The sequence below is a fragment of the Lycorma delicatula genome, chromosome 1, assembly GCF_047948215.1.
Source record: "Lycorma delicatula isolate Av1 chromosome 1, ASM4794821v1, whole genome shotgun sequence".
NCBI lineage: Eukaryota > Metazoa > Arthropoda > Insecta > Hemiptera > Fulgoridae > Lycorma > Lycorma delicatula.
Window position 1 is genome coordinate 232,966,742 of NC_134455.1, and position 144,179 is coordinate 233,110,920.

General features: G+C 32.6%; 1 protein-coding gene across 2 annotated transcripts; it reads right to left on the reverse strand.

The window, feature by feature from the left end:
- Positions 1-33,130: 33,130 nt before the first annotated feature.
- On the reverse strand, positions 33,131-82,283 carry LOC142329561 (hsp70-Hsp90 organising protein-like). 2 transcript variants are annotated; one of them, XM_075374239.1, is made up of 7 exons: positions 82,017-82,279; positions 77,776-77,985; positions 67,546-67,699; positions 57,006-57,106; positions 53,138-53,267; positions 44,866-45,093; positions 33,131-33,295 (listed from the first exon to the last, which is right to left on the reverse strand). In XM_075374239.1, exons 1-6 carry the CDS (start codon positions 82,029-82,031, stop codon positions 44,936-44,938), a joined length of 768 nt encoding a protein of 255 aa, XP_075230354.1. In that variant the 5' UTR covers positions 82,032-82,279; the 3' UTR covers positions 33,131-33,295; positions 44,866-44,935. The 2 variants fall into 2 exon arrangements, with proteins under 2 accessions (XP_075230354.1, XP_075230363.1); XM_075374248.1 differs by lacking the exon at positions 53,138-53,267 and having other exon boundaries at positions 82,017-82,283.
- Between the last annotated feature and the right edge of the window lie 61,896 nt (positions 82,284-144,179).

Sequence of the window (144,179 nt, forward strand, 5' to 3'; positions counted from 1 at the left end):
AAGAAAAAAGTATAACCATGAAGTTACGAAAGCTTAACTACACTAGCGCCTTCGCACGCGCGCTCACACACGCACGCACACACACACACACACACACACACACACACACACACACACACACACACACACACACAAAGTGATGAGGAGTCATAAAGAAAGAAATTTTCAAAATTTCTGCTATTAAATTTTTATTTATTGATAAAAATACATTAACAACAATATTGAAATTTTAATAATATAGAACAAAAAATAATAAGATATTCAGTTAAAAGGATATGATGATAAAAACTGTATCTACAAGGAACAGATTTTACCTTGTAAAACGTCTTATTTTCCTTGTAAAACATTTATTAAGGTAAAATAACCAGATAATAAACATACTGAGTGACTTTTATCTACAATTAACGCGAACATGTAAAAATTAAGTAATTATTTCATAAAATGTGTTTAAAATTAATTTCTTACAGAACATAGAAAAAAAAAATTAAACAATAATTTTTAATATTGACCTTTTTTCCACTACAGTTGGTAGAGAGAGATTTGTAATTTAATTTTTGTAGTAGTTACTCTTCGAAATGGTGGAAGTGAAACGCTAAATTATGAATCGTGATTAGCGAAAGCATCACATCGATTACATTCAATCTAGTTACAAAATTCTCAAATATATATATATATATATTTTTACATTTATATAACATTTTTCAATCATTAAAAACATTTCTTTTTCAGTACCTGCAATTTTGTTCTAATAATTAATTGCTACTGTGATAATATATCTAGGAATGAAGATGATTTTCAATAATTATTTTTTGTCCAGTGGGGTGAGTCACGAACAGATCCTATTTATTTTTATTGTAGTAATAACTCCTTCACAACTATTTGGTCTCGTATATCTTAATACTGAAACTACTTGTAGTTTATTCTATTACTAGTAAATCAAAATGCTACCGGTACCGTTCCATAAGTTGTTTAGTTAAGACTTACCGTATTTCTTTTATTACCCTCTCATATCGATTAGACAACATTCAGAGTTTGCAGATTTTGTGACTGAAACACACTTCAAAGTATGTGATGAAAACTAATGAAAAAAGTCGCTGAACGGCATAAGAAAACGCGATTAAACTTTAAAATGTCGAATTAATCTCATCAAAAATTTGCTCACACAAAAATATATACGTATGTCTATACTTAATATTGATTTCTACAGACTTGGTTCCATCGTAAACGCTTTGTAGAATCATACTTACTGGATAGATTTAAAAAAAATGAAATCGATGGTCTCCAGCTTTTAATTCTCTTATTCTTCGATGGATAAAAATTCAGTACGGTACTCCTCAGTTCTGTTTTGGGCGCTTTACTTTTTAAAACTTTACTTAAATGACTTCAAGTTTGGCTCGAGTTTCAAAGTGATGCAGTTTGCAAACGACGCAAAACATTTTATAAAAATAAAAACTGAATAACTTAAACATTGCTAGATCCATATTTTCTTTTTCTGTTTAGCCTCCGGAACCACTGTAAGGTGGATCCTGAGGCTAAACAGAAAGAGGCTATCCGTAAGAGGATAAATGAGGATGATATCTATGAATCTAAATAGCAAGTAGAGACTGGCTATGGAGGAGCACTGCTAGGCAGACATGGCGGTGCACGAGGCTTACTACTCCACAGCTGAATAACTTTTCTTTTTTCTTATTTAGCCTCCGGTAATTACCTTTCAGATAATATTTACAGGATGAATGAGGATATGTATGAGTGTAAATGTACAGTCTCAAAATGTCAGTCAGAATGTCTTGTACAATCTCAGATCGATCATTCTTGAGATGTGTGGTTAATTGAAACCCAACCACCAGATAACACCGGTAACCACGATTTAATATTCAAATCCATATAAAACTAATACATCCATAAACACAAACGTAAATCCATACAGACACCTTTACTAGGATTTGAACTTATAACTCTCGACTTTGAAATCAGCCGGTTTGCGATGACGAGTTCACCAATGGACCAACCCGGTGGGATATTGCTGGATCCAGTACGATAATGGAAATTTGAAAATGATGTAACATTTGTGCCCTATTCCCACACATTGCAGCGAGTAGTATCTTAAATTTCCATACGCCATGGGATAAACACGTAAAAGGTAGCCGGTTGCCCTTCCATTCGGAGAGACCTGTTCCACTTCCGATAATATTTGGTTTCTTAGGGGATTTGTAGAGGACAGATCGTGATGAAGCACGCATTTTGGATATCTTGGTATAAAGCTTTTCAGGATACTTTCTTAATTAAAATCTTATTTAAAAATATTAAATAGAGTAGTGGCTTTGAATTTTATCTTGAAAATATAATTTCTTTTTTTAGATGATTAATGCACTACATCTACAGACCATTAATCTGCACTACAGGCGTGTGTGTATTAGTATAATATTAAAATCTCGCAGCGTTGTTTGTTATTTTATCTTGCTTCTTATCTGCGATAATACTTAGCATGATGTTTTGGAAAAACAATTTAGCAAATCTGTATAATAAATATTCTTAAAAAAATAAGTGATTAGATCTACCGATAAATTTCATTTTAAACTTTAAGTTAGTCTTTTTTATGTTGACTATCAGCCTTATATTTCAATAAGTTATTTCAAGTTATTTGTGGAAAACAATTAACCTTATTTTTACGAATTTCATCCAATCGTGGATATAGTACACTAAATAAACATTTACTGCCATGTCCCATTCATAGGTTAAACCTACATAAAGAAAAATCATTTTATTATGGTACTTCCAATTTACAATTCACTGTAACAGTTCACATTACGCTATTTGTCTTTTGCGATTCAGTTATTAAGCAGAAGAGTCTATGTTTAATATGCACAAAGATCGCTAATAATAATTTAAAGGTTGCTAATATTAATTCATTAAGTGCAGAGTTCTTGGTGATACTTAGGTACTTTGCGGTTTTCGTTTACATCTGTGCGCATGAATTTGTTTGTTTAAATGTGCGTGTGAGGAGATTGAATTAACTTTTAACTACTGAAAAATTTTTAACAGAATTTGGTAAACTTTTCTATTCTCTAGAAATGAGTGAATTCGTTGGAGAAAAACCCGGTTAAGAGCTGGGCAACCACACTATAACAGGCGGCAGCCACGAAAATCCTGTTTGGCTTGTGCAGTGGAAAAACTTTGCAGTAGAAAATTCTTTTTGGCTTGCCAGAGCTTCTTTTCTACTTTCGTAGTTTGTGCAGGAAAATAATTAGCCCAAACAATTAGGAATCTATTTACTACAAGTATTTATATTATTTTAATAAATTAATTAAGAAGGAACTTAAACTAACTGAAATTCCATTAAAACCTCTACTCTTTTACTACATGATAGCCGGTTTACAATTTAATATAAACGAGGACCAATATTCTTATTTTTTCATTAAACAATAATTATCTTGTGAATCTTTTAATAAATACTGACTCTAGTAAGGGAAGACACCCGTCTTGTGACGATCCCGGTCGTCATCACACCAGCCCCTCCGTTCATAGTTTTATCTGAGGTCGTCTTTTAGACCCTCTAAATTTGATAACACACACAGTCATCAATTTGGCCTCTGTCAGGATTTCACGGATACAAACGCCTTGGCAGACATTTCCATCAGTGAATTTACACAACTTACTATCGCCTTCGCATGACCTCTTCCAACCACGACCACCTACTATAACTTAACAACCCTCAACTATCAAATTAACCGATTCACGGAAGCGCGATCCCCGCGCCTTCCTTTAACACCGAAGGTTTCACACAAAAACTCTTCCTATATCTAACTTCAACTAGATTAAGCACTCAGATCACTAATTGAATGAGTCTTTAAACGCCAAATATACTATCCTCACACCGACAAAACAAATGTTGATTGCAACAACGACAATCTTTTAATACATAATCTTTTTGGAAAATATTTAATAAATATTATAGTCTGTGTTCACTACATTTGACACAGTAAGTCCTTCGAGTTTATTCTGTGCAAGCGATTTAAAAAAAAAAGTTTCATAAATTCAGTGCTCCTTGCAATCATTCTTCCAGTTCAGCGTGTTTTTCCCGTTTAGTCCTTTGAAGTTCAGCTACTTTAATTTATTACCTTCTGGCTTTATTTTTCCGGTTCCGACTTCAAGAATTTAGTATTGTTGGATGTGATCTTCCAAGCTATATTTCACGAAGATATCCTGCTGCAGAATTATTCGTCCAGAATCGTCGGCCCTACAACTCTACTGATGGGAAATAATTTTCCATCCACTAAATCAAAAGAAGTTTGACAGATTTTTTACTTTCTACTAAATTCTTTTTGTGGCTAAAAAGCTATTCTTCCGCAACAGTTTCAGGTTTAAGAGAAACCGGAGTAAATATGAACTTGTTTCTAATTTCCTCTTTTTTATATAAAGATGCCTGCTGAACGTTTCTCAAAAGGCTGTTACTAATGCCTCGCATTTACTAATAAATATAAGTAGCCAGTAAATAGTAGTTTCAGTTTAATAAACAATTAGGTAATATCTATATTTAATTTCAGAATCACTGGGAATTCTCGAGTCGCTCTTTTATAGGGTTTTCAATTCGGATAGAATATTTAGAGCGCAATAAAGGCGAAGGAGATCACAATTTAAAGGAATTTTTTCCTCTTCGCAATTTGGATTAGTCGATTAGTCGGATGGCATTGTATCATTCACTCAGTATGAGTGTGTTAATGATTGTTTGTCAGCTTTGTGTCGCGTGACGTCGCGCGTGTGCTTCTTGAGTTAGTAGAACAATCCATTATAGTATGAGAGTGGTAAAACAACTGTTCCTTTTATTCTCTCATAAAACTCTTTCATTTTATAAATGCCTTATTGTAACGTACTAGTTTTTTAAACAACCATACTTATCGTTGTACTCACCCAACTATATATTTATTATATATATTTTTTAAATGTCAATTGATTGATATTTTATGCGCTTAAAGTATTCTCTTAATACGCACAAGCTAGTTAGAAAAATAAAAATATCTATTAGTGCATCTGAGTTCACTGATTTAACTAAAAAGCAATTGCTAAATTTTAATACTCGGTGAAATGTTTTGTGAAAAAGTACCAGGTTACTTAAGAGTTCTAGTGTAAGTAGATAAGTAAAAGCAAAGACAAAACAAACATGAATAGAACGCATAGAAAAAGACAGATAAAACAAACGCTTTTATTTATTTAATTTTTTTAATGTGCTAGGACCCGGGCAGAGAGGTAGGCTGGAAGACGAACTTCAATGTAAAACAAATTACGCTATTTTATTATTTGCAGGAAAGAAAATTACTGTACATACTAAAGTTTTTCACCTATTGATACTTACTCAAAATCACTGAAAGTTAATCATAGATTATCAAAACTCCACAAAAGAACGACTTTTAGTAGATTGTAATTGCGGTTGTAATTCAATAACTTATTTATCAGAAAATGGCGGTATTTTAAGATCGGTATTATTAAGCACAATACATGGTAGAATGGCTGCCTGCTCATTGAATTTAGTTTTACTGTATTTTGATTTTCAATTCCTTTCTGAGAACGCTCCACTTTTCATCGAGTGATGACTGCCTAAAATAATTGTCGAAAAGTTTTTTCTTTATTATGACCTTATCACAAATTACTTTTTTAACTTTAAACTATTATTTAAGCGAATTTAAAACTTTTAAACACTATTTGCGGTTTTAATTCTGTTTCATAAAATTTATATTACACGTTTTACCAATTAAAATTTAATTTTTCCTTTCACAAGGTCTTTGTCCTTAATCTTACATGTACTTGCTTATTTAAAATGCATATAACACTCTTTCATTGTCCTAAGAAGCGAATGCAATGTCGAACACATGACCGATACGATACTACAATTCACAAGTAAGTACGCTGTCTTTGAAATAATAGACATTTCAACCAATCACATCAGTCAAAAAAGAGGTTACTGATGGTATCCTAAAATAGGACGACGGTTTAGCTACTAAAGCATGAACTAGTGATATTGATGAGATATGACGTATGCACAACATACTACAACACATCATCTTTCTTTTACGTGTCTTCAAGAATTACGAGAAGATATATTCAATAAATTATCGCACTGCAAATGACAACAATAAACCAGATTTTAATAGTAATCGACTCACGTATTATCGAATGATAGAATCAAAGTTGTGGCCTTCTTTTCACGCAATGTTCATTTATGCAGAAACAATATTATGAGCAACTTATATTAAGGAAGGTTATATGGAGGTTAAGTTGATTTCACACATTATAAGTTGATTTCATACATTATTGGCCGATCTTACCGTATTACGACGAAAAATGACTAAAAAACAAGAATATAATTAGTAAAAAACTAATCTCATTCTGTAAATGCAAAGTGTGTTAAGCCACACTCAAAGGAATAAATACTCAAAAGCTGTCCCAAAAAACAAGATTCTAATATAGATGTTCATTTTGTATATATTTTTTTCTGAATCGCCAATGACTAACATGGATTTAGCAAAAGTAAATACAAATACAATTTTTTTTTTTTTTAATAAAGATATATAACATTTAAAAAAATAAATAAATGTAAAAATTACAAAACAACTAATCTAGTTTCTTGATGTTTTTGTTTTATTTGTAACCCTTTTTTTACTTCTTGTGGCTAACGTAAGTAGCAGCAGTTATTTACTACAACTAGTACAATATATTTAGTATATATATTTATACTTAGTATATTTAGTATATATATATATTTAGTACAATACCGCTATAGATAGTTTGCACTAAAAGAGCTGAAGAAATACTTACATTCCTTATTCTGTCTGGTCACAACCCTTTGTTGAAGCTTGAAAAGTTATTTTACATAGGCGACCTTATACCAAGTGGATATCATAACTACGCTATTTGATATACATAAAGTGAAGCAAACAATTATAATCTGGGCGAAACACGTTAAAATAAGAGAAGCTAAAGAAATCATTTATGTAAGTTTATTTATTACAATAAAAAGATGTAAAAAGGATTACAACTAAAATGATAGGAATATGATTGTTTCATTAAAAAAATAATTGAATTATCTCTTAACCATAATCTTGAGTAACAACCTGCAAAAAGACTCATTACTTCATTTTCAATATAAATACATATTTTTTAAAGGACTTTTGAAGAAAAAAAATTGTTAAATTGTGTAGTATTCCAGAAGACTGGGAAATCTTGCTCAGCTTTTACTGAATCGATCTTCAGTTACTGCTGCATCTCTTGTCCGTGTAATGACTATAACTGAAACTTATTACGACTGTGGAAAGATCACCAAGCCTGAAGGCTAAAACGGGTTATGCTTCAGTGTGTCTGCATATTAATATCAACATTAAAATAAATGTATAATATTATGTTGTGGAAGTTTGTATAAAACATATTTTCAAAATACGTAAAAGTAGCAAGTTTTTAGGTTATAAAAGTCAATTCACATTCAAATCAAGATGGACTCTTAGCAGACATATACTCGAAAAGTTTTCATACTCTGCAAACAAAAGACCCATAAAATGGCAATTTTAAAAGGGTGATATGCGTAACCAAAAAAATTTCGCATAGTCTTCTTTGTGCTCTTGATCATAACAGGATTCAGAGCGCGTTTATCCTCAGGACTAGCTGAAACTAATAACTGAGAATACATCCAGGCTAAACACTTGGAGCGTTAAATATCGTTCACATCATAACATTCTTTTTTAATATTTTAATTTCATAAATAACGCTACAAAGCAAACTTTTCTTCATTATTTAAGTTAGAATTAAACAAATACTTGGCTTTTCTGGCTCAACCGTATATAGTTTCAATGTTTGAGTGATCGGTGATCGAACCGTATTGTACTTTAACAAAACCAGTTTTCAATAAACTGAAAATACAATTATTATGTGCCAGAAGGAAGTGGAACACATGAATTACTCATTAAACTGTAGCCATGCTGGACGAAAATAGCTTCATTATCAAAATGAAAACAAAATTTTTATGAATATTTCATTCATGTTATCAAGATGTTGTACGATTACGTAAGAAAACGTAGTTGTTCTTATATTGTATTACAATTTAATAAAGCCAACCGAAACGTGAGTACCTAAGAATAGATCCGATAGTAAACGTCTTGATTTTAGGTGTAACGTATTAGACTTCGACAGGGCTATTCTGAAGATTGCCTCAGTTGAGGTGGGATTGTATACCTATGCTGTACCCAAGAAAGTGGAGTTATCGCGTTGTCAGTCGGTTACTAGGTGCGATATTGTACAAGTAGAGATACTGAATAGTAATAAGGTACGCTTCACCTTTACAGGCATTAATTTTCCCCCATTCTGATATTAAAAATTTTCATGATTTTTTGATTCACTAGAGAAAGATACAGATAATGTGTTCGTCTAAGAGTGATTGGCGATTTTAATTTGAGGTTTCTGCTACAAGCTATAACTTGTTCTTGCGTCCTAATTACGCGAGTAACCTGGGGTTATTTTTTATAACTAGATGTTATCATTTTTTGAAGAATTTTGCTTGGTAAAATTTTAAACCTTTTTTTAACCTGAATTTTTTATCGTTGATCGTGAATTGAAGCATTTTTTACTGTCTAAAAATAAGAGCCACCCGTTCAGTTTAATTGCAAGCATAAAACTGCCGAGATTTAGTTAATAATTAGTATTTCATCATACGTACTTAAATTTTAAGAAAGCTTTTATTTAAAATTTTGTAATGTTCTGTAAAAATCATGTTAACAAATTTTATGTAGCTTTCATGATGTAGATGATTACTACATACAGAGATGATACCAAACAATACAAGCAAATATTCTCACTGTTAAGAGTAAGTAATATATCCTACTTGAGAGGAGGTAATGTTTTTTAAAAAGGAATTAAAAAAGTAAACTGTCAAGTAAGAGAAGATCGTGAATTACTATAACTGTCGAAGAGTGCTTAACGTAACGTGATATAAATAATTCGTGTTTACTATAGGATCGCGATTTAGTTAAATGAAAATATAAGATGTAACATAAATTTAGTCACAGAAACAAATTTCAAATTTTGTTAACAGCGGTAGAATGAAAAAATGTGAAAAAATCATCTGTGCGTTTAAGGGGGTAAAGTATTCTAGGAGATCTCTCAGGCATTTGCCAACTGTTTCTTTTTCTATTTAGAATATACGAAGTCCGTTGACAACAAAAATTCAACTGCTAATTTAGAGGCTGTCGTGTGTGATTCCTGATTGATCTGATGCTTTAAAAAGGACTTACAAAAAGGAACTATGAAGTGATAATACATCTCCGCACTCGTAAAAATATTCTCTAAATAAACAATATTTATTTCACCATTTTGTTTTAATTTTTTACTTATCATTTGGTACAAACAAATTTCCCTCTAGATTGAAGGGAGCTATGTATCAATTGACGATTCAAGATATACAAATAACATTTGCAATTATAGAGAGGTTTTTATAATTAATTTCGCCGTGAAAGTTTTTGAATTGTAAAAGAATATCAAATTTTGTAATCGGATTATGGATTTTTACTCAATGTTTTACAGAGACTAATCTCTCATTTGTATTTTATGATTTCATTCTTTACGTCAAAAATTTATATATTTTTATATACAAAAATAATATATATATATATATATATATATATAAATATATATTTGTATATCAGCGTTCTTATCTTTGTATTTTACAGTAATTACAAATGTGATAACATTTTAGACTAACTTCAATCTAAATAATTTGTAATTCATGTCGCTATAAGTAAATAAAAGTTTATTTAGATCAGAAAATAGTTATGTACTTATTACTTATATCGTACGTCAGGGATGATAAGTTGCTGTTCCACATAAAACAAACAGGGATGGCGCCAGTATTTTCCTTGAAATATCAAGGGAAACTGGGAAAAACTTTGATCAGAGTATTATTTCTGAAAACAAATCAAAGATAAAGATGTGATTGGAGTCACAACAAGTAAAAATAATGAAAAAATAGTGATTAGTGAAGAGTAGATTACAACTTTGAAAGCATTAATTTATAAACATTTATGTGCTACTTGTTAAACAGCATGCACAAAATTCAGATTTATTTAATTAACATTACTTTTAAAATATCAACACAACAATATTGTTTCTCTAAAAGAAATATTTTGAACTAGTTATAGATGAATATCTATAGGAAGAAAGAACTATAGGACTATAGGGGGACTACAGGAGGAACTATAGAACTATAGGAGGAACTTCTAGATAGTTACATAATCTATAAAATTAAAACTGTTGCAAAAAGGTCATATCTCGGAGGTCTAAATTTGTGTCGTGTTAACACTAAATTAGTTCTTGTCTAGTTTGACAAAGGTAAGTATATTTTTTTTTTTTTAGAAATGAGTAACTATATTAGGGTCGTTTGGAAAGTTCTCTATCTGATACAGAGATGGCCCAAGCATTACAAAATGACTGTTATTTGTCAAATATGATCCTTTAGATGGAGTACTGCGATGTTTCAAACGCAACTTTTAGTTGCTTGTTTGTTACCAAGAAATAAATCAAACAAATTTTTACATTTTCTGAGAAACTGATAAAATTGAAGTTTGAGCTGTTTGTTATACAGTACTTTATTTTAAAAGATTTAACCCATACGGATATAGGAGAAGAGTTAGATCCCGATTTTAAAGGATTCTTCCCCTTCGTTTTCGATGGTAAAAATATACACTACGGAATTAAAACGTAGTCGTAAATCCATTCCTGATATGAAGGTTCGGGACGCCAAAAAACTCCTACGACCGACAAAATTGTCACAAAAATTCACAATGTCGTATTAAACGATCGCCGTTTTGAAGGTACGGTGATCAACAAAAAAAAAAACTCAACACAAATTTCAACTTAACATTATTAATGGAAATTTCCAGCGAGTTTTTTCGACGTTTTATATCAGTAGATGAAACACGGTACCATTACACGCTGGAGACTAAACAATAGTCCAAACAGTATCTGAGAATAGGTGAAAGTAAGCCAAAGAAAGCGAAAACGATTACATTTGCAGGAAAAGTCATGGCTACGGTGTTTTTTTATTCTTGTGGTGTAGTGCTCATAGACCACCTGGCAAAAAGTAGGACCATCATCGGAGAGCATTACACTACACTACTTGACTAATTAAAGGGTTCTATTCAAGTTGAACGTCTAGTTTTGGCCAAAAAGTAACCGCTCTTTCATCATGATAACTAGAAATTGATAATTACGGCACGTTTCAGGTTTTTGCCGTAAAACTTCATTATCTTCGGTCATGGACTTCGAAGGACTTCCACAAGTGCCGTATTCACTGGCTTCGGCTCCCAGCGATTTTTTCCAATTCCCAAATCTGAAGAAATGGCACGCTTGAGGAAGAATCACTTTAAATAATAGGGTGAAACCTGATACAACCGCTTAATTTGCAGAATTGGATAAATTGCGTTATATTGAGGGATATTAAAAAGTTGAAAAGTCGTTTGTTTAACTGTATCGAATTACAAGCTGACTACAATAAAAAATATTTTGTTTAAATTTTTGAAAAATCTTGTTTTTTATCAAGCCGAAAAATTTCGGAACGGTCCTCTTACTTACAATTACATACTTTTTAATTTATTTATTTTTGTGTAATTATATTTTAAATGGAAGATTGAATAAGACCAATAAATATCCGGCCATGGCAGGTTTTACTGAGGTCGTCAAGAAGTCCAGGCGGAACAGGAAGCCGGAGCCTGTACCTTCGACTTCGTCGGAGGACTAGGTTTCCAGCATGGACACAGGAACATCCACCTGGGTTAAACCCAATCCCGTAGTTGAGGCTTTTAGGAAAGCAATGGGCAGACCCGGCAGTTCTGCCCCGCTTGTCAAGGCGGCCCAGGGTGAGCTGGACTTTTCTGGAGCCCCCAGACAGGATGGGCTCAGGTGCGAGGAAGACGATTCTTCCTCGTTTAGCGAAAATTAAAAAGGTCCTCTCTGCTGTATCAGAGGGGTACGAGACCTTGGCCTCCAACCCCAAGCAGGTCAATTCTGTCATTTATTTGCTTTCTTTTAGTAATTAATATTTAAAAAATTAAAAATAGATATCAAAATAAAAATAAAAAACTTTTTTGTTAATAAAAATAAACATGACTATTATTACCTTCTGTAAGAAAATCTCCCTCTCTCTCTCTCTCTCTCTTGTTTTATATATATATATATATATATATATCAAGTGAATGAAACTTTCATGTTGACTTGCCATTTTACAACTAACTGCATTTTTGTTTCTTCATATAACATGCTGTATGTAATTTGTATTAAGTAACAAGTGTATTTAAAAATATATGAAAAAATTCAACATATGTTTTCAATAATTTTTGTTGCAATTTTAATTCTCAGAGTTTCCAACAACATAATAACCATATTATTAGTGACCAATGTAGTCAAATTAAAGAACAGTCCAGTTTGGTTAGCAAACTCTGCCTTTACACCTGAAAAAGCATAGGATTTTAGGCAAATATTATGTATGAGTTTAGTCTACCTTTGCTTTACTTTACTATGTTTTACATTATGTACATGTAACCTAAAAAAATACATTTAAGCAGGATACATAAACTAGATGTCTTGACTTTTATCTTATAAAGGTCACGCAGGTGCGCACGCACATACACACAATTGAAAAGTACTAGCTCATGATCATCATCACTAATTTAACAACTTTCTGAGGAAAAAAGAAATCTGAAATCTGGCATAGGTAGACCTAAGGAGGTCTTTAGGAAAGTAAGCAACATTTTGTTTGACCATCCCTAAGATGAAAATGGTACAGTGACCTGAAGAACTGCGAACATATTCTACTAGAGATATTCCAGTTACGTAATAAGCTTTTGCTTTGAAGGAATTTTTCCCTTATTCATAAGTGGTATTCTAACACAACATTTTAATTGCAATAGGTCTTCTTTTAATTTAAATTAAGGTGTACAGATGCACACTTATCTTAACAGGCCTTTTCCAACATCTAACATTATATCCTGTAAAAGTCAAAGTAGTACCAGTAGAATTTTTTTTAATATTCACTGGGTTATTGATATCAATATGAGTTCCTTGGAACAGACTAGGAATTTATGTCATTAGGTACACAAGTATGACCAATCTTTCCCATTATTCAAACCAAAACTTACTCATCACCAATTCTTCCATGAGCAAAATAGCTTGGAAACTTTAATTAATTTATGTTCTTTACAAAAAAAAAATATTCTTTAGATGGTCGTAAAGAGTAAAATTGAGGAGCTGAAAAGAAAAAACAGGACTGGAAATGTTTAAAGAATTTTGACTGACTAGGGGTTGAAAACTAATTTTTTTCAAATCTGTGCTGCTTGCTTAAGCACAAATTACTATAATGAAATTTGGTGAGCATTCACTACAGCAGTACTTGAGGTAATATTTACTTCAAATCTATGAATTTCCTTTAAAACTATCCACAATTGAATTAAACAGAATTAAAGTTGTGTTCCTAAATTTCAGTGTCTCTTTAGTCTATTGTGTTAAAAATGTTAAGTTCAATGTATATGACAGCTCTATATTTTACAAAAAAAAAACACATCTTTTTTCCCTTTTAATTAATCCTAAACGTTTGAAATTGAATTATATTTTGTGATCGATTTAAAATCTGGCAGGGATGTTCCCCTTTAGAAACCGTCTACTACATGAAGGGGTTTTTCTCTTGATCATGCCTAATATCTTCGCTCAATAACCCTATCTAACAAGTATTTTTTTCCATATAAATTTTTTTTTCCACTTTATATGAATTTATCTTCAAAAATAACTTAAAAAATTTGAATACAAGTCTGGTGATTTTCTTTCAGTCATCCCTAAAAGATGGAATAAAAAATATCCCCTAATTCATATGTATATTTCTAATATGTTAAATACATAAATTTATACAGATGCTGAATTATGAAATTTTATGAAAATGTGTTTTGAAATTTCCTTTTTAATCATTCATATGGGGGTTAAATTGCGTAAACAAGTTCAAGATTTTAAAAATACTGCAATTATTTTATTAATATTGTTTTAACCCATAGTTTATCTATAATACAACCTTAATCTTTTTGTACTTACATTACAGACACGTATTTCTTTCCTTGCTTTTTTGTAAACTGATAAACAATATATTTGGTTTTGTGGTACTAAAATAACCCTAAATGAATTTGAAGTTTAAACTCTTGCTTACCTTTTCATGTTAGCATATACAGTATTGGTGCCCATTTTGATTCATAAACCTTCAACTTAGTTGCTTGCTTTCTGTGTATCTAGATATGAAAATATTTCATTTTTGATGAATTTATTTTTTATTCAATATATATATATATATAGAGTGTGGGCGTATATTTTTTGTATTTTTCATTTTTTTTTAATTTTATTTATTGTTTGTATTTTTCTGTTGAGCAGATTGACTCTATTTCCCACCATAAGCTGAGTCCTGTGCATGTCACTTTGGTTAGTATGGGAAGGACGTGGTAGTCTTGAGTTAAACCATGGCATATACAAGTGATTTCTCTGTTGAGGTGCATTTGGTGGCTTCTGTGTGGTTTCACAAATGTCAAAACACAAAGAAGACAATGACAGACATTTTGAGGAACTTTGCTGTGCGGTTTGGAAAACTTCTGCCATCACTATCAACATTATTTGCATGGGAGAAAAAAATCTTTGCAACAGGAAGTGTTCTTGATGCACCACGTAGTGGAAGGTCTATGATTTGCAATGAACTTGTGTTGCTGTGGCGGAATCAATTGAATGACCGCCGATGAAGTCAACCCGTAAACGGTCTGCAGAATTAAGCATCCCACGATCGACTATGCAAGACCATATAGGGAAAGACCTGAATGTTTCATGTTTTCGGCCATCCTCAGTGAATTAGGTGAGTGATCATGACTTAGAACAACCTGTACATCCATGTGAAATGCTGCTCACATGCTTCCCACATGAAAATGATAAAAAACCATTATGTTCTCTGACGAATGTGTGATTTATCGTAGCTCAGGACATCATAACATCTTTTTTTGGTCAAAAGACAATCTGCACTTTTATGACGAAATCGAGTGCAATCCGCTGTATATTATGATTTGGACAGGGAAAAACGCAGACCATCTGCTTGGACCACATTTCTTTGATGGTTCTGTGAACCAGCCCAGCTATCTTCACATGATTAATATGTGGTTGCTTCCAACATTAATGGCAACAAGAATAGCTGACACGTTACACTTCAGCAAGATGGCGCTCTACCACAGTTTGTTGAGTGTCCACACATGGCTAAATGCACTGTTTCCAAACGGCTGGATTGGATATGGATCATGAGACCTTCCAGCACTGTTGTCATGGCCTCCACAGAGCCTAGACTTCATCATACCGGACAATGCACTATTTTTTTTAACTATACAAAAGAAGACATTTGTAAACGACGATCAACTGAAAACAGAGTTTGCATGGCATTTGAAAGGATCACCCCTGATATGTTGCAGTAGATGCGCACAAGAACATGGTGATGCATCAACCTTTGCATCGAGCATGGAGGAGTGCATACTGATGTTGTTGATGAATAAACCTTGAACCTTAGTAACAATGTTATTCACAATAAATGTTAATGTTAACGAGACATAAATGTTTATCTACATATCTAACTGTACTATGCTATTAACATGTATAGGGACTTTTCACCCACACTGTACTTTTATAAAAGGACAATGTTATTGTGGGTGTAAGTATTGTTCATTAATTAGAAAAAGCAAAATAATTAGTGGAGATAATAATCATAGAATATACTTAATAGTGCTGTAGAATGAATGTGGTTAATAATAGCTATTAATTGGCCAGATTATATATAAATAGACTGATCGAATTTCATTTATGAGTTTAAATTGATATAAATCAATCATTTTAAAGGTCAATAAAAGATATAAATATCAAAATAGATATCACTGACACTTCATTTAAATCAGAATTGAAATCTGGATTAAACAGGATAAATGGAAGTGTTTTAAATAAATTTAAAAAAAATTAAGTAGTAAAATATAAAAATATTATTTTTTTGGCTATCATTTTGTTTACAGTTGTTTCTTTAACCAGTTTTAATTGCATGTATTTTATTGTTGAATACTTACCTTTAATATTCCAGTACAAAAAAAATTGTCAGTACTAATTAAGTATAGGCATGAAACTTCTGCTAGAATATCAGTTTTTTGTTACTAACAAGGCAATTACCAGAAATTCGGTGATCTATAAAAATAAATGAACAAAAAAATTATTCAATTAATAGAATCTCTTCAAAAATTGTATTATTTTTTATAACTTTCATCACAACACAAGTAAGTGTATATGTGTACAAATTTAGTTAACTATACAACCCAGCACGTAAACTCATTTGCATAGTATCTATCGCCTATGTTTTCCCCTAGGACTTTCGGAATGGTTCCATATAAATTTTAACCAAATCCAGTTATAATGTTAGGAAAAATACCAAACGGTTGATAATGATTATGATCATAAGGAAAAGAATAAAATACAAAATTCTTCGTCATTTATTAATTCAGTCTATCAAATCGGCTATTCAGTATTCTATTTAAGAAGCTGTTGAAGAAATTGTTAACGTTATGCAGCGAAAAATGTCTCAGGTTAAATCACAGTTAAATCAGCGTAGTGTACTAGATACCACTAAAATTTGTGAAATAAAATAATTAGTAAAAATAAAAACCGACTTAAGAAAATAAGAGTACTAAAATTTACAAATAATTATATTTTTATTTATTAACTAAAGTAAAAAGTATTTACAACAAATAATATTTTTGAAGTCGATGCCAGTCAACTCAAGTTAAATAAAAAACCTATGATCTGTATAATAAAAATACTACTTCAAACGATGCAAAATTTGTAATAGAAGTTTTAGTAAAATAAAATGGGATCGACAAAATATAATACAACAATAAATGCGACATACAAAAATACGATATAAGAACATTTTCTAGATGCTTAGGTGCATATATTATCACCATATATATGCCTTAGAGAACTCAAGGTGAGGTATGACCGTGAGAAGCTCTCTCTTATATGCTGCTGAGATCCCATTTTACATGTGGGAATTCCGTTTAGCCCCCTTGCGGTCGGTTGAGGTACTAACTTTACGTAACTTTGTGTTGGCATATGTTCATGTTTTATGTTTAATTTGTGTTGACTGGCATAGATTTTAAAAATATTCATATTTTGTAAATATTTTTACTTTAGTTAATAAATAAAAATATAATTATTTTTATCTTTTTAGTACTATTATTTTTTGAAGTCGATTTTATTTTTATTTTTTAAAATTATTTTTCTGGATACGTCGGTTTGTCAAACGTCAAGATGTACAACTTCTACTTGTGTCGTGTGCTCAATTGTCTACACGTTATAATTTCCTGGTCATTCAGTTCTTCGACGATTTCTCATCTGTGCAGTTCAACAAGTCCGGGGACGTGACTACCCCCTTTGAGTACATTAATATTGGATTTATGTCACGTATGTAAACAATGAGCCACGATCTGAATGTGTAATCTGCTTTGAAATTCGTTCAAACTAAAACAGAAATCCTGATTATTGAAACGGCACCTAAACATTCAACATTGAAAAAACAAACCTAAGGATTATTTTTTTTCGAAATCTGTTAGAGATAAAATGCACAAATAAAATTATGTTGTTTTACAGGCAGTACTCAAAAAGTAGTTAGCTATCTTTCTTAGTGAGCTTTGTAATAGCTAAGTGAGGTAAAGCTCATAGAAACGGTGAAGAGCTGTTATTACCTGTTGTGAAAGATATGGCGACTTTTATTTTGGGTGAACTGTCAGCTAAACAGCTAGATACAATATCACTGTCAAAAATGTTTCGTTCACCGCAGAACTAAAAGCACGGCATTGAACTTAAAGAGTTAGGTCAAAAATTAGTAATATTTTTTTCGTACAACTCGATGAGAGCACAAATATAAGAAATCATGATCATCTTATGGTTTACGAGCGGAATATATTTCAGTGTAATTAAAGAGGACTATTTATTTTGTTATGATGGCGAGCTATCGACACGAACTACCACCGATGAAATATTCAAAAGCTGGGCGACTTCTTTGCAGAAAATGGACTGGACTTCTGCTTGCATTAGGTCTTCTTGCTTGCATGTTCTTCAGAAGGTCAAGGTGGTCAATTTTATTAAATGTCGGGCTTTAAACCCAGATATTCGTAACGGATATCAATTTTGAATTGCATGATCGATTGACAGAAGAGCTATACATAAAAACACTAGCCTAGTTATCAATTATTTTCAGATGTCTCAATGACAAGCTGAAACAAATCGTTTTTCAGAACATTTTGTCGGCGACAAAATAGAGCATTTATCAAAACATAAATAATAAACTATCGAATTAAACTTGGTCGTTACCAAATTTGGAGAATCTTGTGACAGTATGTAAAATTGAAATGGAAGATAATCTCATCAATAATATAAAACGCCATTTTCTAACGTCACTGAAACTTCGGAAGAATATTTTAAAGAAGCCTATTCTGAATTCAAACGGATACGAAATCCTTTCATACGGGATACGATTCCAGAACTAACAACAAAACAAAATATTTGATACACCTATCTTGAGATAGGAGGGTCAAAAACGTAATTTATTAACTTATGTGATTTTGGCTAAATAATAAAACCAATGAATATCCATCGCTGGTAACATTAAAAAATAAATCTCGTACTAAACTGAACAGTGATCCAAATTCGCGCTTAAAATTACGTTCAACTAGCCAGATATCTCCACATGATTCAAGCCTGCAGCACCATCCTTCTCACTGAATTTTCAGTCTTCAAGAATATTGTAATTTATAATGTAATATAACATTTCTTTGTAATAGATTTTTTTTTGCAAAAAAATTTTTATTAAGAAAATTGTAATACATAATTTTTTTATAAAATAAAAACGATACTTGCAAAAGATTGCCATTTTTTATTGCTTTACCATCCTGAAATATAACTCTATCGCTATCCTAATGACGAATTGCATATTTAATAGTTTAGTGGTACGCTATTGAACTGTAACTCTCATGAGTGTTGCGAAAAAAGTTTGAGAACCGCTGCTCTATAGAAATCAAGTTTGACTCTGCCGTTAATGCATCATCATGATAAGAAACGACTAACGTGGACGATATAAATCAATAAAATAATATACCTTAATTTTATGAAAAAGAACGCATTATTAAAGCGCAAGTAACACTGCCTACTCAGTAGGGAAGCAATTACTTTACACAATCAAAAAAAGGAGGAGGTTCTCATTTAGACCCGTATCTATGTTAATATTTTTTAGCGATGTTCACGTACAATTTCGTAACTTCTTACGAAAACGTATTTGAACCGGTTTTTTTGTTCGAGAGGAAATCTGTTCCTGGTAATCCCATGTGTATTTCACCAAAATCGATTTAAAACGGTTTTTTTTAGAAAGTCAGGTTTGTCAAAAAAATTGCTGTCAGAGATACGAGCCTCGTAATCTTTGCCATCGATTTATCATCATGTGTATATTCAGTACTTTGTTATGCTCCAAATCACACGAAGCTAAATCTTTTAGGCTCCTTAAACATTTATTCGACTTCAAGCAATATACGCTTGAAAACATTTTTTCCTATAAGTGTAGTGGCTTGTAATTTGTGTACCGTTGCGGTCCAGCTTAAAAGGAATTAATGGTTCGGGTTTTGAATTTATGCAACACATATCCTTTAGTGGCTTGAAAAGTTGCACAGAGAGGCGCAATATGCATTTCTAATTAAATTTCCTACGGTTTGTCATCAAACTGAATTAGAATAGCACCAGACAGTTCTCCATCTTCCTACTGGTCTCTCCTAACCGCTGACTATTTGAATTTTTCAATAATATCCATAGCTCCATTTACAACACCATCACTGATAAATATCTGGACGGCGCAACATTAGTCGCGACCGCTTAGGTAATTTTACTGTGTGTACAAGACCACCGCAATCGTTATGTCAATTGAAATTACTTAATTTTGTGGTTTTTTCCATATTTGGGGAGAAGAGATTCGTCAATTGCAGCAGTGTTACATATTCAACATGTAGTACACAAAAATTTTAGTTATTAATTCAACTCTTGTGTGTGTATATATATATATATATATATATATAATTAGTTCGTTAAGCATAACCTATGACCAGAAGCTCCGATTTTGATGACTCTTTTGAAAAACAATAGATAAGTTGCTAGCGGCGGTCCCCTTCCATTGCTTAATTGTATTAGACCAATGGAAAAGAGACAAAAAACGATATTGTTTTGTTTCAAGAGAATGTCATTTTTTCTTACAGCAATTTGTTTCGTAGGTCTACACATATTTCAGTTTTGACGAAGTTAAAAGCTAAAATGGAAAACTTAAAATAAATCAACCAGACTAAATACCGAATAAATTACACTTTTCTTCAAATAATTGTTTTTAATATTTAAAAAAATTAACAATAGTTTATTTATTTTATTTATTTCACTATCCTAGCAACAAACATATAAAAAAATAATTTAGTTATTTTCTGAAAGTGATGAGTGAGGGTGGTTTGAGGGAGGGAGGGAGGGTACAACCTCAAAAAAATTAAATTATAAATAAATAATGAAAAAGTATTCTCATCGCCGAGAATTCTTTTACTAAAAAAAAAATAAATTTATGAAAAAATGAATAAATTGTTTTAATCTTAGAAATTTAAGAACCTTTAGACTATAATCAAATCTTTAAACGTTTAAAAGCATTTTATAAGAAAATGATTAGAATTCTGTGTATCAAATATATGTATAGAATATTGTGTATCGGTGCTGTATAAAAAAAATGCATATATACAGAAATTTAAATATCTGTCTGCAATATCTTATCTTTATCTTATGTTTTTGATGCTTTAAATTATTAGCTTTTAAGTTTATTTCCATCTATTTTGAACCATTTTTTTTTTGTATTAAATTGGGGTAATGTATAAATTTGATTAGTTCCCTAATTATGCATAATTTCCGGTGAATTTGATTAATCGCCTCTAATGTTAGATAATTTAATAAATATATAGCAATTTATTAAATATACCGGTCATTTTAGATATTTTCCACATTAACATATTTTACATAATAAAATAACTCGACTATAAGAAGTAATTACTGAGATTATGTTTCATTAGATTAACATAACTTACTTTCTTTTTCTGTTTACCTCCGGAACCACCGTAAGGGATTACTTCAGAGGATGGTATATATGAATGTAAATGTAGTATTGTACAGTCTCAGGTCGACCATTCCTGAGATGTATGGTTAATTGAAACCCAACCACCAAAGAACACCGGTATCCACGATCTAGAATTCAAATACGTATAAAAGTAAATAAACCAGAAACCAAAAACTAAAATAAATTTTAAAAACAAATTGCACTGAAAACGAAAAAATTTTCATAAGTTTGAAATCAGCGCCATATTTTAAATCAGTTAAGGGTATACGAAACACGGTTTACGAAATTACGAGTGCAAGAGATACGGATGACAAAAATTGTTTCAATTTGGCGCCGACTTCAAAAAATAATTTTCAAACAATGTATTAAGCAAGAACTACGAAGCCTATTTTCTCTTTTCAGTGCAATTTATTTTTTAAATCTACTTTATTTTATATTTTTTGGAGTCTGTTCAATTAAAAAAACAATGTTTATTTAGGATTAAACTCACCACATAAGCTGTAATCATGTGTGAAAATATGAAATGGCCATTTTGTAGTGTGTGAAAAATGTCATGTATAACTGAAATTCAAACCTGGGACCTTCCTGATGAAAGGCTGATAAAAATTACTTATATCATAATAAAAAAATATTTCAATGCATAACTGCATGCAAATACAGTACATTTTGATATACCAACAAAGAAAGATTTCGTTTTTTAAATTCTTGGAAATTGTAGTATATTCTTTAATCCGTGTAACTAATATACAAAACTGAAAAAAATTATAGAAAATTTTGTAGCATATTTAATACCTAATTTTGAAAAGTCTAGGAACCTGGAAAATGTCTTTAACAGACTAATTCAATACTGCAACTTTATTTTCATTCAAAATGGTATGTGTTTTGAACGATGTTTTTTTGTTCCGATTAAGCAGGTTCATCTTTTAGATTCATCTCTCTAGTTACATTAAAAACGGAAACAACAGAATATGGAGTTCTGTGAATCCTCACACTTATGAAAGACAATCAGTTAAAAAGGTACTCTCAAAAAAATTGTTCTTTGATGCACGATTTTGCGATAAAGGATGATCAAACTCGTGTTTTACAGAAACATTTCCTGCAGAACATTATGAAGAATTAAAACATTAACAAATTTTGTAACCTTGCTTGAAATTTAAGAGCAAAACTAATGGTTACATAAGATGGTGCTACATATCATACTGCCAATTTGATTACCTAGTAGCTACATATAACTCCAAGATCTACACGGTCGCAATGGATCAACGTTCATGGTCCCTTCCAATCGTTCGATAACAGTTTATTTAATAAAATTTCAACACATAATGACATTAAATATGATTGATATCCAACATTTTATATTTTAATTTTGTATTTATTTTATAAATATGCAAGGTTTTAATAAAATAAGAAAAATTTTATAACTATTTTTGTTTTGATCTGTGGGCCACAAAAAAATCTTGAGGCGGGAAAGGAGTTTAAGATTCATCAATTACATCATTTAATTCTTTATTGAAAACGATTAATTAATGAGGGAAAACTGAAAAGAAAAACCACAAAGGAAGGAGTAGGCTGGAGTATATAAGGTAGATCATAGATGATATTAATAGTTCAAGGTATGAATAGCTACAGAGAATAAGTGGTTCAAGAGAAAAGGTTCTGGAAACTCATCGCAAACCAAACTGCAGATTGATAACAACAGAGAAAGACCAATGAAACTTTTAATTTCTAAAATTTACTTACGGGAACCATACCTGAGATCTGTTTTCAGTCAATGACTGATTACACAAAAAAAATTCTAAAAAGTGTCTTATGGAACAAACGTCTGCAAAACAACTAATGATTTTGCTTCATCAGTGGCAGTTTTAGGTCTTCCAGTGTGAGTACAATTTCTCATAGACAGGTTTCTTCAAATCGTTGTCTTCAACAATTCTTCTCATCACAGTTGAAGTTTTGGTTCTCTGTTTTGAATCATTAAACCTCTTGTAACAGCTCCATCACCGTATCCATACGTCAACAACAGAGTTATTTTTTCAGTTTCACTTAAAGGAAGCATCATTATCTGATAAAACTAAACGAATAAATGAAGAAAATAATAATAAAATTTTCTCAGAGAACAAATATTTGAACCACTGCAACTTAATTCTACAATACATAATTAATTTAAGAGACAATCAAATACTCTACTGATATGTTAAAAAAGCCAAAATGAGAATTTAGTAACTTGCATTGGTGTAAAGGAACAGCTGATTTACTACTCTAAATCTACATTTTTTAAATTTCAAAATCTTTTATGCATTTAAATTTTTTCCAAAATTTATTAATTTTGGGCCAAAAACATTAAAAATTAACATTTAATATTGTTATAATATTAAAGTAAATATAAGGTGACCAAGACATTCAATTTGTAATACAGTTGCAAATTATTAGTTATGTAATATTGATAATGTTGTTTATTATGAAGTCAGTTATTATTAATGTTTGGGCCATTAATACCAAAAATAACTGTTTAAAGTTTGTTACTGGTTGTAATTTTGAAGGCAATTTGAAATAAAAAGGATACTGTGGGGTGTTTTACCTTGTTCATTACTACAATTTTTCAGCTTTTGAAAATTTTATAGCTTATAAATTGAAGATGAAGTAATTTATTAAGAAACAGTTTTTGCCAGGTTTTTCTCATAAAAGTTTATAATAAAATCATGTCCACCTTCCTGTTTAAAAAAAAAAGTTGCCATACTGAATAAAACACCATAAGTAAACAATTTTGTACTGATACAGAACCATACTTGTTTTTACGTTCTAGTATTCCTTAGTTTTGAAATATGAAGTTGTTTCCATACTTTAATACACATACAATACACTCTGTACACATATAATATATATTAGTACTTGCATTAAAGTCGATCCCAAAGAAAAATACAACAGGCGCTAGAATATGCAGTATATTTTGCCCGTATCCTGTACAACATATGCTATTTTATTTTTACAAAATGTATAATGTACAAGTGGCTACCGGTTATCCTAAAGATCCTATTCTTTAGTTTCAGTTTTAAAATAATCCTTGCAATCTCTGAAGATTTTTGCTTACTTTCCTTCTTAATTTAAATTCCTACATTACTGTTTAACTTACAGTTTTAATTTATGTCTGTACTACAACATATTAGGTTGTAATTTAATTACACTAGAAAATTTCTTTAGTAACAATTTACTTTTCTGAATCAGGAAGTAACTTGTGCCTTGTACTAGCTTGTAGACAATTTGAACTTTATGTCACTGAATCTTCTCATTCTTGACACGCAACATATTGCTGTCCGTGGCCGAACACTGGTTTTGGAAGATAAATACCTGCTCTTTTCAGCATTTGACTTTGTGATTTATTGACTGTAATTGCAAATGCAAGATAAATTCGAAGAATGAAAACCATTTCACCTGACAAGGATCCGGTTATTACTTCCGTAATAATCAAATTTGGTTTTAGTTATAACTATACCAGTAGTAGTTTACTACTAGTTTTAGTTCATGAACAAGGTATTCCTCAAGAGGTATGGGCATTTACAAATTCTACTGGATAATACTATAATACTCTCCAGTAATCTCTCCACCATCAAAATGAATGGAGTCAGAATTTAAACATGTGCTTACTCCTTCTTTTAAAAGATTTAGAACATTCTCATTTAAGTTGTCTAAACTGAAATTTTGGGACTAATGACTTTTTTTAGCAATTTCATAACAATCAGGAACTTTAAAATTGCTACCAAATATTTCTTTGGCTATATCTCCACAAATAAAATATGAGATAGTATTTGAATCATTTCCTCTGATAAAAATCATCATGTTCACAATTGCCAAGCCATAACAGCTTCTCAGTGAAAGTGGGATCAACTGGGCAAACAACATTTTTAAGTGCTAAAATTAACAATTTTTCCCTCGGTAAATGTAACTTATGTTCACTTCGACTGTTTTTGTTCTGTCACCATGATTGATAACAGTAAGGGTTTGCCTAAAGTCACCTAAAATTACCTATCCCTGAAAAGGTTTGATTTTTCATTATTTCTTTCTGTATTTGAGAAATTGCAGTTAAAGCCAAAATTAGGAGCTATTGTAGCTTCATCCCAAATTAAAGCTTCACTCTATCAAATTAATTTTACATCAAAATAGTTGAACTTAATATTTAAACTGAAGGATTCATTTATAAGTGGTACAGCTTGTCCAAGCCAAATTGGCACAGATCTGATGAACATCTTGCTGCCTAACAAGCAAGGGTTCATAATACTACTCAATTAAAGACAGTATATAAATGGTACAACTATTGTTTATTGCAATCAATGAACAAATTAAGTCTTGCATGTATTAGTTACTTATTTAATCCTAAGTTTAGATATTATTAAATTAATAATTTCTTTCTTTATTAGATACTGAAATAGATGTAATATGCAATATTAACCAGACTAATCGGCAGTTACTGATTGTTTAGCCCTAAATTTAATTATTTATAGTTTTATAACTGTATAAAATATCCAAGCGAAATATGCATAAGATTGACTTACTGTTTATGCTACACTCTTTGCTCTTAGTTCTGGGAGTGGCGAACAACCATATGCTAATCTAGGCTATGAATCATACATAAGAAAAATTTCTTTATTCAGGTTTGTGAAAATGATAATCGAATGATGTGTCATTCTAAAGATTCAAATGAAACATTAATTCTCTAATATACAAACCTTTCCTGATTCATTCATTCATTCTGAGACTACCTTGGTTTTGTAAATGGCTCCATTCTAATTTATATTGTATTTGCAGTTAAAACTTGTCCGTTAATCATGTGTATCCAAAGAGTCAGGTTATTGTCTGCTTACAGTGTTCTTTGAATTTCAATTCTTGAAAGTAGATGAAGTCTTAAGTGAAATTTTCAAGTAATTTAATCGTGTTAAATTAGTAAATCTTTAGGGAAAAGTATTATACACAATGTTTTTAATTATATGACAGGAGAAGCTGCAGTTGGAATGTTTGTTAGAAACCTAAAAAAGATTGTAGAATGTGTTGCATGTGCACAGGAGTCAATTTAACGAAGGAGTCAAAAAACAAACAATTTAACGAATTACTGGTGATACAGCTTCGGGAAAATTCAGTTCTCCTAGCAAAAGAATAAAACACAAAAAGGAAGTGACAAATCCTGATAGTAATGATCAGAATGTCATACGACATAAAGTATTAAAATTTTAATTAAGAGAGGGCTCTTTGCCTTCTCTAAGGAAGCTTACTGCAAAACTAAAAAGTGATGAGGTATTTAATGGGCAAAAGAGGAGCTTATGGACATTTTTGTTAAGCACGTACTTCATATAGAAGAGTATCAGAAATAACAGGGCAATTCTTATTGAAAAAAATGATACCAACAGTGTTTATTTGAATAAAGACATAGATCGAGTTGAAGGAAGACCAATTGTCTATGTTGATGAGACTTATATTTTAATTTTTCATTGCCAACAGAAATGTTTGCAACCTTCAAGTGCACCTGAATGTTTTGCTGTGCCAATTTCAAAAGGAAAAGGGATAATAATTATCCAGGTTGGTAATAAAATGGGATACACTCCAAACTAACTGCTTGACAGATTTGGAAAGCCAAATCTTTCTCAGGTGATTATCATTCTCAGATGAAGTGCAACATGTTTTTAAAGTGGATAAAAGAAAATTTAATGCCTAACTTGCCAGTAAACTGTCATTATTTTAGATAATGCTTCTTATCACAATGCTGAAGAAAGCCGAGCACCGAATGACTGATTGACTGGTTATGGACTAACAGCTTAACATACCATGAAAATTTGACAGAAGTTCAATTGCATGAGACAATTAAAAAAAAAAAGAATCATCTGAAAATCTTAGATATTGGGTAGATGAGATATTATCTCATGTATAGATAAGATAGATGAGATATTGGAGGAAGAAGAATTCCCTGTTTTACGCCTACCTCTATATCATTGTGATTTGAATCCTATTGAGATGACATGGACACAAGTGAAGAACTGGGTCGCAGCTGAAAATGTATAATTTACAATAGCTACAACAAAGGAAATTTGTCATAAAAGTTTGCAATCTCAGTCGAGAACTGGATAAAATGTTGCAAACGTGTTAAAAACACGAAAATGAGTATCGCCAGCTGCAAGGACCTCTAGAACAACAAAATGAACATGTCATAATCAATTTGGGAAGTGAGAGTTCATCAGAATCATAAAAAGAAGACAAAAACAAGCAGTAGGGAATGAAATGCTATATATTCGGCAACTTAGTAATTTTTTACTTTAGTTATCTGTATTATGCTAGTGCTAGTTACAGAATTCATAACGAAATACATTATTAAAATGTAAAAGTTTTAGTGAAAAAAGGATTACCGAGCAAGAAAAAACACAGAAAAACAAGCAATACCTACATATCAAGGTAATAATTATATATATATATTTATTTTTTTTCACTTTAAGTATTTAAAAATAAGTTTGCTAAATATTTGTGCATTGTTTTATTCGGTTAAAAATTTATTTATTTTTTTATATAAATATAAGACTAAAAATAATTAAAAAATTTATGATGTGAATTTGTTTATTGATTAGAATAAAATTAGTACAAAAATACTAAAAAAATGTATATCGTAAATTAATACAAAAAAATTAGTTAAATTAAAAGATTACTATAAAATAAAAAACAATTATACTGTATATATACTGTAATACTGTATATATAAAATTTATTATATCGTACAAACACTGTCTTCCATGAGTAGCTTATTATAGCCCCACACTAGTTATGCAACCATCGTCTAGATCAGATCTGTGCGAATTTGGCTTGGACAAGTTATACCAATTAGGATTGATTAACATATGTTTCTCCACCTTTAAATAGGTAAGCAACAATTCCCTTTAATGCAACACGTAAATCAAGTTTGTTCTCCATAAATAATACTAAGAAGGATTTTGTATACATTAAGTTTTCCACTGCCTTCAAAACAAAGCTTGAAAACTGTTATATAGAAGACGTCACTGCCTCTTCAAAACTTGTAGCTCCAGACACAAGGAGCTGCAATAGCCTTACAAAATACCTTTCAAGATCTGAACCAAGGTTGACTGAATCTTCCAATTACATTATCCCCACCAAATTTTCATGGATATCATTTCCTTTTTCTGATCAAATACTAACACAAACTTCGCTAAATACAAACTTCAGCATTTCAAATAAATTTCATTTAGTGTTTCAGTATGTGAAATGGATTTTGAATTCTTATTGTTTACATTTAACTTTAACCATGCTGTCAGCACTGCATCTCTTTGAATATTTTGAATTAATGTGCTCGGATCTTTGTTTAAATTATGCAGATGGAAAACAATATTCACGTAGCTTCCGATGCGCTATGTTCCTGGAATCAATGTGACTTTTTATTTCATCATACCTCATATTTTTCTCAGTTATATAGAGATGTGCACAATTGCATTCTTTATATACGTATTTGCAAAGATACTTAACATTTTTCACACTTGCACAGATCTTAATATTAATGTGTTAGTTATATTTTAACAAGAGACTAGATTAAAAGGTACACTCCAGTTGTTTCACTGTCTGCAGTTGAGATTTTACCATTGTTCCTATGATGGTAAAAAGGATAACTGTTTTTGCCAGTTTCATTCTGGAGACTTGGGAAATCCCTTAGTACATTTACCATCATTAATACAGTGAATTTGGATTGCTTCCACCAGATGGCCCAGGAACCACCTGTTTTGCAATGACACCATGTAAAGCCAGAAATTTCTCTCGGTTAGGAAGTTCTGCTGATATAATTCAATCTATTTTCTCTGATAATTTCAGTTTACCTTATTCTTTTATAATTAAAAGGATGTGGGTGTGGGGTAGACCTCATTTTTTTAAATTCCTTGGACTCTGGCAACAGGAATTCCAAAACCTGTCTTTTTATTAAATCATTCATCAGTGCAATCAGTTTTAGTTGGAAGATTTGCTACTAAATCAGGTCAACGTTCTACTGATTGTCCATTTAAATTTTCTGAAATTTCTTCCAATTTTAGATTACACATCATGGTAAAACGTAGATCAGGCTTACTGTACTTTTTAACTATTGCCACTGTGTTTTGCTGAATTATATTTTGTGGGGCTACCTTGAAATGATGCAAAATGAGAGCTTTCCCATCTTCATTTTTCTCAGCATTCTGAATTTCATCCAGAGACCCTTGTACTTTTTGACCCGAAGATTAGATTGCTTCTGTCTTTTATAATTCAATCTGTTAGCCTCAATTTTTATGAAGATGTCAACAATGTACTGCTGCATAAGCTTTCCTCTACTCAACTGATTGAATTAATCACAAATGGAAAGACAGTACTAATAGTGATGTGGGTGATTTTAACCTTGGATTTCCAGTCTGTTTCTGTAAATTTAAAATAGTTCTTGGTCTCTGTTGCAGTGGATTGTCAGTTCCCCAACTCTGATCCTCATATGAGAATATAGGAGGGTACAAAAGGCTCTAAATTTGGGTCAAGAATGTTTATTCTTTCTGTTTTTGGTGCTTGCATTTGCATGGCAATAGATCAACAAGTTATGGTGGAGAGGAAGTTCAACATCTACATTTTCAAATATAATGGCAGCTTGTTACATCATGATAAATTATATCTCCTTCGATCATTTTTGTGATCTTGAATAATTGCCATTGATACATTTGAAAGAGAAATGTATATCACATAAGGAACTTAAATACTCTCTTTCTCAACTTCATAAAACATTTTACACACATTTGCAAACTGATTACTTTGCTTCATAAACATACTTATTATTTGTAACAGACTTTCATTGCACTGACTACTTTCTGTCATTTTAATTCTTTAGATTGCAGCCTCATCAGGATCAAGAAGTATGATTAAGCATATTTGCACTGTTCACCATTATCAGGGTGCAATACACCAGTTCCAATCCTGTAGGGGAAAAGACACTCATCTTGCAGCGATTCCAACTGCCATACCACCCCCTCCGTTCCGAGTACTGAGGGACTTTACCAGAGGTCGTCTTTAGACCCTCTAACTGATTACATCTCACAGTCATCAGCCAGGCCTGTCAGGATATCACCAATGCAAATGCCTTGGCAGACATTTACATCAGTAAAAATTATTATTCCAGCCAATGCCTTTGCTTTAGGCTTCTATTGGACATCTTCACTCTTCTTTTCCCTCTGAACTAGCTAACCGAGTCTGTGGAAGACCTAATCCAATTTTAATACCAACAGTTATGATTGTAAATGCTTCAACCATTGAATAAATAACAAGTCAATGCAATGCTAAACTCATAGCGTTCAAAATGTGTTATACATAACAACAAAATTTAGACCTACATTCCAACACCCACTATAATCATCACACCTAAAGACCGTCTACGTTCGGCAAGACCTCTCAGCTGCATGGACTACCATGCCCTCTGTAGTGCAGTCACCCTCCCACCAACAGCAGTTCTGCTACCCAACTTTAACAACTATTGCTCTAAATTAAATGTGTGACATTTAATCCATCACATTCAAAGATTGCTTTCTGCAAGACAGTGCCACACCTCATGGCTGCATGGACAATGCGGTGATATATTGTTCCATTAATTCTAAAACAAGGTCCATAACCTGGTGGAAGAGTAATTTCTGCTCTTACTGAAACAAATGCCAGAGAACAATTTATTGAACATTACATTTTTCATAAAGTCTTTGGAATGTTCATGTTCATTTTTCATACGTTGTTGAATTAATGGGGAAATGCAAATGTGGTCCAGTTTATTTGCTCCTTTGGAGCAATATGTAATACATTCTGCTGAAGATATTTTTTCAAGAAAATTTCAAACTACAAAACTGACAGGTCTGATCTGAGAGTACCACATGAGTATCTCTATATACCTACTTCATTTTTATCATCTATATCATTTAGGATTTTGTGGCTGATAATATTTTCATTCTTTTTTTCTCTACTTTGTTTTACTTTACTGCAATTTTCCATTAATTCATGATGACCCGACACTGTTTTCCATTTTTATTGTTTTTTTGAATGGCCAAGAATCAAACTACCAGGAGAGAACTCAGTTCCAGAAGACTACATCAAAGACGTCCTAATATACCCTCCTATATCTTAATAGCCTGATAATCTTAAATTATAAACTGTAGCAGCATTCCCAACTGTTGTGTAAGCTTCTAAATTCTCATTAAAAATTCAAAATGTAAATTCTGGGAGAAATTTTGCTGCTGCAATTTCATGTTACCATACAATATTAATAGACATGACACTTAAATAATCAGAGTAATTTTCTATGAATAGCCAGTAAATGGTGTCTCCTTGAATAAAAGCTAAATATTCATGCCATTTAACCACTTAGTCAATAATTAGAGATTGCAATTCATCATAGTGCGACTGAATATTATAAAGAAAAAAAGAAATAAACCTCAATAAAAAATTTCCGCCCCCAGTGATTGATTGTATAATACACATCAGGCTATAATGAAAAAGAAAATACAAAACTAATTGCTGAATAAAATAAAAATAAATACTAAATATTAATAAACCACTGTAAACAAAAAAAATCAGGGCAGTACAGGCAGTAAATGATCCTTTATTAGAGTTCTGGAACTTTAAAATCAATAGAGATTAAGTATTTACTTTAAATAGTGTATACTGTTAAAAAGGTTGAATTAGTACTGAAAAGAACTGAGTAAATGAAAAAGAATCAGACAAACAACTCCACTGCTGGCTGAAACAAGACTGCATTATACTAGCTTTGGCTGGAACTGCTGCTGCAAACAGGGCATCATGCCTACATAATTTGGGTAAAGAACTCTGCAAGAAATCATACCGCAAACAGTTTTCGAAATATTAAAAAAAAAATGTGCCAAAGTATAAGGAAATTATGTTTCGACATCATTTCTCTCTAGTTTTTTGTGTTCCAGAATTGAGTAGAAAAGTTATCTCTTTATTGAAAAGATAATCACTAAAGAGACGAAGTCACTGTTAATCAGTGACTTTGTCACTGACGTTAAGCAGAATTAAATTGCCTGACAGTTGGACACAAACTGTTGCACTGTATATGTGAGATAAGATCGTTGGTGAAAACTTTGTTTTATAAGCAGTAAGTGAAGATAAAATCCCCCCCCCCAAAAAAAATTACAATAAATCATTAAATGTTACCAAGCTTGAAAAAAGCTAGTCAGATTAGGTCAAATATTAGTAATGCTGATATTTTTATCAGTATGAAAGATTGTGCATACAAACAGTTACTGGTTAAAAGATTGCAAATAAACAGGAATACATGGAAATGATGATCTTGAAGAAATAGTCCTAATTTTGAAGTGCAGAAAGGCTAATTTTAATTCTTCCATCATAAAAGTATACTGGTGCACAAATTTCTGGTAATATATTATTTTTTCACAAAAACAAAATGACTGTACTTTTACAATCAGCACATTACTTTATTCCTGAAACTTTTTTGTATTTTTAAGATTGATATTTTGACTGAAATAGAGATGATAATAGAAGCAACAGAATAAATTCACTAACGACACATAATTGTGAAAATTATGTTTTCAGATTACTTCAACTGGAAAAATTATCATGCCATTAAGAAAATATATCAAGGGAAATAAGGCAAACATGATACAATGAAAATTAAAAAAAAAAAATTAAAGTTAATTTATGAAAGAATTTATAAAGATTCCAGAAATTTTTGAACAGCCTTGGAAAATCTCAATATTTTTTTTAAATTTACTTTTCCTCTTAACTCTTCAAATTTTTCCACTATCAACTACACCTTTACTACTTCTAAAAAATTGAGATTAATGAAATGAAGGCAAATAATAAATAAATAAGCAATTTCATTTATAAAATGTAATTAAGGTTTATATAAATTTATTTTTATTCATGAATGAATCACAGGAAATAATTTCATATTAAAATGAGAGATATGAGTCATTTTATAAGAATAAAGGCAAAGGCAGTAGTCAAACAAATTATCCAAACCTTATAGTTGGCACTGATCTGAAACAAAGCAACAATATTAAATTTTCCTTGTAAAATTTAAAACAAGTGCAAAAGCACATTATGAATATCATACAGAATACAACATTAATTATCAGGAAAATACATTAAAGAGAATAATTTTTACTGAGTATAAATTTGACAAAATTAAGTTTTTGAACTAAGTAAACTATCAGTGATTTTCAAGAGAAATTGTTAGTATACAGTATATGCACAGTAACATAATATATACTTGTAAGCATACAGCGATTAAATACATAAAAATTAAATAATATAAACTCAAAAATATGATATCTGTGATGAAACATTAATAATGGAAAGTGATAATCCACATTCTATAAATCATTATTTTATAAATATAGAAACTTAGGTATTTCCCAATTCAGATTTTTAAGAGTTCAGTTGTAATATTGGTGGTTTAAGCCATATTTATATACATAATTATATATCTAAAATAAAAATTAACCAACAGTCTTTGTAAATTAATAAGTACATTGTTATGCCTGCAGATGTTAAAGAAATAATATGTAATGGTTGCAATCATACATATAACAAAAAGTGAAAAGAAATTTTAGAATTTTCTTAAATCAATAAACTAATAATTATTACTTACCAGTTTATGAAACTGACAGTTCATAAATTAGACTTTAATCATAGATGAGAATTAGTATCTGCAATATCAATTATATATTAACCATTTTGGGGTCACTTATTTTGAGGAAAGATAATTAATGAAATATTAAGTACAAAAGTTATTGATATTAACAACTACATCTAATATTCAACTAATAGTTGTATACTACTTGGTGTTTTATCTATATTTTCTAACATTTCTGTGCTGAGAAGGTAATATAATTATTCTTAATTTTCACATTAGCAGGCTCAAGCTAATGAGGAAAACTTGAGTTTTCCTCATTACAACATCCTTTAAAAATAAAAAAAAATTGTCTATAAAATAAACTAACCCACAATTAGTTTTTAATGAATTTGATTTTATTTATCTCATATTCTTTTTTCATAGACATACTAGGTAAGAATGATGAATAATTATAATAATAAAATTATATGAGGTATGGCAGAAAAGTAATGAGACAAGAGACTGGTAACATTGGGAGCAATCTAGCAATGATGCAAGCTCCCCCTTCACATAGCTTGTGCGTCAGCCACTCCCAGACGCTCAGTGAAAAATTTCAACTCTGTGCAGCAACTACGTGACCCCAGGAGGGTGATAAGTGAAGTTAAATTTTTGCAGTGCATTAGAAAATGGAACAGTGAAATTTGGACCAACAGTAATGTGACGTCAAATTTTAAGTTAAACATGACGAATCTGCAAATTTGACAAAAAAAAAGTTGCAACGAGCCTTTGGGAACATTCATTATTAACAGCACAAGTCTTTTAGTGGCACAACGTATTTCTGGAGGACTGGGAAGCAGTGGGAGACAAATCTTACTCAGAGAGGCCTACAACATTAAAAACTGAAGAAAATGTAGAAAGAGTGAGGGCTCATGCAAGGTCAGATCTTGGATTAACACTCAGACTAAAATGAGTGTTAAATTTTAATCGTATTACTCTTTATCATATTTTGAATCACTATTTGGGGATGAGAAAGGTATGTGCCAAGTTGGTGCAAAAAACTATTCAACTGAACACAAAGACAATTGGAAGAATGAATGTCTTGAATTTGGCCTTGGCTGGGACCTCAACAGAATCAAAAATGACCCAGGTTTCTTCAGTTATATTATCACTGGTGATGAATCATAGATTTTTGAGTATGATCCAACAAAAAAATGACCAAGTCAAGAGTGGCACACTGAGACGTCTCCGCGATGAAAGAAAGCTTGAATGAACAAATCAAAAATCAAGTCCATACTGATTTGTTTTTTTTATAGTAGGAAGGTAAAAAGGTGCATGAGAGGCTCAGAAAAAAGGTGCTTTATGTCAAACTGGGAATTTTAAACATTTAGTGCTCCACCATGACAGCAACCCCTGTCATACAGCTATCTCCATCGATCAGTTTTGACGAAAAAGGGATTCCAGTGGTTCCTCAGCCCTCTAACCTATTTGCCTGATCTTAGCCCATGTGACTTTTTTCTTCCCCAGGATCAAAACCTTTTGAAAAAAACAAAATGTTGCTATAACTCTTATCAAGTAAAATATCAAATTTGTTTAATGTTCCTACTATTCTTTGGATAAGGACCTAAAACTTATGTAAGTAAAGTCTTTTGGTAACACCAACCATTGGTCCAGCGGGTTGAAAAAAATGGGGTTTCGAAGACAAAAAAGAATCATATGTCCCTTAATAGGTACAGTATCGAATAGGTTTAAAGTTGTCGTTAGTCCTCTAAACACTACCTATAAGTTTTGCCTGAAACATTTTTTGATATGACCAACCCTTATGGCAAGGGATGACCAAAATTTTGCTGGAATTGTAAGATGCTAAACATATAATAACTTTTTTCATATGTAACCATTGCTGTATTGAGTTAAATCTACTTGTGTCTTCCGGCATACCAAAAGGGAATTTTTTCTCTAAAAAGTGCATTATAAATTTTTTTAAATTTTTAAACAGTATATATGTGCTAATAAATAACAAATATAAAATTGAAAGAATATAAAATTGTGTGATAAAATACCCAACTTCTTTGAATAAACATTCACTAGAAACCCACTAAAAGTTGTAAGGTTTATTTGTCAATACAGATACTTCACGAGATTAAGAAGTATCTGTAAAATAATCTCTATAAACAGCATGGCCATCCATATGATTATGAATCTCCAACCAATGCAATACTATTGTACATATAAAAATATTTCAGTATAATAGAACAAGTTAGAAAAAAATTTACAAAGGAGCCACGCTATCATGGCGATAGCGCAGTAAATAAAATGTAGAAAAGGTAATTTCTCTTCCAAATAAGAGTACTCATATAATATCTATTTTTCTAAGACACACATTTAACACTGGCTGCTAGACTTATTCACAGTTCAACCTGAAAAATTCATAAGAAAAACTTTTCTTTTATGATAGTGAAAGTTACAGTAGAATATTTTCCAACCCTTCATTCTGTTTATATAATTTCGTTTTGCAATAATAAATAAAACAACATAAAACTATATTAACTGGGCAAATTTGTAAACATTTTTGGAGTTAATAATAAAGCACGATGTCAAAAATTACAGTTAAACTTATTTTTGTGAATTATAATGTGTGAAAGTTATTAAGCCAACACAGTACTGGAACCCATGACTGAAACAAATTGTATTACTTATCATGAGATTGTCAAAGTAACAACTTATATTTATTTGGAATACATATGTTTGTATTCCTAAAATACAAAAAATCTTTAGAATAAATAAAGTTAAGAGTTATCTAGTAAACTTTTTATTAGTGAACTATAAATATGCAGTTTTATTTAACCACAATTCAATACAATTCTAACAAATAAAAACAATTAAAATGTGCTGGTTACTCTTCAGGAACAAGTTCCTAAATAATAATACTACATAATTAAAATTACAAACAAATTACGATACATTAACAAAATATTCAAATAATAAAAACGATTAATTTTTAAAATACTGCATGCAGACTTATTTTTATTTTTCATAACAATAATAATATTACATACAATGATATCTGACAAAATGAATTATGGAGTTATTGGTTTGAGCTGTTAGATTAGCCCACAAATCTTCACACATAAAAAAACTATTGGGCGATAGATTGGTCTGTAGTAGCCTCATGGGTTAACTATTTAATTTATAATAACGCCATAAAATTTTAAAATAACACAAAGAATGCTTCACATAACTTTATTGCCTTAGCAAATATCAAAGGCAATTCTACATAGCCAATTGTTAAAATGTGTAATAACTGTATAGGCATACAACTTTGCAAACCTAAAAATTTGGTTTTTCATACACAATTTTTTCTCTTTAAAGATAAACAAATCAGAAGAAAATAAAAGGTAAAATCATACAGATACTACAGTGTATATTTTAGAATTAACAGTATACAAGTATCAACTAGTCACATGTACATGTATAATTATGCAAGAGTGTGAACAAGAACATTTCCACTCTCATCTTAGAGGGTGTGGGTTAGTTAAGCCATCTTATTACAAGATGTCAAAGGTACTTTAAGCATGTAAATACATGCCTGAATATTTTTTCTAAAGTTAATATTTTTAGAAAAGACACCAAAACAAGCAGACAAAATCAGATCATTTATTCATATGGTAGTCAAGATTAGTATTAATAATATAATACAGTTTAAGAAATTTTTATTATATATAAGTTATATATTATTATTTATTTATTTTATATAATACAATAATATTATATTGTATAAATCATATATGGGGTGACTATAAAAGAACTCCTTGGTTCCAAAAGATCATAATGAAATAATGGAAACAGTTAAAATTGTTATATTAAGTTTTTCTGTGCAAATATTAGTCATGGTTGGCATCACATATCCAGTCGGCAGTCTCACTCTGTCATGATGCACCACAGCGAAAAGCTCAGTGCACAATTTGGTTTTCAAAACAAGATCGGTTATCACAGTTCAGCAAAATTTTGACATGAATATGGCAGTGCCACACCTATAAATAAAACAATACTCTATTGGTTTAATCAGTTTAAGGAAGCAGGTAGTGTCTTAAAAGGGAAGTCATTAGGCAGCTGTCTGTATCTGAACAGAATGTAGAACAGATCCGAGCATCTTGTATGCATAGCCTGAACAAGTCATTAGCAAGGCGCAATTTAGAGTTAGAAATATGTAAATCTACAGTATACAAAGTGCACCATACAGTGTGTAACAAAGTGGCTTAGACTATGTGTACATAAGGTACAACTTTTACTTGAAATCAAACCAAAAGCTAAGTGAAAAGATTGGAGTTTGCAGCTTTAATGCCTAACAACACTGATCAAAATGAGGACTACCAGAAAAAAAACATATTTTGAGATGAGACAAAATTCCACATTGGTGGGTCAGTAAGTCGACACAATTGCTGAATTTGGGGATCAGAGCCACTGCATGAAATTATTGAATATCAGTGTGACTCTCCAAAAGTCAATGTTTGGTGTGGATTGATGAATGACTATTGTGGGGCCATTCATTTTTGTAGAATGTACAATTACTGGGATATTTTCTGTGACGTCTTGCCAAAGACGTAGTAAGACGTAAGTAAAATGCAAAGTAAAATCATATAATAATATTTCTTAAAATTGTGAGTAATGCATTGGTTTATTCTGGGGTTTCATTTAATCTATTTTTTATTACTTCTATTATTTTGTCAATTAGTATATTAGAGTATATGTTAATGTTATACTTATATCAAACTTATACACTTATGTGTTAAAAATTAGCTTTAATAGAATTTAATTTATTCATGACTTCAGAATCATTTTTTTACATTATATTTATAGCCGAGGGTTCACTCTTATTCCAAGTATTATCTAAGAAATATGCAGGTGCTGTTTTAAAATGTATTAAAGGTCTTATAGAATTATTTAATTTATATAATTTTGGTAGCCCAGTGAATTTTGAGGGTGATGGTATATAGGGATATAATCTTGAATGGTAATATAATTTATCAAAAATTTATTATTGTATTTAAAAATTTGGCAAGTAACATTTGGCAGTAATGACAACAGAAAAAAGGAAAATATGATATTTTAAATATAACCCCATTCCAAACAGCAGAAATTTCATATTTGTCCACAATAAATTTCCAAGTTTTCAAAAAACAATTTTGACTAATTAACAAATCATAAATAAATATGTTTTAACATAAATATAAAATCTGGTAACAACTGAAGAGGCAGGATCTTGAGAAAATCAATTTTTGGAATTGATGTGGTAAGTTTAACTTCTACTTATTGTGTTTGATGCTTTATATATTATTTTATTTAATATATACAGTATGTCTGAAAAGTTCCTGAACTAAATTAAAGCCTATGGATGGCCGGAATGTTGTCATAAAAGCAGCCTTTCATCTTCAACTTGAGTTTCAGGAACAGAAAATAGTCTACTGGAGCCAAGTCGGGTGGGAAAAGACGGTGATTTGATTTACAATGTAATAACATGTTAAAACTACTGCCAAGTGTGCCGGGCATTGTTGTGCAAGAAAGTCCAGCTGCCTGGATTGCGGACTCAGGCTGGATTCAATGAATGCAACACATCAGGTGTTTCATTACTTCCAAATAAAATTTAGAATTCACGGTTTGACCAGTTGGGACAAATTCATGATGATCAGGCCCTTCGAGTCAAAGAATGCAATCAACATCTTTTCACTCTTGATTTTTGCTGTCTGACTTTCATTGGTCTTTGTGCTTCAGGACTCAACCAAGTAGCAGATTGACATTTCGTTCTCAGATCATACATGAAGCACCAGCCATTCCCAGTTACAAATGTTTGCAAAAAATTCAAGTCACTATTGGCAGTTTCAATGAAGTATTGAGTGCATGAAAGACACATCTGGTTTTGTTTTTTGTTCAAGAAGTGTGGAACGAAATGAGAGCACATCTTTTGGCGGTTCATTTTTTACGTTAGAATTGTACATACTGTGCCTTTACCAATGTTTACCAATGTCTTACTTTCTGCTATGGCCCGAAGAGTAAAATGAGGTTGTTTAAGCAGAAGCACACGCACTTTTGCAACATTTTTGTCATGAAGAGCTGTTGATGGCCCCCATTTCATTTGTCCTCATCCAATGACACTCTACCATCTTTAAACCGCTTCCACCATGTGTATGTTGTAGTATGAGATGCAGCTTCATCACCGAATGCTTGCTGTATTATAGAATAAATTTTAATGAATTATTTTTTAAGTCGAACACAAAATTTTATTGCACTTCTTTGTTCCATGTTGTGAGCTTGCACAAGACCACATGAACACAATAGACGCGGGCGAATATAACTTGAGACTGGAGTGACGAATCATGATAAGATTTTGTACACACACTAGCCAGACATTGTACTACATAGTTCCTTGGTTGTCCTACAGGTGGCGCTACTTGTATCAACTACAGAAATTTAGTTCAGACCTACTGCATACTGTGTACTTCATTTAATATTAATAGTATTTAACATGTTAATGAATTATTTAAATTTTCAAATAAAAATAAATGAATATTATAATTTTATATATAGAATTTTAGATCATTATGTATATATATAATTTGTTATCAACCTTAAAAAGGATCAATTATTTTTTATTAAAAAAAAACTAATGTATATTAATTTATAAAAAATACTATCATGTTTGTTTCCTTTTATTTGTCTCAGCTTTTATAGCAACTAAACAAATTATTTATGTTATGAAGCCATCACACAGAATAAACAAAATTTGATAATTCTACAAAATAAAAAGAAAAATTTGGGTCAATATGAATGTGTAAATAATTATAATTATTGTATGCATTAAATTAATCTAAATATAACATTGTTAAAGAAAATTTTGCCATCTTAGTCCCTTATTTGTATTTATTAGATTCATTACTTTTACATACTACAATCAGATATTTTAAAAGTGGGCATCTTCACTTCAGAAACTATTTCTTCGTCAATTTTTAAGAATTCAGAGCTTATTATTGTAAAGATAGGTATAAAAATTAGCTCATCAATTGGGGATGAAAATCAGGAATTGTATATAATAATATGATAAATTATATGATTTATTATAGATTATTTTGATAATCTATACTCTACTTACATTTATTTTTTTTAGAAAGATTTAACTGTTTTGACATTTAACTACTGGATAACTGTTGTACAACAAAATCAGCCACACTCATCACAATTGTGGCAAGTTTCACCCCTTTGATAAAGCAATCTGACTTAATATTTACCAGCTTTAATCTTTACTATCACAGTACACAGAGATAATGTCGATACAAGGTTTAAATTTATTTTCCTTTAGTTTCTTCTACAAAAAAAATCAGACATCACCAACGTGTTCTTGACAAACTAATCAGTCAGTTTTTAACACATATAGTTTGCTATTCAATTTGGCTGTGAAGACGAATAAATTGTATAATTTAAATACTTCTAACAACAATGTTAATTTCAAATAACAGGAATGTTAGGTGTTTATTCAATTGTTTTCTGTTGTGTTAATTTTTTAGTTTCAAAACAATTACAAAGTCTTAATCATCGGCTTCATGTATTCTATCTTTCTTAATTATTATTATTTTTTTTTTATATATACCTTTTGCCTTTTAATTATGAATTTAAATCTGGGGCTTAGATGCAGAACCCACCAAACTGGCTATTTTTAAAAGCTTTCACCTAAGGAATTTTTTTTCTCATATATTTAAAACCACTTCATTTTACAATGCATTAACTAAACTAATTTTTTATTCAATTAGCCGAGTTATCAAGTATGTCTTTTTTTGTAAGTTTATTCTATTTACAGAATGATGCAACCAAACTGGCATATTTTCCTTTTTAAAAAAAAATTGAGAGATCATAGTACCAAAATCATTAATTATGTATCATTGATAAACATTTTTAATTTAACACCTGAGAAATTTTAGTTGTTAATAAGGTGTGAATATAAAGTCAAATTTGTGGTCGAATGTGTTCAGAGAAGGCTTCTCAGTATTTTTATATGCGAGTGGTAAAACGATGTTTTTTGTGATCTAGTAGTGTTAAGTGATATATAATAATGCATTCTAAGAGTGTACATGTTCGCATTGTCATATGTTTAGTTTAAGTGTAGTATTAAAGGCTTTTGTGGATGGATATTACCCAAAAACACATGGTGAAACGTATTTATAAGTACTCATATTTCAATATTAGGCTAGTAAATATATATTCAAGTGTGTGATATAGTTATAGGACGTGTTAGTTTAGTGTTATATACCATCAGACTGGTTGAATTTAATTTTTGTAGCATTTTATAATATGAAAAGTGAAACTAATCTATGGCCACGTGATTTGAATAAGTAGGTTAATAGTAACTTGTTTAAGTGATAATAGCTTATAAATATATTAGTAATTCGTTGTAGTCTTAATAATTAGTTGGGTTGTGCCAGTTATTCTTGAATAAACTGTTTTAACAGTTGACAGTGAAATTTTTAACAGTGAAATTTAGCATTTAAGAAAAACTGTTAGCATGTGGGGATACAGCAGAAGTGGAGTGTTAGTTGGTGAGCAGCCTGCTAGGAACTGTTTATTACTGATGCTCTCATGACATATAATATTATACTTATACCAAGTGAATTATACTGGATCTAATATCTTAAGATAAGTTAAACTCTTGTATTCCTAAGTAGAATAATTTGTGTGCAACCCTACGGGTACTAGCTGTCACTAGAATAGTTATATAAGGTGCTTTTTGAACTATATGTGAACGATGTAGGACTTAGAAATTTGTTTTTCTAAGTCCTGCTGAATATTATATAGGGGAACCTTTGTTACCTTATATCTTTGGACTTGAGCAAGGCAAAGAGCAACATTCCGAGGTCATTAGTCAATCTATGTCCATAGATGCCAGAAAAAATGGAGGAAGAGGTGGTGTTCCGCAAAGTAAAAACACCATGCGGTCTCCTGACCCTGCACTGGTGCCAGCATATTGGATGTCTCCCAAGATGATGAAGATGGTGGAGCAGTAGTGGATAGGCTGAGGAAGAGGAAGAGAGAAAACAGTAACGAGACTGAAAATGTTGGATGCCCGGAACTGATTACATTAATGAACAAGGTGGCTGGACTGGTGGAGTTGTGCAAGGTCACTCCCACCACGAAGACCATTACAGAGGCAGCAAAGTGCATAGCCCTACAGGTAAAGGATGTTGCAGAGGTCACAGAGGGCCTCACCACACATGCACCTATAGCACCTACACAGGAGGTGCTGAAGACAGGACAGGTAGACAGGACAAGACAGTACTAAAGGAGGTGGTAGATAAACGCTGGCCAAACCAGGCCTATGAGTGGGTCACAGAGGAGGCTTGTTTGCCCAAGGAGGAGAACGCCCAGGCAATAGTGTATGTCCTTGATATGCTGGGTGTTAAGTGGAGCCTATTTGTTGGGCACATGTGTCAAACTGCGCCAGGAGTCAAGAAAAGGCTGAATGGAAGTGTACATCCTGTGGGTACAGTTTTTAGAGAAATGTTGGTGGTAACAGTCCTTGGTGATGTAAAGGACCTGGAGGATACAGGAGAGAAGTATGTGATAATAGATGTAGAGGGTGAAAGCGTAGACTCGGTGGATCACATCCTAAAGGCCCTGGATAGAATTGCAAGGGATGGAGTACAAGACTTGGGGGTAGCCATGATGAGGAGAAAGCTGGGAGACATCAAGAAATCATTAGAATTCTGGGTGAGGCGCCAGGGTCTAAAGGTAACACTGTTTCTCTACAGAGAGGATGGTGGACCCAAAGTGAAGAAACAACCGAAGATGGCGACAGTGATTGTAAGACATCAGGTGGGCAGAGTGAAAGGAGCATGCCAAATGTGTGGCATATAGAGACGGGACACCAGATGGGCAGTTGGGACCAGGAGATGAACTGCTTGCAAGTCAATGCTAACAGGAGCCTGTCGGCTGACGACTTGGTGTGAGCGGTGGTATTGATCTGCTCCTGATTTCGGAGCCAAACATGAGAGTGCTAGCTGCAGATCCACAGACTGTTGAGAGAAATGGAGATGCAGCCATTAGAGATGTATCAGGGAAGTAAGAAATACACAGCATTGAAAGGGGTGACGGCTTCGTGGCTGTGGATGTAACAGAGAATTTTGTGATCTGTGGATACGTCTCCCCAAACTGTGCACATGAAAGGTTCAGAGTTCCTCGGAGGTCTGGAGTGGATAATTAGACAGAGTAGGAAATCATTCATTCTTACCACAGACTGAAGGATTTGAGTTAATGCAGACTGCATTGAGATCTTCAAGATCTCTCATTGACAGCAGGGGAGCTTGAGATCTTCAAGAAGAGGTTATGAACTGGCAGAGCTGCTGGGATCGGTCGGGTTAACGGTGTTGAATGTCCCTGAGGCCTCCACCGATTTACCAAGAGGACAGGGGTCTGTGGTAGACATAACTTCAGTCTCTGATCCACATGTAACAGAGTGGGCTCTGTTTGAAGATGAGCTGGGTAGTGACCACAGGACAGTGGTTTTCACTGTCCTAGTGATCGACTGGTGACACAGCATCCAAACAAACTATGGTACCTGACTAAGGCACAGATGTGCAGGGCCATGGATTTCATTGCTAAGCTGTGACAGGCAAGATAGAGGCAAGAGTGACAGAGGCAGAGTGACAGGCAAGCTGTGACAGGTCCAGATGAGTTGATAGAGGTGGTGCTTGAGGCCTGCCGAAAGAAAATGCCCCCCGACGGACCAGCCTGTTTGAGACTGAACTGGTCTTCATCTACTACATCTTCCACCTGATGTCGTAATAATTTGTGAAATATCTTAGTGTATATTTTTTATAAATTAAATATTTGGACAAATGTGTTGAGGTGCTTACATTTAAAGAAAAAAAAAAACAATAGTCATCCAAATGTCTGAACATAATTGGACCAAGATAAAAATCAATATTTAAAATTAAAAATCAACCATATGTCTTACCTTGATAATTATCATAGTTTAATAGACATTTGAAAACCGGTACAAAATTTTCCAAAGAGTTATTTATTATTTAGCTGCGACCTTTTTTATACCTAAATCTAGCCTGTGCCTTTGTGTATCTATGAGATCCACTATTATTTCCAGTTGCTGAGTTATTGTTTGGTAAATCACTCTCAAATCCACTAGTATCATTGAACTCATCATCAATACCTCCTTTTGTTTTTTCTCCTGAAAAATTAAAACTACTTTAATATGACAAACAGTGTTTACAAAGACTTCAAATTATAATTCCTTTTTTGTTTAACTTTAGTGACAATAACAAAGCAAGTGGCAAAATTTAAAGATTACACACAATAATGCTAAAGATATATTTTTTTAAATGAAATTTATACTCAAATCAAGCAACAGAAACAAGTTGAGTTCCATTAATAAAAAAAATTATAGTTAGAGATCAATTTATCAGATAAATAAACAATATGAAAAGTTTATGTAGACATCGATAATGTAATGATTTCTTTATTAGAATTAGGACAGTAACATTCTCCAAAAGTGATTTTGTTCAATCCTTCATTTATAATTATATATTTGTAACTCTGTATTATCAGACATCTTTTCTTTAAACAAAATCTCCTTGTGCATAGGCACAGAAAAAAAGAACAACAAAAAACAAATTAAAGGTAAAGAAATCCAAAGAGATTGAGACAGAATACAAATCTGAATCCAGAATATGGGCTAATTTTTTTTAATGGTTGAAAAAATCACCATTTTCTTCTATAATTAATTCACGTGGTTTGTAGAATCAAGCCATTAGTTTTGTTCATGGATAAGCTTGGTTGTATATTAATTTTTTCATCAACTCTGTTTACTAGTTGATCTAATGAACTACTAAGTTTCATCAAATTACTCTGTTAATTATAGTTGACACTTCAGCAAGTGCTGTAACTTGTTTGATAAATTCATTACAACTTTCAACTCTTCACTTAATAAAAGGATCCCTTTTCTATAACAGGTTTATCAGCAACAGCCTCTACAAGTAAGACATCAGACTGCACCAAATTTTAGAAATTTAAATACTTTTCCTATTCCCATGCTTTGAATTCTTTAAGACTAAATTTTAATTACTGTACGTATGTCAAAAATAAAGTCTCGCTCTAGTGGAGCACATATCTGTAACTACTGGTAACAGAGCTCAGAGAATTCAATATCCTGGTGCCCATTCATAATTCATTATATAAAACTATCCATTCATCTGCAAACTGTTACACTTTGGGTAATGGTTGACATTCAATACATGTTGTAAAAGCCATAATATTATGGTATGAAGAAAAATTGGATTGTATTTACAATAGCAAGCAAATTAATCTGAACAAAGATGTTATTTAATAAAAAGTAATTTTATTTAGAAAAAAATCATACTTGTAAAAGTTGTGAACATGCAGTAATTAATATGTCTTTTTTTAATCTTTAAAACTTCACATATATGATTTTGCATTAATTCAACAAATTCTAAACTTTTATTTTTATTTTTTTAATCAGGATACCATACCAATATTATTGCTTTAATGAGGTCAATTTTTGTGATTCAATTCATTTTTACTATTTCCCAAAGATTTTCAATTGGGTTTAAGTCTGGGGGAGTTGCCTGGCCACAGGAGTACTTTTGTTTTGTTTTACTAAAACTTTTGCCGCGTTTTGGCTGTATGGTATGGACCAAACCTTGTTAGAACACTCCATTGCCTTATGTGAATCTACTTTGAAATTGAGTCACAAATTTTTCCTTGAAAATCTTGATATATCCATCACTTTTCAACATAGTGAAGTAATGAACAGGAGCCTTCAAATGTGAAACAACTTCCCAAACATTTTTTCTGAGGATGCTGGGTTTAAGTTGGTGATGTATTTTATCTGATGCTTTTTTAATTTATGGAACCCTTTGCCCCTGAACATAAAAATGCGATTCATCAGAAAACATAACATTTTTACAGTCTTCTCTGGCCCAGTTAGAAAGTGCTTTGGCCCACAAGAGCCTTTTTTTGCAGATTACTAGTGTTAAAGCTGTCTTTTTGCTCCCAATGAACTTTCCATCCAGCCGCAAGAAGTTGTAGTCTAACAGTTGTTATCTGTAAATCTGTTCCACTGGATACTAATAGTCATTAAGTCCACAGCAAATATTTTGAATGACGTTTATTTTTTTTGTTACAAGAAACCGATCCTGTGTTGAAGTACTTTTTCTTTTATAGCCACATATGCCTTTCCTTTGATGAAAAGAACCAGTTTCTCAAAACTGTTTTAAAATAGCTTCACTGCTTCTCGTCCAGCAACACATTCAGAAGCTATCTTTATTGTATCACACTGGTATTCTCAGAAAGAAACAAATTTTGAATGCTTTCTTGAAGTTACATTTATTATTTTCATTATTACGTATTCAAGACACACAGAACAAAAAAAAAAAAAATAAGATTTTCTAACAAAAAAATGAAATAATCTTTCTCACAAAACACTATTTATAACATAAAAAAAAAACCAATAACCTCACATTACACAGACAACTTAAAAAATGGGTGTGGTAAAATAGTGTAGCCACAAACAGAAATAAACAAAAGATTCCCTGTATTTGGATTAATTTGCACACTACTGTACATTGCAGTGTGTGTAATATGTTGTGTAAATAGAGTTGAAGTATAATGTGGACATGGTTGTAAACTGCATATTAAAAAAAAAACAATGACAAACCAATTTGGAACTCTTAAACAACCATTCTCCTTACTCTCAAATTTTGAGAATACCTGACGGATTGTACCTTAGATACTGCACATGCAAGATAGTCATAAGAAAGTGTTGGAAGAAACAGTGTAAATTACCAAATTAATAAAACACTTTCTGTGAGAAATAATTGCATACATTCGTGCCACGTAACAGAGGAATTAAGTAAGAAATGATTAAAACATTATTACCCTTGGATTAAGGTCCAAGTAAGAGTTAGATTTTGAATTATTTCTCAAGTGTAATGTCTATTTAATTTAAATAAGAAGGTTATGTTGAAAAAATGGAATTTCTTTTCTACATCATTAGCATAGAATACAGTAATCAATTTGAATCTTCATAGCTGTTTTCCAAAAAAAGATACTTATTTTTCTTAAGCTATTAAAGTAATATTTATTCTTAAAAAAAAAAAAATTAATATTTTACAGGTTCCCTTTTCTCATGAATCTTAAAAATAAATTCCTCTACTCGTATCTCAAAGTCCCAACAACAAAAGACATGATGTGCAAAACTTACATCTCTAATTGGTAAAGGCTGTAATTCCCAATAAGTGTAAATTACTGATTACGTCACTTTCATAAAATTGAAACTTTCCTGCGATACTGTGTACTTACTATTACTCAAATAATCTTATTAAAATAATTATTTCAGTGCTTTTTATTAACAAATTCACTGCTGGCTTTTCACTGGTGTTTTCTTTGCTGATTTTTTTTTGTTTTTTAACACTTATTGTTTTAATACTAGTTATTAATGTTTTTATATATATATATATATATATATATACATCTTGGAATATAAAATGACTGAAAAACCCAAAACACACAATCACAATGCTAGTCCATCGTATGCACAGGAGACGAGAAAGCACTGGATCTATACAGTCTTGTGCTGAACACTCACTTGTGCCGGGTTGAGTGTACTCCTAAACTTCTTGCTTGTTCATGCTGGTAATTTATGTTAATTCATTTTCTAGTCTTTTAATTATATAAGAACAGTTTACTTCTTCGTTTTATGAAAAACGAAAGACCTAAGTTTGAGGAATTAACAGGCAATAAATCCTCAATTTATTTTGTACATCAATAATTGATTTAGAATTTTTTATTTTACTTTTATCAGTTAGATTAAATTACAGTTATTTTTATATGATTTCATCTATCATCTGACTTGTTTACAACCTGAAAATTAGTTTTTACATAAATTTCTCTGAAGTTTTAAAATAATCTGACAAACAATTAAAGTAATTATACTATATATGTTTTAAACACATAATGAAATAATTGTATATTTTAAAATTTTTATTTAAAAGAATAAAATTAATCCTTTGTGGATAATAGCGGATATATTCGCATACACAAAATTTTCATGCAAATTTATCCCCATGTGGTTCTAGATTTTACAGGTCTTAAACAAATATATCCGCTAAAGTTGTGACGCATTACTGGAGCTTTTATATCAGTTAATGTTACACATTTAGTAGTTTTCTGTTTTTGTGATTGATCCAATCTTGTTTAGGTTTTTTTTTAATCAAGTTGCCAGCACTGAAAATTGGGCAGGAATGGGAATGGCTTTTTGAGGCCTTTTGATGAAAACACATCGCTGTTGCCCATAGACTATTTTTGTTTGTTTTTTGATGACGCTTTACTTATAATCCTTATAATTTTACGTTCTGAGACAAATAATTTAAAAAAAACACTTCGTCTAAAAAACTTTTTTGCAAAACTACTTGCCTTTACAAAAGTAAAAGCAGCCCTAAAAGTAAAAGGAAAAGTGGAAAGATGCAACAGTTCTGATTTTAAAGCTCTACTGGAAGTAATACTTAATATGGGTCTACATCCATTATCAGAGCTGAAAAATTATTTTTTCAGGGAAGTGAGTCAACTGAGTGCAATTCTTTAGTGATGTCTTTACCAGAGATCATTTTCTATTTCTATTTTGGAACCTTCATTCCAGCTGTGATGAGAGCACTGATCGAGGTATAAAAATACGATGAATTACAAATACGATTCACAACAAATGTCAGTTATTCTATAATCCTAGTTCTTACATATCAGTTGAGAAAAGTACGGTTTTCTTCAGAGGAAAAATTTCCTTCGTGTATATAAACCAAAACCTTACAAAGTTTGGTCTTAAAGTTTTTGTTATTTCAGATAGTTTAAATGATTACATTTACAACTTTATTCCGTACTTTTGCAGAGAAGAAATACCAGGGCTGTCCTTTTCTTCAACATCCGATTATGCATCTAAGTAAACAAGACATGGGCGAGAGCCAGGTCTACATTGTGCGATTGCACCTCTCTACCACTGTAACCTCTGCCACTGCCAGCTGTACTGCATCAGTCTGAGTCGAGCTACAAGCAATTGAACATGGCCGTTACAATCAATACTCCTGCCACTGTAACCTCTGCCACTGCCAGCTGTACTGCATCAGTCTGAGTCGAGCTACAAGCAATTGAACATGGCCGTTACAATCAATACTCCTGCCACGTGCAAGTTACAAAGTGTGATACATTTTTTGCAAGCAGAAGGATGTAGCACTGCTGAAATACATTGCAGAATGAGCCTAGTGTATGCTGAAAATGTTATGAGTAATGGTAGAGTACCAAGAAAAGAATAAAAAGATGATGAATATGAAGAGAGACAATTAGAGAAAATGTACATAAATTAAGATCAAAATTATATCAACCCAAAGAGTGATTAAATGATTGGCAACAAAAAACAAAAAAAAAAATGAAATGATGATCAACTCTGACTTAGGGAGAATGAATATTTTCCGACAATATCAGAGGAGTAATGAACTAAAAGATAAGATTTTTTTGTATTTTATTAAAGATCGGGCATGTGTGCCTCAATGTATATGCTGTTTTTGAGAGTGTCTATTTTTCAGTTACTCTGTAGTTAACTTTAATGTAGATAAAATTAAACTAGAAAATCCAAAAATAATACAATTCTAAATTATAATCTTCAATTAATATCATCAGATGTTTCACCAAATTATAAAGTATATAAAATTTTATTTCACTACAGATTTTTTTAAAAATATTTATTTTTATTGTTATTATTGAATTATTATTTACTGTAAATTTTGTTTTTACAATCATGGGTTAATAATTATTAATAAATAATATATTTTTAAAAAAAAGTTAATAAACAAAAAAAAAAATCAAGTCTGATTCAAATCGATGTGCCTTCTCTTGTAAGATCCAAATATTTCATTAATTTAAATTTTACGTGGCTTATAACTCTGGAACCAATGAAAATAAGTACCACTTACAATATATCATTGAAAAGTTCTCAATGAGGGCTTACACTGCAGTTAAGAACAAAATCCTAAAAAATTAGGATTTTGGGCTCTTTTGGCTCAGTCAATTGCAATCAAAAGGGGAAGTGCACAACTATATGTTACAACAGTCCTAAATCCAAAATTTCAACTTCCTACGGCTAATCGTTTTTGAGTTATGCGAGGTACATACATACATACATACATACAGACGTCATGCCAAAACCAGTCAAAATGGATTCAGGGATGATCAAAAAGGATATTTCTGTTGAAATCTGAAATTTTTCGTGATCACAATATCTCCTTTACTTTGTACAAGGAAGTAACAAAAAAGAGATTTTTACACCTGGAAAAAATACACTCCAGTGCGACTTCATAGATACTGGCTGGGATATTAAGCTGAAGGGTTAAAAATATTTATGTAATGTCCATTTTACTATAGAGGATATAATAAATAATCACCAAAAAGCATTAATTTACAAAATGAAAATAATAGTTTCAATATAAATTATAAAATAAAAATATAACATAATTGTCTAATCAATACTAACTGAAATAGAAATAATCTATAAAATAAATCTATTTATTATAAATCAATCCTTTTATAAAAGCAATGAAAGTTCACACAAATTTTAAGTTCCATCAAAAAAGCCAGTTCGTTGTAACTAGAAATGAACTGCACAGTAACAAAATTAAACGTTTCTGATGTGCTAACATATGATAGCAAGTCAATAGTAACATGCTGATCCCCACCAGTAGAAATAGAAAAGCCGCTGTTCTACCATACAAATGTGCATGGTCAGTAAACTGCATGTAAGCATAGACCATGTGCCTGTAAGTGCTCAGCACTGAATATGTTAACAGAAATAAAACTCAAGATTAAATAAAATCAAGTATCGTAATATAATAAAATATACAGCACATTACTCTTATATAGCGTAATGCTATATATGCTTCATAGAACTACGAAGTATTGAAATTATGTAAACTAAGCAACTTATTTTATATGTAGGTGTCTTGCAAAGAAAGAAAATAATTTGAGGATACGTTCTACAAGTGCATATAAAGAAAAATTTTCATCTAAACAAAGCTCTGTGAATACTTTTACAATAGTGACAACTATTGAAAAATGTTAAAAATGGAAATATTAAAATTCTTGGGATATAAGTTAATATAAGTTATGGGATGAAATAGGTAGTGTACAAGTTTTTAATCTGAAAAATAATAAATATGGGTTTCAGAAAAGCATTTCCACTGAGAGAAATCCATAAAAATACACACAAAGCAATCCTTTACATTTTGGAATAAAGTTACATTGTAAAACTGCTAATAAAAAATATTTAATAAATCTAATTCTGAGAAAATTGATAAAAGTAGTCAGTCAACTGTTCAAATCAAACAAAAGTTTAAAAAATTAACAATTATTTAAAAATTAACTATCCAAATTGAAAAAAAAAAATTAATTAAATAAATTATCAAATTAACACCTTTTTAATTTTAATACTTCATTATAAATACAATATAATTTTCAAAGATTCATTTAAAAATTAAATTATTTGGAAGTTTTTTTTATTTTTTAAGTAGACAATAATAACAGATGACTGACAATTAAATTTTAGTGTATGTTTGCAAAACTTATCAGCTTTTTTAAATAAAAAATTAGATTGTCAACAAAGATAATTTGTACATTTATTTTTTTGTAAAAAAAAATTATCATTTTGATGAAAAATTCAAGAAATTTAGTTGAAAAACTTAGGTTAAATAAATAACATATATTTCTGCAATCTAGAGAGCCAGAGCTCATACTTTTTGTAGCATCTCTGCACATTTCTCCTTGACTTCATTTATTTTTATCAAGATTTGGATTTCTAGACTTTATGTATCATCTAAATGATTTTTTTTTATAGAATTGAAATCTAATTAAGAATAAACTAAAAGTGTAAAATGAAACTTAATAAAACTGCATTAAGAATCCAGATATACTATTACTTCAATTTAACTTTCAAATGTTATATTTTGGAAGTCAATGCCAAATTACTTATTCTTAATTCAGGATTAATTTTTGAGAGTCAAAATTGAGACAAACTGATGAAAAGTAATATGTGTGATACAAGAAGTGAACAAAGGAAAATTAGATAATCTACCTAGAAAGAAAGTTGGGTATTCTCTAAGTCAGATATATGTATGAATGAATGTAACAGATTTAATTTAATTATGGTAATAGAAATTTACCAGTAAAGAGATCAATAGGTGGTTCAAGAAGCCCATCTCGCTGGCATTTCATGTAATAGCGACAGCCTTTTGCAAATCCATAACCAACCATTGCTATAGAAATGGTTAATAATGCCATCAGTATTGGATGCTGAAAAAGAAAACTGAAATAAATTTCTAACATACATGCAAAACTACATTAGTTGCAAATAACTCCCAGAAAAAAAGTGCCACACTGTGATGAATCCAACCAGGCCTGTTTCATCCTATCATTTCTACAAGACCACTGGTGCATTCATTACCAGGGTTGCCTGAAAAGGTTTGAGCCTAACATAGAAAAAAGTATTTTTTCTGACAAACATAGTTTTATTTTTCAACTAAGTCTCCTTTTAAGTTGATACACTAAATCCAGCGATGCTCTAATCTCTTTAACCCTTCCAAATAGTAACTGGCATCTTTCTCCACAAAATAGGCATTTACATATGCGATAACCTCCTCGTCTGATGAAAATCTCTTTCCTCAAAGCGAAACTTTAAATTAGGAAACAAGAAAGTCGCTTGGGGCCAGATCTGGTGAACACGGTGAGTGGTCAACCAATTAAAAGTGCAATTCGTGAATTTTAGCCATGGCGACCGTCAAAGTGTGAACAGGTGCATTGTCCTGATGGAAAAGCACTTTCTTCTTCTTCAAATGTGGTCATTTTTTGCAACTTCTGCTTTCAGTTTGTCAACTAATGATGTATAATACTGTCCCGCTATTGTTTTACCTTTTTGAAAACAAAATTCCGTTACTATCCCAAAAAAACAGTTGTCCACCTTCCCGGCGGATGGAACAGTCTTCACCTTCTTCGAAGCAGGTTCACTCTTTGCAGTCCACTGTTTTGACTTTGTTTCATCTCAGGAGTATAGTGGTGGAGCCATGTTTCATCTACAGTGTTGAATCAATGCTAAAAATCAGACTCATTTTGCTTAAACTGCTCCAGCAGGGCCTTGGAAATGTTAATTCGAATGCTTTTTTAGTCCAAAGTGAGAAAATGTGGCACCCAATGTGCAGATATCTTATGGATACCTAATTCTTCAATTAATATATGACAAACATGTCTTTCAATATGCCCATAGCCTCTGCTACCTCTCTATTCTTAATTCAGTCATCCACTACCATTTGGTGAACTTTTTCGATGATATTGATGGTGGTTGCAGTTTTTGGCCGTCCCAAATGCTCATCATCAACCAAGCTGGTACGAGCATGTTTAAATTCAGCTGCCCATCTTTTCATGGTAGCAAATGATGGGAAAGAGTTACTATAAACAGTGTCCAACTCTTTTAATTTGCGTAGGCATATTGCCTTTCAAATTAAAGTATTTAATCACGGCATAATATTTGATTTTTTTCCATTTTCACAAAAACTAACAATGACTTACTCAAATGATTATCAAACAATAACTGAGCTTCCAAAATGGCTGAAAGTTTAGTCAGTATCTTTCAACGCATGCGCGAATACATTCCCCCACATTTGTTGATGAGTGCTGCCATCTTCATGTTGAAGCTCAAAACTTTTCATGCAACACACATATGTAATGAATGCTCTTATTTAATGATTAATGTAACCCACCTTGGTGGCTGTTAAAAAAAAGTTAATTTGCTATAACAGTAAGACAGGAAACAATTTTTGCATTCAACAATGTAACTGATGCATAATTTTAGAATTTCAATTGAAGGGAGAAGAATTTCCATTAAAATAGGAAGGAAGTTTTGCTTTCTATTAGAAAAGAAAAGAAGTACACTTTAAAACAGTGAGAGACCATGATTTACTTTCCTGACTGTTTTAATAAAATAAATTATATTTTATAAATCAAACTTTTCAAAGCATCTGTCAGATGTTTCCCTGAGAACATTAAAAATTAAAAATATTTTATAAAATTATTATTAACGCCTTACAGATTTGTTTTTTTTTTTACAGAAATGAATGTTATCTTGTTCTATATATTTTTTTAAATTTACTGTATGTATAACCCAATAACTATAAATGTAATAATCTAATTATAATTTAAAAACAATTTTTTTGTTTGCAAAATGTATTTTATTACTATTACACGCACACAAACATATACAATATTTGCAGAATTCAGTCACACGTATATACAAAATATTTACACAATTAGCATTATAATTTTACCTACACACAAAATATTTACATTACACTTATAAACTGATATATTTATAGAATTTCAGGATATAAGAAATATAGTGCTCACAGTCAGAATACACAGAACATCATAAATAAACTTGCCAAAACAGCCAGATAAAATACACATAAAAATCCCTTTCTCTACATCGTATTAAAACTAACTACTAGTATTATCTTTCAATGCAGAATACTACAAAAAAACATTATATAAAATGACTGAATATTATGACAGAGAACGAATAAAAACCAGACAAAAAGTTCACATCGGAATATTTTGATAAAGGCCATAATCGTGCATATTGGCTAAGTCAGAATATTCTATCAAAGACTGGTAAGGGGGTTAATCATCAGGGTTGATTAATAGGGGATTGATAGGGTTAGATTGCACAACTTTGCTCATAATCAGTACCACTAATTTTTGTAACTCACACAAAAACTTGTCTCATGTGGCAACAATAGACTAAAAATATTAATACCTAATATAAATCAGCTGTTCATATAACCATACGTTTACTAGTAACTTTACAGTGTTGTCACTTTGGCTGCCAAAAAAAACTAGTCTCATTAATTTACTTACAGACCTTGTATTTCTGTAGTAGATTCCACACATTATTTAATAGTCAACATCAATATAAAGTATACATTGAGAAGCAATTTTTTCTGCTACAATAATACTTACTTTCATACTGGTTTTGTTTAGTAATTATAGATTGCTGGCTTTGTAGATGCTATTTTAAAACTTTCACATCAATCCATGATGTCCTCATACAGCATCAAATTTTGCAACATGCTTGGATTCTTAATAATGTTTTAAATTATATTCTTTCAAAACAGCAATCAATTCACAATACAAATAAATGATTTTTGATGAAATTCAACAAAAAAATATAAATTTATTCATTTCTATTGAAAAACATAAAAACTAGTAATTTACTTTTAGCCTTTTCCTTGTGCTACCACAAGAAAAACCTAAAACTACAGAGAAACAATTTCATGTCTTGATTCATCTTACTCGCACTAGAAATATATTTTTTTTTGGTCGAGTTTTTTGCTGGGTGAAAAACGCTACAGCGTTATCATCACCTGAACATGAAATATAAAAACAAAATTAACAAACAAAAATGTTAAAAACAAAGACAAAACAAAAAACGTAGCCTAAATGCCAATTTTTTGGGGCAAAAAATATTTTCGTGTTGCCATTGCCTGGGAAAAAAAAAATGGAATATCAAAATAAAATATAAGATTAATAGGACAACAACAAAATTAAAAGAAAATAAAAACAAAAAGTAGAAATCTAAACTTAAAACAAAACGCACTAGGAATAACATGAGCACTTGTGGTGCACTAATTTCTCTCCAGGAAATGGAAAAAGAACGGTTAGTCAGGTTGTGCAGTACAGACATTGTTGGAAGCCATGAAACTATATGTTGAGTAATTCACTCACAAACCAATAAAGCTGGTCCGTCTGCTTCGATGTTAAATTCAGTTCTGTGCCATTTACTATTACAAACTGTTCATTACAGGATTGACAAATATTGAATGAAATTAAATAAAGCTAAAGATTGATGATAAAGCTGAGCATTAATTTATTATATATATATATATATATATATATATATATATATATATATATATATATATATATATATATATATATATATAGTACAATATTCATGTTAAATATATGTCATAACACACTTACTGATAATGAAGGTGATTGAGTAAAAGCATAATCAGAAATAACAATTGCAACTCCTAAAATAATACCAAGGCCTGCACCCAACCATGGAATCTGTATATCTGCTGCAAGAAAAAAATCATAAATTTCTAATTAATTTTCAGTTCATTAACCAAAACATATTTTCAAACCACAGAATCTACAAAGATCTTCTCTTCATTTTAAATATTATACCTTTCTATTTCAAATAAGATGCAAGACCAATGACTTTAAACTTATTAATACAGACTTGTAGCTAGTAAAAAATTAAGTAGTCATTTTTCAAAACGAATAACTTTACAGAATACTCAACTGAAAACTGTCAAAATGTTTTCAACATTTCATTGGATCTAAACTGCCTTATGTCCAATGAAAAGCTCTATACTTAATAATAGTTCTCTAATTCTGAGTTACTGATACCACCTTTAGTAAAATTATTTGTCACTTATGCTATAGTCATATAAAAAACTGGTAAAACTATAATACTACTTTTATGTTTTTGGAAAGAAAAAACTCTTGTTCTAATTACAGCTTTACTAAAAATCACTTTTAACCAGTTAAATCAGAAAGACTCTGCTTTAATTAATTAATAACCTTTATTTTTTTAAAAAAAGAATTAATTTCATTAACATATTTCTGTTATATGAGGTGTGATTCCTCCTCTATGAATCATGAGACCTTGCCGTTGGTGAGGGGGCTTGAGTGCTCAGGGATACAGAGTAGCTGGACCGAAGGTGCAACCATATCGGAGAGGTATCTGTTGAGAGCCAGACTAAGGAATGATTCCTGAAAGAGGGCAGTAGCTCTTTCAGTAGTTGTTAGGGGCGTGAGTCACAATGACTTAAACGGCCATATCAACATCACTCAGTCCTCTGAGTACTGCGCAGCTGAAAGCAATGGAAAACTACAGCTGTTTTTTTTTTCCAAGAAAATGTGGCTCTCTGCATTTTCACATAGCAATAATGGAGGCGCCTTCCTTGGTAAAATATTCCGGAGGTAAACTAGTCCCCCGTTCGGATCTCCGGGTGGGGACTACTAAGGAAGGGGTCACCAGAAAATTAAAAAATAACATTCTACGAGTCGGAGCGTGGAATGTTAGAAGCTTAAAAAAGGTTGGTAGACTAGAAAATTTAAAAAGGGAAATGGATAGGATAAATGTGGATATAGTAGGAATTAGTGAGGTTCGGTGGGAAGAGGAAGGCGACTTTTGGTCGGGTGATTTTAGAGTAATTAACTCAGCGTCAAATAATGGACAGGCAGGAGTAGGTTTCGTGATGAACAAGAAGATAGGGAGGAGAGTGGAGTATTTCAAGATGGATAGCGATAGAATCTGTGTAATAAGGATAAAATCAAAACCTAAACCGACAACGATCGTTAACGTCTATATGCCTACAAGCGCCCATGATGATGATGAGGTAGAGTGTGTATATGAAGAGATTGATGAAGCAATTAAACACGTAAAAGGAGATGAAAATTTAATAATAGTTGGAGATTGGAATGCAAGCATTGGAAAAGGCAAGGAAGGAAATATAGTGGGTGAATATGGCTGGGCAAAAGGAATGAAAGAGGGGACCGACTTATAGAGTTTTGGACGAAGTATAATTTAGTAATTGCCAACACCCAATTTAAAAATCATAATAGAAGAATATACACTTGGAAAAAGCCAGGCGATATTGCAAGGTATCAGATAGATTATATCATGGTTAAACAAAGATTTAGAAATAACTCGTTGACTGCAAAACTTACCCTGGAGCAGACATTGATAGCGACCATAATTTGGTGATAATGAAATGTAGATTGGGGTTTAAAAACCTGAAGAAAAGGTGTCAGATGAATCGGTGGAATTTAGAGAAGCTTGAGGAAGAGTAGGTAAAGAAGACTTTTGAGGAGGACATCGCAAGAGGTTTGAGTAAAAAAGATAAGGTAGAAAATGTAGAAGTAGAATGGGAGAATGTTAAAAAGGAAATTCTTAAATCAGCAGAAGCAAACTTAGGCGGAATAAAGAGAACTGGTAGAAAACCTTGGGATTCAGACAATATATTGCAGCTGATGGATGAACGTAGAAAATATAAGAATGATAGTGATGAAGAAAGTAAAAGGAACTATCGGCAATTAAGAAATGCTATAAACAGGAAATGCAAACTGGCGAAAGAAGAGTGGATTAAAGAAAAGTGTTCAGAAGTGGAAAGAGAAATGAACATTGGTAAAATAGATGGAGCATACAGGAAAGTTAAGGAAAATTTTGGGGTACATAAATAAAATCTAATAATGTGTTAAACAAAGATGATACACCAATATATAATACGAAAGGTAAAGTCGATAGTTGGGTAGAATATATTGAAGAGTTATACGGAGGAAATGAATTAGAAAATGGTGTTATAGAGGAAGAAGAGGAAGTTGAGGAGGATGAAATGGGAGAAACAGTATTGAGATCTGAATTTAAGAAAGCATTAAAAGATTTAAATGGCAGAAAGGCTCCTGGAATAGACGGAATACCTGTAGAATTACTGCGCAGTGCAGGTGAGGAAGCGATTGATAGATTATACAAACTGGTGTGTAATATTTATGAAAAAGGGGAATTTCCGTCAGATTTCAAAAAAAGTGTTATAGTAATGATACCAAAGAAAGCAGGGGCAGATAAATGTGAAGAATACAGAACAATTAGTTTAACTAGTCATGCATCAAAAATCTTAACTAGAATTCTATACAGAAGAATTGAGAGGAGAGTGTAAGAAGTGTTAGGAGAAGACCAATTTGGTTTCAGGAAAAGTATAGGGGCAAGGGAAGCAATTTTAGGCCTCAGATTAATAGTAGAAGCAAGATTAAAGAAAAACAAACCAACATACTTGGCGTTTATAGACCTAGAAAAAGCATTCGATAACGTAGACTGGAATAAAATGTTCAGCATTTTAAAAAAATTAGGGTTCAAATACAGAGATAGAAGAACAATTGCTAACATGTACAGGAACCAAACAGCAACAGTATCAATTGAAGAACATAAGAACGAAGCCGTAATAAGAAATGGAGTCCGACAAGGATGTTCCCTATATCCGTTACTTTTTAATCTTTACATGGAACTAGCAGTTAATGATGTTAAAGAACAATTTTGATTCGGAGTAACAGTACAAGGTGAAAAGATAAAGATGCTACGATTTGCTGATGATATAGTAATTCTAGCCGAGAGTAAAAAGGATTAAGAAGAAACAATGAACGGCATAGATGAAGTCCTACGCAAGAACTATCGCATGAAAATAAACAAGAACAAAACAAAAGTAATGAAATGTAGTAGAAATAACAAAGATGGACCACTGAATCTGAAAATAGGAGGAGAAAAGATTATGGAGGTAGAAGAATTTTGTTATTTGGGAAGTAGAATTACTAAAGATGGACGAAGCAGGAGCGATATAAAATGCCGAATAGCACAAGCTAAACGAGCCTTCAGTAAGAAATATAATTTGTTTACATCAAAAATTAATTTAAATGTCAGGAAAAGATTTTTGAAAGTATATGTTGGGAGTGTCGCTTTATATGGAAGTGAAACTTGGACAATCGGAGTATCTGAGAAGAAAAGTTTAGAAGCTTTTGAAATGTGGTGCTATAGGAGAATGTTAAAAATCAGATGGGTGGATAAAGTGACAAATGAAGAGGTATTGCGGCAAATAGATGAAGAAAGAAGCATTTGGAAAAATATAGTTAAAAGAAGAGACAGACTTATAGGCCACATACTAAGGCATCCTCGAATAGTCGCTTTAATATTGGAAGGGCAGGTAGAAGGAAAAAATTGTGTAGGCAGGCCACGTTTGGAATATGTAAAACAAATTGTTAGGGATGTAGGATGTAGAGGGTATACTGAAATGAAACGACTAGCACTAGATAGGGAATCTTGGAGAGCTGCATCAAATAAGTCAAATGATTGAAGACAAAAAAAAAAAAAAATAGAGGTGTGATTGGAATGTCTTAAGACAAGTGTTGCCATTGTGCAATAGGAAGGGGTAGATTTGTCTGCAGGAGTGGAAAAGGAAACTTATTTTGTTCTTGAAACATCCTGAAAAAATCACTGATATCTTTGTTCAGTAAAGACTGGCATAGTGGCAAGAGATGATATGTTTTTTGTTTTACGTGGATTACTGACTTTGTAAAATGAATGAAAAAATGCAACAATGCATCTGTGTCAAATCTTGTTTGAAAACCAGTACCATTACTTCAAACAATTATGAACTCTAAAAACAGCTTTTGGGGATAAATATACGAGCTGGTCAAATGGTTTTATCTGGCTCATTTATCCGGCTCAGATTTAAAGTTGGCCAAATCAGCTGAAGATGACCCTGATCCAGCTGGTCAGTCTTCCACTTCAAAAACCAACAAAAATATAAGTTTGCGATTTAGTGTACTCTGAGACCATACACTGACATTTAGGGAGATGGCTGATTAATTGAATTTACATTAGTACGTGGTTCAGTCAACTTTAATTAAAAATTTGAACATGCGTTTAAGGTCTGTGAAATTAATTCCAAAATTGTTCGACCAGCAGAAACAACAATGACTTGAAATTTCTCAAGAACTGATCAATTGAGCCGAAACCGACCCACATTTGTTACAAAGGTTAATTACAGGCGACGAATCGTGGTTTATGAGTATGACTGAGAAACAAAGACACAATCATTACAGTGGACGGGACCAAGTTTGCAATGACTGAAAAAAGCATGACAAATTTGGTTAAAAATGAAGACAATGTTGGTGGTTTTCGTCAATTATACAGGTATCATGTATCACTAATTTTCCCCTAGGGAAGCAAATAGATAACCAGGAATACTATAAGTGTCCTTCAGCATTTGCACGAAAATGTGAGGAATAAAAGGCCTGCACTCTGGTGAGACAAGAACTGGATCCTCCACCACAACACACCTACGTGTGTTCTCAATTGCAGAATTTTTGGCTAAATTCCAAATTCCTGTTCTGAAACCGCTGATTTTTATCCTGCTCTATTCCCCTGATTTAGCCTCTTCCAACTTCTATCCTTCTCATAAATTGAAATTTTCAATGAAATGAAACCGATTTGACTTGACTGAAGATCCAGGTATATATGGAGAGGGTTCAAAACATCCAAGAAAGAAAATTTTCAGGAATGATTCCACCAAAAATGGAATCACTGTTTGAGTCAGTGTGTTCAGTCAGAAGGGGACTACTTTAAAGGAGAGCCATCACAATAATAGCCTGTATGTACTGCCATTTTGAAATTACAAGCCCATTCTTAAAATTTTCCAATCACACCTTTTAAAACAAGTGTACGTGTTGGAAGTCAACAAATGATCTATATATATCAGCTGATAATTAATACCATTTTTCAATTAATCAATTGAGTCAATGTTTCTCAAGTATTTGCGACCCAATTTTCATCACGCCCCCCCTCTCATATAATAATGTATTTTGAGTATTTTGAAACTAAACACCTATCCACTGCAATAACAAAACCAGAATCTATGCTTCTTTGTCTTACATGCACCATATTGGTTATTCTCGCGGCTTCACAAGAAGTTCCAAGTTGTCTTGAAAATTCTGGAATGTCACGCGACCATCTGTGCAAACGTGTATAAATGCTGCACTTCGTTCAATTCCAGCCAGTCTCAGTCAAATCAATCCTTCTATCGCTATATAATTTATTGTGAATGTGTATGTTGTCATTTGTGTGTTAATTGCAATTCACAGTAGTTAATTTAAGTGGGCATAAGCGAGCATTAGACAATTCAATATCGTCTAATGCTCGCTTCAACATGCATCAAATGCACAGACGAGCATAGTTCTGAAAATAAAATAAAGAAAACATTCTATTTTGGGTTTACCAGTAGTGAAGTAAATGAAGAAGAAAAGCCCCAGCGTGACATTTACTCAAAATGTTTGGCAGCAAACAGCATGAACCCTAATAAACTTAAATGACATTTGGAAACTCTTGATAGTGAGAAAGATAAGAAACCCCAAGAATTTTTCAAACTAAAATTAAAATCATATGAAAAGCAAAAATCATTTTAAAAAAAATTTGTCTGTGAATGAAAAACTTTATTTGCCTCTTACAAAGTTTGATATAAAATAGCCAGATGTAAAAAGCCTCAGACCATTGGTGAAGAGCTGATTTTGTCAGCTGCAATTGAAACTGTGTTTGGAGATGATTTTACCAAACAACTACAGTCCATACCTCTCTATCAAATGATACTGTTGCCCGTTGAATTGATGATAAAGCTGAAGATGTACAGCATCAGCTTTTCAGGAAGTTTCATGACAAACTGTTTTCAATTCAGCTTGATGAAGCAACAGATAGCAATAAAGATGCTCAATTCATTGCCTATATTCAATTTTGTGATGGTAGTCATTAGTAGAAGAACCAAAACCCCAAAAACATAATTTTATTTATAGAAGGGGGGTTTATCCTTTTTTTTTGCTTTTCTGCAAACCAACAGAACTCAAAGCAACCACTTACATTATTTGCTATCTGAAATGATTTTATAAAAGAGGCAACATAGAGTGGAAAAATTGTGTCTGAATATACACCAACTGTGCTCGTTCCATGTCTCGAAGATTCGAAAGTATACAAGCACTTGTGAAACAAAAATCTCCACAGTGTGTGATCACACTGCATGATCCACAGAGAAGTTCTGAGTTACAAAGAAATGATTCCTGGTCTGAATATTATGCTGACAGTTGTAGCCGTAGTTTATTTTTTGTCTTCAGTCATTTGACTGGTTTGATGCAGCTCTCCAAGATTTCCTATCCAGTGCTAGTCGTTTCATTTCAGTATACCCCCTACATCCTACATCCCCAACAATTTGTTTTACATATTCCAAACGTGGCCTGCCTACACAATTTTTTCCTTCTACCTGCCCTTCCAATATTAAAGCGACTATTCGAGGATGCCTTAGTATGTGGCCTATAAGTCTATCTCTTCTTTTAACTATATTTTTCCAAATGCTTCTTTCTTCATCTATTTGCTGCAATACCTCTAGCCGTAGTAAATTATAAAAAAATGAGACCCCTAAAATTGAGAACCTTTTTTGCACTTTGTAGCCATGGGTGCAGCAAATTCAGCGTTTCAATATTATTGTAAGGCAAGATGGTTATCACATGGGAAATTTTTGCAACATGTTTATGAATTATGAAATGAAATTGCCCCATTTGCCTAGAAGAGGAAAACTGACTGGAAGCCGAGAAGTTTCGTGACAGTTTATTTGAGATGGAATTGAGCTACTTGTTCGACATATTTGAAAAATTAAAAACCTTGAATCTTCAACTCCAAGGAGCAAATACACACATGTTGGATACAAATGATAAATTTAATGTTTTTTGTACAAAACTGGAATTATGGAGGAAAAATTTAAAACAAAAAACCTAGAAATGTTTGTAAATGTGGATGAATGTGTTAAAACTTACAAGACTGAAGAGGAACATGTGAAAACTGTTTTTGTAACTATTGAAAATCATTTAGCCATGCAGCAAAGAATTAAAGTATTTTCTTGCGGATGACAATTTGGTAGCAAGTTATGAATGGGTTAGAGATCTATTTCAAAATACTCCTGAAGGTCTCGCAACTGCTGAAGAAGAAATCTTCATAGACTTCACAAGTGGGGAAATCAAAAGACAATTTAGTAATAAATCACTCATTGAATCTTGGGCAGGGGCGGATGACGAGTTTTCTGCACTTAAAACAAGAGCATTTCATACACTATTACCATTTTTAACATCATACCTTTGCGAAACCGGATTTTCTGCAATGGCTGCTTTGAAGACAAAATATAGATCTCGAGTAAATATAGAAAAAGAACTCAAGAATGTCTATTTTTAATATTAAACTTTCCTTTGAAAAACTTTGCTCTGCAAGACAGGCCCAAGAAAGTACAAATAATTATTAAATTTGTTTTTAATTTAGTAAAGTTAATTTTATTAAATACATTGTGCAGTACTGATGCAATCTTATTTATAAACGTATTATATCAGTGTAAATGTGTATTTTATTAATATGTCAGGATGTATTTTGTTTTGCTTTCCTTTCAGTAAATTAATAATTTTTTTTAATAATATTTTCTTTTTGATATGTTTGTGTCCCCCATTTAGTGTTATCACGCCTCCCTTGGAGAAGGTTGAGAAACAGTGAGTTAAGTGAAAAACTTCACAGGTCCTAAATGTAACTTTTATCTTTAGAGCAATGTAATTTTGTTGCCATTTATCTGCATTAATCTTAAATTGATCATTTGATAGTATATTCATTTGATTCATTAGATTGTATGCTTTATTCTGAATCAAACACATATGAGTTCAATTATAGATTTGTTATTTATTTTATTAATTAACCTAAAACACAAAGTTTTAGATGAAGTACAACTACTTATTACATGATATTTGTTTTGTTTAGTTTTTCATAGTTTATAATGAATAATAATAGGTTGTCAGAATACCAAATGGGAAGAAATACTACCTGAATATGCAGGAAATGATATTCTGAATAAAATAAGTAGTTATAGTGAAGATGAAAACTACAAAAATTAATCTGGTGCTTGATTTTATGAAAATTAAAACTCTTTAAAGAAACATAGTATCACATAGTAATACAAAGAAACATATTATCAAAAAGTGATACTATGTAATACAAAAAAATGTGCTAAGTCCACACGATAAAAAATCCTTCTTAAAGTTATTAAAATTTATATGACTGTTTTAGGTAGTGGAATGAAATATATGATTTGCAGATGAAGTAAAAAGTAAAGTTTAGTAACTTTGATTATTTTTCCTGTACTGGACAATAAACTTAATTAAAAATTCAGGAATTTAAAAGTTTTCAGTATGTCATGCTGCCTCCCTCTGCCTGTCAGTTCCAGAGGGATGATATGTATCAATGTAAACGACAATCTCAGGTCGACCAATCCTGAGATGTGTGGTTAAATGAAATCCAACCACCAAAGAACACCAGTATCCACAGCCTAATATTGAAATACATATAAAAGCAACTGCCTTTACAAGGACTCAAACCATAGAACTCTCGACTTACGCCTTTTTAAGTAACCCTTCAATCAAGCACAACAAATGGTTTTTGCTTATAAGAATTACAAAGAATTGGCAAACACCAGTACCAGCTTTCATAACTTTATGAAAAGGGTGTGTATAGAAATGATGTTTCATTTTATAAGTGCATTTCACTAAAATTTATGGAGAAAGTAATTCAAAATATACAGATAGATTATTCTAAACCTTTTAATGATGTGACAAGGAACACAATTTAATCCAATTAGTAGTATTTCTTACTACAAATTGGATTTTTATGGTATATTATAATCCAGTTTACAAATGAATGAAGATATTATAGCTTATACAAAATTGTAGATGTGACTTTTCAGGTTTTTTTGCAACCTTTTTATTTTAAACCAACTGATATAGGCACAGTCTATGCCCATCACTACTGCTAAGTAGGTCTACATATGTTCCAAAAGCCTCCTACATAATGTAATCTTTTCTCTCTTTTCTGTGCTCTGATTAGAGGTTGGATATTTTTTATCACAATTTTTATTTTAATCTCAACAAATACTTTACAAAAATTAATCTAAATCAATATAATTACTTACTTAGTACTTTCCTTACATATGAATTAAGTAAATTATTTAATAAAATTATTTTGGTTTAATAGATTTTCAATTGTTCTTATGAATGACTGCAGTAGGATGGGCCAAGAGATCAAGTTTCTGTTTTAAATTCCAAACCCTTCAGCAAACCTAAAGGATAAGGAAATAGAATGCCAAAGGAAATACTTTCAAAAAGAAAATTAAAATAATAGCTCTCTTTTCTCTGTTCAAAAAGAATTAGAACTGGTTTATAATCTGTTAAAAATAAGCCTTAAATCTGTTCCAAAAAATTGTGTACTTAATAAAAGTGGAATGACTGCTTTATAAATTATTTATCATAAACATGATTTCAAATCAGGCAGAAAAAGATACATTGACCAGAAGTTTTTAACTAATCAGGCAGACAATGTATCAATGAAATTCAATTTTTTAAGTGAACTGAAATTTATCAACAGTAATATTTCACATAATACACAAACATGGAGTTTGAAGAAGAATATTTGATGCCTTAACCTGAGAAATCTTAAGTAATATTTACCTTGAGGTATTTCTAGATATTATGAAATAAATTGTAAAACTGCAACAAATAAGTTGTATACAAAAGTGTAAAAGCTACACCAATGTTCAACATTTATCATATGGATCAAAAGGTTGAAAATCCCTCATGATGTAACTATCACAAATAAGCAATCAGTATGTATATAAATCAGCTGATGTTTTAAAAAATGAATGCATGCATTCAGTACTGAAATTGCAAAAGGATGGAAAAGGGACATTACATGTTTCCCCTCTTTGGTGTTTAATGAAAAAGGATACATCAGCAGACATGTCCTCTTTCACTGTAAGACATATAAGAATAATGAAAATCAGTTTTCAAAATTTAACTCAAAATGAATAGAATCAAAAAACACAAGAAAAATAGATACCTTTTCTCTCTTTCCGATTTTCATGAGCTGTTTTTGTTAATGCTTCAATAATCATAGAATCATTAGGTTGCAATTCAAGAGCACTTCTATATGAAAGAAGAGCATCAACAAACTGATATGTACAACGCTGTACTTCACCTAGTCGAAAATAACCCTGTAAAAAATAATTCCCAGCATTTATATTTCAAATGATCTTAATCTTTCTACTTAACAGAACTAACATCATTTTATTCATAGAAGTAATAACTAGGAATACATTACTTTTTCTTTATTAAAAATAAATAAAAAATGTATATAAATGATACTAATTTGACAAATAATAAAATTGCAAATTCTATTAAATATTAATGAGCTTGCCAATCAAAAAAAAACAAAAAAAACAGCAAAGTAATATGGCTATTAGAATGATGTCTCATATATTTAGAATTATATATCTATCATAAGAGTGTACAATACATAAAGAAAGAGCTGCCAATTTATATAAAACTTTTCCCCCATTACTATAGTAATATTCACCGATTACTGTAATAATAAAGTTCACTTAACGCACATTATAGGACCAACTGACTTTTTTACTTTGAACAACCTATATGCTGTTCTTAAAAAAAAACTCTTGTGCAGTTCTGTTCAAGAAGACTATTTGTTATTTTATTTCGTTTCCTTTTGAAAAAATATCAACTCAATCTAAACTAAAATTTTACAAAGAAAATGAATTAGGAAATAAATAAGAAACAGAAATAAGTAAAAAATCACGAAGCAAATTAAAATAAAATAAAACTATACACAAATATAAAAAATAATTTTAATAGACTATAAAAGAAAATCAAAAATAAGTTAATAATTCCGATACCCTCACTATTTTGCGGCCAGAGATGTACTGATTTTCTGAGCATAATGAAATACATACATTCGATTAACCAGGAGACCCTATACACAAACATCCAGTTTCAACTCGCTCAACAATGTGTCACTGCATAAACGCATATGAAAATACACCAGTACACAGTCAACTTAACCCTTAGATAAAAAAACTTACCCAGTCATCATGACTCTCAAAGTAGGAAACACTACCTGAATGAACCAAACAATATAACAAATATTGCTAACAATAGGTATCCTAGATAAAGAAACTGTCAATGATCTAACTTACAGCATTATAATAAACCATGCTTTTAATTTGCCCCACTCAAATTTTTCCTACTTAAATTAAATGCAACTCAAGAATGACTCAAACCAATCTTCACCAAATTTTCACATGTATAATAACTCCAGATATACTACTACAGCATACAAAATTTCAATGAAATAATAAAGTATTTTGGAGATTTTCATACCACAAAATTGTATACATATGCCTATAAATAAATATATAAAGAAACTACAATTTAAATTAATAGTATTTTCATATTTCTTATAACACAACGTAAAGAAAATTCATTCCCACCCTGTGACCAAGTAATACAGTATTTTCTTCAAAAAGTATATGTATATATATAATTTATATTATATATATACATATATATATATAATTTATATTATAGCCATTATAAATGATGATTGATTTTGAAGTATAACATAATACAACAGAAATTAGTTTCTTTGAAATCTTTATAATCTGTATACAGCTCTACAACACACTCTTACAGTGCACTATAAGGGTATATGTATTTAAGTTACATTATTCTGCTTACACTAGTCTGCATTCTGATTGCTCAGAGTGCAGACATAATCTACTTCTACATCAACATGCTTCCTCTGAAATAGCCAGAAAAATATAAATAAAAATTTTAAGTTTATATGAAGGCAGTATGACATCAAAATGCTTCCATGACATTCTTGCCAGCTAAATTAATTATGTGTTTAAATAAGACAAATTTTTAAATAAAGCACTGATATAATTTTGACACCAAAAAAAAAATTTTTTAATTTGTTTACTATTTAAAATTTTAATTAAATAAGGAATACAACTACATTTATCCAATCCTAATGTAAAGGAAAAAAGTTTGTTGTGATCGATAACAGGTTTTTGTTATTTTCAGGCTAACAATATAGATTAAAAAGTATGGTAAGCAATTCTGAATTATCTTTTGCTGGAGAAAACTAGTCCTATGGATAATGCTGAACTATGGTATCTTATATTTATATTGTTTATTTCTACACCTATGTTGAGGTTCTCACTATATCACTATCATAGAAGATGTGCATTTCATCCTTGTCATTTTGTCCTGATGATAAATATTAGATATTATTCACACATTAATAAAAACATGATTCATTATATGAAGAAACTGTAACAGGTACTGTTCCTATGGTCAAAATATTGTAAACCATGTGTTGTTTAAATTATGATCTTATCACATATAAGTAATATTAAATAGCAATATACAGCTAGACCAGTTATATAAGTTTAAAATATAGTAAATGTTATAATGAAAATGTAGACAACTTAAAGGTTAGCAAAAAACATTAACAAGATTAAATTTTTTGTTTATACTGATTAATTTACCCGCGGATAAATGGACATTAAAACAAGATATTTGCATGTATTCATAGCATTAATAATAATTTATTGGACAATACTGGAAATCCAGTACAATCTTCTATTAACATGGTAGATTTTTTGTTTCTATTTTCATTTTAGTGAAAAAACATTATAGGAAAAACAAAATATTACCTTTTAATTCAAATTCATGGGACTGAGGAAAAATTTTCTTGTAGGCAGGATTCTACTCATTTCAAATTCTCTTAACATAATTAGCAACATGCAAAATTAATTTTTCATTCAAGAAAATTGAAATAACCTCAAACTTTGTTAATTTTTGTAGGTACAAAACATAGTGAAACAAAGGAATTTGCAAGATACAATACTTTTACAAGACTCATTTAGAGTGCTTGGTCAGCAAGTCTTTAACAACTAATAAGAATCTATAATTTAAATATCACAGAATATTATTCACAGAAAACAAAATTTGATCAGGAGTTTAACTAGAATGGAAGCAGTAATCAGGGCAAGAGGCAGTCACAATATACTCACTGTCAGAGTCTTAATTGCAAGTCAACTGCAAGTACATTAAACATCACTGAACTAAATAAGTCTCTAAATAATAAACATCATAAGGTTATTCCCTTGAGGCAGGGGTTTCTTGCATCACGTGTATCTGTTCCTATTATCTTATAATTACAGCTAATACTTCTGATTTTTGACACCTTCCATTTCCATTTTGATTATGTATAATTTTTAATCTTTTCTGAATTCACTTCTTTGTACCCTCACTTAATATTGAAATATTAGAAATTGCCCTGTAAGACTGACTTACTTTTCTAAAAGTGCTATAATTAATTACTGAACTTCTATTGATCATTCAGACATGGAAAATATTATAAAGAATATATAATCTTATCTTGAGTTTGTATCATTTTTTAATAACATTATTAAGAATTTGATTTTATTCTCTATGTTGTCATTATTATGATTTTATTTTATTTAATCTTGTGCACATGTTTAACACCTAATGTTAAAAAATAGCACATTTTAAAATGTAATTATCACATCATTATTGATCACATTAAATGTCTATAAGAGTAATTAACTAAATTGAAAATAAGAACGTAAAAAAAGGAGCAATGTAAACTGCTCATAAATAAATAATATATTGAAAAAAAATCAAATATTATGCAAATGTGCTCTTTTACCAAATGTTTCAAAAGAATCTTTACATAGGTTTTCTCCTCTTTATTAATAAATTACTATGTATAAATCACATTCATACAATAAATATAATAAAATTACCAAACAGAAGATGTACAATTTTTCTTGAAATGATAACTGCTAAACCTTTAGATATTAGTTTAATAAAACATTATGTTAACAGTTAGAAAAAATCAGTCGTGCTACTGTTACAAGCTTAAATTTGTTCTCATTCTGCTTTATTTACTTGGATGATGTACTTACAAAAGCAATTAATTTAAATAGTTTCTTTTAGCCAGTCATTAACATGATTCATATGAATAGTTTGTAAACTTTATCAATAATAATGCAAAGTAGTGGCTGACACAACATTCAACCCTTGAGATAGTGTGCCAGTGAATTGAGTTCCGGTTTGCAGAGAAATACTGTTTTATGTTGGTATTTGTAATGTAGATTTGGTGCTATAAGCGATATTTTGGTGTGAAGTCTATTTTCAGATATTATTTTACTCTGTTGCCCTCAGTCATGTAAATACAAATTACTGAATATTTTCTTTATTTCTTATGTATCTTCTTGGCGTTATTGTTGTTTTATTCAACATTATTATAAAATGTATGTAAGCTATGTAATAAGCTTATGTAAGCTTATATTATGGTTTTCCTACATGGAGTTGAATATAAAAGAGTGAAAAGATATTAGGGGAAGAAGATGAATGGGAAAATTAGTTGATAAAAACGATGAGCCAACTGAAAAAGATGATTTTTCAGATAGTGAAGGGGATATTTTTCAGATAGATGATAGTTAAATACCCTAACAAGTGCATTGAGGAAAAAATGAAGTAGATTACAGATGTGACAAGGATGCTTGTCTAACTTTTCGATCCAAAATTTGAGTATTAATCGGTAAGTCATATTTGACAGGTTCAAGAAATGAGAATAGTATTAATGTTTTAGAAACATAGAAAAAAATGGAACTGATAAGTAACTAATAAGAACACGTATGAGTTTCAAGAGATTTCTCATTCTACTTCAATCTATATGATAACAGCAAAATAATATGGGAGGAAAGGCAAAAACTACAAACTGGCTGCATCATTTGTACAGTGCAATAATTTTATCATGAACATCGTTTGTCTTGAGCACACTGACACTGAGCATCCACGTTTTAGAAATGTTTGAAAGTTTTTGATGTTTGTCTAGACATTGGCTACATAGTTAGCTAACCTACTAGTAGATGGCATCAGCATTCAATAATCATTTTTACAGACAGAGCACATGACCTTTGTGACTACAGAATGTGTGGCATGTTGATTGTGAATAATCATGCTGTTCTCAATAGCATAGTGGGTGCTGTCAAAGTGTACTTCAGAAGCAAATCACATGACTATGTTAAAGAACAATTTTGTGCAGGATTTCCAGGTGCAAGTGTGGCAAACAACTTGACAGTAACATGAATTATCAATTGTTTTTGAGACTGGGAGTGTTACTGACAAGAAGAAGAATAGGTGTGCTTCACTATTGACAGAAGGGGAAATGGAAGAGGTATGTGCACTACTTGAACTCTTCAAGGAAAAGTTTACTACCGTCGCAGACAGGAATATCATACCAGGAGTGCACAAAAGGGCACAAAGAAATCAGGTCAACATGCATACTGAATATGTTGCATACAGGAACTGAAACCCCCTGACACTATTAAAAGGAGGTATTGCAGTGGTTCATCAACGAGGTGGAAAGCAGTGGGATGGGCATACTGAATAATGTGTTTTTTAGTAAGGAGGCATATTTTCATCTTAGCGGTTACATTAAGTCAAAACAACAGATATTGGTCAACACAAAATCCACAATCTTGCATGAATCATTGTTGCACTCACAGAAGGTACGGGTTTGGCGTCCAATTTCTCAACAACAAACAGTGAACCCAATTTTTCTTTACATAATCCTTGACTGATCATCATACCAGGATATAATTATGAAATTTGTAGCTCTTCTCCAACCTGATGAAAGCTATTGTTACTTGCAACAAGATGGGGTAACGTGCCATACAACCATAACCACAGAATTTTTGGAAGAAATCTTAGGTGATCCTGTGCTCTCAAAAGGTTTGTAGCCCCCTCATTATCCTGACTTGTCATCACCAGACATATTTCAATAGGGTTTTTTGAAAGGACTTGTATATCAAGCAAACCCACATATTCTAAGACCTGGAGTGAGCCATTACTGCAGAGATGAATTCCATTAGTTCTGATGTCTTACAAAGGGTGTCATCAAAAGATATGGTGCAAAGGATTATGGACCTACTTTCAGGAAAATGTTGGACAGTTCCAACAATTGCTGTAAGACATTACCAGTTGTACATAATCACATTCCATAAATCAAATTAAATATGAGTATCTCTGTAATTTTAGTGCATAGTGAAATTCTAGTCTATAGTATTATCATCAAGTACATGATAAAATGGTCTCACTGTAGTTCCTTTATAAATACTTTTCTTTCTTCTTTAAATGTAGGGGAATTTGCAACAATAAATGAAAAAAGCTGACCACACAGCTAAAAATGCATTCTAGGGAAGTCTTACAACTATGGGTTGTTTCTGATGCATGTCTTAAACACAAAACTTAATTAAAAATATTTATCATTTAATTTAAAAATAATATTTTTACATTTATTTAATTCAATGATTCTAATTAAAGCGCATGCGCATATCACATTTAATTCGTATCAGTGTGGCGGTAGGCACTAACTAAACTAATGTAATTTCACAACTTACATAGAACAGACTTCTCCTGCACGGTCAGCAGACTGGTATAGCGGCAAGATTTCGTGCACCAGGTACAAACAAAACTGGGCAATTTAGTTTGTGACTCAGCCAAAGAGAGTTGGTTACACTTTAAATATTATTCATTTATTTAATTCTTACGCTCACCTGTGATGTCGCAACATAGCAGATGAGTACAACAACATTTTTTGGTATGGGGGATGCGATTTTGCAAAAACATTTTTTTCAAATAATGTTATTTTTTAATTGCTAAAAAATGTGAACTTAATTAAGGCGCAATCTCGAGATACTGACAGTAACCTCACACTTTCTAAATCTCTACAGTCTCACCCCCTTACCTCCTTGAACTTTCAAATTGAAAATTTAATGGCATCAATGCCCCATGTACAGAAGTAATCTGACCAGAATTGGTCAAAATCGGTACGGTAGTTCTGGAGATATAAGGTGATTTAGAAGTCAACACCACAACACACACATGAACATTTAACATGTGGAAAATTTCCATCTGTTTTTTTGGGTTCCTTAGATGTCAAAATGTCACAAACTGGTGAAAACCACATATGCCCAAATTGGGCTGATTACAATACTTTCCCTTCTAGAGCTATAGCTCTGCTATAGAATTATTTACACAGGAAAGTAAACACTAAACCTTTTAAAAGATGATGAATTTTCATTGTTTATGTGAAAAATAAACCAGCAAAATATGGGATCAAGGCATACACATTATGTGATTCAAAACATTTTAAACCTCCCAGATTTCTGATATACAGGGAATTAACAGAAATTTCACACTTGATAATTATTATATCAGCTACTAATTGTATTATACTAATTACTAATAACTACTATCACTAATACTAATTGTATCATTGTTACAGAAGATGTATTAGTAAGTTTAAAAGAATAAAAACGAAACTCCACCAACAGTTTTGCCAAACAAGAATTGAAAAGTAGGATCCACTATATTTGCAGTGCAAGATAACATAATGAAATTTTATTTACCTAAAAAAAAAATATAAGTTGTATGGTCCTCCATGCATGAGAAAGGTACTGTTGATGTAACTGATTGGAAACCTCACATAATACATGATTATAACACGACAAAATGTGGTGTTCGATTCAGTGGATCAGATGTGGGTAAAAGATTCACTTTTCTGTAACACAAGGTGGACTCTGGCTTTGTGATTTGCTTTACTAAATGTTTCTGGAATATGTACATTCTATTGAAAAGCAACTGGAAAGTCTATCCCAAGATGTATTTTTCGTAAATATTTAACAAAACAACTAATGGAAGAACATCTTCCTGAGCATGCTAAATTTACCTGTCTCCCATTGGATACTGCTATGTTCAACAGGAAATATCAAAGAGAAAAAGGAACTGAAGGTGCATAATATCCAGTTGAACCAAAAATAATTATGCTGTTTGTTGATCAAAATATGATCAATTTTTATGCAAGAAGCAATCGAAAAGAAGTTTCTTTTGCCAAAAAGGAACATGTGACCCAGAATCATCACAATCAGAAATTTTTTTGTATGTATTCTTATTTTGTGTAGGATTATTTTAATTATATTGTATTGTGTGTAAAGAAGAAACATTATACAGATAAAAACAAAGCTCTTATAAAAATTAAAAATCAATAATTATAGCTTTTTATATTTGTGAGTCCCTACTTTTGATGTTTATTTATAATTTTTTTTTAAAAGATTATTTTAAGTGTAATCAACCAGCTGAATAACTGGAAGAATATTTAGTTTCCTCTACTAAGTGCCAATGACCTCATCTAAAGCGGATGTGAGCAAGTAGACGTTATGAGCAATCTCTTGTTATTGAGTGATAAATTGTGCCAAAAGATGAATAAATCACTTATTGGTAAATGGCAAGAGAATACATAAAACAACAGGAAACCTCTTTATTAAAAATTTGCGGAGCTATCCTTAGTATAATCATCATAGCAGAGTTAAATTCAAAGTTTTCAGTTTCAATCCACCTATTTAGCTCTTCAGGGGGGGAATGTTGAGAACATAGCTGTGCCTAAGGGGAATTTGAGGCCTTATGAACTCTGAAGAAAAACATTTAAAACCAACGTCATATGAGCCATGTTTTTAAAGTAGGTACTGTTTTGAAATTCCGCTGCTATACTGTGGTCAGCATTCCACAGATGCAGACTGTGTAGCTGCATCTGTTGCCAAGTCACAGACGCCATTACAAAAATATTCGACTGTGTTTATGTTTGTTTGTGAGTATTTAAAATGCCTCTGCTGATCGAGAATCCCGTCGACTGTTAAATACGTGGTGTGATTCGTTTTTCTAATGCTAAAGGTCTGAAAGCGGCTGAAAGTGTAAGGAGAAAACATTAGTGTGATGGAATGGTATGAAAATGGGTTAGGGCTTTTTAAATATGGCCGCCAGAATGTTCATAATGAGGAACAGAAGGACGACCTACTGTCATTACTGAAGAATTGGTGCAGAAAGTTGACAAAAAAGCAAGAGAGAACAGACGTTTTACGATTTCTTCACTATCTGAAGAGTTTTCTCAAGTTTCAAGAAGTGTTGTCTATGAAATTGTGACCGAACACTTAAATTATCAAAAATTGTGACCATGTTGCAATGGTTATTAAGTCAGGCAGCACACAATAACGGTGTTCAAAAGTTGGTTGCACGATACAAGTGCCTTAATGTTGGTGGCAATTATGTAGAAAAAGAGATTAAAGTACAGGCTTCACATAAAAATAAAATTGTTAAGAATAGTGTACTTGTTTTTTTTTTTAAATTTCAAAACTGTACTTACTTTAAAAACATGCCTCATAACAAATTCAAATTTTTAGTCACTGAAACCATTATGATGAATAGTTTTAAAAGTGTTAGTTTGAAATAGATTTGGTACAATTTCTAAAAAAGCAAAACACATAACTTTAAAATTTTATAATATTTAATTTTTAAATAAATTAACTTCAAATCTCAGCAAATAAATTTAATATAGACATCTTGGGCAACTTAAAATAATCTTAATTTTAAAAATTATTTAAAATTTAAAAAAATTACTGCAGAAAGAATCTCGAGATACTTTAACATATGTCTGGATTAAAGACAATGTGTCTGCTAAAATTCAACTTTCTACCACATCAGGAAAGCATGACTCTTCTATACATGTTTTACCATGGACAGAACTGATAATTGTATGGAATTTTAAAAGATGATGACATATCTTTAAAAAGGAGTGAGTGGAATAGGTGTATCTAAGAACTTAAACATAGAATCTGAACGAAATTTTGATATTACAGTAAATGTTTACAAATATAAATGATGTGTTTTTACTGAACATGTTATACATCAAAATTATTAATGTTAAAATTAACTCATTATTACCACTTACTGCTTCTTTTTCATTATTTTAGTTTAGCATTTTAAGAGATCTCTGCTTCTTCTTACTTATTATCACTACATTATAAATTTATCAGCTGTACTGGCTATGTGTATGATTCTAAAACTATAATTATTACAAGCAGGAATTTTTATTATTAATTATCACAATGAATTATTAAAGAGAAATACAAATTCAGTTTTTAAAGCAGATTCATTATTAAAAAAAAAAAACAATGATTTATTATATGGATAAAAAACTAGGAATAACATCAGGAAAAATACCTCTTGGAGAGATCTAAACAGAAAAAAAGCTGCATTTATGAGTTCGGGCTAGAAACCAGAAATAAATGATTGTATGTACAGAAAAATAACATTTCAATACAAATTACAGTTGTTATATTACCTTTGCCCAATAAGGATTCAGCCTGATAGTTTCTTTAGCGTCTTTTAGGGCAAAATAAAACTGATTCATACGTAGAAATGCTAATGATCTATTACTATATAAAGTATAATTTTTTGGATCCAACTTAATTGCATGTGAATAATGAAGCATAGCTTCCTCAAATTTTCCTTCTCTTACACAAACATTCCCTTTCTCCTTTAGCTCCTCAACCTGTAAAATACACATATTCAATAAATTAAAAAATGATCTGTAACATAATTTTAAAAAAAATTATGCACATGGCAGTATGCCAGATTTCAATTGCTTAGTAATAGATGAATTTTAGACAGTATGAGTCACATTCAGCTGCGATTAAAGCAAAAAATCTTGCAGATAAAAGGCAGACACATGCCACTGGATTCACTGCTCCACATCACATTGCCAAGGATTTCAGCTATTTAAAAAGTTGCATACACATAGATTTAAAAAAAAATAGTCACACAGAGATTTAAAAAAAAATATTGATGGAATGTATAAACTAAACTGTATGCAAATATAAATAAAGTAGTGTAAAATGTTAAACTACTCCCAAGTGCACAATGTTTTGTAAAGGACAAACAGCATACAGCTTATAACAAAGAAACAATAAACAAGCATCAGTTCAGTAATACCATAAATTCAACATTTTCCCAAGTCATTGAACAAACAAAATATGCATCATTATTAAACAACCTCAACATATATACATTCTTTTTTCTTTTTTTCCGTTTAGCCTCCAGAACCACTGTAAGGTATTACTTCTCTTTAAGTCAAGATAAATGGTGTACAAGGTCTGTAAATAAAGTAATGATACTGGTACAGAAAAACTTTTTATTTACAATTCAATTATACATGGACTCTTATCACCTTTGAAATAGTTCCCTTAGGAAGCTACGTAATGCTTCAAACGGTTTTCCCCACGTTTCATAGCAGTGTTAGAACTCAGAAACTGGAATATCTTTCAGATGGTTGGTTACAATTTTTATGTTTTCTACTGTTCCATAATGGTATCCTTTGAGGTAGTTTTTAAAATCGGGAACAGGAAAAAGTCACAGAGACTCAAGTCAGGCAAATAAGGTAGTGAGGAACTACAGGAATGTTTTTCTTTGCCAAACACTCATTAATTGCAGTACAACAAGGTGAATTGTCATGATTCAGCTTCATGAATCAAATCAAAACCATGCTAATTTGTTTCTTTGATAGTAATGGCAATGTCCATAAGGAGTTTTTGCCTATAGGACAGACTGTAAATCAATATGTTTACAAACAAATTCTTGAAAGACTGCAGAAAACAGTTGCCTGCTTGACCAACCATTAAAGACGCTGGATGCTAAATCATGACAATGCACCTTGTTACACTGCATTATCAATTAATGTGTTTTTGGCAAAGAAAAACATTCCTGTAGTTCCTCAACCAGCTCATTCACCTGATTTAAGTCCCTGTGACTTTTTCTTGTTGGGGCTGTCTTTAAAAAAAAAAAACCTCAAAGGACACCAATTTTTGAACAGTAGAGAAAACATAACAAAAAATGTAACCGACCAACTGAAGGATGTTCTAGTTTCTGAGTTCCAATACTGCTATAAAGAGTGGAAAAAGTGTTGCGTGGTTCCCAAAGTAACTATTTCAAAGGTGATAGAGTCCATGTACAACTGGATTGTAAATAAAAAGTTGGTATGATGATTGTACTCAAAATGGTAGCAAGATGTTAATGTTATTTTCTCGTGCTGCTGGTTGAATAGAGGAATGAGGATTCTCAATAAATTCTTGCATTATCTCTAATTATTTGTTGCAGATTTAGGCCTCCCTGGTTTTCTCCTATTATTAATGCTCCCTGTTTCTTCAAATCATTTGATGGTTTTTGACACTGTACCATTTGAAATAGGGTTACAATTATTAAATTTGCATTCAACAATTCACAAACTTCATTAAACAAATTAACTCTATCACCTACTTGTAAGTCGCTATCATTAAAATTGTGACCCTCTCCTGTTCACTAAGTGACATGTTGATAGCAATGTTAACAGGTAGCACAGAAAAAATTAGTTTAGTAAAATAAAAAAAATTATAAAAAAGGTAAAAAAGATGTAAACAACAACGGATGTAACAAAGCTTGCAAATGTAGTAAAGGTAGACCAAAATCATTTAGCCAACTGATCACAATAAATTCCCATAAGAAAGTATGAGTGTAGTAATTAAACACTCTAAATGGAATTTACACAATGAGTAAGCTTCATTTTTGCAACAGTGGAAGACACCATCAATTATCAACTCATTGCCATCATTAGGTCACAATAGCATAAGCATCATATTTTGTTAGTCAATATACTCATTAAATTGGAACAAAAGCAATTTTTTGTGTTAAAAAACTATAATTTTTTATTTATACCATTATACTTTCTATTTACACCATTTTTCTTGCTTTAAATGGAGCTTTAAAATGATGTATCATGCAAAGAGTGTTACCATTTAAATTATCTGAATTACAAGTACATGTCCCCCTCTCCCATAAGGGTTTTAAATTCTATTTCTCATCAAAAGATAAAGTAGTTGACAGATATCTTATCATGAAAAGGTACTCACAAAAAAAAATACCCAAAATGTAATGTTATATATTTATACTTTTAACATAATGAATTGGTGAATTCAAAATTTAGCTTTCTGGCAACTACAGTTAAATATGGGGTACTGGATTTTGATGGCTAAACAAAAGTTTCAATTATCCAAAAAAATTCAGATGGAATTCACTGCAACACAACAGACCACTGATTTACATGATTGTCAAGAATGCTGTGATTTGCACAAATAAATGATATACAAACATTATATTAACACCCTCTGGAAACGGAGAATAACTGTTTAAATAGAGAGATTACTAATGGTATTATTTCATTCAGATAGTGCTTATCAATTGGTTTTCACAAAATGAAACAAAAAAAAGATATGTTGTAAGTTAGATGACTAAATTAAAAAAAAATTGTATGCAAATCTCATTATGATAAAAATACAGAAAAAGAATACATTTAAGTAAGGAGACATTATGAAATACAAATAAATACTTAACTTAATTAACTCATCAGCTTTAAATTTTTACTGTAACAAACATAATTTTGAAGTTACCAAAGTTTTCAGATTAACTACAAAGTATTTTGAACAAAGGATATAGTAATTTAAGTGAATTAGAAAAAAATCAAATTTATCAGGGTTAAAATTATCCTCATTTAACAAACTTCTTTAAAAAAAGGCAACAGTTTTTCTGACACAGAATAAACATATAAGACATTCATAAACATACTCAGTACATATTATCAGACTACAAAAATTATATTAATTTCAAATGAAATCCACCAACCACAGCAAACATGTTTAGTAATTACTATTACTTCCTCAGATCAATTGAAATGTTTTTTTAAATACCTCTTTTTCATAAAATATATAATAATAATCATACATCACTGTTGTACTACAATTTTATAAAAAAATTGTAGTAATTCACTAGTCATTGTTTATTTGTATACATTATAATTGTATGGAAAAATGAATTATGCGACTGCCTCCATAATAACAAACAACTTTTTAAAATAGGGGATCCGTCCAAATATAACTGCAGAAACTTAAACTTATTAGATTTCAGGGATAGATAGGCCAATTTATCCCAAATGCATTCCAGTCATTTTGCTCTCTGTGTAACCACAGATAAGAAAATGAATCCTTGGACAGTCTCACAGAAAGTAATGGTGCAAAGAATAAAAATGCTGACCTAGGAGCTTCTAGGGCAGGTCTAGATAACTAACAAAAACAAAACCTCATGCGACTGGACTTTATTTTTTAACACAACATATCAATAATTTCTTAGGCTATGTTATAGTATAAGTAATTTTTCCTTGAATATCCAGTAATAATTAGTACTACAATAATAACCTCTAAATTGTAACTACGGAGTATAAGTGACTGCCACGTCTTACTAAATATAATCGACAAATACCGTATAGAAATGAAAATGAACCTCTTAATTCAAGTAATGGTGTAAATTACGTAACAAAAAATATTGGCTATAAATGAACACATGAAGCATTGCAACTATTTACAAGATCTGTAACGCAAATGCACCAGAATATAAAAAATAAAACTTGATGAATTATAAAACAATACTTAAATTATAAAACAACGGTAATATGGCCAAATTTGGAAAAGAAAAATACTTTTACCAACAAATTCAATTTACCTGGCAAGAAGTCATTTTTTCAAAAGTAAATACTTAATCCGAAACATCAGAAAACCGAATTTAATACAGCATATCAAATAAATGCACCAAACCTACGCATTAGAACTTTCTTACCACAACGGCCATAAATATTACAACGCATTATATCAATAAATAATTCTGCAAAGAAACACTACACGAAACATCATAACCTAATAAATGATCTATTCAATCACTAAATTGACAATACCGTGTAACAAAAACATGAACATCACGCTTTCATTGCCAACTGAATCGCCGTCTGTCGTAATTGTAGTTATTACAACATGAAAATAATAATTTTGAATTACTATGACTAGAGAAATCTAACACCGACGATATGTAACAAAAATTTTATTAAGGCGCCTTAAATAATGTAAAGCCTCACTCATTCTTATGAATTCTTACCCATAAAAAAGTCTGAACGGAAAAATATATCAGTTTCTACAGAAACTGTTCATTTTTCTGGCCAATTAAATTTTAGAAAGATTTCAAGGGGTCTCTACCGTCGGACATATCTGGATATGAACTCAAAACCTATATCCAAACTGAATTGTGCCTCCCCTTGGATAGCCATAAAATTGTTTCACAAAAAAATTTATAGCATTTATCCCGTAAATGGTACTATGTGAAAATTCGCCCAATTAGTTGTTCAGCTGTTTTACACGGATTTGAATACTAGAGTTTTACCTAAAGTTTAGTTATCGTGGATAACAGTGTTCTTTGGTGGTTGGATTTCAATTAACCACACATCTCAGGAATGGTCGAACTGAGACTGTACAAGACTACACTTCATTTACACTCATACATATCATCCTGTGAATATTATCTGAAAGGTAATTACCGGAGGCTGAATAGGAAAAAAGAAAAGTTATTCAGCTGTGGAGTAGTAAGTCTCGTGCACCGCCATGTCTGCTTAGCAGTGCTTCTCCGTACCCAGTCTCTAATTGCTAGTGCTGTTTTCAAGTTGCAATTCATTTTGAAGTAATACCTCCCTGGGGTTCCTTAGGTTAAATAGAAAATAAAGATGAAGACATTCCTATACTCACCATTTTGGATTACGTTAAGTGAATTTTCACCCATTGTACTATTAACGAAATTTTTTTAGAGTATTAATAGTGCCAGTTATGTTTTAAAACTGTATTATTTTTATTTATTAACTATCGATGAAAAATTACTGGGATTCGTCGAGATCATTGTGAATTTTGCATGTACATTTCAAATAAGCCGCATAAATATGGGCTGAAACTAGTATTATGTACGATGCACAATCAAAGTTCTTGGTAACTGGTATTCCCTACATTGACCTATAATAGAGATGAACTGTTAGCTCAACACCTTGCGAAAAAGCTGTGCAAAACCAGTTTACCACAAATATTAATTACCACTGACAACTGGTTTACTTCTTTTCATTTGCTTTCTGAAATGCTTAGTCATGGTGTTACGATGGTTGATCCAGTATGATGAAAAAAAAGAGATACCAGTTGACATTCTCGATTCAAAGGACGTCCAGCAAACACAAGAATATTTTTATATGACACATACAAAACAACAGTAGATCTCCTATTGTCCCAAGAAAGGGAAAAATTTTGTTACTTGCGTCTACCATGCATTACAAAGCGGATGTTTCAGAGGTAATGAAAAAGCCTGTAGCAATTTAGTTCTACAATGGGATTGAAGTGGGAGTAGACTCATTTGGGCAAATGTGCGAAAACTGCTCATGCAGCCGGTGTACTAAGAGATGGCCTTTGGCCGGCCAGTTTTATGGATTGTTAAATGCTGTTGGAATCAATTCATTTGTAATATGGTGTTATGGACTGCAGCCAGAGGCATAAAGAAGACAAATAGTTTTGAGTTCCTTTATAAACTTAGACTTGACTTAGCATTTAAATTTATAAAACAGCACCTAACTGTACGAAATCTTCAACAGGATCTTAGAGTCAAAATTGAAACGCTTCTGAGAGGCAATAATTCTTTGCCTCCAACACCACAAGCCTCAAAACAGCAACCGCCAGTGCCGGCCGAAGCAAGAGAGGTGTAAAATAAATCTCAAAAGTGACAAAAAAATTTCAGTTAAGTTCAGTGTGTGCAGAGACTTTGCTTGTGGGGAACATAGGGAAATAACATGTAAAAACTGCATACTATAAACATTCTTTTAACTAGATGTAGTATCACGTTTATTAGAAATGTAAATATTTTCATGACTGGATCTACAGTGAAACCTTGTTTAACGAGCATTTCGCATAATGAGCAAAATAGATTGTAAAAAAATGGCTCCCTTAACGAGCAACATTTTGTATAACGAGTGATGCGGGAAAGAAGTTCCTCCCTCTTCATGTCACTCGATTGTGCGCGTGCGTTGTTGGATTACTTGTTCAGTGTTCTGGCATACCCTAGGAGTGTCAGTGCGGCTACGAAGGGATTTTTACCACGCCTGAAGTTATTTCAGGAAGCATTCTCTGCACTTGTTGAAGGGTTTGAGAACCTTGCCTCCAAGTCCAAAGAGGTCACAGAGATCCAAAGGTCTGCCCCAACCTCAGTACAATCTAAACGGTATTCTGAAGTAGTCAGGGGAAGAAGTGAAGCCTGACATTTTGTATAACGAATGACGTGGGAAAGAAGTTCCTAAAAAAGCCTGAACATCAAAAACTTCCTAAAAGAAGTTTTCTAAAAAGCCTGAGGTTATTTTTTTTAATAAGGCGGCGGGCCCGACTGTACCCAGCAGTTGAAAAAAGACTTTCAGGTTGGCCTTCACGGTAGTCGGAAGGGGTTTAAAATTAGAAACATTAGAGAGACCATAAGAGGATTAGTTGTAGTTGCAGATGACAAGGAGACAGTCCGGGTGATCACGGAGTCATCGGCCGTCAAACATTTTAATGTAAAAGTTGAACCTGAAAGGATGTGTAGGCCCCGCATCATTGTTTATGATTTTGAGTGTGCTTAATAGTCCAAGTTGAGGTGGGTGAATTTCTTGAGCGATGAAGCCTTGATGTTATTTACCTGCAGCATCCGTATGTGATTAAGGATGATATTCCAGGTTTTTATGGCTGGAAAAAGTTTTACGTAGAACATAATAGCATGTCTGCTATCCTGTGTAGGAGGTCGCTTGATAGTGTCTTTTTGTGACAGGCTTCTAAGGCACTTCATGTAGTGGTCAGGCCTGTCATTAGTGATCAGGTCTTGATTGTTGTCAGCTCGTACTTTCAGTATAAGGATCCCACTGAGGAACATCAGGCACGATGGGATAGGATCCTTAGATTGATAGGCAATAGTCCAATCCTTGTAAGCGCTGATATTAATGTAAACTCGTTTTTTGGCACAATGGGATCATTTTACTTCTGTGGTGGTTACAGCTGTTGATAGTTATATTCCCAGGGCTCTGGCCGAGAACGTGTAACAGGCTGATGGACTCGAGGTTTGACTGTGATGAAGCGGTCTGTGTGTCGATTCAGGAGAGCTGCACAACGTAAAGGTGATCCTCGTCGGCGCATGGCTCTGCTTGCAAATTATCGCAGGGAGAGGGCCAGGTAGAATCATTATATTAGGTCCTCTAAGCGTAATTCCTGGCACTCATTTGTTCAGGAGCAAGGAAATAAGGACCCTTGAGGTGTTGTATAGAGTCCTTAGACATAAGCGTAGGTAGGAAGTTCTTTTATCAGCCCTTTCGACAGGATGGTGTTGTGATGAACAAAAATTGTGTCTGCCACATTTTGTTAAATGATTTGCTTTCTGATGATACTGAGGTTGGTGACCACCAACGTGTCGAGAAATCGCTGAGTTCCACACTGAGGTATAGTCGCCTGTGATTACCGAGGCGGAGGTTCGTCAAGTGGTATGTAATATGGTGTGACATAAAGCCCCCGGATATGATTGTATCGCGGAGGAACTCTTTGTTCGCTTGTTGCCCGTGATTCTCGGTATCCTGACTAGGGTTTTTAATAGGATGCTTTCTGCCGGATATTTTCCAGCATGTTGGAAGCATTGACAATTAGAATTTCTTTTTAAAGGTGGCAACAAGAACCCTACTACTGTTAGTTTTCTTATCGACTTTTGACGCTCTTGGCTGTAGTTGGAAAGGTTTTTGGGAAAGTTTTGTATATCCGTATTATTAGTAGGCTAACTACTGAGAACTTATTGATGGACAGCCAATATGGCTCTCCACTAGACAAGAGCACGGAGAACGCTTGATGAATATTGCTTCCTCCAGTGTATGGAGATATGTGTTAGGTGTTTTTTCTGGGTATATCCGGGGCTTTTAATAACTTATGGTAGCCCTCTGTCTTGTTTTAAATGTAGAAACGGGGTTGTACGTAGAATGAAATAAAGATTCTCTCAAGTTATTTCAGCCATCGGACCGTCGGCCTCCGTGATGGCAGCTCAGAACTAGGGAAGACTCTATCCAAAGGGTGCTCTCAGGGCAGTGTATTGTGTCCTCTTTTTTGAATAATTGAGTTCGATTCTATGTTACAGTTGTGGTTGCCGCATTATTGTTTATGCGGATGATGGGCTATTACTGGTTGGGGAGGACTTGCGGAACGAGATAGAACTCCGAGCTGCCCGTGCATGTGAGATTCTCAGGTTGTAGAGTTTTCAACATATGATTTTTAGTCCAGAAAAAACCACGATGTTGTTGAAGGGTCGGCTGGCCAATTCACGCCGAGCTCGAGTTTCAATGGGCCTTCCCGTTAGGTATGTTTCTGCTCAGAAACACTTGAGTGTAATTCTTGATGGGAATCTTCGATTCAAGGAACCCCTGCAATATGTTGCCAACAAGGCTGTTGCTGTCTTTTCTGGAAAACTTTTGATAGCCCAACGTCTCCTTCTGTTAGCTGTTGTCAGCAGTTACAGGACTGTGTCGTGGGAGGCAGTCTGTGTTATTGCTGGCATTAACCTGGTAGAAATTTTTCCATAGAATGTAAGGAACATTTCCGAACAGGATGGTCTTCTTACTTCGGAACGTATGCAGGAAATGAAAGATCAGAGTTTTACATCTTGGCAGGCCAGGTGGGATGATTCCCCTGTTGGTCGTTATACGCATAGCATATTTCCAATTGCGTCTAATTGGCGCGCGGTTAGGTGGATTTCTCCCAATCGGTATATTACGCAATTCCTTTCTGAGCATGGTGCTTTTCGGGAGAGATTGGCTAGGTTTTATTTAGTAGATTCAGGTCTATGCCCGGATTGGCGGGTTGATGACACGGTGGACTAAGTCCTCCATGTCTGTCCCTGGTACGAGGCTGAATGTACCAGAGTAGTTGGAGAACTTGAGAGAGTGAACTCCTTTCTGGATCTCTGAGTTAATTGGAAGGTCCGTGGGGAATGGTCGATAGTAGCTGGTTTCTTCCGTTTCCTTGCATTATGTAGAACGGCTGAAGGTGTTTAAACAAAGTAGAATCCTTGCTGATTTATTGTAAGGCACAATAAAGCAGCAAGCTCTGACACAAAGGCAGCTGATATCTTCATCGGCAACTTAAAGAAGCTTGCAGATTCTGAGAGTTACCTGCCACAACAGGTTTTTAATTGTGACGAAAATGGTCTCTTCTGGAAAAAGATGCCAAAGCGAACAACATATATAACAGCAGAGGAGAATGCATTGCCCGGCCACAAGCCAATGAAAGACCGGCTCATGCTGCTATTTTGTGTCAATGGAAGTGGCGATTTAAAAATGAAATCTCTGCTTGTTTACTACTCAGAAACTCCACAAGCCTTCAAGAAGTGTAATGTCCAGAAGAGCAGGCTAAATGTAATGTGGAAATCTGACAATGTTTGGATGACACGTGACATTTTTACGATTTGATCAATGAATGTTTGGTTCTTCTGTGAAAAAATATTTGCTTGAGATGAATCTGCCACTTCATGTCTTGCTTGTTATGGACAACCGACCTGCCCTTCTTCCAAACCAACAAAATGACCTCCTTGAAGAATTTAATTTCATCAAAATTTAGTTTCTGCCTCCCAGCACCATTCCATTACTTCAGCCTATGAACCAGCAAGTTATTTCATACTTTAAGAACCTCTACATTAAAATACTCTTTGAGAATTGTTTTGAGGTGACTGAAGGAACCAATCTCACTCTGAGACTTTTGGAAGGATCAATTTCACATCGTTGCATGCCTCAAGATGATTGATAAGGAGTGGGAAGGGGTCGCCAAGAGAATCCTCACTTCTTCTTGGAAGAAGCTTTGGCCGAGAGCATTGTCGAATGTGACTTTGAGGGATTTGAGACCCTGTGGAGCTTATAGTCAACAAGATTATGTCTTTAGCCAATATCACGGGACTGGAGGTCGATGATAATATTGATGAGCTTGTGAAAGAGCACAACCAAAAGCTGACCACCGAACAGCTTATAGAATTGCAGTGTCTTTCACAAGAAGTTATAGAAGAGAGTTTGTCAGTGGAGAAGGACGAAGCAACAGCAAAGCAACAATCTTCTGGCGCAATAAAAGAAATGCTGAAAGCATGGGAAACTGTTGCATCGTATGTTGAAAAGTATCACCCTTGTAGGCCATGCGCGCTATAAATTTATTCAGTGATAATGCGGTATCACATTTTCACCAAATTTTGAAGCGCCGAGAAAAACAAATGTCGCTTGATAGCTTTCTAGTAAAACAGAATTAGATATGTGTCATAAATTCATAAATAATAAACTAAATTTGGATGATTTTGCTCCTTAACAATTTATGTACAAGTAATTTTCTTTAAATAAATGTTATGTATAAAAAATTTTGAATATTTTTTGGCATAAAACGCATTATTGTATTTTATATTAATTTATAAAAAAAATTATTTTGTTTGAAGTGTTTTACATTATGGGTAAGATTCTAGAACGAATATGCTCATTATGCGAGGTTCCACTGTATTTGTTTTTGACACACACTGTTTTCTTAAAATTATGATTCTCTTTTATCTAAAAATATGTATAATTTTATTGTCATTAGTATATAAAATAAATAAATGTTTTATATCATGATAGAAATTGTTGTCATTTTTCAAAAGTGAAATCTAACCTATTTATAGGTTATGTGTGAAATAAAGGTTATACCATTTAAGGGATAAGAACAAATTTAAAAAAATTACAGCACCATTTATGTCTACATATGAAATATAAAGATGTAAAGAATTAATTAAAGTCAATAAAAATATCAATGATAGAGCTGTGAGAGCATTTGAGCTGCCACTAGAATGGGTGAAATTGTTATAGAAGAACAATATTGATAAAAGGCCTGAGGAATGTTATGGGTAATAAGAACTATTGATGAAAGGTGTATAGAAAGAGATTAAGCATTAAGCTTACTATTTTTTAGATGTGAAAAAGACAATTACAGTGTCATATGAGATAAAAAATGAAAATATTAAACCAAACAGTGGATTGAAAAGCTAGAAAATTAATTAAAGAACTGAAACCCAAATCAGAAAAGAACTATGCAAATAAAGAGTGCTCAAACTGATTGCTTTGACTCAGGAAGGGAAGTCCTCCAAAGGCGCTATCTATCAACAACCTTGTTTATATGCTGGAAGATACATTATCAGAAATGCTGTATCAAGGAATTGGTGTTAAAGAAAGGAATATAAATAAATGTTTACTCGTGACATGGATATTTTTAAGAGTATTTTAAATATTTTTCTGTTTGATTAAAGTGCAGTGATTGCACTAAATACTCTATATACAGACTACATGGACATTAACCTGCTTATAAATGACCAAATTCAGGCACTGCACACAATAGCAGAATAAAAATTTGCCATCTCACAGAAGTAAAAAACAAAGGCAATCACAATATATTAATTTTGTACATAGTACATATATACAAATGGAAATGTCAACAATTAAAATCTACAAGCCATTAAATTTAACCATAATATCTTAATTGAACAAACACAACATACATTGAATTTATTATTTGTCTAAATTTATTAAGGTATTATTTACCTTCCTGACTTTATCAGTATAATATATTACTGGTGCCAATTAGGATAAAATATTTAAAGGGTCACTTTACATTTTTAAAATGGATGCCATTAAGAACGGTACCAAAAACAAATTTTTTTTGAAGAGGTGCAGGAATCCGTTTTACAGACACCAAAGTGGTGTCGGGGTCACTAACAGGTCCGCAGAATATTATTAGGTGTGTATGTACACCTGCACACTACCAACTAAACCTCCACTCCTGGCTACCCACCCTTCCTGGTACCACCAATGAAGCAAATGAAGCATTACATCAGGAAGGGGGTGATATGCCCTCACACACAGTCAGACACCTCATACATAAGCATCAGGCCATGCACACATACAATGAGAAATATACCCAAAGAAACTACATACATCACACCACATGTGATACTCATCGTATCACATCACTCCTGAGGCTACATACATACATCACACACACATCACATTGCAACATCATATCAGTCACTCCACTTCATTGCACAACACACACCACGGGACGTCAGACACTCGCATCATACTCATATTCACCATCTACGCCACCATCAGTCATGTAGGGCCACCATCAGTCATCAGTCACCATCAGTCATCTACGCCATGACCTCATCAAATCAAGATGATCCCCACATTCATGGAGAGCCGCCTAGGAGCACACCCATGGACCTGTCTGCCCCCGCACCTTCCAGCACCATGCATTTGTACGAGATTTCTTCTACTGCTTCAGGTCTTCCATTACCGTCTTAACAAGAGCTGTGATTGCCTTCTAATTCTCCTCAGATTCGAATAACTTGTCCTGCACCTCTTCAGGTGAGAACATGTTGTCTCTACTTGTTTACGCTATTGCGTAAAGTTACGTTATTTCCTATGAATTCAAAGCTAGGGTTGGGTCATCTTGTTTGTTACAGGCTTGGCAATTTTACTCTGTTTCGTTTTGGGCTTGTCAATTGTGTATCTGTTTGTTTATATGAGACCTGGCGTCAGTCAGACGGGCGATTTCTGTCATCTTTAGTGACCGCGTGTTTTCATTTCTTGCAAATTTATTGTTGCTCTCATACACTCCCTTTTGTTTCGTTCCCATACTAATACAGGCACACATCTCTTGTTTTTTACACACACTCTCTCCTGTCCACTGCCTAGGCTTGGTTTCCTCCTCTTTTCGTTCACGCCATCTTTTCGGCAGAGTAGATCAGACCTTCACCATGTAGAGTCGCCTATGACTTTTTGCTCTCAAACTTTGTGCTAATATTTTCATCGCAGTCATACTCGCATACACGTTGCGGTATTTCTCTGTCGAAATTATCTCTAGTTCTACTCGTCAGTGGTTCGTTATTTCACCGATCTCTATACTTTGTCTTTTGCCTCGTTTTTTTGTCAAGTTTAATCTTCAAATTCTGTTTATTGCGTCTATGCTGAAAGTGCTTCAATTACTACAAACTGCCAATTCTATCGACGCCGAATCTTCTCTAGCTGCTGATTACATTTCATCGATGCAGAATCTCTCCAAAGTCGTTGCTACATTTTTGAGACGCCACGTCCTGCTCAACCTTTAAAACACGTCTCTCCCCCGTATTCCTGATACACCACTGCGGACTACGCCCAGGATTACTGCATGTATTCATTTACCTTCATTCACGAGTTCGTCTCTTGCTAATATTTGTGTGCTACAGGCAAGTTCAATTTTCATTATTTATTACGTTAAACAGTTATTTTATCATTAAAATTTGTGGAACATTCAGTTCATCGTACCTTTGCGCATTTCAATTTCAAGTTTAGTTTAAAAACCACTTATTCACGACAGGTGGCTTATATAAGGTTGTGTTATCGTTCAGCTGCAACCTATTTTACGTGCTTAATTATTTTAATTTGTTGTTATTGTAATTAACTCTTTTTGTACTATAATATTATTGCGGCCTTTTTTCTACATTAAACTAGAATTACATGTTTGAATTATTTAATGCTAAGTTTGTTGTTCATAAATCAGGAAAGGCCAGTGCCAATTAAGATTTACTGTAATTTATTTTTCTCAGTTAATGACATTTGTTCATTGCTAATTTTTCAATATTATACCATTTGTCAGTAATGCAATACCAGTCATACTATGTTTATTGATGTTTTGTTTTTCTAAGTATATAATTGTAAATCTCATTTTAATATTATTATTACTGATATGCTGATTTCAGTTGATATTTCTTATGTGAAATTAAGTTATGTTTATTTCATAATTTCATTTAATTTAAGGTTATGCTTTAACATAAGTTCAGTTGTTTTACATAATTAAAGTCCAATTTCTTTTGGCAAATACGAGCTGTGTGTTTTTTGTAAAACTTTACCCAATCAACACTACTCAAGGTATTTAGTACGTGTTTCCTTGGCTCATCGTATCTCAGGCATCTTAAGAAAACATGCAGATGAATCTCTACCAGAAACAACACTTATATGTTATAGTTAGCTAAAAATAATCTTTGAAGAATATTTGCATTAATTTGTATGTAGGTTACTTGTAACTTTTAACAAAATTTAGTGTTCTGTTTCTTCTCATTGTATTAATTTAAATTAAAATGTGATATTATATCCTACTAGATGTACTGAAAGGAAATCACTTTCATCCTTATATTGGTAAAAAAATAACCAAGCAAATTGTTCAACAAAAGCAGGAGGTGTGAACAATTCCTAGCCCCAAAATTAAATAAAGGCTATAGATTAAAATCTATTTTGATAAAATATAATATTTTGTTGTTTTATTAAACATTTTTCAGGTACTGAAGTAAGAATTGTGTGGTGATTTGCATTTCAGATTGAATTACTTCTGCATTCAAGTTATGTTATCTTAAAGGGAGCTGAAAAATTTCAATTTAAATGAAAGTTACTCATTTACCACACGACAGCAGATAATAACACATTGCCTCCCAATGTTAAAATATTTTTTATACAATATTTATATGTTTTTGCATTTTTTATAAGAGTGGTTGAACAAACGGGACATCCTGACCCTGTTGGGGAAGACACCCACCACCACCCCCTCTGTACCAAGCCCATATGGGCTTTACCAGAGATCAACTTCAAAACCTCGACATTTGACGTATTTCAGTCCACCTCAACTAGGATGCCACCGATGCGAAAGCCACAATTGACATTGCCATCGATGTACTACTATCTATAAAGAACCCATAACAAAACAGTCAACCAAATTTTAAATAATAGAAGGTATGTAAATACACCAGTTCATAGTTTTATTTTGTTTAAGAACATTATCTGTATTCTTTTAACAATGAAAAATGTTAGATGAAACAATGTAACAATCAAACAATGTACCTCATATAGATATGAAGTACCCGTTTAAAAAATTGTTGTCTTGAGACTACAATCCATTTTGGCAGTTATATATATATATATATATATATATATAAAAAACAACCAGTTTTCAGTCAGAAGCAAGTATTGATCAACTTACAGAATTTAATTCACTAATTTGTGAGATTAAACTGTTGTGTATAAGATCTAAAAAATTTAACTGGCTATATGGCATCCAGAAATGAATATTATCACAGGACTATTTGAGACTAATACTCAAACACTTTTAAAATTCTAAGAATACTTTTAATATTCTGGAAAAAAATTAATTTAGAAATAATTCATTGCTGCTGAATACATCTCAGTAAGTTAATAAAAGCAATGCATTACAATTTAAAAAAAAAATCTAGTAAAACAAGTAAATCATGAGATTAGATGATTAAAAAATTAAATGAAAAATGGATTAATAACAAATGAATTACCTATTCCAATTTTTTAGGTAACAGAGATATAATTTTATAAAGTAAAAACAATTACTGTAAGCAATTTAAAGGCTAATCTTGTAAAGGGAATTATTAGTCATCATAGTCTAAAGGCTAACTAATAATCAGTTAATATACCAGCCTACATTTTATTAAGATGTTTTTGTTATATTTTTATGCTTCCATCATGATTTTTCCTATTTGTAATTTTTTTTATTTTTTATTTTTAAGTGTAATATTTTTGTGTCCTCATGATAATTCTTCTTCTTACTAACAGCAGATCATATGAAAAAATGATTTTATAACACATGATTAGTAAAAACACTTTTGTGTACTCCAAAAGTAATAAGGAAAACAATGTAATTATTGTCACCAGAGTAATTATATGACACATTTTTTACATTATCACAGTTATTTGATATATTGAATCCATATCTTAAAATCAGTTTTACTTAGAATGAAAAGAGTTTTGTGTTATAAAAGTGCAATATTATAACTATGGCTGATAAACAATTTTTGGTATGTTAAAAGTAATAAAACACAGATTAATTAAGCTCTATTGATAAACAATTAAACTCCTGTTAAATGTTTTATTTTTGTTTTACTGATAATGCAGCAATTACATTAGCTATCAAAATTAGCTCATCACACAATTACATTTTTTTCAAATTTGGAAAGTATCAAAACTATGAAAATATGCTCTTGAAATACATACTTCACAACTGTTGTGAAGTATATAAAGCAGCATAAAAGACACCCAGCATACAGTTAAATCATGACCCATGTGTAGTACAAATGCTTGCAGTTAAAACATTTTGTATTCTGTTCTTACACGTGGTTTGATAGATATACTCCTACTCAGAAAGCTCAACAGACAAATTAGTAGTAGCAGTAATTGGAGTAGCAATAGCCGTTGAACAAAATAAGTACTAATTGAGCAAACTCTATCTAAAAGTATTATATACATATTTTCATTTTATACATTTTATTATTTTTTATTTTTTTACTTGTACTCTTTTAGTCACCCTGCTAATTGAAAATGAATTTTCTTTCCATATTTGTGTAATCTTCCTACTAAATGACAAAAGAACTTAAAACAAGACCCTCCTAAACAGTCTGCTACTGACATTATTCTTTAATGTTGAGCTGTTAAAACCTGCTGTTTCCATATAGCAAAAGACAAATATTTAAATATGTTTATATTTGATGAAGAAAAAAAGAATATTAAAAATTGAAATGAATGAATCCAATAAGAAGCTGATTGTTCATTTTACTTTCTTTTATACAGTTAAAAGGTAGATGAAAAAACGAAAAAGGTATCGTACAGGTAGCTGGAGAGATAAACCCCCTGATAATGAATAAAACCCCTGTTTTTTCACCTGTTTTTGTAGAAATATGATTTTGTAGAGTTAGATTTTATTTCAAGTTAGTAAATTGAATGTTGCAACATGTATTGCACCTGCAGTCCATTATTAAGTGTAATTAATATGTACCTATAATTCTATTTTTAGGGATGTTTCAACTTTTTGTATGTGTGTGTGTGCGTGCACCCATGCGTGTTTTGTAGAAAGATATTAATACTATAAAAAAATGGAAAAATTAAAATTAATTTACCCAATATGGTTAAACCACCAATAGTAAAAATATGTTAAAACTTTACCTTGCTTAACATAAATAAAAAAAAACTATATTAATTGTAGGAAAAAATATTTTATATTAAAAATAAAGTTAATAAAAAAAAAATTAATGAAATATTCAGTTCAATTATGTTTATTCAACTAAATATTTATTGAATTTGTAATTGTTTTATGTATTTAACGACAATTATATTGATACCTTCTGTAACAAGTATAACAATAAAAAAACTAGTTAATGTAAAAAGATAAAATTTTAATTGTTTCACTGACAAGTAGCCGGTTGATTAAATTATACTTAAGTGTGTTATTCTCTAAATTTTCGTAAACTGCAACTCAACAATGACGAGTTAGAATTTGAACTCGAAAATGCATTTAATATCTGAAATAATATCACAAATATCATTTCAAATTGATATTTTAGCAATAGACTGGTAAGAACAAGACTAAATGTAGAGTAAATTTTTACAAAATACCATTATTTAATTTATATCGCTTACTAGAAAAAATAAACCAAGAACCTATCTCGCATTACTCTTAGAAGATAAGAATCTTGATAAAATAGCTCAGGTGAATTATATGAAACTGAATTTTTAGTTCAGGTAGGTTGTCTACTGCTTGCCATTAGGTTCTTCAAAGTTTCATTTCATTGACAACTTGTTTGACAATTTGCCCATTTTCTTTCTACAATTAGATTTTATTCAGCTTCAAAGGTTAAATAAATTTCACTATATATTCATTATACAAAACATTAAATTTAACAATCATTACTTTCAATAAATATTTTTTCTCTTAAAGTCAATTTTTGCAATTAAAAAATTATATAACGTTAGAAGTTGCTTGAAAAATGTCCATTATACACTTATTTAAATCAAACATAAATTAAAATTTTACACACCTTTAAATTATACAGTTATTTTTTATTCAATGACTAGTAGAAATGGAAAGAATGAGAACGAAAAAGTTTAATTAAAGGAAGAATGTAAACAAATAAATATAGAAAGAGAGGAATCAAGAACATAAAGAATTTTTAGAATCTAGTAGAGGTTCAATATCAAGAGAATTCTTGATATGCTTAAATGAATAAAGGTATGGATAAGCTGCTGTTTCGTTAAAGCCTATGGGTGTAAATATTGTCAAGGACGAACTAGTGCAGTGTTCCTCAATTGGAGATCACTTAGTTGAACATCCATCTAACTAAAATAAAACAGAATTGTATCGTAATTAAAAAACAACTACCTGACAATAAGAAAGATCTCAGCAGCAAAGGCATCATTCCAGGCACTGCAATATGAAGAGGGTTATCACATCCCCGACACACTTGTGCTTCATTACGAGCAGTGTTTGAGAAACATTTGGAGTGTATGAGTGAAAAATAGATCACGATTACGTTCTGTTTTGTGATAAATGTACAATGGTGTGGTCTCTTCTAGGCTTTAGGCGAGAAGCTAAGTTTGTTGTTAAAGGGGGAAAAATGTAATCATTCGTTGTTAAGTGTAAGCTAATAAATAATTCTTGTAAGTTTACTATTGATTTTGTAATTGTAATCTGAAATTTTTGTATTAATCTAGTTTTGTAAATTTCATAATCAAATCAGAATTATTGTTTGATTTATAAATTTATTTTGTAAATAAGATAACAAAGAATTAATTGTGAATTTGTAAGATTTTTTGTAATTTTAATCTTAATATGCTTCATCAAACTGATAACACACATTATTACCAATATATTTTACTATTTCAGATATATAATCCCAATTTACTAATGCCCTCATAGACTAGTCAAAGCTAACCTCATGAAATGATTTATGTTTTTACCTCTTGATGTATTGATTTACCTGGGCTTATTGAGATAATATTAACATTGACTGATGAGCAAGATTGATTATATAATTTTTTAAAGCTATATTATTGATATTGTCCTCTGGCCGAGCAATATTAGCAAAGCTATATTGCTGATGAGTCTAGCTAATGAATGAACTAGTCATTTTGTCCACTGCTCCAAAAATAAACTTGAACAGAATATGACTGATGATTCATTTCTATAATTTTTATTTTCTTTTGTTATTGCATTGTAAAGTCAGTTCAATTAGCTTTTTATAAATTTTTTTCTGTTATTCAGCTTTGTTGCAGTTTTGTTTTTCTCCAGTTCGTATGAATTTTCTCTTTATTAACTGAATGTATTTATTGAAATTTAATTTTTGTTTTGTTGTATATGCACGATGAATTTAACTCTTGTTTATTATGTGGTCATTATTATTTGAAAATATTTGGTCTAATTTAACAGTCTCTGATAATCCTAGAACAACTTGCACAGATTCTCATCAAATATTTATCAAACACTTCATTTGTATGAGGAACACCATGTGAGTGAAGGAAACAAATTAGGGCATAGGGAGCAGAGGAGACGCCATTGTTTATTATTAATTTTAGATAAGAGTATCTAAAATTAATCACAAGAAATTATTTACAAGAGAAATTCATAATCAATAATAAAAAAAAAAATAACAAAAAGTTTACAAATTAAATTTTAGTAATGTAAAAAATGATTTTCATAAAAAAATAGTAATCTTAATGAATTATAAACATTGGTTTGTGTTTAATAGTTAAATATGTATTTTAATAGTTAAAATAATTTGTAAAATACTTCTTGAAAAGCTGTTACAATTTTGTTTTTGTTTTCATTTGCCTGTAATTTAGAACCTGAGTTTCTTTATAGTTATAGGGAAAGTTTTTCTTCAGACCAGTGCAAAATATACCATATGGAAGGAATAACTAGCAAGAGTCATATTTTTTAAGATTGTTTCATAAGATGACTTCACTGATTTTCTTTCTTTTTTTTTGTTATATTAAATAATACTTTTATCATGATAAGATAATAGCAAATGAATCTTGGTCAATGAATTTTTTATTTTAATTGTACTCCTAGAATTAATTCCTAGAAAATAACTTTCTAGAATAGATAAATAAAGTTGAAATATTTCATCTTATTATTTTTTTTTCTAGGAATGCTTCTTGGATTTACTGTTTAACAAATTTTATTTTGTGAAAGATATGTGTTCTGAATCATTTTTTCCATAGCAAGAAATGTTTTGTTGATGAAGCTTTTTAAATACACCATAATAAATCTTTAAACACTAATTAAACTTAAACACTATAAACAAATCGTAACACTGGTTAATAACTCTACAGATACTAATTATTCTATAATGAGTGAAACTTCAAATATTGAAAATAACCGGATGTGGTTTAGTGAACCTGTTTTGTGTTACAGTTTATCTAGAAGGAAATCACAAAGATCAAAAGCGATTTTGTTTCAAAGTAGAACTTCTGACAGCACTTCAGTAACATTGAGCAAGGTGGCATTAAGAGTTTTTAAAAAACCTTTGAATGAAGATATTGAAAATAAATTTCCTCAAGAAATATTTACTTCAAGCATGTCGGAAATATTTTATTACCCATTTTTAGTAGTTTGGCAGGTTATACTTGCTTCTATAATCATGATAAATACTGAGCTCATTGCTTACAACTTCATTTACTCAGCTTATTCAAGTGTAATACCAAATTTAGAGAAAAGTAGACAATTATATGTTTTCATTTTTGCATTTAACTTAATATATTTATTTGATGTAATGCTTTGTTTAGTACACAGACTATGGCCGGAATTTTCTATGAAAATGCATTATAAATCTCATCCGATAAGCTGGTTAATATTAGATTTTATCATACTTATGCCATTATTGCTTGATGCATATCTATTTACAGAATATCGATATGAACTACATTTGGTTCAAATTCTTGCATGTTATCGAATTTATTTCTACTTTGGTAAGTAAACATTGAACATTTATTTTTTAATATACTTGGGATGATTATCAATGAAAAATTATTTCTTCTTTACCAACAAAAAAATAAAAGAAATTATGAATTCTAATCAAACGAGGAAACTCATGTACAGTAATGATACAATAAATAATAATCTGTGATTCCTGTTACGAATTAGTTTTAGCTTTATTACAAAAATAAAATATATATATTGAAATTATCACAGATAAACAATAACAGATTTAATTGTACTATTTATCAGAGAACAGAAGAGATTTATCTGAACACTGTTCACAGAAATAAAATTAGAAAATAATTTTTTTTCAGAATTTGATAAAATTTCTGCTAACTTGGTGAGTGAGATATTGCTATTGAAAATAACTCTCATTGTTTGAAAACCTGTTTAGACATACTCTTTCATAAATTTGGGAGTAAATAAATTAAATTGTTGTAGTCTTCTGCTCTACATGCTGCTGTATCAAGCAAGTAGGATATGCATTAATCAACAAATTAAAAGAACACATCCAAGTACTTAACACAACAGAATAAACCTTTGTAAACCACCTCATGGAACCAGAATTCTTATATAAATTGACCAACTACACCAAGCAAATCCCCTAACATGAACTTAAACTATATATATGGATAAAATTTGTGCACTCCACTTCTCAGGAAGACATAACATTGTTAATTACATAAATGTTAATAATATTTATGTAATTAGCAATGTAATTTTATATAATGTACATTCTGTTACGTCTCAGCTCGAGTGCTTGGCCTCAAGAACACATCCCATTGCAAAAGATTTCTTCTACTATGTCACTAACCTTTGCTGAGATGGTCATAATTTCCCAAAACGCACAAAGAAGTCATACTGTTCTTCCAATATTTATTACAAACAATATTTATTTATTGCAAACCAACAAATGCTTATCTTATCTGTCATTGTTCCACACTCTACTTATGACCAAGGGAATCCCACCACAAATTGAACACACCAGACTATCCCCATCAAGACTTATCCTTCCCAAGACTAATCCTTCCCACCTTTTCCAGCAGCAGTGAGAGATATCACTGATGAGAACTGGCAGCAGTAGAGCCAGAGTAAGCTAGATTTATTACAGAGTAAAGAGACTTCCTGCCCACATAGTATTTAAACTCTGCAGAAAAATTGTGCTTCTTAACTCAGATAGCTATTTGTAATTCTCAGTAGTAATTTATATCCATAAATATCATAACACCCAAGGATGTTAACTTCAGTGATTTTGAATAATTTTTATTAGAGAAATAGTGGATTGTATTTTTTGTGCACAAAGAAAGTTAATAAATAAATAAATTTATCTAGCGATCTGGTAAGTCCTCTTACATTGAAAAAATAATTAACAGCACAAGGGTGCCTGTGAAGAAATTGAATGTACAATGTAGGGCTTGTTTTCATAACAAATATTCAGAACTAATAACTGAGGGTAATGGGAATTGATGTAAAGATAGAATAAATGATAAAAAGATCAAGTAAATCCCCTAATGAGTAAAGGAATTCCATGTATTTTATCACTTTAACAGAAAGAGACTGTTAAAGTACTAAGATTCAAATGACAAAAGTTAGTTACTTTTCTCTGAGAATAATGCTACTTAACTTTACAAACAGTCACTATGGAGAACAGAATAAAGGTATCCACTTAAGAGCTGTCAGTCTCTGTAGGCTTTTGTTCTGATGTAGGAAACCAAAATTTTAGTTTAATTATTTGAGTACTAAAAAGTACTTAGATTAATCATAATAATTTTGTACTGATGTGGGTGAAACTAGCTGATTTCTTACTGGTTATTTTATCAGCTGCACACAGCTGATCTTGCAATTGATGTGAATATGGTGTTAACACCATTCTGGATTAAGATTTTTGAGTGAAGAATAAAAGATTGAAAATAATTTAGATTGGGGGTAAATATAGGATTTTTTAGAAGTCAAATATATAAATTGTGGTTCATTAATTCACTATTTCAAATGTTCTTTTTTCATTATTTATATGACATCTAATGTTGCAACAGAAGGAGGAGCCAACTGTTACATAACTACTTAATAGCCTTGTAGTTTATAGTCATTAATTTATTTTCAGATGCACTGAAGAGAAATCTGAACTACTCTATAAAAATAGTAGTACTGAAGATCATTATTTTGATTTTGAGTACAGTATTAATAATAAGCAGCGTTCTTTATTTACATTCATGCCATATTTACAATAAGAATTCAGAGGTAATGCAATCTAATTTTAATTTATACATATATATTTTCTAGTTTTTTAGTATTTTTTAGGTTTTTCCTTCTGGTTAAGGTAACTAACTTTCTTGAAGGAGAGAAGTGAATTATGAGAAAAGCAAAATTACAAATGAAATTCAAAGACAAAAATACAAAGTAGAATTAATAATAATAATAATAATAAAGTGGAAATGAATAAATATACTACAAGCAAAGAAACAATAATTTACATAAGTGTGAGGTTATGAAGTTATTGCAATAATAGCTATCTACATCATTGGTTGGCAGTCAAAACCTACTAAGTCTGAATTTTATTGAAAATGGGAGATTTTTGGATCTTTTGATTCCTTCCTTTCTCTTTGTTTCTAAGCTCTATAATGACAGTAATTTCTTTTCTGATCAGTAGCGCATTCTATGGGAAGTTAAAAAAATTAAAAGTCCTACCATCTTATATAAGGTTGTATAATATGACTAAGTCTGATATATATCTATATATATAAAAATGTTAAGTTCGTTTGTGTACGGTTCAAAAACTCAATGTTCTGCACCGATTGAGCTCAAATTTTAGCACGATATATAAACCGCATCAAAGATTGTTTTCATTTAATTTTAATAAATCTATCTATCTATTTTTAATTTGTACATTTAATTTAACAAAGGAAAACCAATCAGATCAATGCAAGATGGCCGCTGTCAAACACAACGACCAAATTTCTTTGAATTGTATTTAACAGCTAAAACATCTGTATTTTATTAAAACACCAAAACAAAAAGAAAAGCCACCAAGAAGGATGACTTACAGTAAATAAATTAAAACACCCAACTTTCTTATAGCCCAGATAAACTTAAGACTATGCAAGCAAAAAAAGTCGAAATAACCAAATACAATTTTTTACATATATACAAATACAATTTTTTACATATATACAAATACATTTTTTTTTACATATATATGACCAAACAATCGTTTTTTGGTCATTTAGCGTTCTTTGCTATGTAAAAGCAAAGAACAAAATTCATAAACAGTAACATTGAAACCACACAACTAAGTATTAGTTTTTTCTAACCTCCGAAACCACCGTTATGTATGCATTGCTTCAGATGATGATATGAATGATTTACAGCGTATGAAAATGCCATGCCTGACCGGGATTCCAACTCGGAACCACCGGATTAAAGTCCGAGACGTTACCACTCGCGCCACGGAGGCCGGCAAACATATTCGTTAGGAGCCGAATAAAAACACGACTTACCAATGTGGCGTTGTGTGTCAAACCAATTTTATACGGACTATAATTACTTTTAATACGCGAAACCCTTTGCAATGATTGAACATTAACTTAAACCTCTTCAAAAATTACTCCTTTTGAACTAAGCCACATTTTGATATTGATATAACACGGCTGGAATTTTCGTTTAATGATAAGAAGCGTTGTCGAAGACAATAACCGAATTCTCTTCCAAAGGACATAATACACCGCTAAACTATTTCTAAATAATTCAAATTCGTGTAATTTTTTTACGAATCGCGTTTTTATCAAAATATCTCACCTTTTTCTCAATTGACCTGCGGGGTTTTGTTTTCTTTTCTTTGGAGACCGTAATTCATTAGTAGATTCATACTCGAGATCACGTTGTACACTGAAGCAGCACAACTTCTACTTACGTTAGCAGTTTATTAACATCTGAAATCAACGCCGTTTGATTATTCTGTAATCGGCAAAATATTTATTCATAGAGATACAAACAAATTAATATCTAAACAAATAAATAAGAAAACAGACAGAGAACAATAAAAAAACTGCTTTAATGAAAAATAAACTTGAATTTCTCAGTTTATAAATATTCTAAAAAACTGTTAAGTAAAACATAATTAAACTCTATAGAAAACAACTATTAATTTAATGAGCCTCTATGTTATTAATTATTGGTATGGACAGAAATGAACTTCTCAGAAGGTGGATGAGCAAGAATGGATACAGGGCATTCTATTGTCCTGGGGGCTGAGAAACTACTCCAAAAGTAGTATTAAAGATAAGTGATGATGATTCATTGCATTACATTACGCTGCTGGTTTCTTTTGTTTAAGTAGCATTGCTACTTTTAATACTTAAAGTAGCTTCATATTCTTGATTTCTGGGAGAGGCAACAAACAAAATTAAGACCAATTGCTTATAGGAGGTGAACAGTAGAGTTAACGGTTGAAGATTCTACAAAAACTTTTATAAATTTATGGATGCTTAACAGTTGTAGTTTTGATGGCACTTCAATATACATTGGAATGATGGATGCCAATATTCTCCACCTGAAGTTAACAAAAAGCCTCCTTGTAAACAAAGTAATGTGGCTTCATTTGGAAACACGAATGCTGTAAAAGCTGTTACCACTACTATAGTAGTACTACATAGACTGATTGGATGGAAGTTCATCACTCTCCTCAGTTATAGCACTCAATGGTACAAGATTACCATTCATCGATGGAACCAAAACATAGTTCTGTTGGTATATTAACAAATATGCCTTTTAATTAAATGTTTTCATACAGCTTTCAGGGTATTACAAATTCTTATTAAACAAGTATTTTTAATTTTTTAATGTAACAATCATCGAGATTAAAACTGCGGGATACTCTGTAACTCAGAAAACTCAGGAAATCTCTACTTATTTGGAAATTTAAAATTTTGTAATTACAGACTGAATTAAATTGTACAATAAAACATTTTAAAGAACTTTACTTCAAAACATTTTCAATTATCCTTTTCTCTTGTTCTGAAGATTTTCAATCTTCAGGTGATTCCCTCAGAAATTTGTAAATTTACTGAAATTTGCAATAATGAATTGCACTGGAGGCCCAGTAAACGAAGATTTTTGGACAGAAGAAAGTAGGAGACTTTGCTGGATTGAGACTACTCAATTATTCCGCACCCAATTATTCTGTACTCAGGAGATTGTGGAGTTGTCACTGCAGGGAGTGATAGACCTGTGAAAGTGGAAGTGATAAACCTGAACATAAGAAGGAATGAAGTTATTTCTACCTTCTGTCTCTCATGTCCTCACCTTTAACAGATCGACCTTGCCGGAGAAAGTGTGCGCAGGCACATACCGCCTGGAAGTGCAAGCTTTTGTTCTGTAACCTACGATGTTTCAGGTATTAGGGGTTTGACCACACCACAGTTTGATGTGAGACTGCATTGAAAAAAAATATGTTTGGTGCAAAGAAGAAATTAAGAAATTCCTCCACTCTCCATCAATTGCAAAGCACACAGCGTTAACAGTGATCAGAAACTGTCCTACTTACAAAGCTCAAGTAGCTGTTTAACCTTACAGAAGGTCAGCTGTTTCAAAGTTATAGAAAATTGTAAACAATCGTAAGCATAGAGCAACAAAAACTTACGTTCAGCCAGTGGCTACTGTTCCGGCTCAAACTGTTGATTCAGACCAACTCCTCAGAAAATCTTATACAATGATAAATTTAATTTTATTGTTAATTACTTTATCATTGTATAAGATTTTCTGAGGAGTCTGAATCATCTCTCAAAAGGAAGCTAAGAAACCGATCAAGATGTAACCACCAGAAAATGCATTGACTAAGCACAACTGACTAGAGGAAGAAAGGTAATTACCAGAAGTTCATGTTCGTCTACATAACCTGTCAGATGCACCTGTGAAGAGAGGGATCGTCTTGGAATCTCTGAAGAAAGCTCTGAAACTACAGAGACCACCTAAAAAAGACGGGGGGCGCTTTCTTTTCTGGCTGGTGCTACGACTGCGACTGTGGTGACTCCTGGCGTGAGTCGTTGCCCTATTCCTGCCTCGGACACAGCGCCTAGCTATGTACGTCATCGTCCGCTGCTTTCTTTGTCTCTGTCTTGGATGCTCGGAGCTACACGGGTGACGAAAGAAGAGGAAAAAGAGTGGCCGAATTGCAAAACACGAGACTAACTACTTAAAAAATAAACGAGTCGATTCTTCAATGGAATATCAATGGATGTTTATGAAATATCCTTGAGCTCCAACGCATAGGAACGGAACGGAACGGAACGCAAGAATGGCGGGAGTTTCAACATTTCTCCCTACGGATCGCAGAGCCTGGACAATGTCCCTTGCTGCTGTCTCTTTCTATTAGGAGAGTTTTATGGGTTAATTAGTGGCGGTTATAAATTTTAAGTTTTATTTATGGTTTGCGTTCCTTTCCGTATGGACCAGCGTGAAATGTATTTACTGGGTCTGACGGTGGGAGACTAAGCTTTTGAGCCTAGTACTCCCGGCGTGATTCCACTTCAGTTTATCCGCTGAAGTCCTTTCAGTACCAGTACCTTATGGGCAAGCAGGAATACGAAATACGGCTATCGGGGCCCTAGTTATTGGAGGGAACAATGCGCCCACGTCTCCAGAGGGAGTTGCATATGCTGACTGAATTAAATTGTGGCTTTTCGTGGGACGGCGTGGGGCGTTGTCTAGGTTTTTATAGTTTTAACAAAATTTAATTTTGAAAACTGTCACTTTTGCGGTCGGAATTTTCGCGCGGTTTCCTATTATAGGTTACGAGATATAAAGGCTCCTAAGCCTGGTTTGTCATTTTTTGACTCTTACCGGCTCTTCATGGTGGTTCGTTTAATACGGCATGACGCCGTTTTCTTATACCCTGTGGTGTAGGGTCCTCTCGGCAGATGTCCCGGAGATGGCCGTGTTCGGACACGGCTGCTCTTCCGAACAGTCTGCGCCACCTCCACCTCGAATACGAAGAGTGACGTATACGAAGAATCACTCTTCGTAGCGAAGAGTGACGTTTCTGACGAATCACGGTGCTCCATATATCGTCCGCAACGCTATATTTTGGACGGCTTCTAATTTCTTTCGAAACATGTAGTTCGTAAAAGCTCCCCATGCCGAGTAAGCATATGTTAAAATCGGCAGGACGTTTAGCCGAAAAATGAGCAGTTCGGTCGCCAGTGGATATGGGCTGGCACTGTTCAGTACTGGGTATAGTGGGGGCCTAACGGTCTTTGCCCTTTGGGTCACATATTTAACATGTTCTCCTAAGGTAAGCCGTTTATCCAGGACTACTCTCGACTGTTTTCCCAACGGGGATTTTCTCTCCTGAAATTCTCAGCTGCCAGGCTGAGATTTCACGTGTCTTGTATGTGAGCATCACTGCCCCACCGTTTTTCACCGTTGACCTTGATTCTTCACATATCGAGCTACGGCTCTAATAGATGCAATTGCCTTTGTAGTCTCTCGATCACGTAATCTACACTTCTGGATTCATAATAATACGCCGTGTCATCTGCGTATAGAGCTGTTTTGACTCCTTCCGACAGCGGCATATCGTTGACGTAGGCCGTGTACAAGAACGGCGAAAGCACTGCTCCTTGGGGGACTCCAGCGGCTATGTCCTCTGGTGGAGGAGGAGATTATTTCCCCAACGCGTACAACAAATTGTCGGTCTAGTAAATAAGACCGTATTAATCTGATATAGCGACAGGGAATCGTCGTATGCGCTAGTTTATATAGAAAGCCGCTATACCAAACTTTGTCAAAGGCTTTAGCTACATCTAGAAAAACGGTTGTAGTTACCGCTTTTCTATTTAGGCCTCCGACAAGACTTGTCAATTATTTTAACCAGTTGAAGGGTCGTAGAGTGGCCCTCCCTGAACCCAAATTGCTCAGGCCGTACTTCTTATTCCAAATGTCACCCAAGTCTCTCCAGGAAAATCCTTTCAAATAGCTTTGACAGTACTGATCGGCCTGTAATTCTGGGGAAAGAGCAGACTTTTCCCAGGTTTGGGTAGGCTTACCACCTTTGCAGTTTTCCAGCAATTCGGAAAATATCCAACGTACAAAGTTTACATGAATATTGTGGTTATGGTCGCTATAAGAGCGGGTAGAACATTCCGGAATGCGCGGGCACCGATCCCGTCAACACCCGGAGCCTTGTCGGGGCTAGTGGCATTGATTGCTGCGGAAACCTCCGCCTCAGTGACTTTGTCTATTTCTAGTGGGGCATCCTCCACCTGTGCTAAATAATCTACGATGAAGGACTCCACCTCGGTTGTGTGGTCGTCGTTCGTGGCGGGAAGGGGATTTGGGAGTAAATCGGTTCCGATTTACTTCCATGGTGTCGGCGAAAACCTCCGCTCTGTCCGCCTCCGAGTATGCCAGAAGGCCTCGTTGCCCCACAGCCGGGTGGCAGGGCTTCTTTCCTTCTTTTTGTTTTTTGTGTAGCCTGAACACCGAGGCGTGGTCGTCTGAAACAAAGTTGAGGTATTCGTTCCACTCCAATGCATAGTACATCATGTAGACCCAACTTGTATATGTCTGCAAGAACATTTTCCAAACATCAACTGCCAAACATAAGAATTAGAAGTAGATTAGCCAATATTAACGTCGATTAGAGCTACCAGTGAAGCGGTTGAAATAAACACAGATCTGCAAGGGGTCGTATTCAGGATGAACCCTGCATATGTAGCATATACTTGCCGAATTCTTACTGGAAGGAGAACAATTAATTTCCCAGCTTCCCCCACCCATACTCTCTTTTCTCTTTTGTTTTCCTGTTTAGCTTCCCGTAATTACCTTTCAGATAATACTTCGGAGGATAAATGAGGATGATATGTATGAGTGCAAATGAAGTGTAGTCTTGTACAGTCTCAGCTCAACTATTCCTGAGATATGTGGTTAATTGAAACCCAACCACCAAAGAGCACCGGTATCCACGATCTAGTATTCAATCCGGGTAAAAAATAACTGACTCTATTAGGACTTGAACACTGGAACTCTCAATTTCCAAATCAGCTGATTTGGGAAGGCACGTTCACCTCTAGACCAACACACTGTGAGTCCCGCACCCATACTATAAATGGTTGACTTTACACACAACCCTGTTTGGGGGTTAGATAGAGTAGATCTCAGGGAAAAGAACTGTAAAAGTTCCTTCTAAGTTCTAGCCTTGTGATTTTAAATGAATGTTCAGGAACAGTGCCAGGGACGGATCGATGTCCTGTATAGATTAAACTTTTATATGTGCTTCGATTGTAATTTTCACTGGAAAATGGCTACATCCATGTAGGTCTTTTAATACTTTGAAAGAGTATTTCAAAATACTCTTTGAAAATGATTATTTTCTGATGCAAATTACAACTGATAAGTTTTGAGTTATCAAAACTGATGTTGATGCTGTAACGAATGTTATATTTGACTCTATATCAAGATATATTCCCAGAACATCCTGAAAACTTGATAAGCCGTCCATTCCGAGGTGGAATGATACAAAAATACAATGTCACCTGTTCCGTGGTGGTGAAGAAAAAAGCATACAACACTTTCAAGAAATGTCCAAGATTGGAAAATCTGATTGCCTTGAAAAAACAGGGTGTATGCGAAAAGACATATATGACAATTCCAAAAATGATCCTTGTAACAATATATGTCCATCTATTAGCAGAAACCCGATTGCATTCAGATGTTTGGAAGAAAATAAAGACTAACTGTGGGTGTACAAAATTTACTCTCATGACTTGCCTTCAGTATGAAGGTGAACTACAAACGAAAGCCAGTAAAAAGATGAATTATGATGAATTTTTCATAAACCAAAAACCAGAACTCAAGGGTCAGCTAAATTTTGGAAGCAGAAATTTTCATATTATGTGCCATTCAAAATAGTAGAACGTGTGAAAACATTGGAAAAAACAGGCAGTACAGGATCTGGTCCAAATGAAATATATTACTTCATGAACAGACATCTATGCACTGCTGCAAAAATCCATGGCACTGGAAGAAAGCATATACTGAAGAAGAAATCATCGAGGAGCTTCAGGAACAAGGAGTTGTTGCATGTCGACGATGAACAACTGACAAAACGGAAAAGTTGTACCTTCCATGTCGCATGTTTAGACATTAGACAAGCCCAAGTCATGAGAAAATTATAGCTGCCTTTCATAGACTGGAATGTTTGTCCTGACTCCACTGTGATGTTTTGGATGTCAGAAATTCGAACATACAGTGGTGAGATGCTTTATACATTATCATTTATCTTCTTAAATCTGAGAAAAAATTTAAAGCTCTTGGGAAAGAGTTTTAAAATAAATTCACTTTTTATTGTATCATTTATTCTTCCCGTAGGTGGTAAATAGGTGCATTCAAAATTGTATCAAAGGAGGCAATAAAAAGTGCTACAGGTGAGATTATATTTTACTACAGAGTCTTAACCAGACTTTCTATTTAATTACATCAAATTTTACAAGACATAGCATTAGCATAATGTAAAATAATCAGACCAAAAAACTAAACTAAATAAATTCAGTGTCAAAAGTTTGAATTACTATATTGACCATTACAACATGATGTTAGAACAAAAGATAAATTTCTAAAGAAATGAACAATAGAAGACTCTATTAAAGAGAAGAGAAGATAATTTCCTCAAATATGATTATTCACCCTTGAACCTATGGAAGATATAAATATACACAAGGCTTTCCGACAAAATTATTATTACATAAATCCGTACATAAATTATTATCGGTCTTATTAGGTCTCCAATAAATTAAAACAAGTAAAAATGCTACATCAGATTTTTCATTTAAATAACGATAAATATATCTATAAAGATAAATTATCGTTATTAATGGGGTCTTATTCCTAAAAAATCTCTACTAAAATCATAAAATGTTAGACAGCCTGAAGATGATCTCTCTTTGGAAGTCTTACGAGTAAACCCAATAAATTTGCTTAAATAAAAGCAAATTAAAAACTCTTTCAACATTCTGAAAAACACAAAAATCAAACATAGATAATTGTATGAAAATCCAAGTGTAGTAAACTATTTTAACAAAAATATCCGGAACTAAAAGTCTAGTACGATTTTGTCAGAAGGGTAGAAGTATCAATCTAATTAGCTTAATATTTCAATGTACCACTTACAAGTCAAGGTTCAAAACTGATATAATCTTCACATTGGGATTAATGCTGCAAACCTTGAAATGCTATAAGACAGATAATTGGTAGAGTCCCTGGATAAAAAAATTCAATGTACAATATGCAGGTATTTTAAGACCTTAATTTCATCTTAAGTCTCATTGGACGTGAGATCTGTCAGAAGAATCGTCATTTGTCTAGTTTTTAATGCTGTGGTAAATAAAGGCAATAGGAAAATTTTTGCAGTTGAATTAAATCTAAAACAAAGTTCTGAACTGTTAAATTTGATAAAAAATTGGAATGGAAAATTATATGACCCTCCAAGTTTGTCCTTTAAAATTTAATATTCAAAATTTTAAATCTTCCTCAGCCAAAAGTGAATTGTAGTAAATTTTAATATTTTGAAACTAGTATTGAGAAAAATCATTTTTCTATTTTTTTTAATGTTTTAATTCTAATTTGACATTGGTTTCATTGTGTTTTATTCAAATGTACAGCAATGTTATTGAGGTCTCTATAATACAAAACAACAGATAAGTAAAATGACGATCTGTCATTTTAGCATTCAAGTTTAAATGTCGATAGTTTGTGCATCACAGATGAATAATTGTTAATTTTACAAACCCAAATAAGATCAGCTTCCAACTGCTGTAGCTTCCCTTACCATACCAGGTTGTAGGATCACCACTAGTTTACTCTTAGTAAACTAATTAAAAACTACATGTTGCTTATCCAGAGATCTTGGATAAACAGAAAAGGAGACCGTCATGATACTAATACGTGACAATGCTAATCCAATACAATCAGATCTCTCCATTACTTTACACTTATAGATAAGCTTAACTGCAGGAACTGACTATTGCTTCTCTTAATATCAGACAGAGATGCTGCTCTGAAGCAAAACTTTGATAAGTATAGAACCACCAAAGTCCTATACTCATTAGGAGAGGTTCTCAAAATATAATTAACAAAATTGTTGAGATCTCTAATTAGATAAGTATTATAACTAGTGAGCTATTTGTCTATTTATAGACAAATATTTTTATTGTAGACAGAATTATTGCTTTCATATTAGGGGAAGAGAAGAATGCAAAAATTTGAATGGTTTACTGTACAGAGAATTTATTTCTAGTTGAACTATTTTGCATTTTCCAGGCAATAATGCGTAAGTGTTTTTCGCCCTCCAAAAATTTTCAATTTGCAATTTGCTTTTCTTCCATGTGATGCAATTACATAAATTTTATCACAAAAACAAACAACAAAACAAACTTTTCCAGTGATAAAGAAGCAGAAAGCTAAAACTGAGTTCACCTGTGAACTTATTCAACTTTTTAAATAAGTCCAAAAATCAGATTTTACCTGAAAAGTTAAAAAAGACGTCCTAGAAGGGAGGATTAATGTCTGTAAAAACTGTAGTGTAGGAAAATAAAAAAACTTAATGATCTTGAAAATTGCTTTAAAATTACCTGCTTAAGATCAACTGCTTTAAGAGCTTGAAAATTGAGTCCAGAAACAATCTTACATTTAAGGATTTAACACTTTTGTTGATTCAAACCTTATGAAGGTGATTAAAATTGTTAGATTAATTTTTTGAATTGGTGAATCAAATAAATGGGGTTCATTTTTTGGATAGAAGGGAAATCCGTAATTATTGTACATATATAACATTATGAAGATCTGCTAAAAATCTTTGAAACAACCAGGTGCTTGAAAGAACAAGCCTTATTATCCATTGGATACTCATTGATGAGTAGTTCTTTTTCTGCAAAGCAGCATTGGCAAAACCCATTTGTACAGAAGAGAGAGTTAGATGTTTGAAATTGCACGGTGGGTCCATTAAGAATTTTGGGATATAATACTAATTTAAATATAAAATTCTGTATAATTTTTTCAATTTTGTTTTAAATATGTTTTTTTAAATTGTGATTTTTTCCTCTGTTTATAGAGGTACTAATGCTGCAGATGAAAGTGGGAGATTTCCCAGAGTAGGGTTTTATAAGTTGGTCATATGGATTTAGGACAAGCTACAACAAAAGGAATGTGTTCTTGATATAAAGGAGTGTGTAACTGATGACATAAGTTCGGTATGGCAATTTAAGGGTACAGATTTGGTTCAAATAATGCATGAAGAAACTCTTTTAATGGGAAAAAGAGAAATTATTGGATATAATTGGATATAAATTATTGAAATTATTGGATATACTGGATGAAATAAGTCCAGATTTTGGTAAATGTTAATGGAAGGCTGCAGGATTTCCAAAGAAGTTAGTCTCTGGGTATGAGTAATACAAAGCATAGGGTTTCAAAGGGCGCATAATTAATGTAATAATTACTAATGTTATGGACTGTTAGGTTAAATTCCATACAAATATTTTTAAGGATTCTTTTCCTAATTCGTGAATCTGTGCTTGATGGTTGTGGTGGCAGGTTTGTTATCCACATGAAAGTTCTCTTTACTTTCTTTGTAACCTCACTTCTTAAATGAAAACATTTTGAAACTTTTGAGATTTTGTTCTATTTTGATATAAAATCTCTCTTATTCAGAAATGGATCTATTCCCATAAACAGTTAACATCTTTAGTTTCATTAATTTTTTTTGTCTGAATTGTTCCACAAGATTCAATTAAACAAACCAAGAGAAATGTTGTATGATCAAAATTTTATTATATATATAATGGAATATATAAATTTGGAATTGTAATATTCCTCTGCACTATACAAATTATATTAATCCGATGGCACTTACCTTATTCCATAATCCAAGCAAGAGCGCTTTCACGAGTACCTTGCATCATCAGTTGGTCTATAATTTTTCTAATTTTTCATTGCAAATGACACATTAAAATTAAAATTGAGATTTAAAATTATTAAAAGATTCTTTTCCAATTAAATCAAAACTGTCAAATTGTATATGTAAGTCATTAATAAAAAAAATTAAATTAAAAGTCAAAATTAAAATTAATAATAAAAACAAAATAGAATTCATGTAGAATAGCCAAAATTATATTAAATAACTAGCCAAAATTATGCAATTGTGTAATAGACAAAAAAAATTGTTTAATGTTTCTCTAAGTGTGATACAGTTTCTTGAATTGCTTTTTTGCACACATTACAGATTTATAAATACAATCTTTTTATCACCCTTAGTTTTTAAATAAATTACACTTCAAATAAACAAGGGAAAATATATAAAATCTGTAAAATTTATAATTTTGCATGGCCATACCTGTGTTAGAATGATTTCGCTAATGTTTTTTTTATTAATAGCCTCAGGCACATCCCGAATTAATGCCAAACAGTAATTTGCTAGCATGTTAGTATTCCATTTCCCTTTACAGCAGCTTCACCTATCACCGAAATGTCTTGTTGGAAATGTTCAGTGTTCTTCACTTATGTCTCTGAGGTTTTCCGGGAAAAAATGGAGATGTGAATGGAGGAAATGTATATTCAAAGACGTATTACATCCAATAGCTCTGTATGAAGTAAGAACTTGATTAACAATATCATTGTAATTGTTGAATTTTTTTACCAAGAAAATTTTTGCAAAGTGAAGACCAAGCTGCATTTTCTACATTATTTAACATGAGTTAAATACATCATCTCTGACCAACTCTCTTATTTGAGGACCAACAAATGTTCCTTCTTTAATTTTTCCTTTAGTTACATTTGAAATTTATGCCTGATATACACAAATCCAGGACTTATCCTTCGTTATTGCTTTTACATCATTTTTCATTAGTCCTAGGTTGATATGGAGAGGGGATAAAAATATTTTTTTGGGTACAACTAAGGACTCATGAATAATATTTTTCCAATTTGGAGTTAAGTTGTCTCATTTCTTAATGTTAAATTTCTTAATGTTATGTCTCAAACATAATGTTAAATCCTAGGCTCAGCTCTCCCATTCGCAAGAAATCACATGTACTTAGTATAGCTAGTCTAACTGCATGTCTAACAAAATAGCTATATTTTTATAATTTATATTTTCAAGAACGTCATTCATCACACAAGCGATTTCATAATACCATAAGCGATTAGTATTGAAGGATATTTGTCACCGTTGTGTAATAGAACAACTTTTAAATAATACCTGAACAAATCTATGAAAAGGCACCAGTCATTTAAATAACCTTGTGATCGAAGATGAGACTTATTGGGATATAATTCAAAATCAAAATCATTGTTGTCTTCTTCAGTACTGCGTGATTCTTCATCAATGCCTTTGAAACATACATTCACAGGTGGCTCAGAAAGTGGAATAATTTCACTGTGAGGAACAGGCCTGATTGCAGATTGCGATGAAGGATATTTTACAGTATGTTTAGATTTTTTAGAAATTCCAGACTCGCTTGTTCCAGACACACTTGTTCCAGACACACTTGTTCCAGACACACTTGTTAAACAAAAGTAACAATCTGTTACATGTACCTTTGGTTCACACCAAACCACAGGTACACTAAATGGAAAAGACTTCCGTATACCTTTCAGCCATCCTCTTAAATAAACAGAACAATTAGTGCATGCTATATGAGGAGCCCACGTCTTATCCTGATTACCAATGTTATTCTGAAAGTACAAATGATATGCTTTTTTAATTAAAGTTGTAATGTTTTTTCTATTTGAGTTTACACTAAACTCACCACATACATAACAAAAGGCATCCACATAATTTACACAATTTCGAAGCATTATGACAGTGCACTGTGTTAACAAACTTAAGACAGTAATAAGACTGAACAAAATTAATTCATTCCTAAATCCAGTGCTTAATACAAACAAGTTGTCTTTTGAGCTACATGTTTTACCTACACAGACATGATTAATCTTGTCCATGAAGGCTCACTCTTCAGTATTATATATGATGTCATAATTTGTGAATATAATATGATTTAATTCTTTGTCTAGTATTGTTTATTTATAACTTACAAATTATGTTATAACAAAGTTAAATAATAAAATTAGAGCTAACAAAATACAATATTGGAGCTTAAAATCCTAACTATACATTGAAAAATTAAAAACACTTCATCTAAAATTTAAAATTTTTTCAAAAATGGTGGGTGATAGAAAGATTCTGTATGCTGGTTGATCAAATTAAATTTACTTTCATATTTATAAATGTAAATCTTTCTAAAATGTCAAAAACCCTATTATTTGTATTAATATTGTACTTCTTAATTTCTATTACTTCTAATTTTGTATGAATATCTGATATTGAATGTGTATTATTAAAAAGATGATCAGAAACATCAGAGAAACCCAATTTCCTACTTTTATAATTTGAAGTGTTCTTCAAATCTAGTTTTAAAGGATCTACCGGTTTTAACATATATAAATATGGTCGCAATCAATGCACTTTATTTTATAAATACCACACAAATTGTGTAAATCATATAAAGCACTACATATATTATTTTATAAATGTTTTATTAAATGGATATTTGTCTGGTATGTAGTTTTAAATAAATGTTTATCATAAACCCTTATGTTTTCAACAATATTATCAGTATATACACATACTATATATAGTATATTATACATATACTATTTATACATAGTATATTATTAATTACTTTATATACATGTTGTCAATTTTCTGGGTGTTATTTATTGGTAATAAATATGCATTATTGTTAATTTTTTACATTTGTTTTTGTATATATTATCTACTAAAGATTTATTATAACTATTATATTTAGCAATTTGTTTTATAATATCTATTTCTTTAATTTATTATTATTTCCATTATATGTTCATGTTCTCTGAAAAGTATAAAAATTTGATACAACAATATATAGTAGAAAATAATTTAAAAAAAATAAATGACCCCATGAAAAAATGTTTAATAAAAAGTCTAATAACAAAATACTGGAATATTTTAAATTATAATAATTTAACATAACACTCTAGATTGTAAAATATGTATATACTGATAATATTGTTGAAAACATAAGGTTTATAATAAAAATTTATTTAAAGTTGCATACCAGACAAATAAACCAATTAGTAAAATATTTAAAAAATAATACACGTAGTGTAGGTAAAACCAGTAAATTCTTTAAAACTAGATTTGATGAACACTTCATACAAATTTAAAGTACTGGAAGTACAATATTAATACAAATAATAGGGCTTTTGACATATCTTATGAAAGTAAATTTAATTTGATCAACCTACATACAGAATATGAGATGAGACAATCATAAAACACTTCTTCAGACATCTTTGGCTAGCTAGTCTATATGGATTTCTATTTTATTTTTATTATTAATTTTAATTTTGACTTTTAATTTATTTTTTTTATTATTTATTAATGACTTCATAATTTGTATATATGCAATTTTTAATTTTAATTTACAATTTAAAATTTTGAATATAAAAAAAAATAGTTTAGTTTCTGATTTAATTGAAAAAGAATTTCAAAAATTTTAAATCTCAATTTTAATTTTTATATGCAATTTGCAATATACTTGGGAAAATGTTCTTGCTTTGATTTTATTTTATTAATTCTGTACTTTGGTTGATCGGATTAATATAATATTTTATATATTTTACTACATGAATGAAATATATTTGAAAGTACATAAATTTACTGTTATTTTCAGTTAACAGTTGGGAAAACATGTGGTGAAGGATATTTCAAGCAAATAATTGATAGTTTTCGGGAAGTTCTAAAACCTTCGACTGAATTCCATATTTTTTTAGTGAGTCAATACTTCGCATTTTTTATTTTACCACCCCTGAGGTGTGTATTATATTTAAACAGTTAAATTTTTACTAATTTTATTATCTCATAAATTAACATATTAAGGATTTTTGTGATTCTGGTAGCTTGTGTGTTTCTAATGGCTTGGGATTCATTCCATCATTCAAGAAATAAACTAGGTAGTGATTAATCTCAATTAAATTTAAAAAAAAAAATTTAAATTTAATTCTCCTGAACTGGAGCTAATTATTTTAAATTTTATCTATTCTGTATAGAAATTACATACAATTTCATCATAAAATGTTGTGAATTTTTGTTAACAAAAAAAAAAATCATTTTTTGTGTTGTTTCAATTCACAGTTTCTTTAAAATATCAAAACCATAAGAAATAAAATGAGAACAATTGCAACTTAATCTCTTAATTTTATATAGAATGGAATTAGAAATGCACAGGAATTTTATACTTAAGCTGTTCTGACAATGAAGCTCGTGTGTAAAAATTTGTACCTAGTTACAATAATGTAGCCAAACTGTAACTATAATTGTATTTATACATTTTTTTTTGTATTTAGTTCATGAATATATATTTTTTTCAGACAAGCTGTTCTGTATGAAAATTACTATTTTCCAAGAATATTTTACATTTGCATTACAATAATTTTAGATGCAATATTGTATTATGTTATTACAGCAGATATCTGCTGGCAGTATTTTTTATTGAATCAGGAAATGAATGAGTATGCTTTAAGAAGATTTAATATTGTAAAAAAATTAGTAAGTTTATAAGATTTTTTTTACACTTTGGATGTAAGTATATACTCAGTCTAGTATCATTTGCTTGTATAATATTATCAAAATTAACAAGGATTTTTTTTTATGTTAACAAAATAGTAAACCCATCTGTGCAATTTGCAATTATAAAAAATTCATTCTAATGGATACATTTGAATCTCTGTATTTGTATCAATTTCTGATCATATATATATTCTGATCATATATCACATATCAGTATTTTTATCAGTTTTTTCTGCAAATTTATCTTTTATATTTACTTGTATTGAAAGTAAAGAAAATAGTAATTACAACTTAATTTTAGTTTAAATATTTATTTTAATGAATATTTAATTTTTCTAGTAATATTACAGTAATCATGCAATGTCTCTCGTCAACAAAGTTAATATTTTACTTAGTATGAATTTCATGTGTGTGAAAATCTTTAAAACATGTCTTTCCTAATCTTACATATAGTGCAATGTTGTAAACGTCACATATCCACCTGGATCGTACTTAGGTGATTACTTGAAATTACTCACCTCGTAATTTTTTTTTCATTTTCAAAGTATTGGTAATACGTTTTTGTTAATATTAATGATTCCACAAGCATAAATGTTCTTACCTTCAACTTTTCATACAGCTTAAAGTAATTTGTTAAATGTATAACCAACCTTTCGCATAACCACAATTTTATTTAGTTCAATTTAATTCTTTGTTTTTCTCACATAAACTTGGAATTTAAGGATGTTAGCTGATTCATTGCACAACATTCAGAATTTCATAACCTCTCTTCACAAGTTTATCTCACATATGAGGAATTTTTGGAAATATTGGAATTTTTGGAATATGAGGAATATTGGTTTCCTTAATTGGTTTTACTGAGTACTGCAGCATCATTCAGATAAATTAGTCCAGATAACTGAAATTTGTTTGGCACTAATGTTAAGTAGTGGGAATGTAAAGTAGTTGTTGAAGTTGTCGTTCATCATATCTCTCTGGGTTAATCAAATTTGGACAGGTTCTAGTATTGTCATGATAGAGCAATAATCATCCATTCCACCAGTGGATTTTGAACTGATAAACACATTCTATTGGGTTATTAGTCTTGTTTTCTTGTGCTTACTGACAAAATTAGCCTGGCACATCCCAGTACAAATGTGTATTTAATTTAATAACAGTAAATACATAACAAGACATACTTGAAGCTTCTTCACAGAAGAATGATGCAGTATCTGCATCATTACTTCAATGGAATGGGTAAGCAGTATCTTTAAAAATCCAAACCCCTGTAAGCATAATCTTAACAGCTGAGGGCAAACCTTGAATTTATTGCATAAAGATGACGAGAGATTTTTCTATTACATCATATCATGCTTCCATTCAGGGTGATGGTAATATTCTCCAGTAGCAATTTTGCTAAGCATGTCATTGTGTTGTAATATTTCTCAGTTTTCTTTTCTGCAGGCTGAACTATGAGAACTCACTTGAAATTGCTATTCAGTCTATTGTTACTCTCCTGTCATCTCAAATTATACTCTTCATCTGTTATCTATTAATTTGTAGCAAATGACTTAACTGACCAGTTAACTCAGTCTTTACGACATTGAAAAGATTTATTGACAGAATTACGCACTGCTTTATTACTACTAATACTTCTCACTGCAAACTCAGAAATATCATCAAATGAATAACCTTTGTAGAAAGTCATATCATGCTCACAAAAAATTTAAATAAGTATTGGTTAGTGTTTATATTCTACACAGGCTTAGGATTAGTTTTTACACAGGATTAGTTTTTCTATGTTATTTTAATCATGGTCCTCCTCATGTCCCTTCCTACATGATATGCCTTCTTTTTTTTGTTTTTCTGTTTTTCTGATCATAACAAATTAAACCTTAACTAATGTAAATTTTGTTGAAGCAACTGTCATTTAAGAAAAATGAAATCTGATTAATGAATTTGATGAGAAGGTAATATCTGTAAATTACTAGAGTGATTACGATCCATCGGTTTTTATCAAAACAGCATGACACTACGATTATAGTGGTAGTATCATGTCAAAACAGACAGTCTGTAATGGTTATGGGGTAAGTATGGTTTTTCCAAAATTCAAAATTAATTGCTTGTGCTCAAAATTAAAGCTCTTGTGTTCCTTTAATGAAATCAGTCTTTTAAATTATCTTAATTGGTTTACCAGAAGTGAAAGTGCAGAACATTTTAATGAATTATCGAATTAATTGTACTTAAAAAGTAACCGCTGAAGAAATAAACAATTTTTATTAATTGAACTAAAAAGGATTAATTAGTTTCATTTTACAGCATAAGATACTGTAAATAGACAGTGATTACAGTTTTACTTTAATAGTGAAACTAATTTTCAGTGTCAATGGTGTTAACTGGGTGAATATCACTTATGAATCACTGTAAATAGACAGTGAAAAGTACTATCATTATGACTTTTCATAATGTGATTGCTATATATTTATATGTATCGCATTTACATATATTTAAATGAAATATTGTGTGGGTTTTCCAGAGAGCATTAAAATATAATGCAGCAGTTGTTCGTAGAATATCATGGTTTTATGTTTATGCTTGGCGGAAACGAATGAACTTGGAATACAAAGTAGACACTCAAGATATACCAACTCAATTAGAAAGAAATATAAAATTTGACATATATTATGAAGCTCTTGCTCATTCTGATCTGTTTCGTCAACAAGACAAACAATTCTTGAATGTAATTGCCAACAAAATGTTGTCAGAGTTACATATGGAAGGTGATGTAATCTATAGAAAAAATGCACTTAAAAATATGATGATCTATATTGTTCAAGGAAGTGTTGAAGTGAGTAAACAAATATTTTCAAGTTTTTTTAAGCTAGGTATCTCTGTTTAACGATTGATATTCTATGTATATATTTACAACATTGGAAATATATATATATATATATATATATATATATATATATATATATATATATATATATATATATATAATATTTCCTGCAAAAGTAAAATTTTGAAAATATATTCAGGACTGATTATTAATGCATTAGTTACAACAGGTTGCCATCCAATAGTAGTTACTATGATTGATGATAATCAATTTTGTGGAGCGAGAGAAAAGACATCCTTATAGGGATTAAAACTCAAAAACTCTGAATGAAAGATCTCTACTACAAGGATCGCCAGAAAAGAATGCAATCATTGAACCTCATTGCATGTTAACTTTAGTATAAAAGAGTAAAAGAAATAGGTACAGTTTTTATATTGTATATTATGTAATTTCATCATGGCAGTGAAATTTATTCTGCCTGAAAATTACTAAAACCTAAAAAACTCATTGAAATTTGTAATTTGGAAATTCTGTCAAGTGAAAATAATCTTTCTGGTGGTTAGGTAAGTAAGAACGGTAAGATAATCACTTAATAGATTAATACTGCAAAGTGAAAAGATTCATCAACCACTTTACAATTGCTGTGCGTCTATCCAATAGATAAAAGGTGATTATACTAAAGGTAAATATTAGTAACTATAAAATCAAAAGTTAAAATGAAAGAATATAAAATGAATACTACAACTTATAAATAAAAACTAATAATTACAAAACAAAGCAAAACATGTTTTCTACCTTTGTTTATAAAATCAATGACGATAAAAATAAAACAATAACCAACTAAAAAATAATTCATATCGCTTTTGAGAGTACTTAAAATTTCCCATTTGAAAAATATTATTACTTAAATTATATTCATTATTACATATTCTACTAGTTATTGGTATTATTACAAAGAATTAGCTAAGCTACCTATAAACGGTTATATTGAAATTAATTAAGAACACTCGCTTGTTCTTCGACTGGCAGTGGGAAACCACCAATATACATGGTAATCATTATAGTGTGAAATGAAATAACAGCAAAAAAAAATATTTTAGGTACTTTCATCTGAGGATGACAAAACTCCACTTTTGGTATTTGGTAATGGAACTGTTCTTGGTGAATCATGCCTTTATATAAGTTATTTCTCCAACTTCATTGTACGATGTCATTCACCTACATGTGAACTTTATGTACTCCATAAAACTGATTTCTTAAATTTGTCTTTGACATACAACAAGAATTTTAGAGAGATTAAAGATATAATTGATGAAAGATACAGGACTGGAAGATTACTCTTAAAGTTCAGTTTAATAATTAATGAAAAAATGGATAAAACAGTCACGTAAGTAATTAATGATTTTTTTATATTGATACTGATTGTTCTCATTATTAATTTTGGTTGTGCGGTGCTGCTGATACTACTACTATGCATGGGTTTGTGTTTTTGGCTAGAGGCAGTATGAAAAAACCACTACATCAAAAATGGTAATTGATCATACTGGCCCTTGTAGCTATACAGAGTGATATACAGTGTCCTGGGAGGTGTTGGATACAATTTAAGAAACTGATACAGAAAAACAAACAAAAATGCTCACAGAAACAAGTAGAATTGCTTCATTTTCCATCAGTCTTGTTATTTTGTATCTTTCAATAAAATGATGTATCTCAAGAATCAATTGAAATATTTTAATAAAATTTGTGTAAATGAACCCAACACAACATTTTCTAAGAAATAAGAATTAAAAAAAAAAATAAATAAAAATTATTTTATATTTGAAAAATTTTAAAATTGTAGCCATTTAGATTTTTATTTAAATTTTTGGACCTTAAATATTAGTTTTATTAAATAGCATTTTAATAAAATGTTAAGCATTTTATTTTGAACAAATTGACACCTCTAAGTTTATAAAAAGCTGAAATTTGGCCAAAATTGTGCAAGTGGATAGCAAAAACTATGCAGTTGAACATTTTGCGACTGATTTTACGTAAACTTTTCATACCTATTTATTTTGTCCACAGAACTTTATTTTATTTTGGCCAACACATCCCAGGATACCTGTGGCTACTACCATAAAGGAAGAAAATATGAATACTGTGATATCTCCTTATCTGATAAGATGGCAAATCAGACTTAAGCTGGGAGATACGTACACTCAAATGTTTGTGCAAAATTTCAGTTTAATTTATTTTTTGGTCAATAGGTTTTGAGGTGAAGACAAAAAATTGTTTTTCCTTGTTGTCAAGGAAACTTTACATCAAATAATATAATCAAATAATATTACATCGATTACAAATGACAGCTGAAGAATATCAACAAAATATCAACATAATATGAACATAATATCAATAGACTTTGTTGACCTCACCACATCCAAAGCAGATACCAAACATGTTTTCATAACATAAAAAAATTTGCTATATACACATGTACATATAACTTAAACATATAATTGCAACTGGACAGCAAAAAATGCAGCTCCTTGCATACAATGAGTTAACTCGTACAAAATATATGTCAAACTATCAAAATAACAAAACACAGCTTCGTTATACACAAATTAAACATATACAACCACCACTACAGTTTAATAACAATGTCTAATGGTATTGTCATAGTGGATCCTGTTGTATGCAGTATTAATTCTTTCATTATATGCAACATTAGAACCAAGCTTCATAAATCATCCAACAGAAACTAGACACAAATGTAAAAACATTAAACACACATACTGATTAAATACATAGTGCATAAAACCATACAAAATATAGCTCAGGACACTGGAACAGCATCATAAAGCACATGGTAATTTGATTTTGACCAAAATAAGGTATTAACAAATACAATATAGATCAAATATTTATTCTCTCTACATATCCTGATCACTTCAAAGGAGATGCCAATAACAATGAAATTAGATTCACTGAAGAAGAAGCTGCATGATAACACCAAAATGATTTTCCACAAGAACATTTTTCTTGTGATTTAAATGCAGACCATTAATGTGTTAAAAGTATTACCTTATTCTGTTTGATTTCACAATTTGCAGTATATTTTATATAGTTCACCTTTTTAGGGTGATAATTCAAATTATTGGGTGATGATGAATTTACATAAATAAATCTCATGAATGAAATTGAAAAAATCAATGTTGCACTTAACGAAGCTAACTTTTGAAAGAGCTACAGTAGTTAAAAAATTAAAGAAAAGATATCTGGAAAACCAGTATCAGTACTAGTATCTGGTAACCTGAGCATTAGAATGAAAAATAAGGTAAAAATAAGAAGTGACAAAATTAAACATAATTTGGATGTCATATCCAAGTTCCTGTGTCATACAGGAACTAAAAGAAAAGGTAGGACTGTAGGTCTGAAGCCTAGAATGAAAGGAAAACAACCACGTCATTTGTTACGTAGCATGAATATTTTTTTCGCATCAATGCTTTAGAGGCTCCAGAATTGATGAGGATGAAAAATTACCAGAGCCTGTCAAAATTAAAAGCCATGCTGATAGTTTTTTCTAATAAAACTTACATATGACTACCTCAAAGCCAAGCAATAATTACAAGATTTATAATTTACCTTTGTGTATTACAAATAAATGATTTATAATAATAAAAATAAAAAAAAAACAAATGAAAAGAATAAATAAATAAAAATAATAAAAAATAAAAATAAGAGAATAAAAATAACACAAGGGTAATTTTTTTTCAAGGTCCGATCGGACAGTGAAAATAAAAAAAAGTTTTATTTGTAATACGTACTCGCATAGTTCGCTACTTCTCTAAATAGTCGCCACTCTGATTTAGACATTTGTCGTAGCGTGGTACCAACTCTCCAATACCCTCGTCATAGAACGGAGCCACCTGTGTTTTCAGCCATGTTTCTACGCTGGTCTGCAGCTCGATGTCTGTGCAAAAATGTTGTCCTCCTAGCCAGCGTTTCATGTGAGCAAAGAGGTGAAAATCGGATGGGGCCAAGTCTGGGCTGTACGGTGGGTGATCAAACACTTCCTAACAAAAACACTGCAGGAACGTCTTTGTTACAGCTGCAGTGTGCGGCCGAGAATTGTCATGGAGAAAGACAATGCCTGATGACAACATTCCTCTCCGCTTATTCTGAATTGCCCTTCGTAGACGTTGAAAAGTCACGCAGTATGAGGCTGCAGTGATGGTCGTGCCACGTTCCATGAATTCCACAAAGAGAACTCCATTCCAGTCCCAGAACACAGTAGCCATAAACTTTCTGTTGGAGAAGGTTCGCTTGAACTTATTTGGTTTACTGGGAGAATGAGAATGCATCCACTGTTTGGATTGTTCTTTTGTTTCTTCAGTTTAGAAATTGATCCATGTATCGTCCCCTATGACAATTTTGTTCAAAAATATTCTCCTTCATTGTGGTAGCGCTGGAGAAACGTTAGGGAGGCGTCCATTCTCATTGTTTTGTGATGGTCGGACAACATCTTGGGAACCCATTTCACACGCAGTTTGCGGTACTGAAGTCTCTCACTCACAATGGTGTAGAGAGCTGACCTTGAAATTTCAGGAAACTAATCACTCAATACAGAAATTGTGAACCGACGATATTTTCGAATTGCCTCATCCACTCGCTCGACGAGATCGTCGGTTGACACTCGCCTCCTTCCCTGACCGCCTGCATCATGAACATCTGTACGTCCTGCTATAAAGTTCCTGCATCACTGTCGCACTTTGCTGTCACTCATTGATGTTTCACCGAACACATTACTTATTCATCGATGAATTTCAGCTTTATTACACTCCTCTGCCTGAAGAAATCGAATTACCGCACGCACTTCACACTTGGCGGGAGATGCTATTGTTGTAGACATGTTTACGTGCTAGCTGCGTGTTCAGAACTAAACGTGACGCGGCGTGATTGAAGGCCATACTAGACACGCTCCCCAAAACATGCAAAGGTTCATCGGATTTTTGCGCGGGTTTTTATTTCGCGACCGATCGGACCTTGAAAAAAAATAACCCTCGTAAATAATAAAAATAATTATTATGATTTTTAAATTATTATTATTTTTAAATTATCTTTATTATCATTATTATTATTATTTAATCCATCGCCACGTAACCCTCTCAAATTTTTAATGAAGGTCTTCTCATCTTCCCAAAAGCTTAGCTTATCCTGGAACTCCACTGCAACGCTGGTACACCGCTCAATTGGAGATACGGAGGAACCAACCGGTGTCACAAATTGTCTAAAAGACCTCACTGACCTGGCCTGGCCTGGTTTCGTAAGACAACATGATAACGCGTCGGAAGTTTACTGTGTAGAGCGTTATAAAAGAAAACCAACTCAAAATATGTTCTTCTACCTGGAAAGGTCTAATCGCCTCAACATATCCTCTCTACTAGCGTCAACAAAACAATCTCTAAACTTAAAACGCATCCAGTTCAAGAATCTATTCTGAACACCCTCAACCTGATCAGAGGCAAAAACTCGTGTACTATTCAACACCAAATCCAAAGGACAAGACCAAGGTCCCGGCGTGCTTTATTGACAATCCGAGCAACATATTCGTGATAATACAATTTCGTGTCATATAAAATCTTATCTCGAGATCCTCAACCAATGTTTCAGCAACAATAGCGTGTGTGCCAATCCTACAGCTGAAAAATGAGCTCGACGTCTTACGAGATAGTCAAATGTTTGGTCGGTCTTCTGAAAATTTAAGGGGATACAATTGCGGTTAGCCCACTCAACACTTTGTTAATATTCAATTGTAGCAACAGGTGATCCATACTATTCCTGATCGGACAATATATTTTGACGTCATCCGCAAACAACTGAAAATTGCATGTCAAAAGGTCCCCGATATCATTTATAAAAATAATAAAAAGAAGGGGACCCAAAACAGAGCCTTGGGGCACTCCAGATTTAGCCAAAAAGGATTCCTCAGACATCTGTCCACCAAAACGCACCGAAAAACGCCTGTTGTGAAGATAAGAAGACAGCCAATCATTAAGACGATCGCTGAAGCCGAAGCTCTTGGTCTTTGACAACAAATGATGGGGCATCTTGTGAAAAGCTTTGGTAAAATCAAAATATATTACATCTACTTGACCCCTACGCTCAATTGCATTAACAGAATCCTGCAAAAAGGCTGTCAAATTAGAAGCTGGTGAGGGATATTTAATAAATCCATGCTGAAATGACAACATCGGGAGAACATTATTATAAATATGTCTAAATAGAATCCTCTGGAAGATTTTGGAAAAGGTACCGAGGACAGAAATAGGCCTGAAATTATGTAGCGAAGGGACACCATGCTTAGGTTCAGGAGTAATGACGGCGTGCTTCTATAGTGAAGGAGAAGATGACAAGCTCCAATTAAACAGGGAAGCCAGGATAGGAGAAACAATCTCAGTTAAACCTTTGATAACGAACGCGGGAATCCGATCCAAGCCGATACGTATAGCACTATAGCACTAGATACGTCAGAAGATGAAAACATCGGAATGTCAAGAATCTGATGGTTGTTGATACAGGCGTTACCAGATGTAGTTTTCGTAGGAAAGTCTTGGTATACTGATTGAAAATATTCACCAAAATGCTGACAACTCAACCGAGGATCAGGGATAGTCTGTCCATCGACAATGGAGGCTGGAGTCCTCACAGAGTTAGACTTCTGTCGAGAAATATATTTCCAAAAACTCCTCGGATTAGAACAAAGGTCAGATTCACACTTCCGAGCCCAAACCACTCTGGCATCCGCTATCGCGTACTTAAAATCTCTACGCAGCAGAGAAAACAAGAAATAATCATCTGACAGACCAGAAGATTTAAACCTGCAATGAGCTGCCTTCTTCCTCTTGAGAAGATTAACAATGTTTCTACTGAACCAAGGTGAAAATTTGGTTGACTTAGGACGAAAGGCAGGAACATGTTTATCAAACGCTGCAGTAATTATTTTCTGTAAACCCAGAACCGATTCTTCCAAATCGTTGGTCAAGAGAATATTACACCAATCAGCAAACCTCACCTTATCATACGATAGTCACCACGATCATAGCGAAAAACCAGGCCCGTTTTCGCTACATCAACGGTTGCGACTTCAAGGAACACAATTTCAAATGGAGGATGGAACTTATCAGGGTAAACAAGAGCCTCATCATCCCTAGTGAAAATCCTGCAGTTAGTCAAAATTAAATCCAAACCGTTATTGTAGAAGGAAGGATTCATTGTTTCATGTCTCTTGGCTTACATTTAGCATAAAACCCAATATTTGCAGGAAGAATTAGTAGACCAGCATATTCCAGATACATTAAAATCGTCCACAGTACAAATATCAAAACATAAAATATTATTATAATATTATTATTATTATTATTATAATGATGACTGATTTAGAATTTTATGGATTATATTTGTAAAATATAACATTAAAGATTAATGCTGTAATGAACTTTTAGTTTGTATTTTATGGAAAATTTTTTTTTAGTAACATTGTTTCTTTTCATTTAAGGTCAAGAGAACAAATAATTGAGCCGACCAGTTGGTTAAAAAATACCATTCAAATCTTAATGGATTTACATTATTTTACTGGTGAAAGATTGAGTGAATGGAGGAGAAACTTGGCACAATTGGATTGGTGGTATAAGTTGGCTTATCACACAACTGATCACCTCATGATGCTGGCTTCTCCACAGGTATAATATGTTAGTTATTGTAATAGTAGTGTACTGTAGAACTGGCTACATTAAATATTCTACAATTAATAGGTGGGGCTGGGGTAATAGTAATATTAATTTAAATATTCAATTAACTAAAATACTTCATAATCTATTAAACCTTAAGTCATTGATTACATAGTTCATATTATTTTTTATGGGTGCAGAACAATGAGGAGAGATCCAAATATTTTACAGTACAGATGATATAAACAGAAATTCCACTACCATTATCATTAACGGGAAAGTATCCTCTCAATTTAGCAAATGTTACATTACCTGAAATACATAGTTGTATCACTTAAGAAAGTAGCAACACTGCACTAAACAAAAAACCTTTTTTGTAACATCAGTGAAATTATCTATTTCTAATAGAATTTGCAGTAGAAAGGGAAAAAATTGATAAAGATTACAACTTAAAAAATTATAATCTGAATAGTCTAAATATAGTCTAAGTAATCTAAATATTTTATTTAACCACTAAAGCATATATTAGGTTAAGAAAAAAGAAAATTACAAAATAATTTTAACGTACTCTAAAAACAACTACATTAAAGAAAAAAAGTCAAAGAATGTTATCAGTAGTCGCCTATCATTGCTGAGTCCCAGCCTTGGCATTGGGTCTTGATGGTCATAATGGTAGAATCTCTCAAGATTTCTCTGAAAGAAATTGATATGCAAATATAGGAAATATGTATGTAGCAAAATGATTTCCATGCTGTGCTAATTCCTTTTGGTTAAGTATTCCTTCAAAAGCAGGTTTTTATTAACTTTTAACATCAGGCTCAGTAAATATGTTCCCTGTTTAAGTTTGGCTTTTCTTAACTGTGGAAAAGTTCTCTTAAATGTTTGAATTTTTCTAGAAATCTGAGAATTATAAGTGGGATCACAAGTTTAGTGTTCTCAGAAATATCTATTATTTTCATCAGTTTATCATCACTATCACTTAGCTCTGGATTATGTTAACATCATTCCATTTCAACGGCAGATTTAGTAAGTTTTATCCATTTAGAATTGCTCAAGAGCTGATTGCACATACAGATATTCAATTTCATGTTTTTTTTTTTTTTTTTTAACTTCTTTCTGTGTTTATAAAAGAAAAGTAGTAACCATCAATATATGATAGGTAGGTTCACTCTACACTATAGGGAGACAGGAAATTGTATAAAGTTTGTTACCTTTCATCTATTGAACTGCAGTCTCATTATATGTTACACAGAAAACATGACAAGCCCAATTTTTATCTTGATCCCATATTTTACAACCAAAAAACGATTTTTTTTTTTTGGCTTTTTCATTGCTTTTGTTAGAGATCTATCTTGTGATTTTAATACAAAATGTCCAGAAGCGTAACAAAGCTTACCTGAGGAATTTTTACAATATCTGGTAAAAAGTTGATATTTTGAAAGTAAATAGCACATTCCAGTATCCTCCACTAATCTACAGAGTTGTCAGCTACAATATAATAAAAATACTAAATTTGATAGAGGATGTCAATTAACAATAGGTAACATAAAATAATAAGATGTGCTGGGACTTTATTACATGTAATTGCTGGTGTTATAATTACAAGTAAAATAAATAATAAAATAGATAATTTGGTCTGTGTTACCAATACACTCTTCACCAGAAAAAATTAATGGTGAATTGACTGATATTTTGAATAATAAGAGCAAGGAACCAAGAACCTTCCTATTATACCTCATGTTTTTTACCATGTATTCTGAGGACCTAAATTTATGAGGATGCTTTCATCAAAAAATGAAATGTATTAACGACAAGCAGCTCCTCCGATATATCAGTTAACTCTGATAATTTGCAAGAAATTAACAATTCTTAAAAATTGAGGTGACTATCATCTGGTCATCTGTATATTTTTCAACACATTCATATAATGGTCAGTAGTCAGTAGCGATGTATTTCAAACATTGGTAATGTTAAAATAATGATGCACAAAATACTATAATTACATCAGATATCTTAGTAGATTTCAATGCGAAAGTAAATCTGGATCAGAAAATTTCAAAATTATAACAAAACTTCATTGTTATTACATTATAACAAAATGCAAGCAACAGTGGTAGTTAAATACTGTACAAAAATTGTGACAGATAAGTTACACCTTTGTTTTATAGATGTTACAAAAGTTGTTGAGGTCAGTAAAAATATGGATTTGATTATTATTTTAAGTGAGAATTAATAAAAATTTATGTAGATTAATTTTTTAGAGTCTGTGAGGACTGATGTTTATCTTCTGATCATTTATATGTTGCAGGATGGGCAATCAACATCTGGAGACCCAATACTTATAAAAATTACATTTCCACTGGTTTTTCGACCTGATTCAATATTACATGATCAGTGGGATAGATTAGTTTTTATTCTTGTTATTATGTTAGCAATAATATTACCCTACAGCTACAGCTTCTCAGGATCTGAAAATAAATTATTTTCTTATATACCATTAGTTTATCAATTAATATTCATGATTGATATTGTACTACAAGTTTCAACTGGAATACAAACGCATGATGGTAATTAGTCATTACTAGTTTAAATTCATTTTAATATGTAATTTCATGCGCTCTCCTGAATGTGTGCATGCATATGTGTCTCTTTCTGCAAGCAGCAAAAGCTTTTCTCCGAATGTGATTTTTAAAAAATTTTATATCTGTTTAATTTCTTTTAGTGTATTTTTTATACTATTATTCATTTTTTATTGTTTTTGTCCTATTTTTATTATTTTCCTTGTATGAAGTAAAGGAAGTATTGTGATCATGAAAAATTTCAGTTTCCAGATTTCATTGGAAATATCCATTCCGACCATCCCTGAACCCATTTTGACTAGTTTCAGCATGACGTCTGCATGTACATACGTACATATGTATCTCGCATAACTCAAAAATGATTAGTTGATTATTTTTTTACGATAATAATAATTCAGTAATAACAGAAGTTTTTAATGAAATAAAATTTTGTTTTCATTTTAAAAAAATTTGAAAATGTAATTTAATAGGGGTACATGGAAGTCGTGTGTTGTCCACATCAGATTATTTATACAATATATAATAAGAATATTTATTTCATACATAATAATGTTGCCTACATGCAATTTTTGGTTATTAACAAGCACACACGTAAAATAGTTTAAAAATTAAAATATTGTCCTGTTTTTGCTGTTAATTATTTTTGATTGAAAAACAAATATTATATAAATATGATTTATTAGTTTAGGAACATAGAAAATAAGGAAAATCAATAATAATAATAATTTTTGAGGAGAGAGGTGGAAACGCATTTACGCATGGTGTGTCGGGCTCCCGCTGATGGTATTATCCAATCACTATCAGCAAACTACCGACTAAAACCACCCCCCTTTCTACCAGGGCTCGACCCGGAACCGTTCAACACATTACTTCTGGTCGAGTCCTCCTATACTAGCCTGTTAGGTGCTACCTAATTTTCAGGACTATCCAGGTCAACCTTTTTGGCCCTGAGTATGTTGCCGACGAATCGGGCTACGCTTTCCCAGCTGCTCAGGTCACGGAGCATCATCGCAACCACGTTGTGGGGACTCAGTGCTCCGTGATCCGCCTCTAGTGTCCCTCGATCTGCCGCCCACTGAGCACATTTGAAAAAGGTGTGCTCAGCGTCATCCCGTACACCGGGACAATACAGGCAGTCGGGGGACGGCGCTTTCCCTATGACATGGAGGTAAGCGCGGAAGTACCCGTGACCCGTTAAAAATTGGGTCATGTAGTACTCCACTTTTCCATGCCGTCGCACCGTCCACGGTCTGACCAGAGGAATAAGCCTTGCGGTCCATCGTCCTCTGGTCTCGTGGTCCCAGTTCTCTTGCCATGCGAGGAATGTGCGAGTGCGTTCCTCGTTGCTAAAGTAGCAATGGGTATGACGCCGGCGACCACAAATACTGCAGGCTCGGATACCGTCCGATACGCGGAAGCGACTCGCAAGGCTGCGGTGCGTTGCAACTGCGCGAGCCGCTTCCGGTTTCTCGCAACTCTTAATGCCTGGGACAACACTTCCGAAACGTATAACGGGATGGAATGTACAATGGACATCAGCAATCGCCGTCTGCTGGCCTTCGGACCGCCGACATTCGCCATAAGCCGGCTGAGAGCAGTTACGGCTCTCGCAGCTTTGTCGGCGGTTGTACGAAGCTGCTCAGCAAAGCTGAGTTTCCGGTCAATCATCATACCGAGGTACTTTGCGACCGAATAATAATAATAATAATCGCCCTGAGGTAGGTAATCCCCACGTCCAGAACACAACATCTACGTTCCACGTCCAGGGCGGCAACAGCTGTACTTATGTACAATACATATAGCTGGCTAACGGGGCTCCGAGTAAATTCCTTGGATGTATTACTTATTGACCTGTCTCCATCTTCAGGTCAACAGACGGATTGGATTTTTCGGCTACCTGCAGGATATGAACAATTTATTGATTAGGAAGTGGACACATACCAAACTTAGAGCTGGCGATGTGACGGCCAGGGTCAATGTTATTGCAGATGTAACGGAGAGATGTAACGTAGCAATGGTGCCCATGTATATCGGTGCATGGGAGCTCTGAAAGCTGCGGTGAGTAGGAGCCTGGAGTCAGTGCAGAGACTGCGCATCCGCTCTCTGCCAGGACATATGCCGGTTCCACCGGAGTACCGGATCGGACCTCCAAGGTTAGTAGCCCTGGAGTGGGGGTGTACCCCGGCGGCTAGCCTTGCTACAGAAGGGATCAACCGTTCATGAATATTGAACAATCAAACGTGGCAGAGGGTGCACGTAAACACCCTTGTTTAGAAACCTCCGATTCGCCACAAGCGAAGAGGAAAAAAGTAAAGAATATGATAAGATAAAGAAAGATGCTGATAGAATCAGTAAAGAATTAAAGAAAAGTCTATTTGGCTATAGCGCACCTAAGCCAAGATTTTTAATTATTACTAAGGAGAATGGAAACTTTCAAAAAGTTTGTCCATTCCTAATCGCAAGAGAAATTACTAATTGTGCTGGTGGTCCTGTTAAGGAAATTCGTAAAACTTTTAATGGATTGCATGTCGAAACCATCAACGACATGCAAAGCCCTAAAGTTTTGGCGTTGAAGAAGATCGGTGAATTTGCGGTTTCTGTCCAACCGCATAGCACACTGAACTCATGCAAAGGAGTTGTTGTTTGTCGCGATCTTCTTAATTGTACAGAAGAAGAAATTGTACAAGAAATGTCAAGTCAGGGAGTGACTCAATGTCGCAGACTTACTATGAGAAGAAATGGTGAGATTCTTCCTTCGGCCTCGCATGTTTTGACATTTAATAGGCCGAATCTTCCTGAAAAGGTACGAGCTGGCATCTATCGGCTTGATGTACGAGCTTTCATCCCGCAGCCGATGAGATGTTTTAACTGTCAATGATTCGGACACACAGCAGCAAGATGTGAAGCGCCGATGTGGAGAGAAAACCCATGTAAAGACCCTCCAACCTGCGTTAACTGTAAAGGGCATCACAATTGTCGTTCAAGAAACTGCCCTACGTATAAATTAGAAACAGCGATTCAGGAAGTTAAAACGCTTCAGAAGGTCAGTTATCCTGAAGCGAAGATTATAGTCAATCAACGTACAAAATTAATCAAAAACTGAAAACTATCATCCTTGCGACGCCGACCCTTTCTCCTCAGAGGCGTGCACGCAGCCGAGGGGGCTCCTCCTTGGCCTTCGTATCCATTATGGCGTGAGCCAGGTCCGCCATCTCTTGCCACTCCTGCCGGCTCTTGATCATCCGCCTGACCGCGTCGTCGGGTGAGAACGCCGCCACCCTTCTCCTTGCGGCGTCCCACCGGACACAGTCGAACCAGGTGTGTTCGACCGTGTCCACTTCGTCGCAGTACCTGCACGCCGCTGATGTTCTGCGTCTAAACCTGTGCAGGTAACTGCCGAAATCTCCGTGGCCCGTGAGCAGCTGGGTGAGGGTGTAGTTCACCTCACCATGTCGTCGCCCCACCCAAGCTCTCACGTCCGGGATCAGGCGTCTGGTCCATTGGCCTACCTGACTCGCCGCCCATCTCTCTTGCCAATGCTCCAAGATCTGTGCCCTCGCCTCTTCCTTGGAGACCCCACCGAACCGCATACACCGTTCTTCTACCAATAAGTCGATTGGTGGGGACCCCGCGACGACACAGATCGCGTCGTAGGAGACCGTTCTGTACGCACAGGTCGTGCGCAAGAGCAGCCTCCTATGAATTGACTCAAGCTTTGTCCGGTACTTAGCCACCTTCATGGCCCTGCTCCACACCGGGGCGGCATAGAGCAGTACCGAGGTCACCGTCGTCGCGATGACCTTCCTCTTCTTCTCCGTCGGCCCTGCCGTATTCGCCATGAGACAGGAGAACGTTGCCAAAAGGCGTTCACCCTTCGCTACCGCTTCTTCCACACGGGGCCCGAATGAACGGTTGCTTTCCACCCAGACCCCAAGGTACTTCGCTCGTCGTACCTGTTGGATATCCTGGCCATCGATAGTAAGTCTCACCTCCCTCAGAGGCCGCCTCCCAGCGAAGACAACGGCCTCGGACTTCTCCGGAGCTATCGACAGCCCGTGAGTGGACATCCACTGGTGAACTCTTCTCAGCGCCTCGTTTCCGATCCTCTCGACCTCCCTCTCGGTTGTTCCTTGGATCAGCAGGGCCAGGTCATCCGCGAAGCCGACGACCTCCACCCCCTCGGGATACTGTTGCTGCAGCACTCCGTCATATGCTATGTTCCACAGCAGGGGTCCCAAAACGGATCCTTGCGGAACCCCTGCCCGCATTCGGAACTCCCGCTGTCCAGCATCAGTGTCTGCGTGCACTCTCCGGTCACTCAGGTACTCCCGCAAGATATGCTGGAGCTGACCGGAGATCCCCCTCGCCACAACGCCTGCCCGATGACCTCCCAAGGCAGGCTGTTGAAGGCGTTGCGGACGTCGAGCAGCACAAGGGCCGGAATCCTCCTCGTTCGCCAAATCCCGCTCGCAGCATTGTCAATGAAACGCATCACCTCTCGTACTGCGTGGATCGTCGACCTCCCTTTTCTAAATCCGTACTGACGGGGGGAAAGTCCGCCCCCCGCCAATACTTCCGCCGTCAGCCGGCCCTCGACAACCCTCTCATAAACCTTGCCCAGCGTGCTAAGCAAGCACACTGGACGGAATGCTCCTGGGTCGCCGAGAGCTCGGCCCGGCTTCGGCAACAGGACCAGTCGCGCGACCTTCCAACACGCCGGAAAGACGCCCCGTACGAAGGCACTGTTCATGCAGTCCATCACCAACAACGGGAACGCCTCAACCACCATTCGAGCCACTGCTCCCGGCATCCCGTCTGGGCCCGGGCTCTTCCTGATGTTAATCCTTGCAGCGGCTCCCTGAAGCTCTGGGAGAGAGATCCGTCGGATGTCTTCCATCGGCGCCACTCGCCACTCCACCTCTGGTAAGCCGGGGAAGAGCGAGTCGACGATGCCACCGATCATGTCGCTGGCTATGATCGGCAGCCTCCTCCCCAGCCTCTTGGTGACAAGCTTGTAGGCCTGCCCCCAAGGGTCGTCCTGAAGCTGGTCGAGGAGTCTCCTCCAAGCCTCGCCCTTCTCCTTCCGGATCTCCCTCCGGATCTCCCTCTTCAGACGATTCCTCTCCAGTCGTAGGTCACGCGCCAACTCGTCGATGTTGTCCCTCTCTCTCGCTCGGCCTCTATTAAGGCGACGCCGCAGACGCTAAACGTTCGCCCTAATCTCTCCTATCGCCGCGGTCCACCAGTACACTCGCCTTCTAGGGTTTCCTTTCGCCCGAAGTGCCGTCGCGCAGCCTTGCTGAACCGCCTCCGTCAGCTCCTCCGGTTGTCGTTGTTAATGCTCTGCGAAGCGATCCGCAAGCTGCCTCCGGAGCCCTGGTAAGTGCGTTTCATTGACAAACCACGTCGCCTGCCGCTCCACTGGTCTCGGGCCGCCCAGCTCGATCCATATCCCCCTGTGGTCGCCATCACCCTGCATTGCAGGACTCGGGTAATCGCCGCTTCCGACACGTAAACATGGTCAAGGACCGATCCTCTGTCACCCCTCCAGAAGGTGGGGGTGTCGTCGTTCAGACTGACCAACCCGAGCGAGGCGGTCAGACCCGCTAACTCTTCTCCTCGCTCGTCCGTGATGTTCCCACCTACTTCCGCATTCTTCGCATTGAAGTCCCCCACAACCAGAGCGGGAACCCCAGCCCGGCGTAGATCTTCCCCGAGTTCGTCAAGGAACGCCATGTAGTTGTCCCACGTAGAGTTAGGGGAGATATAACAACAGTAGATGTAAATCTCCCCCGCCTTTACTCTGACGAACCCGTCTCCTGGATGGCGTTCGGAGATTGCGTACCTTCCCGTGAGGTCCTTCAATGCTGCGTCCTCTCTTCGATCGGTCAGCCAGTCCTTGTCCCTGACCACTCGTACATTAGGCTCCGCCATTGGTGGTCAGCGTACACCTCGACCATCGACTTCTTATGCAGAAGCAGCGGCTGCCCCTTCCACATCTAAAATTAATGTGGAGCAGTTGCTTAACACGATGGCTCCAAGTCTTGCGACGATGATTGAAAGCATCATTGATTCAAAGATGGAGTCGACTCATCGGATGGAACAAACTAAACATGAGAAGGCTCACTTTCCGTCTGACGCTGTTGACGTGAGAGACGCACCAGCGCAGTTTAAAACACCAGCTAAACCTGCGATTATTAAGCCACCAACTGAAGTAAGAATAAAAAATCTTGACTTATATAGCAAAGAGAAACGGATCACTCCGTCGTCTAGTCACAAGCTTAAAGAAATTGTGACAAGAAAATCTGAATCTACGGAAATGGTTGAGAAACCACCAGACGTAGAGAATATAAAACCTGTACCAATAGAGCCTCCAAAAGCGCAAACATCAGCTTCGGTGAGAGCATCTATTTCAGCTGGGCCCAGTACTGCAGTAGAGATAGAGTCCAGCTCATCAGCCGCGGAGAGGTCATCACTTGCTAGTTTAGATTCCTTAGCAACGATGCTAACAGCACCGACGAAACTTTCATCAACTGATGTGAGTCGACGAACGTCATTGGCATCAGATACAGAGGATGATGCCATGTCCGAGGCCTCAGACACTCTCTCGTCAGAAGTTGAGGCCGTTCGCAGGATGGAAAAACGGTGCAAGAAAGGATGGCCGAAAGGAAAGCCTAGGAAGTAATTTTTTGGATATACGTTATAGAAGAATGCAAATTTTGAACATTTTCGATACATAAAAATGAATTACTGAAATTTTTTTTTTTTTTTGAAGTGGGATGGGGCTAATGACCAAAGTAGTCGATGCCCCTAAAAACCTAAAAAAAAAAAAATAATAATAATAATAATTGGGGGTATTATAGTAATATTGGGGGTATTTGGGGGTAATATAATAATAATAATAAGTGGGGGTGTACCCCACCGGCTAGCCTTGCTACAGAAGGGATCAACCGTTCATGAATAACCCTCTGCCACGTTTGATTGTTCAATATTCAATTGTCAACTCATCAGAAAAAATAAAATAAAGATGAGAAGGCTCATCCCCGGACTGACGCCGTTGACATGAGAGACACACCAGCGCCGTTTAAAAAACCAACTAAATCTGCGATTGTAAAGTCACCAACTTACGTGAAAATTAAAAATCTTGATTTATCTGATGGAGAGAAACAGATCACTCCGTCATGTAGTCACAAACCAAGAGAAATTGCGACAAGAAAATCTGACTCTACAGAAATGGAGGTGCAAGTTATTATAGAAAAAGCACCAGATGCAGATGAAATAAAAACTGCAACAATGGAGCCTCCAAAAGCTCAAAGAACAGCTTCAGCGAGAGGATCTATTTCAGCTAGACCCAGCACTTCAGCAGAGGTAGAATCCAGTTCATCAGCCGCGGAAAGTGCATCGCTTGCTAGTTTAGATTCAATAGCAACGATGCTAACTGCACTAACGATGTTTTTGTCTCCTGACGTCAGCCGCAGAACGTCACTGGCATCGGAAAGAGAGGAAGACGATGCCATGTCTGAGGCCTCAGATACGCTGTCATCAGAGGTTGAGGCCGTCAGAAGAATGGAGAAACGGTGCAAGAAAGGATGGCCGAAAGGAAAGCCTAGAAAGTAATATTCTGGATTCGAAGTTATAGAAGAACGTAAATTTTTGAACATTTTTGATTCATAAGAATGTGAATCTTTGAACCTTTTTTTTATTATTTTTTTTGAAGTGGGATGGGGGATGAAGTGGAATGACCAAAGTAGTCTATGCCCCTAAAAACCTCAAAAAAAAAAAAATAAATAAAAAATAATAATAATGTTTTTGCACGCCAGTGGACTTCTTAGAAGTCTGTAAAAGTTTGAAAATGTTAAAGCTGTGAGAGAATCTCTAAGATGGAAATTTTATATGTTGGGAGTCTCAAAGCGTGGCACGTGTAGTAACGGGAGGTAGCCCTCTCACCTAGGCCAGTTTGGCTCACCTGCATTCAAGAGCAGTGAGTCGGGGTGTGTCCGATGATGGCATGAGGGACCCTCAAGGGTGGATTGAGGGCGCGAGGCTATGGGTGTGCGCGGTCCATGCATGTAGCCTGTTTATAAGAAGGATTCAACGGCACCCTGGCGCGACTGATATACTGCTCAACGGCGGTTCTGGTCGCCCCGAGGGTGCTTAAACAAACTATAAACGAGACTCGTAGAAGAAAGAAAGAAAGATATGGTATTGATAAGTTGAATTTTTTAATTTCATGGTCTTTTGAGAACCTTATCTCAAATTTTAATATCGGGCCCTTTACACCCCGTAAGTGTTGTGTGTTATACTTGTCTTTTGTGTCTTAATGTTTTGTGTAGTTTGTGCTTTTAAATAAAATGTAAGGGCCTTTACACCCTTACATATGACGATCCAGATGGTGACAGTAATTTCTTTTAAAGAATGTGATGAGGGCTAAATGACCTTAGCAGTCGATGCCCGTAAAAATTGAGATTAAAAAAAAATAATAATAATATATTTAATAACAATGAGTAAGATTAAGGGAATAAAATACTAATGAAAATAATTTCTTGAAATTAGTGCTTGTTTGATCTGTTCTCTGAAATGTTAGTTCTAGAAACTATCACAATAAAAGAGTGAATAATTTAAATAAATAAATAGAAAAACCATAAATTATACATTGCTATTTTTACAGGTTATATAACAGACATACAAAAAATAGTTCAACATAGACTACAGAATCCTGGTTTTATCATAGATTTAGTAGCAGTGATACCCATATACAGGTTTAATTATTTACTTCCTGAAAATGTGGCTAATTTGAAATCAGCATTCCAAATAAATCAATTGCTTAAATTGTGGAAGGTAAATTATTATTACTTTTATTTTTAGTTTCATCCTTTGAGTTAATGATATAAATTATACATGATTATTTCTTTGTAAAGAAATCAAGTATATTAAGTTTTATAATGTTTTGTTAATTATTTCATAATTACTAATTTATGAATTTGATAGGTAAGTACACAATAAGTGCAATCATTTGTACAAATGGGCTGCACATTTTATTCTTCTTGGTTTGACCCCCAATTTCTCAATCATTCTATCTTTGTTGTTGGTATACTCAATGACACATTTAGTTGAGACTATGGAGTAGCATACATGTTGAATTTCTTATGGGAGTTTATTACTACTATTCGCAATAAAAACATTCTTTTCAGTTATCAGCAGTTCATTACACCATCGCCTAAGTTATAGATATAATAATTTCAACATGTTTTTTGAAATACATAATAAACGACAATTTTCAAACGGTTAACAAATTTTAGTTGTGATAAAATATTTGAAATACTTCTAAGTAATTTTTGCAAACAGAATAAGGTATTTTAAATAGCAAAATAAGATTCACAGAGTACAGACTTATATCATTATTTATTTATTTAGATTTAATTAATTAAAAAAAAAAAATACATTTCAGGTTACTGTATTAGTACAAAATGATTTTTTTTCCACTTTTCACGCATTTATATTACATTAGCACATAAAAATTATACGCATTTTGTACATTTATGGAATAAACTTACAGTAAAAATATTGCACTAATTATCTTTAAAAATTTAGTTTTTATTGTAATTTAGTTTTAAAATTTGTTTATTGTAATGACATAATGCCTAAGCACTTGCCATTTGTTTTACTATCGTCGTGACTTCTGATTCTTCATTGTTGAGGTGAATTATTAAAGGTTCTATATTGTCTTACAGGTTGTCTGCTTGCCACATTTAATTTTCTACTTTTTTCTTGAGATCAGTAATTTTTTCATTGTGAAACACTGTAGCAAATGCTCTGGTTAATTAGTGCTTGTATATCATCCATTTTAAATATTTATATTTAGCCACAAACCTTTTAATCTGATTCCATTAAACTCAAATGGATTAAGTTCGCAGTAATATGGTGGTAAATGAAGAAAGATTATTTTTTTTTGTTGGTCATTTGGTCAATGACATAAGTTTGAAATTTATATTTAACTACTTCAGTAAGAAGTTCTTTTCTTGGAGCATCTTCTGGATAACATATTCTTTGGATGTAAGCCACTCCTTAATGTAATCCTTCTTTGAAACAGCAGTAGAAATTTTTTCTTTCTTGCTTGGGTGATTTGGGACGTTGTCCATAACAATATGCTTCCTTCGGGAAGTACTGTCATAATATTATCTTGATAATATTAATATCTTTAAAATATTATCATGATAATCAATACTTGACATTTTTGGCCTGGAAAACTAAATCGCTGCCTTCAAGAAATCCTTCTTCTCCTCCTGGGCTACAACAAATAGAGATTTCTGGAAAGTTTCAGCCCGTTCCATAATCCTCCTGTAAAAGCATATTTAAATTTGAATCGTGATATCTTGTCATACATTACTGCAAGTATGACTTACTTGCAACAATGTTTCATCCAACTATACTATTCTTCTTCCCTCTTCGCTATATTTTTTAATGTCTCTTAAATACGAACGCTGCCAGAAAATTATGTCATTGCATTCAATCATTGCAAATGTTAGATTTCTTTTCCCGAAAACAAATTAAATATCTTTTACTGATGTTTAGAAAGTCCTTAAACTGAAGTTAGGAAGATTACTGTCATTTACTACTGCTAGAACCTGTGAAATGGTTAGAGGTTGGTTTTCCATAAAATAATTGTAAAATTTCCTTCTTATGACTTTTATGACAAAATCATGAGTCATGATTACCCTGTTCGTTTTTCGCTCATTTATTTAGCCCGGCTAGATTTAGTTACCTCTCAAGTTTTCGTAACCATAGAATTATACTGCACTGAGGATTTGATTACTAATAAATAATCATAAACATTAGATACAGTTAACCTTTCCTCCACTCTTAATTGGCTTTCTTTGTTTATGGGCACTTCTGCTGGCTGAACTCATTTCAGGTAAAAATAAACTAAAAATGAGAATGCAATGTAAACGGATTAAACAATTTTTAAAGAAAAGTATATGCGATAAACTTGCCTTGCGATATGCGAAATCCAACAATCATGTAATTAATAATGAAGAATATGTAAACTTTACAATGCGTCTGGTTTCAGTGAAATACAATAGCGCACACGCACACACACACACACACATACACACACACACACACACACACACACACACGCACACACACACACAAACACGCACACACGCACACACACACACACAAACACACATACACACACACACACACACGCGCACACACACACAAACACACATACACACACACGCACACACACACACACAAACACATACACACACACGCACACACACACACACAAGCACACACACACACACGCACACACACACACGCACACACACACACACGCACACACACACACACACACACACACACACACACACACACACACACACAATAATTGACTTTATTACTAACGGTCACTTATTCACTTTTAATTGATAAACAGAAGAAATTCTATGTTTACTGATTACCAAAGATTTTGTTTTGTTTAAATCAGCATCGAATCCATATCAGTCAACTACTTTCTTTTATGTTGTCCCATAAGTTGGACATCACAGTATATGAAAGTTCTGCTGTATCTACACTTCAAATGTTATTTAATTATTTTCCATTTAATGTAAACCCTTACTTGTATGTTGCTGAAGGCCTCTAAATATGTGTTCAAAGTATAAACTGGACAACTAAAGAGATAAAATATATTCCCCTTATATAGACCTTTTAGTTTATTATTTCTCTACTTGTATTCTCCTACTTTTATCTACTATATATATATATATAAACTAATTTAATATCCTCAAATATTTCCATTAAAACTATTACCCACTATAATATCAATCAGGTCTTATGTAGGGCTCTTTCAAATTCTTAAGGATTATGTTTGTACACACAGTATTTTTCCAGATATCACAATGTATTATGGGCAAATACATTACAATAGTAATGTATTTCAGTGATCTGGAATACCAGATCACTTGATCACATCTATCATTTGATTATGAATCGCCTGAACTATTAGCATTCTTATGGCCAGTGGCTATTTGAAGACACTCATATAGGAAGGAGCATTGTTTGGATTCGAGATCTGTTTTGGTTTTGTTGACTACCCAGTGTTTAAAAATCTTTTGTGGCAAGAAAATGAAGAAACAAATTCTGGTTGCTTAAATTCCTCCAATCAACAATAATTAACTGAATGAAAGAAAATGCTGCACCACTTCAACTATTTACTTTGTTATGAGAAGTGCATTTGTACTTCCCCCTCCCCCTAACATATGTGCACATGTGAAACATTCTGTATGTCTAAACATTGATAATCTTTATTAAAAAAATACCAGCCCTATATTAAAATTTAGAGGACATACCTATTTGCAGCAATTTTTTATTTCTATTTATGCAAAACAATTTTCTTGCAGTTATGAGGAATGAAATTTTTTATTATGTTTCAATATAATTTTTTTCTGTACAAAGAAATTTTACCTTCCACATATCATACATTCTTCAGGTTTAATATGATTGTTTCATGATGTTTCACAAAAGAAGCTTCAAATTATTACAGAGAAATCACAAAAACTTAAGCAAGTTTTTGTGATTTCTCTGTAATAATAATAATAATATAACAATAATAACAAAAATAAAAATAATAGATAATGATGATAATATAATGATAATAATATAACAATAATAATAAAATTATAAATTAAAAAAAAATTTATCCATTCATTGAGAAAATTTAATTAATGATTTTGTGTTTAGCCACAGTATAAATTTTCTGGGAGAAGGGAATTGAAAAAAAAAAATTGTGATAGTACGCAATGTGGTGAAATGTCAACAATATATTCATTTTTAGGAGTTTAAGTGGTAACTAATATTCTTTATGTAAATGAAATTATTAAACAAGAATTATTTATATTTATTATTATCTTGAATTAATTTTTTTTTTAAATATCAATTGATTTTTCTTTAGGTTGACGTTTTCTTGGGGAATAACTGGTCAGCCAATAGTGAATTACATCTTTACATTCAACACTTTTTCAAATTTGTGATTTACTACACCTTTTTGATGTATTTTACTTGTTCTTTACTTTATTCATGTTGTTGCTATAACAATCAGTACGTGTTAAATTTTTTTTTCATTTATTATATGAAATTATTCCTAAGTATAATTCATTTTACTTAGGCTTGCTGAGTTGAGGTAGTG

Bases quoted from the DNA above. Each gene is read 5' to 3' on its own strand.
- LOC142329561 (XM_075374239.1), bottom strand. The intron at 67,700-77,775 runs GTAATATAACAA...TATTTTTTACAG, and splicing joins TGAATCCTTATTGGGCAAAG to GGTTATTTTCGACTAGGTGA. The intron at 45,094-53,137 runs GTAAATTTCTAT...TTAATTTTTCAG, and splicing joins ACCTATTGATCTCTTTACTG to GAGAAAAAACAAAAGGAGGT.